A 144,179-nucleotide genomic window follows, 5' to 3' on the forward strand; every position below is an offset into this window, starting at 1 on the left:
GTCCTGGAGGCCCTTTTAGCCAGTCTGCCTCCACTGTCTTTTTCCTTTTTTCCTCCTCCTCTTTCTCTTCCTCCTCCTCTTCTTCTTCTTGAGATATAACAGCAACAGTTTGTATGTATTTGAATTTTCAGAATAACCTTACAGATACTTTCACAATTCTGAAAGGGAAGAAGAGTAATAGTATTGATTATGGTTTTAAAATTAAGGTATAAAACTAGTTTACTATGATTATATGTGGATGGCTAATCATGTTACAAGCAGTGTTGACTGGTGAATAGAGCTTAGTCTTATGTTGAACACTCATGTGAAAACCAGACAAAAGCCTTACCTATATTTTTGCATATTTATTGTTCAGGGAAGATTCCTTTTTTTTTTTTCTATCTTTACACTGACATAGCCCTTGATGTAAATACAAACATACACACTGAATTTTAGAAATAATCAACTTGAATTTGATTGAATGGTGAGGAACAAGTTGCTGAATACTGTGACATTCACATCTCTAAAATTTAGAATTTAAAATTCTAAAATAACAAAAAAAATGAATTAGTTTTCTTCTGATTTGTGTATTGACCTTAACTACCTCTCTTTTTTCCTTAGGGCCAAGTAATTCAAAGAAAAAAAAATGACTCTTCCTGAGAGGAAAATTATCCAAATAAAGTTATTCAAAAGGTTTAATCAAGCCAGGCATAGTGGTACATGCTTTTAATCCCAGTACTTGGAGGTAAAGGCAGGCAGTTTTCTGAGTTCAAGACTATCCTGATCTACACAGTGAGTTCCAGAACAGTCAGAACTACATAGTGAAACCCTGTCTGAATGAGAAAAAGAAAGTTTAGTCAACCATAAATCAGCATTTTAGGGTGTTCATTTACTAAAGCAATACAAAACTCAAAAATGTATACAAAATTAAATTTAGATGCCAACATACAAAAACTCTTATATTTTGTGTAAAATGAGTGACATTGTGGCTTCTGGTATTCCTGAAGTTTGAAAGCATCACACTAGTAATTAAGAGAAACTCTCAGGCAAGCATATTGGATGTAGCAAGAAGCCAAACATGTCATCACTACTGTGAAGCAGAGAAGAGATTGAGGCACACTTTAAGATTAAAAGCCTAAAAAGAATGGCAATAATAACATTACTTATATTAAAACATTTAATAGTATAACTAAAGACTCTGCTCCAAATAATGGTAAATAAATTTAATCTTATGTATAAATAAAAGAGGGATCAGCTTCAAGAAGAGTGAGTGCCTCAAAACCAAAAGAGAAGTTAAGTTCACTGCAAGTGAGCCTCAGGGAATGCTAAGAAACTCCTACTCCTCTTCAGTGGCATATGTGTGTAGCTGGCTTATTTTTTAATTATATTATTATTATTGAAGACTGTTGTCATTTATTTTATTTTATCACAAGCACTATATAGGACTAATATTTTTTGTTTATTAGTATTTAATCATACAGTTTTGTGAAATTTTCATATATGTACATCTATAACATACTTTGATTATATGTATCTTGCCCAGCACTAACCCTTCTTGCCCACCGCCTTTGTCACTTTACTCTTCCTAAATATAGCATTTTGTTTCTTTTGAATTTGATTTAGTTTGCATTTGTTTGGATATAGTTTTTGTTTATTTGGATATAGTTTTTGTTGTTTGAGACAAGCCCTGACTGTAGCTCAGGCAGTCCTGTAGCTAGCTGTGTGGCCTAGGCTAGATCATCCCTGCAGTGATCGACTTGCTTCTGCCTCTAGAGTGCTGAGATAATAGAAATGAGTTACTGTACCTAGAGCAAGTTAATACTGTGAACCCTGCATACAGAGGTGTTCTATTGTTTGTTTGTGCTTCAAGACTCTGTGTGGTGTTTTCATACTGTTGTTAATGCCTTTTGAATGCCTAGCTTACTGTTTCAGTCACTTATCAGCAGCTCACATTCATACATCAAACTCAAACCAGTTCCAAGTTTACAAATTATGATACATGGATTTTGCTTCTGAGTAAAAGGTAGGAAATCACAAGGGTTGGTCATGCCCCTCACACTCAAGTAATAACTGAAAAAGACACATATTTTTTCAAGTTTGAAGAGTTATACAAGCAAGAATTGGCCAAACAAAAATTGCAGGAAGAGCGAATTCCCCAGGTGAGCTAGTACCTGCTGTGTAAGTGATTTCCTTGAGGCATTTTCTGATTCCCATTCCTGGATCTGGGCGAGATGCCAGTCGGAAGTTCTCCCGAGGAACAAAGGGAAACAGATAGAGATTTCCACTATAGTCAGGGTAGTAACATGTGATCTTTTGCTACATGTTGCAGCAAACAGAACAAGGGAGAGGTAAGAAAGCTCTAACACAATCAAATTCACTGCTCTCTGAGAGCTCAGTAGAATAATACCCCCTGAGGAGAAAGGGCTTACCAGAAAGCTATTGGTTGTTTTCCCTTGCAGCCATCAATGATTGTTTGTGGCTCAGTGGGAAATATACAAGAGCAGAGACAGAACAGAATCTGGTGCAGGTTGAGAGCTGAAGGGGCAAAGACCCTGAAGGCTTCATCTAAAAGCAAGGCCCCAAGAACAGAATGGTTCAGAGAAAGAGTGAATCTGATTGTGGATCATTCTAGTCCGCACAGTCTGGAGGCAGCCACTGCCTTCAGATCTTCATGCTTCCTGCCTGACCTTGAAAAGGACGAATACTAGACTCTCATTTGATGTCTCCAAGGGGCTTTTAAGTACAATATTTGAGTCAATTCTGTATGTGTGTCTATCTATCTATCATCTATCTATCTATCTATCTATCTATCTATCTATCTATCTATCATCTATCTATCTATCTATCTATCATCTATCTATCTATCTCTCGATACGGTTTACTCTATGAAGCATGATGTTTGCAATCAGCTAAGAATTGAACTAATAATAAAACCCCAGACAATAGAAAGTTCTATAAAAAACTGAGATATTGGAATTAGCAGGAAAGAACTTTATCATTACTGTGATAAGAAAAACGAAGGGACAATAGATTATTTGTAGAGGTAGCATTAAACCATGAGTAAGAATATTATAAGCAAATAATATAGGCTTTCTAGAAATAAGACAACAGAATTAAGGACTCATTGGAAGGATGAACTGGATCTATTAGTACACTAGACATAGCAGAAGCCGGGAGTAGCAGCCTCAGAAAGTTGAAAGAAAGTATCTAAACAGAAGCATGGAGAGAAGAAAGGTAGAATGAAAAAAAAAAAAAGAGAGAGAGAAGATTGAGGTTGAGTCATTTAAAGTACATATGCAGCTGAGTGTGGGGGCGCCCACCTTCAGTTCCAGCACTCGGGATTCAGAGGAGGTAGATCGCTGTGAGTTCGAGGACAGCTGGCCTACTGATGGTTTTCTACTCTAGCCAGAACTACGTAGTGAGAACCTGTCTCAAAACTGTTAAAGTACATTTGCAGAAAGAGAAAAACCAATGGGTTGGGGAGTGTTTAAAGAGATAATTCCATGAATTTCTAGAAATATTGGAAGTATCAGACATACACTTCATAGAAAGCCCAAAGAACACTATCTAAAAAACTCATAACAAAAACTATATGAGCATAGAAAATGGCTAGACATAGAATGATCAGCTCAAAACCGGTAAGACAGGATAACAAAACAAATCCACAAAACTGTCAGAAAAAAAATGATAACATTATTTCAAAGAATCACCAGTAAGGCAGAAGCTTATTACTAATAGAAACTATGAAAAACAAGAGAAAATGTGAAAACACCTTTCAACAGTTGAAAAATAAAATGCCCACTTGGACCTATACAAAACCTATCTGTGTAAACAAAGATAAAATATAGATGTTTTCAGACAGTTGTTAAGGTCAAGGTTTCTGAACTATAGACAGGTTTCCTGTAAAAAACAAAGGCCAACTGAAAATGACCCCAAGCAGAATCCAAGGCGGAGAGAATAAAGGAGCACATGGGAGAATATCACCACGTACAGAAATATAAGAATAACTACAGTAACACACGTGACTTCTATCCGAATGAAGGCATCCACTGTGTGAATAAACTGTGTTAACTTACTCGTATTGCTCAAGATGTAACAAAGGTTTTTAAGAGCGAAGGAATACGTGAAAGTTTTAATACTGCTGCTTCCAAACCAGAGACAATTAAACTGAATGGGGCTCAAACAGGTGGCAGCCCGTGAGTTCTGAATACAGCTTTTTTTTTTTTTTTTTTTTTTTTTTTTTTTTACTAGAAAAACCGTAAAACAAGCACACACACAAAAATTAGTGAAGGTATAAAAAAGTTTGAACAGCACACTTCAGTTTTAAACAAATCACACAGAAAACATTCTCTTTCAGCAATTTTAAAGTATTACTCCTTCAATAGCTCAAGTAGCGTTTGCAAGAAGGACCTATGCCAAGCACAAAGCAAGTCTCAAGCAACTGAAACTGACAGTTCATCGAAGATGATGATTAAGAAAATAACTATAAACAAATTAAACACCTTTACCGTGAACCATCGGGTAATTGCAAAACAAATCGCAGTGAGATGCTGATGGAGGAATTACTTTCAATTAATAAAGAAAACTGCTTGGCCCTGATAGGACAGAAAATTAGATAGGCGGAGTAAACAGAACAGAATGCTGGGAGAAAGAAGCCGAGTAAGGAGTCGCCATGATTCGCCCACCAGACACAGACGCAGGTTAAGATCTTTCCTGGTAAGCCAGCTCATGGTACTACACAGAATATTAGAAATGGGTTAGATCAATATGTAAGAGCTAGTCAATAAGAGGCTGGAACTAATGGGCCAGGCAGTGATTAAAAGAATACAGTTTCCGTGTAATTATTTCGGGGCATAAGCTAGCCATGCAGGCGGCTGGGTACCAGGAACGCAGCCCCGCCGCTCTTATTACTACAAGATGCTAATATACATCCATGAGAGAGCCTGAGTCAGACACTAGCAATGAGCAGTGTGGGCAAAAATGAACGGGAATTAGAAGCATTGGGTTTTTATTTTGTTCTGGTTTATTTTGCTGTGTTTGTTTTGTTCATATATGTGCGTGTGCACGTGTGTGTGTGTGTGTGTGTGTGTGTGTGTGTGGTGTGCATGAATCTATGTATGAATACTCACATGTGTGCAAGTGCATGAGCCCTTGTGTATGCATGTGAAGAGGACAAAGTTTAACTACGAGTGTCTTCCCAATCCTTCTCCATTTTGCTTTTTGAGGTAACGTTCCTTGCTGAAACCAGTTTGTCATTTTGGCTACTTTAAAGTCTGTTTATTTTCTGCTAATGTGATGAACAACATGGCCAAAAACACCTAGAGAAAGATGAGTTTATTTGGCTTACATCATCTAGGGAAGCCCAGGAAAGGAACCTAGAGGCAGGAACTGAAGCAGAAACCATAGAAGAGTTGCTTGTTGGCTTGCTCCCTATGGCTCTCATTCAGCTAACTTTCTCAGGCCCCCTGCCCAGGAGGGCTTAGTCTCATATTGGGCTAAACTTTGCACATGGTTCATTAATCAAGAAAATGTTCTACAGACTTGCCTACCAGTAATCTGAAGAATGTATTCTCTCATTTGAGATTCCTCATTCCAGACAACTGTAGCTTATATCAAGATGACAAAGCACTAACTAGGACATCTACCTAAACAACTCTATCAAAAATTCTTGTCTGTACCTCTTGCTCACAAATGGGATTAGGTTTAAGCTTTTCCCCACTGATCCAACTTGCAAAACTGCAACTGGAACTCTTGTTAGTTGTGATATAAAATCACACATCACTTCAAAAAACAATTAAGTAGGCTTATCATAAATCCAATACATATCCATGATCTACAAATTTCCATTCCAAATTATCTAAGCAAAGTTTAATTCATGTTCACAGAGAAAATTAGGTGTAAATGCTTAAGTTGGTATATTCATAATTATCAAACTTTACAAATAACACAGTACCGCCATAGGATAGGATATAGGCTTCCTATAAGTTGGTGAACCTTAGATTCATTTTGAAGTTGTATGATCCATTGGTATGACCATGGGTGGCACCATTCTCTAGGCAGGGAATATTGAGCTATATAAGAGGGAGAAAGCAAGCTGAGCACTAGAATACATGGATTCATTCATTGCTCTTCTTTGATAGCACACATCATGTGACCCACGACTACAAATGCTTGCACTTTATTGCCGTGATTGACTGCACCTTGAACCCTGTGCCGGAACAAGCATTTTCTTTCATAACTTTTTATAGCTTTTATCAGAGTATTTTATCACAGCAGCAGAAGAGAAATTAAGACAGCATATTAAATTGTAACCCATGAATTTGCCAGCTCCCAAATCTAATACAACCCTTCCTAGTACAGAGCAAAGCTAGGCTCTATCCTGTTCTTGACCTTGTCAAGCCCTTCCCCATTCCTCTCTTGCTCTTTATAAGTGATGGAGGAAGGTCATTGGTTAAAAAATAAAGAAACTGCTTGGCCCTCATAGGTTAGAACATAGGTGGGTGGAGTAAACAGAACAGAATGCTGGGAGGAAGAGGAAGTGAGCTCAGATGCAGGGCAGCTCCTCTCAGAGGCAGACGCAATGAAGCAAGCCACCAGGTCAGACATGCCGAATCTTTCCCGGTAAGACTGATGCTACACAGATTATTAGAGATGGGTTGATCGGGATATGAGAATTAGCCAGTAAGGGCTAGAGCTAATGGGCCAAGCAGTGTTTAAAAGAATACAGTTTGTGTGTTGTTATTTTGGGGCATGAGCTAGCCAGGCAGCCATGAGCCGGGCGCTGGGAAGAGGCCCACAGCTCCCACAACATATAAGGCTGATGGCCGATGATAACTACAAGAATATTTAATGGCTTTGTCTTGATCAGTTTGTTGCTTTGGATCGTAAGTGTCAATATATCTTTTTTTCTCTACACTTTGAAGGAAAAGTTCTAAGATACTGCTCACTTCACTCGTTTGAAAGCTTTACTTTCCTGCCAAATGTGCACTCTATTTTTAGTATTAGACTATACTTTCATCTCTGCTATAGTCTGACAATACCAACTAGTTAAGGGTGGTACTTTATGAGGTGAAAATCTTAGGTTGTGGTGCCTGTGAGAAGTTCTCAAATTGTTGAGGGTTTGCTTCCAATTTAGACTGTGAGACCTCAATTCTTTCTTTTTTCTCTTTCTTCTTCTTGGTCTTGAGGTAAAGCAGTTTACTATGCATCCCACAAAATCATCTGACATCATTATTTGAAGCCCAAAGATGGGTTAAGCAAATCTTAGAATTTCCAATCCAAAAGCATGAGCCAAAACAAACCTTTCATCCTCATAAATTAACTGCTTTACATTTGGTTGTTGTTATAGTAACAGAAAGATGACTGGCAAATGCCCTTCATGTTCTGAGAGACAGGATTAATTTTTTTAACTTAATATTTTTTCAGGGTGGTGTTTTTATTGTTATTGGTGCATTTGCATTTAAGTGTAAATGTGCATAGTTAATTAGTCATTTAGTTGAATAAGAATTTACAAATTAAAAGTTGCTGAGTATTTTGAACAATAAAATTTGGGTTTTTTATTTTGTTTTTTGTGTTTCTTTTTTTACTTTTTAATCAATGTATTTTTAGTAAAAATAATTTAATCATCTTTTTGTACACCATTTTACTTCAATAATTATATAGAACACACGTGTATATCTACAATGGGTGACTTCCATGCCCTATGAACATCTTAAGATAAGTAATGTAAACTAAACACCAAAAAAGAAATTTCACAATTAAACTACATCACAGATTAAATGAACTGAAACTGATACCTACAAAATATTATATCTAACAAATACAGATTATACATTCTTCTCAGAAGCATCGTAATTCTCCTCCAAAACAGATACCATGATAGGTTACAAAAAGTCTTATAAGTTTCATATATATATAAGAATTTAATTGGAGTTACCCTACATAAGGGACAATGTTTCTTTCATAAGCCACAGATTGCCAAACAAACTGCCAAATTCCAGATGTGCGGTACTCCCTTGAGTTGTTTATCATAGATGTCCCAGAGACCATAAAATAAGACATATTCTTGCCATTGTTCTTGATTACCCGCCAAAACTTAATGGTAAAACTCTGTTACTGAAAACACGTGGCTACAGGACATGGATAAATCAAATTGGTACTGAGCAGGAGGCTTCATCCCTGCTGGATAGTTCTGGATAGGAAGGTGCTCTACATGCTGCTGGGGTGAAGGATGGAGAGGGGGTTATCAATGGTCTTACCCACCTGTGAACACTCTGAATTGCAATAATGTTTACCATGGTAAGTGCGGCCCACGACTATTGGCAGAGTGAATGCCATGGGGTAAGACCCATCCCACAGGAGAAAACAAAATCTCTGGTACTGTTCTGGCCAAGAACCCAAGAACTCATAGGCACCAAGGGTGAACTTATTATTATTATTATGTTGCCAAATAAAAACAGTACCAAACTGCCCTCTAATATCTCTCCACCCTTAATTTTAGTACAATTTTCAGACCACATCGGAAAAGTTTTTTTGGCAGATACTCATAACTAGTCGAAGTAAAGAGATTAAGTGTCTATGGAGAGCTAAGTCAAAAATAGGACATGAGTAACACATTACCCCAAAAGCTCAGGAACTGTTTTGAGAAAAGGGATGGAAAGATTGCATGAGCCAAAACTTGCAGAGAACAGCATTAGGTTTTCTCATGAATTAAGGAAGATGGAGGAAGAGGACTATAAGATGTAAGGAAGAGGTTTAAAAAGGAAGGGGAAAATGTGTGAGAGTAATGGAATAAATATCTCTAGAATGCAGAACTGAGGACCGTTTGGAGCAGACAAGGCCACAATCCAAAAGGGATGAGGGAAAAGGGGAGGCTATTGGAAGGTCAAATTAGACCAATAAACCCCATTTCTTTGTTTGATACACAAATGAAAGGGTTAAAATAGAGATTTTTTTTTTAAAAAAAAAAGAGAATTCTTACCTATCAATTGTGGAACCATTTAATTAGCAAACTCCCCAGTTGTTTCAAGAAGACTCCTCTATATCTTGAAATGTAAGCACGTGTATGATATCATGCATCAGTTTCTGCTCAATGGAAGCATTTCACGTTGAGGAAAGATCCTGAGGCTGAGGAAGTAAATGACAATTACAAACCCCAGGGTGTAAATAAGTCAAACCTCAGGTAGTTCTTGAGACAGGACTCCCAAGGCTTCTTTCCTAAGGTTGTGTCAACAGTAGGACCATTAGGAAGAGATAAATTTCTCCAGTTGGTCATGTTGCCTGCAAGAAGTACAGCAAGCTCCACAGCTGCGTCTTTCATGAATCCTCACCAAAGCTGAGACTGGGTGAGGTAGGTGCCTCTGAACGACCTGTGATCCTAATAGTAACCACAGTAAACTAACTGGTTCTCAAAGCTAGCCTAGCTTGCAATTGGTTCTTTGGTCTCAGTCAGTGCCCTATCAGGTGAACAGAAAATTCATATCTCCCCAGGAACGACATATAGATATAGCCTGAGCAAATCAAATTGGTTCCATACTTTAGCCCTTAAGAGTACTTTTATTATTTTAAAATGCTTGTAAGTTTCAGTTATGTTAATATCTTCAGTAGCTTTCTTTGTCTATCTCTGGTTTTCTGTGTCTTATTTTGAAAAATTGTGTGTAGCAGCTGAGTGTGGTAGCATACAACCTTAATCCCCGCAGTCAGGAGATAGAGGCAGACAAATCTTAGTTAAAGACTAGACTGGTCTACATAGCAAGTCCAGGCCAGCCAAAACTACATAGTGAGACCTGTCTTAACAAAATTTGTGTTTAATAATGTATTTTTGAGTTACTAGTGACATATTGCCTATGTTTAAATACATATAACATAAAAAATATTTGCAGAAATAGTGGAGTAATGCAAACATTACAAATTTCATTTTCATTTTGAACATAAACTTAAGAGAAATGCTCCACATGACACAGCAGAAACTAATACATTTTAAAAGAATCAGCTGGTTCTGAATTTCTAATTTGCTGTACTGTTACAAAATACTTTATCTCTCATTGCTCAACAAAAATATTTCATATTTCAATTTCAAATCAGAAAAATATTCTTAACATAGAGATTTTTCTCTAGGTTACAGCATTGTTTATTAGTTTTATTATTTTAATGAATAGCAAAATTGCATTATTCAATTAATTGAATATTAATATTTACCACCAGAACTCCAGTTCTCTATAGCTTTGAACAAATGAGGTCATGTTAGTCCGTACTCACACAATAACTACAGGGCCAAGCATTGTGCTTCTCTCACATGAAACAACTACATAAATATTTGTATTGAGTATCAAAAATAGCTGCTACGAAATGGATCCAGGAACACAAAATACATGAGTGCTACTTTGACGATCTTCATGAAGGTGCTTTAGAACATAATATAAAACACTTCCCACTGTAGTTATGAGTTGATTTGGACATATAGAAAATCCAGGTTTCTCCATTTTTAAAAGTTTTTTTTAATGCTTCCTCTTGGCTTTGAAATTCTATTATAGTTCATTTGGTCTTATTTTAAAACCTCATTAAGTCAACTATCTAGTTTTAATAAAAATATTTAGCTTGAAGTGCTACACAATATTATTTGTTTATATATTGGAGGAAGCTGACACTAGAAAAGAAATAGCGATGATGACATTCAGGTTATATTTGTTTACAGGTGAATACAGCTCAGACTCTAACATTTGTTACTGCATCGCCCCTCATTAAAAGAAAGCCTAGGAATGAACTCCTTTAAAAGTTCTTTTTTCATCTTTTCGTAGGAAATATAGCAATATGCATAGAGCGATTCCTGGGTGGAGCTTCTGAGGAGACCTGCTTTGTAATTAGGTACCTGAAGCTCTCCTAATCCTGTGAACAGCGAAGACCCTGAATAAGAAAGATTCAGACAAGGATGCTGAAGCACAAAGGTGGAGGGGTCCCAGACACCAGCTGATCCTGAGAAACAGCTCTCTCAAACCTGGACTCTTAACTCAAGACTTCATCAATTTTCTTAGGGTCACTCGTCCTTCCAGATTCCAAATATGCAGCCAAAATAAATTCCTAAAGCATTTAAGGCATAGTCTTCAACCTTGGCACATCTACTGTGATTATACTTTAGCTGTAAAATACTTTGGTTTTTCCTTGGTAAGCATTAGTCTTGAGACTGACTGGTCACACAGCATTTGCTTGGGGCATCACTGCTTACACATTTTCCTTCATTCTACAGAGTTTCTGAGCAGCCAGGCATGAGGCCCTCAGAGGTGATCAGTGTTTATTCTGGGCTAATCTGTTGACTATATTTTGTTTAATCTTGCCAAACAAATCAAAAGTAATTTAAAAATAAAGTCGACAATTTCTGGATTCTTATATTAAATTTAGTTACAGAGTGAATTAAGTACAAATTAAGTACTTAATCACTAGGATCTATATAAAAGCCTAGAATTTACCTCCATCAAAATGTATAATTCAGTTTTATTAGCATTATCTGTCTGTAGTCATGTAAGTATATGTTGTGCAATGTTTTTAGTTTGAAGAAAGTTGCAAGACTAATTCAGAAGACATATTCTCTCAGTTTTTATTAAATACTGGTTAAAAGATACAAGACCCGGGGGCTGGAGAGATGGCTCAGCAGTTAAGAGCATTTGTTGCTCTTCAGAAGACCCTGGTTAGATTACTGTGACCCACATAGAAGATTATATGTAATTATAGTTTCAGGGGAATTTTGTAATTCTATTTCCAGGGGTTCTAATGTTCTCTTCTAAGCTCTAAGGGTACCAGGTATGCATGTTGCACATACAGCATATGAACAAAGCTCTCATTCATATAAAAATTAAAAGAGAAATCAAAACAAGGTTCAAAACCTGATAATCAGAATCTGTAAAAGGAGAAAGTAGGGAATACACTTTAACTTTTAGACACGGGAAAGAACTTTCTCTGAGCGAATCTCCAGTAGCTTTAAAACCAATGAGTAGGACCTCATGTAATTAATAAGCTTCTGTGCCGCAGAGGGCCACTGTTACTTTAGTGAATACGCAGCCTACAGAGCGGGGAAAATATACATCTGCCATAGAACTGATGTCTACAATATAAGAAGAATTCAAAGCACTAAGCATCAAGAAAGCAAGCTAATTAAGTTCAAAATAAGACATAGAACTTAACAGAGTTCTCAAAAAATGAAATACAAATAGCCCAAATAATTTCAAAAACAACTGTTTAATATCCTTAACTAGTAGGAAAATAAAATTAAAATTACTTGGAAATTTCATCTTACGCTGCTGCAGATGTAAGAAAGAGAAAACATTCATTCAGTGTTGTTTAGAGTGCAAACTGACTCAGCCAGTATGGAATTCAGGGTGAAGTTTCCTCAGAAGGCTAGAATTAATTCCATGATCCATCTAAACCACTTCTGAGCATATTACCAAAGGACTCAATAGTCTACTACAGAAATACTTGTTCATGTATGCTCTTTACTGCTCTAGTCACAGCAGTCAAAAATGGAAATAATGACATGTGGTGCATATAACCAATGGGAATTTCACATGTAGATGGATGGAGCTGGAAATGATTATTCTGAGTGGAGATACTGAGATCCAGAAAGACAAATACTGAAGGTTCCTCCTCATATGTGGATGCTACCTTTGAATCTTTAGATATGTGTATTTGAATTCAAGTAACTGGAGAAGGCAGAAAACTAATAAGGGGCCATGGATGGCAGATTTGAAAGAAAAGGAGATAGAACACAAGTGGTAAGAAGGGGAAATAGGCATAAAGGAGCAATAAAGGAGCAGGGAGGGATAATTGGGCTTTGGGATAGGCAGTTAGCGTGGAGGAGAGAGTATGGGAAGCATAACCGACACTAAAATTCATTGAAAGTGATGTATGAAAACTGATTACTACAGAAGTTTCCTAAAATGCATAAATACATACACATAAATGGAACTACCCTATAACAGGAATAATTACTCATCTACAATTTGCTACCAAAACAAAAAGTTCAAAGATAAGTCTGGGTTACTTCTTTTGAAGTTGTTGGACAGTAGATTTCCACAGACTATGACAAGCTTTGGTTATCCTCTGTGGTGGTTTGAATGAGAATGCCCCATATAGGCTCATATGTTTGAATGCTTGGTACCCAGTTAATAGAACTGTTAGGAAATGATTAGGAGGTGTGACCTTATTGCAGGAGGTATTGTCTTGCTGCATGAGGTAAGGTTTCAAAAGCCAGTTCCAGTCTCTCTCTCTCTCTCTCTCTCTCTCTCTCTCTCTCTCTCTCTCTCTCATTCTCCTGCCTATGAATCAGAAGATAGAGCTCTCAGCAACTTCTCCAGTGCCATATCTGCCTGCCTGCCACCACAATTCCTGCCTTGATGATAATGGACTAACCGAATGAAACTATAAATAGGTCCCCAATTACATGCTTTTAGAGCTTGCCTTGGTCATGGTGTCTCTTCACAGGAAAAGAACAGAAACTTAGACACCCTCTATAACACTGGGTACGATATTCTTGCTAAAGATATTACACAGCTGTGTAACTAGACATGAAGAAATCAAGCTAGCAGTGGCCTGGAACCTTCCTCTCTAGTAGCTAGTTATCATAGTCCTAGAGGTTTATATGTATGTTACCAGGGAGAGAAATTTCATCGTCAGTCTTACCTAGCTGTGAATCCTTGGAACTACAATAATGACTGGCCTGTCAAGGGGAGACTACTGCTGCATTAGTGGCATGATTGTTGTAGGGATAACCAAACACTTTCTTGTTGGATTTGGTGTCAGCACCAAAAGATGGGTCCCATGTCTGGTCCATTATCTGAGCCTCAATTCATGACTGACCTGGTCATAAGCTCTAGGAAGAACCAAGTACTACTATCCTGTTGAAAGGAATATAGTAATAAACTGCCCCTAAGTTCTTATCTTTACACTCATAAATTAGTGTATCTCTGAACCCTCATTTGAGAAACTTCATTTTTTTTTACTAGAAATTAATTTATACAAAGACCCAAAACTGATCAATGTACAAAGAATAAGAGACTGGAGCAGAGAAAAATGTAGAGCTCAATAAAATTCAATAAAAAAAAAGAGAGACTGTGGAGTGAGCAGGTGAACAACTCTAAATTGGACATCTATATCACAGTCCTTTCCCTAAAGCTCAAGGCCCATTGTGAATGAGAAAGAAGAAAAATGGTAAGAGCCATAGGGAGCAGATGTCTTTGGTCAACAGTATTTTACAGACATGATAGCACAGTTACACACATGAACTCATAATAGCTGTTATGAGAGGATGGGTGTGGACTTGTACCCACAACATTAAATATGGTCAATATAGTCACTTAACTAGTCAATAAGACATGTAGGTACTTAGTCATTTAAAGCTTCTTGGTACAGTAGTAGCATGATGATAGCCTAGTCAGGGTAACTCCAACAGAAAATGAGAAGAAATGATATGAGCAGGTTCAAACATACTTCACTTTGAAGAAGCTTGTTGCAACAACTAATAAAGAAATAACAGTTAGAGGGAAAGAAGCCAGTTGGAGTCCCTGGTGTGTGTAAAACACTTTAATTATATTTTAGTTTAGCTTTCTAAAATAATTTTTCCTTATGAGGCATTCATTACTTCTACCAAAAAAATATGAAAAACTGTAACCTGAACTGAAATCTTAGAAATCTGTAGAGAAGCCACAGCAATAGCATTATTTATCAGCTGGAACTACGTTGTCAAGAGTTCTCTCCACTGGGATTTTCCTCTTGTGGCTGAATAAGCAATGTGAGCTTCCTCATGCTTCACACCTTATTCTTCCTTGAATTCAAAGCCTTTCCTGGAATTTAATCCATTAAAAGTGGAATAAATATTCTTTGTAACACAAAAGTAAGAATTACTTTCAGGTATTATGAGAAATAAGTAGCAAAATTTTGACATAAAACGAAAAAAGAACACTTCTTTCTGGTACATCAAAAGATGAAAACCAATGTGTTTAATGTGCTCTTTGTCTTTGTTTTAAAATAGAGCTTAAAAATAATAAGTGCAGAAATGTTTTAAACTTTTCTTTTATAAAATTTTCAAGATTTTCATTAATAACTCAAGTTGTTAATATAATTGGTTTTGAAAGTTATCAGTTGGCTGTTCCTATAAAACAAGTCTTTGTCTAGGTGTTGCTCCTGTACTTCCAATGGAACTTAATAGCAATGTCAGTAAGTTTTATACTCTCCTGAGACTGTGGCCCCCCTCAAAGCTGCTTACATACTTTGTTATTGGGAAATATATGGTGTTCTGAGCCTTTGTTGTTGTTTTTGTAGAGGTTTTGGCTTTTAGACAATGTCTTTCTATGTACTTTAGCACCTTCAACTTGTTATGTAGTTCAAACTAGTCTCACACTTGCAATTTTCATCAGTCTCCTGCATACTGGGATTGCAAACCATCTCTACTTAAAGAATCAGCAATATTATTTTTAGTTTCAGTGCTTGAAGTATATCTGTGGAGTAATTATCCTAAGCACTTGCTCTGTCACTGAGTAGCCTCTTCAGTCATGGAGTGTAGTGGGAGGCTTCTTGTTCATCCTGGCTACTTAGCCAGCCCTGAAATAATCACATAGAAACTGTCTTAATTAAATCACTGCTTGGCCAATTAGCTCTAGTTTCTTACTGGCTAACTCTTACATATTAATTTAACCCATTTCTAGTAATCTGTGTATTACCATGTAGCCGTGGCTTACCAGATAAAGTTCCCAGTGTCTGTCTCTGGTGGCTCTTTAGCTTCTCCCTTCCTCTGCTTCCTTCTCCCAACATTTAGTCCAATTTTCCCCCACCTAACCTAAGTTCTGCCTTATCAACAGGCCAAGGCAATTTCTTTATTTATTAACCGATAAAAGCAACACATAGACAGAAGGACATCACACACCAATGGAGTATGTGAGACCAACTTCTGAAAATTACTTTCTCCTTTCTCTTTATTCCAATACCCATTTTACTCCATAGAGTGAACTGTAAGCCAATCTGATCATCAAATATGTGTTTAGATGGTATGCTTTACATTATATCAACAATACAACTCACAAAATCAATTTGACCACTCATTAATCAATAATTCCATCAACTCTTTCACCTTTATAAAATTCTTTTATATGATAGATTATTTTCAGCTATAGGTTTTGGGCTTCACATTAAAAATAAAAAGATGGGTCAGATAGAGTACTGTTTTTCAAAATTTTTCTAGATACTGGGTAAAGTAGCCAGATACAATATAACAGGATGAGTATTTGAAAACATGCATGCAGTGTCACAGAGGCCAGAAAAGGAAATCATATCTCCTAAAACCGGAGTTACAGACTTGAAAACTGAAACGTGGGTTCTGAGAATTGAACTGAGATCCCCTGTAAGAGTAGCAAGAGCTTCTCATCATTGAACTCCATCCCATATAATGCGTGTTTCTCACAAAATATTTTCTCTTTGTGTCTGATCATCACTTTCTTATAAAGTAATTGGTCTCTGGATATATGTCTATCCTAATGCAGTATGGCTTCATATTTTGTAACTTCAAAGACACCCTTACATGAAGTAACATTCTGAGGTTCCACACAGACGTGATTTCAGGGAGAGACATTTAACCCACCAGTCTCAGCAACAATGCCTATCCACAGAGAATATGCAGCAATTCTGATTAAATATTTATCTAATAAACTAATGGGTCACTGGAAGAAGAAAATGAATAAAAGTTGTAAGAGATCAGGCATGACAAATACTACTCCACTCCAAATCCCTTCCACAAAGGCTTTCAGGAGATTTAACTTTCAAATTAATATCTTGAGGTCTAGAGATAATTTAAAATGAATGGAAGCACAGAGATCTTTTGAAAAGAGGAAAGTCATCAGGCTTTTTGGACAGCATGTACAATGACCCTACTGTAAAGAAATTGTAGTCATTCACTCAACTGCTGTGAGAATAGCCTTCCTAAAGCATGATATGACTAATTGGAAATGCGTTGACATGGAGACATATAAACTACTCTGTTGAAATGAAACAAACTCAGTCTGAATTCCATGGTATTCTCTTACTTTCTTTTTGGCTACCTGTTTTCAAACTTTACGTCAATAATTGAACAACACTCAAGACAAGTCAACAAGCAAGCATAATATCTAACTTCTTTTTTCATTTTGTTTTGAAGTGTTTGGAGAACCAAATCCTGACCCACCTACATGCCAAGAAAAATGCCTTTTCATTGATCTGCCACCCCAGACTGATTTCAAATTATTATAAATTGTAAACCTCATTATAGTAACCCTAAGGTGAACTTGCATCGTCCAGTTAGGGAAGTGACCAACTTTCAGTTGCTAGCAACAGTTAGCAACTATGGAGAGTTGAAAATACACTTAATGCAATAGGTGAACATGTTCCTAAATTATTCTAAAGATTATACTTTAAAATGTAGCTCCAAAGTGAAGATTTTATTTGCTTATGAAGTTGTGGTGGTTTGAAAAGATATGACCCTCATAGACTCATGTGTTTGTGGCATTATTAGGAGGTATTGCCTTGTTGAAGTAGGTGTGGCTTTGTGGGAGGAACTATGTCAATGTGTAGACAGGCTTTGAGGTCTCATATTAGTTCAAGCCTTGCCCAGTAGGATATCTCACATCCTGTTGCCTGCAGATCAAGATGTGGAACTCTCAGCTCCTTCTCCAGCACCATTTCTCCCTACATGTTGACATTCTTCTGCCATGATGATAATGGACTAAACTTCTATAACTGTTAGTCAGCTCCAATTAAATGTTTTCCTTTATAAAAGTTATCAGAATAACGATGTCTCTTTACAACAGTAGAAATCCTAAAACAGAAGTATAGAGCCATAAGAATTTCAAGCTGAAAATTTAATTCTGTTGTTTTGTTTCCCTTATTGTACAGAAATTATAGTGCCCTTCCTGAACAATAGAAGAGTTATTTACTATTTGAACACCTCAAAACCCTAAGGAATGTGATGTGAAAGAATATTACGTTTGAGAAACATGTGAATTTATTAAAAATTGTGATAGTGTACATTTTCTTATCATTATTAAATGAAGACCATGAACTGACAAGTAATCAAAGAAAAATATGGAGGACAGGAAATGTAGTTTAGTGCCAGAAGACTTGATAACATCCAGTAGCGTCAAATTGAATAGTTATTCAGGTTACAAGATATCAGCATAAAAGCTAAGGAAATCAGTTTACTATAATCAAAATTTGTTTGATGTAAAACTCACAGTCCTCACAAAGAAAAAATTTATAATAAACAATTTAAAAGTAATAATCAGGGAATAAGAGCATACTGTTAGAGTTACTTATAAAACTGCCAAGGAAAATTATAAGAGATGGAAAGAAGGAAGGAAGAAAAGAAAGAAAGAAAGAAAGAAAGAAAGAAAGAAAGAAAGAAAGAAAGAAAGAAAGAAGGGAGGGAGGGAGGGAGGGAGGGAGGGAGGGAGGAAAAAGAAAGGGGGGAGAGAGAGGGAGGAAGGAAGATAAAACAAAAAAAATAGAAAGCAAGTTGAATAATGGCTGTTATGAGATGTGATGGCTATCCTTGTTTGTTGATTTGACTACATCTGGAATTAACTAAAACTCAAAAATGGAGTGTACACCTGTGAGGAAACTCTTCTTTGTCTAAAGTGGAGAGGTCTACTTCTAATACCTAATATGGATCTTTGACAAAGGAAGACACACCTTTAATGCATATCTTTATTCCAGAAATAATCTGGGCCCCACCACCTTTTGCTGGATGCCTATTTAAGGACACGAGTGAAGAAACTTTTGCTTTTTTCTTACTTACTCTCTCTTTGCCTACTTGCTCGAGTTCTGACTAGCAAGTCAGTTCCATCACTGCATTAGAGCCTACATTTTCAGGATTCCATTGTGTACTACAGACCAGGGGAGACATCTGATCTCATGAATTGAGCAGCTACTGGATTTTTGGATATTCTGTTCAAAGGCAACCATGGATAAATTAGCTGAACCACAGTCTGAAAATAATTATAATAAATCCCATAGATAAATAAATCAGATAGATAAATAGATAGAGATAGATAGACAGAGTTTATTTAATAATTTTTGATACTCTAGAGAACTCTGACTAATACATAGGACTTTATATGACAATAATTGCTTTTAATGTAAATGGTTGAGTACTCTAATTAAAAGGCTTTAAATGAATGTTATAAGAAATTTAAATTGTCTCTGTTTTTTTGTACTTTGTTTTACTGAACACCAACAATTTAAAGTATAAATTGTATTTTAGTAGATTCAAGCTTTTGCTCTTCAATCCTTGGCTCCTTTGATTTTGGGTTCATAGTAAGGTAGAATATGACTATGATGGTGGTAGACAGGAAATATAGGGAGAAGAAAGGTTAATACATCCCTCAAGGACATGTCTTCAGTTACCTTCTTCTATCAAAGTCTGTCCTTCAGAATTCTTAGAACCTTTCAAATCAGTATCACTAGCTGAAGATGAAGTCTTCATTACATGAGCAATTTCTTTTGGATTCGGAGTGAGATCTCATATCTGAATCATAATTACTCTAACGACACACAGAGATTGAAAGTAAACTACGGATAAGCTGCTCTAGGCAAATGAAATCAAACACTAATAGCCATATGAATAACAGATAAAACTGGAAATAAATTAAATAAAAACCGAGAATAGATAATGTGACAATAAAGAAGAAAACCCACAGAAAAGTAATAAATTAAAACTTATTCATCCAATATCAGAGTACATAGACATACACTGTATAGTAGACTTAATAGAAAAACAGTAAAAACTGGGAACATTCATTAACAACTGATGTTCAGTAATGATTTGGTAGAAAAATCAATGAATAAATATCAGTTAAATTGTACTCTAGATCAAATGAACCTAACAGTTACAAAATATTGCCTCCAACAGCATCTAAATACACTCTTTCCTCCTGAAAGGCACAGAGAATATTCTCTCAGACACCATAATATATAAAAGAAGATTCAACAGATATTTTTAAAACTTGAAATCATACTAGATATCTTTTCTAACAATGCTACAAGATATTTAGATAACAGTCACATATAAAACTGTAGAAACTACAAAGACATGGAAATCAAGTGATGGATTAAAAAACCACAAAAAGAAACATTTCAAATGTCTGGAAAAATAAAAATGGACCATCAATGCATTGAAACCTCTTGGTGTACAGAGAAAGTAATATTGTGTAATTGTTGTAATCAATTTCTAATAAGTAGAAAATAGTAAATGAACAGAGTTTTACTACATCACATGGAACCAGAGGGGAAAAAATTAATTAGTCAACATTTCTATGAAGAAAGAACAAAAAAGTACAAAAGATAAATGCAAAAAATGTTTCAGACACATAAACAAAACAGATGAACTAAGGCCCACATTAAAAAAGGAATTGAGAAGGCTCAAATTAATAATATCAGAGACAAAAAGGTCATAGTGCAAGTAACATTACAGAGACATAAGGGACCATAAGAGATTGTCAAAAGCAATCATGTGACAATTAACTTTAAGACACAAGAATTATTCCAATTATGAGGTTGCAGCAGGTGTGACTATTTGTCCAAGATCAGTGCAGGTTTATGCACTTCCACATTCTACTATGGCTGGAAGATGGAGAAACTGAGGCCCCACCTTTCTCTGTGGAACTTTGATGTTTCAGTTACCAAAAGAGGGCCTGTTATTTTCTTCAGTGGTTTGGCCATTGTTAAGCTAGAGGTGTTCAGCAAACAACCCCTACTTTTGCTCACATGCATAGCCCTTATTAAACTCAGTGAGAAACAGGTACACACAAAGACATTAATGAAGGAGGGGACATGAGATCAACATGAATAGCAGGGTGATGAGGGTTTCATCATCAAAGTACATCACATTTATATATCTAAATACATAAAAATAAACCTAGGACAAACATAGACACATACACATTACCAAGATTAAATCATGAAAAGGAAACCTAAAATGAACAACAGCAAGAAATGAAGCCTCCAATCAAAGAAAAACCCAAGACTAAACTCAGCAAAATTCTCGGTCGAACCCTAACAAATATTTAGGAAAACTGATACAAATTCTCTTTACATTATTTTAAGAAAGTGAAAGAAATTAACTCAAGCAGATTTTACAAGACAATAATCGCCTTTATGCAAAAACCAGACAGAGATACAACAAAAATAAAAGACATAAAAAATGGAAGAAAGAGGAAGCCAACATACTTTATGCAAATAGACATAAAAAGTAAAACACTAGTCAGCCAAATTTGAATGCTAGCATATTAGAATGATCTTCTGGGTTCATACCAAGGACACATGATGGTCCAATATATGCACATCAATGAACACAATAAGAATGTCAACACAATGGACAATAACTATATGGTCATCTCCACTGATGCAAAAATGTGCTCAAAATAAAAATTAAATAAGCAAAGCACAGATGAACATATCTCAGGATAACTTATTATAAGCTAATAGCAGCATTGTTTTTACTTAAAAAACGTTAAAACTTTATCTCTTAATAAGAAGATAAAAAGAAAGCTTATTTCCACAACTTTTATGCATCATAGTTTTGGGAGTTCTTGTTAGATAACCATGGCTTATTCTTTTTTTTTTTTTTTTTTTGTTTTTTTTTTGTTTTGTTTTTTGTTTTTGTTTTTGTTTTTCGAGACAGGGTTTCTCTGTGGTTTTGGAGCCTGTCCTGGAACTAGCTCTTGTAGACCAGGCTGGTCTCGAACTCACAGAGATCTGCCTGCCTCTGCCTCCCGAGTGCTGGGATTAAAGGCGTGCGCCACCACCGCCCGGCCATGGCTTATTCTTTAGGTAAGAGAAATATACAAATGCATCTAAAACAAAAGAGAGGTCAAACTGTCACTTTGTGAAAAATTATGATTTTATATGCAGGAAACTCACAAAACTTTACCATGAAAACATTTATAATTAACATATTTTTTAATTAAATAAATAAACTCATCATTTCAAGATGCAAAATCAGCATACAAAATAAGGAATATTGCTTTGTGCCAATAAAATATTCTACTGTCTTCTTTTTTTTTTTTTTTTTTTTTTTTTTTTTTTTTTTTTTTTTTTTTTTTGGTTTTTCGAGACAGGGTTTCTCTGTGGTTTTGGAGCCTGTCCTGGAACTAGCTCTTGTAGACCAGGCTGGTCTCGAACTCACAGAGATCCGCCTGCCTCTGCCTCCCAAGTGCTGGAATTAAAGGCGTGCGCCACCACCACCCGGCTAATAAAATATTCTAAAAGTAGAAAACAAGAAATAAATTCCATTTTATAGCTATCATTTTAGCTTTCTATTTATAGATAAAAGAAAACAGGTAGAGGTAGCAATACCTCCAAAATATCTGATATTTAAATTTCAATAAACTGACTGAAGAGTTGAAATATGGTAAAATATTGAAAAATGAAACTGAAAGGTAAACAAAATCTGGTACCACATTTTATGTTTGTCAATTGGGAGAATCACCCACACTACTCAAGTCGGTTGAGATATGTACTTCAATTATTTTATAAATAAATAACCATGACATTCGTGACAAAATTAGGAAAAGATATCTAAAGTACATATGGGATGAAACCAATATAAAACTGATTCTCAAAAATATTTTGATTAAAAAGATCAGTGTAGGAAACATTTCCAACCTCCCTTCAAAATATACTACAAACCGGTCATAATCAAAGCAGCAAGGCATGGCATAAAAGAAGACATCTGCACCAGTGTAACAAAACACACAGCCTGGAAGTAAATGTACACATCTGTAGACAACTAATTTTTGATAGCGATGTTACTAACATGTGCTGGAAGGAAAACAATTATTTCAATGAAGGGTATTGAGAAATTTGTATAGCCACGTTCAGTGAATTAAATTAGGCCCCTCTCTCTCACCAATTACAAAGATCAACTCAAAATAGATTAATTACTTAAATTTTAGCCTTAAATATGAAGTTATAGATGAAAATTGAGGGGGAAATTTTCAAATATTGGAGCAGAGAAGAACTTTTCCAACAACATCACACAACATGAGAAACAAATGCAAACATAAACAAATGACAAATGGACTAGTATCAAACTGAAAATCATTCATACAGAATAGGATATACCAGGCAGAGTGTAAAATCAACATACAGAATGGGAGAAAAGATTTGAAAAGCGTTTGTCTAGCAAGAGATTGATATTTAGAGCACATAAGTTAATCAGGAACTTATTAAGCAAAAAGCAAACGACCCAACTAAATTATGAGCATCAGACTTAAACAAGCATTACCCAAAAGAAGATAGATACAGGTAGCGATATCCCCAAAATATCTGGCATTACTAATCATCAAAGAAACTGGAAATCAATACCACTGTGTTTTACCACATCACTCCAAAAACCAATGGCTAATAGCAAAAAATTAGTAAAGATATCAAGTCAGTGAGAATGTGCAGAAAGGAGACTGTTTCTACACCCTACTTATATTTAATTAGAATACAAGTTAGTAAAACCACAGTGGAAAGTAATATGGACAGCCTAAAAATGTTTAAGCTACAACAGTTCATTTGCCTGAGTAATTCCAGTAGTGCCTATATTGTCCCTCCAAAAATAAACCAATGTGTCAAAGACATTTGCGCTTCTGTGTTTGCTACAGCACTGCTCACAAAAGTCAAACAACAGAAACATTTCCAGTATCCATCCGGCAGAGGCTGAGTAGTACACAGTGGAATCCAGCTCAATCATAACTCACTTATAACAGTGTTGGTGGACCTAGAAATCAATGTAGCAAGTTCATAGAAATCAGGTAGAGCAAAGAAGTTGTAAATGATCTCATTCAAATGTGGAATCTGAACTTTAATGTTATAGAAGTTGAGAATATAATGTTTACTAGAAGCCAGAGACCAAGTAGGGGCAGTGTTGGGGCTCAAATGTAAACAGTTTAATATGAGCTCATGCTCGAGCAGTTGGATCCTAGTTGGGGATGCTATTTTGAAAGGTGGTAGGACCTTTCGGGGTGGCATCTAACTAGGAGGTGACCCTTGAGATTTTCATCGCACCTTTACATCTGTCTATCCTCTGCTTAACCCTATATCACCCATGCTACTATTGCATCCATGGGCAAATGCTGCTGTTCTGATTATTATTGCAACTCAAGAAGCTCACTGCTGGGTAAGACTACTGATGACCCTCCACCCTCAAGCAACTTGCATAGGTCTTTCCAGTATTATGAAAGATAGCCAATGCAGAGGAAGCTTCCAAATTAGTACCAACTTGATTTCTCCATGTCCTAAGAACAATGTATATGGTGTCTTCAGTAACAGAGTCTAATCATCAAGTTTTATTTGACAACCAAAAGCAATGGCTATAATCTGTATTGCTTGGGGGAAGCCATCCAGTGTGTCTCCATTGTGAGCAGAGACCAAGTATAAAACATCTAAAATTGAAAAATATAATGTCCCCTTTCCTAATTGTTTAAGGTCAATTGATTACATTCAATTCTCTATTAATATGCCACAAACTACCCAAAATGTTAAGAATGTCTTTAAAATTGTTTTAATAGCAGAGCAGAACATTTATAATGCTTTTTAAAAAATTGGCTCACAGTTTTCAGCAGGGTTATTTAAATATTTGTGCACTTGTGTCGTAAATGTAAACACATCATTTCCATTTGACTATTAAACTTCAATATTTTAGAAAGCTGGAGATGTAAATATTTCAGTTGTATGTAAAAATATCTTATTATTGTGCAATAATGTGCTTTAAATCATTTATTATAATTGTTATTTTAGAAATTTATTACAGTTGTATAACAATGTGTTATAATATCTTAAAAGTTATGTGAGTATAATATAAAATTTGTATCTTTACTGTGCTACTAAATAAATATTTTCATGAAATATTTTCATTAAAATTTTTATCTTTACTGTGCCACTAAATAAATATTTTCATTAATAATTTTCAAACTTCATAAACCCTTCATAATGGTCTGAGAGGGCAGCCATCATTTCTTTCTTCAGTATAACCAGGTGAAAACAACTTTGTTTATAAGATTGGCTCTAAACCTTTCTTTATCTTGCAGAATTGCTTAGTGTTTCTGGCCCCTTTCCCTTTCAAGAATGCAGTGTAAAGTTAATAAGTAAACATCATTTTAGACCATTGCTGAGCACATCAAACAAGGTAAAAATGAGGTCAGTAGCACCTAACACAGTGATTTAGTGTTTGTAACCCATTCTGTCCTGTTCCTTTGGCACTGTATGCAACAAGTTCTGTGACTGGTGTCTTGGCATTCTTTCGAGTATTCTTCCCGTCCTTTACACTCCACTAGTTTGGTGAACATAAAATGAGCTTTGATCTTTCAGTATTTTCTCCTTCTTAACAATAAAATATTGGTTTCCATGAAGACTCCATTACGTGTGCCATGTTCTAATAAGATGCGAAGTCAACGTTTTCTTCCGTCCTTACAGGAGTTGTGATTCATGCCAGTCCATTTGTTTCTGTTACCCGCACAGATACTTCCTCCATCTTCCTTTGCAGAGAGTCACTGAGAACTGATGGTGTCCCTGGGTGGAGGGCTGTTCTAGGAGTCTCTGGTTGTGCCGATTTCTCAGGCAACTGTCTTTTAACCAGAAAAAAAATAAAATACCATCCTTATCCACATTTTATGGAGGTGGAGGTGAGTTTCTTGTTTCTTTTTATTTTGTTTTTGTTCTTAAATTTTTCATGTGCCTTTCCCCCCCCTACATCTTAAATACGAAAATATATGTCTTCCAGGTTCCATGCTTAAGTATGAAATTGCGTGCGAAACTGGACTTGTTTGTTTCTCACTTGCTATTCTGTAGTGGGGATTTGGATCCCAGGATATCAGCAATCTTCTTTCCATTTATTCTTCATCCACTATTGTTGGTTTTCACCTGTACCCTTAAGAAGGCACACACTGGGGCTGGGGAGATGACTCAATGCACCAAGTGTTTGCTAAGAAGATGGGAGTTTCCATACCAGGAACCATGTAAAGCTGGGCACAGTAGTGCACATCTGTATTCCAGTGTTCCTAAAGCGATACAGGAGATGGGACTAGCAAATCCCCTCAAGCACATGAGCCAGATAGTCTGGATAATGGAGGCTGAGAGCAAAAGAAAAAGAAAGAAGGAAAGAAAGGACAGAAAGGTGGAAAGAAAGACAGAGGGGAGGATGTTTGGGAAGGAGCCAAAGAGATCTTACCTCACACAAGATAAGGACCAACATCTGAGATTGTCCTCTGACTACAAATGTTCACTGTATCATTTGTATGCCCCCTGACACACACACACATATACCCACATCAGATATCACATACACACACACGTTTATATCACTGGACACTTAAGAAAAAAATAATCTTAAATCATTTTTTTCTTAAGTGTCCAGTGATCCAGAACCTGTGACTGTATGTATGGCAGTGCTACCCTAGAAACAAATACCACTGTGAGATTCTGGGGTGTAGAAATAATGACCAAGTCATTCAGTCCCTCTATCCTAGTCAACTTATGAATAATCAGTAAATATATCTTGTAGAACAATAATAAAAACCTAGAGACAATATTGGGATTCAAACTGAAGATCAGAAAAGCAAAGCAGCCAATCACTAGAGAAACCTTTTAACTCTAACAAATCTTCAGACCAAAACAGGGAGATCCTGTCTCCACAAATCTTCAAACTCCACACTCCACTGAGTTCCTGTCTCTTCCCTTTTATATTCTCCTCTCTGCCCAGCCATATCGCTCCTGTCTCCACCTCCCTAGTGCTGAGATTAAAGAAATGTGATCTCAAGTGTGGGGATTGTGTGAGCTGTTTCTCTTTTAGACAAATTCAATCTTAAGTAGCCAGTGTGGTCTTGAACTCATAGAGATTCACCCACCTCTGTCTCCCAAGTCCAGTGATTAAAGCGTATGCTACCACTCCCTGACCTGTATGGCCTACTTGTATGGCTGCTTTGTCCTCTGATCTTCAGGCAAGCTTTATTTATTAAAACACAAAATATCAATATAATCTTTTTTCCATAAAGCTTTATGTTAAACTATTTATGTGTCTAAACTAGGATATCTCAGTATAGTTCTTTCTAGGCAAAGATGAAGCCCTGAGTTTGGATTTCTAGGCAGCAGGCTAGGCAGAGGAGTATGAGTCAGTGAAGTCTATATCTGCAATCCTATCACCTGGGAAGCATAGTCAAGTTCATGCTTGGGGCTCTCACTGGCTAGCCAGTTGAATTAGAGAGCCCCACATTCAGTGAAGTTTCTGAATCAAAAATAAAGAAGGATCCAAAAGAGCATTAAATTATTGACCTGTGGACTTCACACATATACGTGCATGCACACTTGCACACAAACGCAAATGCTTTCATATATAAATAGAACATACATACATACATACATACATACATACTTTCTGTTGTTAAGTATTTAAGATATTAGAGGCAGATCTTTCAGTGTTTGACATCAGACCAACCAAATAGTAAGTTGTATTTTAGGTCTGTTCTTTTCTTATGTTTAGTCAGTCTTCAGACAGCCACTCAATATCTGTCTTTCTGATGGTGTTCCAGCTAAATTTCAAACAATGTCTTTACTTTCCTATCTCCACATCAGCCTTTGTTATGCTATTAAAACACTTATACTTCCTGTTGCCTTATTGTATCTGTTTTCTCATCTGCATGTGAAACAGCCTTCATCTAACAAGGTTATAGCACTTGCCCCTGCAAGTCTGATTTCTTCCCTAATCTTATTATTGTTTTCATCTCGGCAAAGCAGATAAACAATAAGTTAAATAAATAAGTTTTATGGTCTCCCTGTTCTAAATGAGCTTGGGAAATAGTGAAATTGTGGGTTTGTTCCCTAAATAAACCAAGCTTTTGCAACATTTGCATTCATCTTGCAGAACAGACTCCTATGCTGCATTTGGGTACACTGTCAAACGCCCAGATCCAACCAAGTGTAGCTATTGTTCTAGTTGATTAATAAAATCTTAACGAAATCAGGGACTTTTAGCAAGTCCCTAAATATAAAATCTATTAGTTAGAAAAGAATGAGCTATTCGTTTTTGTTTTTCTCCTAGCATAAAGATGGATGAGCCAGAACCGAATGAATACCCTCCTCCCACATGCGGGATCAAAGCTGCAGTCCCATTCCAGCAGAATCCTGCACCTCAGGGGATGCACCTGAGCCATTTCTAATCTCTTTGATGAATCCTGCTACAGTTCAAGTTTCAGAATCAATTGGGGAAAAATTTGAAGTGGGGCTTCTCGTGAAGAAGCGCCAGGCCTGTTCTAGACAGGCATGCAGTAAATCAGAGTTTTCACATTTCATTGCCTGGAACTGACTCAAACTGTCAGAATGTGGCCAGGTTTAAATCACGCAGTTAAGGAGGAGGGTGGACAGCTCAAGCCTCAGTATCTGATATGGGAAAGTTACACAAAGATTAGTCTCTTTGGGAAATAATCAACCTAGAAAAGTCAGTAATAAGAAGCTTCTGATGCTGAGTAAACAGTTTATAATATTGAAATTGAGTCAAATAAGCATTAACTTATAGTTAATATAGAATAATATAGTTATTATAGAATAGTAAGAATAACATCAATTTCATTTGAGTTATAATTTGGTTAAAAAATAGATGCTTGATATATAGTTACCAAGTATTAAATTTAGATTAAACAATAGTAGATAGCCTTTATAAATAAAAAATCACTTGAATGGCTATTGTTCCTGATTTTTGTTTGATAAATAGTAAAATTACTTTGTCTTCCAATCAATACCTAGTGTGCAATCTACAAGAGGATAAACATTTATGCTTTTTCTCAGGAGAGGGTTTATGAATTCACCCAGGGTCAAAAACACATACATTTCTACTTCACGTACTTAGTGCTGAGGTTTTGCAATAAAAGTGACACATTTAGAGCTGTGATGGGTCTCACTACTCATCTACTTCATGCTCTTTACTTCCAGGATGATGGAGTTGAGGCTAAATTATGTTCAACGGCCTGCTGGGTAGGCAGCAAGTTAGCTTCTAAGCAACTCGTGAATTAAATCCATAGAGGTGTGAGGAACCTATTCAGCTTTGTTAATTTCTCAGTATCTCAGTTTCTTCCTCTATATGTATAAAGATAAGAATTTGAATGTGATTATATATTTTTTTGTCCTGCTATGAGAGCTTATGTCTTTATTATTACCCCAAGATAGTTTAATCAAAATTAAGCTTTGAAATCTCTGCTTTCTCCAGACTTGAATCTATGTATCAGGTTTGAACACAGGATCAAAGTAATATAACCCGGCATTTTTACTCCAGGTCTAAATGTCAAACTATAATGATGAGAAAGCGGCTGCAGCTGATACTGCTTCTGCCCTTAACTTCCTCTTCAGATGAAGGGCATTTTAGCTGAAGAGTAAAAGACCTGGAAAGCTGGTGATATGACTGGGAAGTTTCTCTAGACTTCTGCCCTAGACCGTCTTCGGAGAGAGTAGTAATGGAAACAAAGAGATGTTTAGATGTGTTTAAACAGTCAGATATTTCTGAACTCTCTGAAGTAACAAATGAAGTTGCTCTTGTCCCTCAGGTAACTTCATTCTCTTCTACATCTGGGAGTTTACATTTGCGTTTCTAAACTAGAAATTCTACCCCAGTGTGGGCAACTACTTAATAGGCTGAGAGATACTGTTCCCAAACACCCTTTGAATGAATGACTTGGTAACTTCAAAAAATTGTGCCTTCTATTCTTATGTAAAAAGTTTTGGGTTTTTAATTTCCCATAGCAGCTAAGTTTTAATGTTAATTGATATTTTAACATACATTTTGTTGTGCTCCCAAATTTTATTCTTCTAAATTGTCTCTACTTACCTAGAAATTTAAGTCTGGTGCCTTACTAGACTTTATCCAGATACCATCCCACAAAAACACAGTATTCATGGTATTTGAAATGTTTATTGTGGATAAGTAGTTTCTCTAGCAAAATATTTTCTGTTCTTTGGTTGGTAAGGGAAGGCCCAACCCATTGTGGTCAGGTACGCAATGGGCCTGGTCATTCTGAGTTTTATAAGAAAGCAGTCAGAGAAGCCATAAGGAACAAACCACCAAGCAATACTTCTTCACAGTCTCAGCATCAGCTTCTGCCTCCAAGTTTCTGCCATGCTTGAGTTCCTGTCCTGACTTTCTCCAATGATGAACAAAGAAGGGGAAGTACAATCCTTTCCTCCCCCAAGTCGCTGTTGGTCATTGTGTCTCACCAGAACAATGGCAATCCTAACAAGACAGTTAATAATTAGCTATAATAATGGCAAAAGTATCTTTATGTACAATGTGAAACTTCAACAAGACAGTTGTTAAAAATTTAACTTGGTTGGATTCATATTGAGGTCTTTAATCCATTTGGACTTGAGTTTTGTGCATGGGGATAGATATGAATCTAATTTCATTCTTCTACATGTTGACATCCAGTTATGCCAGCACCATTTGTTGAAGATGCTTTCTTTTTTCTTCTGTCATTTTAGCTTCTTTCAAAAATCAGGTGTTCATAGGTGTGTGGATTAATATCCAGGTCTTCAATTTGATTCCGTTGCCCAACCTCTCTGTCTTTATGCCAATACCAAGCTGTTTTCATTACTCTAGCTCTATAATAGAGCTTGATGTCAGAGATGGTGAGGCTTTCAGAAGTTCCTTTAATATGCAGGATTGTTTTGGTTGTCCTGTTTTTTTTGTTTTTCCATATAATGTTAATTATTGTTCTTTCACGGTCTGTACTATGATGGGTACAGCCACTGAAACAGTTTATTGGAGCTAACGGGAGCTCACCAACTCCAACTGGACAGGGAAGGAAACAGCATAGATTCAAACTAGTCCCTCTGAATGTGGGTGACAGTTGTATGGCTGGGGAAGACTGTGGGGCCACTGGCAGTCTCTACTGCTTGTACTGGCCTTTTTGGAACCTATCCTTTTGGATGGATACCTTGCTCAGTCTAGATATACTATGGGGGGGCCTTGGAACTTCCCCAAAGCAATGTGCCTTACCCTCTCTGAGGAGTGGAAGGGGGTCTGGGTTGGGGAGTAGGTGAAGGGACTGGGAAGAGGGGAGGGAATGGGAACTGGGATTAGTGTGTAAAATAAAAAAAAGTTTTTTTAAAAAAATAATAAAAAATAAAAAATAACGGTTTAGGTCGTATAAGAAAGAGAACAAATCAGAATTAATCCCTAGTGATTAGAAAAGAATGTTTATTAACCTCATTAATACTTTTAAAATTTAAACATGATTTAATAAATATTTTACTTTATTGACCACTGACTTTTAAACTTAGAAATAGGGAAAAGGATCATACACAGTTATGTTTGTCACTACAGAATATACATGAAGACAAAGCTTATATGACAAATTCATGTATGTTATTTCTTAGTTCATTGGCACAGAGTAGATAAAGTGCTAATTAGTAATACTGTACTCTCCTGAGAGGCAATATGTTGAGGTCAATGATTAATTACATTTGGGAACAAATTGCATAACACTTCATTGCTTTCATTTTTATCAACTAATGGATATTGAAAAGACTGTATATCAATGCCCATTTAAAACTACTAAATATACAAAAAATAAATCTATATGAAAAATATTAGTATAAACTATTGATTCATTTCAAAACTATAATGAACTGAGCTAAAATAGAACAAGAAGACAATAGAATATATATATATAATATTATTTGAAAGAACAAAATGGTTAATGAGTGCTGAAGTTCATGTTCAAAGAAAGAGCTTTCAGAGTTCATTGTATTAACCAGAATTTTTTTTTTTTTTGGTTTTCCTTCTTTTTTTATTTATTGATTTCTTTTATTTATTTATTAAAGATTTCTGCCTTCTCCCCGTCACCACCTCCCATTTCCCTCCCCCTCCCCCATCAAGTCCCCCTCCCTCATCATCCCTAAGAGTAATCCGGGTTCCCTGCCCTGTGGGAAGTCCAAGGACCACCCACCTCCTTCCAGGTCTAATAAGGTGAGCATCCAAACTGCCTAGGCTCCCACAAAGCCAGTACATGCAGTAGGATCAAAAACCCATTGCCATTTTTCTTGAGTTCTCAGTAGTCCTCATTGTCTATTATGTTCAGCAAGTCCGGTTTTATCCCATGCTTTTTCAGACCCAGGCCAGCTGGCCTTGGTGAGTTCCTGATAGAACTCCCCATTGTCTCAGTGTGTGGGTGCACCCCTCGTGGTCCCGAGTTCCTTGCTCATGCTCTGTCTCCTGCTCTTGATTTGGACCTTGAGATTTCAGTCCGGTGCTCCAATGTGGGTCTTTGTCTCTGTCTCCTTTCATTGCCTAATTGTTTTTCTTTGGGTTCACCTTCTTAATTAGCTTCTCTAGGATCACGCATAATAGGCTCAATGTCCCCTATTCATGGCTAGAAACCAAATATGAGTGACTACATCCCATGTTCCTCTTTTTGGGTCTGGCTCACCTCACTCAGGATAGTGTTTTCTATTTCTGTCCATTTGCCTGCAAAATTCAGGAAGTCATTGTTTTTCACTGCTGAGTAATACTCTAATATGTATATATTCCATACTTTCTTCATCCATTCTTCCATTGAAGGGCATCTAGGTTGTTTTCAGGTTTTTACATTTTTAATTGGTTTTTATTGAGCTCTACATTTTTCTCTGCTCCCCTCCCTGCCTCTCCCCTCCCCTCTTCAACCCTCCCCCCGAGGTCCCCATGCTCACAATTTGCTCAGGAGATCTTGACCATACTTGGCAACAAAGCAAACTTCAATAAATACAAAAAAATCTGGAATAACCCCTTGTATCTTATCAGATCTCCATGGTTTAAAGTTAGAATTCAACAATAACACAAATTGGAGAAAGTCCACAAACTCATGGAAATTGAACAATGCTCAGCTGAATCATGCCTGGGTCAAAGAAGAAAATTAAAGAAATTAAAGGCTTCAAAAAATTAAATGAAGATGAATGCACAACATACCCATACTTATGGGACACTTTGAAAGCAGTGCTAAGAAGAAAGTTTACAGCACTGAGTGTCTACAAAAAGAACCTGGAGAACTCTCACACAAATGACTTAATGGGACACCTGAAAGCTCTAGAAAAAAAGAAGCAAAACATAACCAGGAAGAGTAGTGACAGGAAATAATAAAATTATGGGCTGAAATCAATAAAATAGAATCAAAGAAAATCATACAAAGAATGACAGAGTTGTTCTTTGAGAAAATCAATAAGATAAACCAAGCTTTATTCAAACTAACCAAAAGGCAAAGAGAAAATAGCCAAATTAACAAAATCAAAAATAAAAAGGGGAACTTAATAACAGACACTTCAGAAATCCAGAGAATGATCAGGTCAGACTTCTAAAAAAACGTACTTCTCAAAATTGAAATATTTAAAGGAAATGAAAATTTCTCTGGAAAGGTACCACATACCAAAATTAAGTCAAGACCAAATGAACAACTTAAATAGACTTATACCCTCTAAGGAAATAGAAGCAGTCATCAAAAGTCTCCCCCCCCCCAAAAAAAAGGCCTGGAGCCAATTTGAAAGAAGAACCAACACCAACACTCCTCAAATTGTTCCACACAACAGAAACAGAGGGAACATTATTGCCAAACACTTTCTCTAATGCTGAAAGACCCCCGGTAGGGACCTTCCCTCAGGTGGAGACCCCGGACCCACAGACCAGGCCGAGACCACGAGTCGGATGCAAACTGCAAGAGGTTTATTAGGTAGACACAGGTACCTGCGGGCGGCAAAGTCTTTCGGAGGACTTGCGCGCCTGTAGACTGGGAGGAGGACTTTTTATAGGAAAGAGGGCAGCAAAAAGCAATTTACAGAAGCAGAAGCGTGGTTATCAGAATGAGGCGGGGGGGGGGGTGGCATGAATGGTTTTCCTCTCCCAGCATGGATGTCTGGCAGCAGACATCCTGCTCTTATCTTATAGGTATCCTACTTTGAAGTCATCCTGCTTTGTAGATGTCCTATCTTATAGATATCCTGTTTTCCTCTCACGAGAGCAGGCTAGCTGCTGATCCTGAGAATCTTTCAAGCAAACAGGACGTTCTCCCGGGGAGCCTGCTAGCTGCGGGTTCTGAGGAGGGGGTCTGTAGGGTCTTTCAATGCTACAGTTACCCTGATACACAAACCACACAAAGACACAGCTAGGAAAGAGAACTACACACCAATCTTCCTCATGAACATTGACGTTCAAAAAAATCCTGGAAAACCAAATCCAAGAACACATCAGAAAAATCACCCAACATGACTAAGTCGGCTTTATCCCAGAGATGCAGAGATGGTTCAACATATGAAAATCTGTCAATAATGCAACCCACCATATGAACAAACTGAATGAAAAAAATTCACATGATCATCTCATTAGCTGCTGAAAAACTCTTTGACCAAAGAGTTGCATCTGTAACGTGTGCCGCTTCCAACACGTGTGCTGGCTCTGGCACTTGTATCGTTCCTGGCATGCGTGTCATTCCTGTCACACGTGTCGTCTCTGCCACATGTGACGTTTCTGCCACACGTGTCGTTTCTGTCATGCGTGTCATTTCCATCGTGCGTGTCATTTCCATCATGCGTGTTAGGCTGCTTCGAGCTGGCTCTAACTGGTTTCAGCTGGTTCAAACCTGTTCAGACTGGTGCAAACCAGTTCAAGCTGGTTCAAGCCTGTACAGACCAGTTCAAACCAGTTCAGGCCTGCTCAAACTGGTTCAGACCAGTTCAGACCAATTCTAACTAGTTCAAGCTGGTTCAGACAGATTCAAACCTGGCTGCCAGCCAGGTACAAGGACTCCATGACCATCTTCCCAAGCATCCAGTTGTGCAATCAAGGATTGGTTTCATAGAAGCTGAAAAATTTTCCCGAGGTCATGTCACCTCGAGTATTCAGTAGGATTGATGTTTTAGCCTCTTCTCACTTTCCTTCCCTAGGCTCTTGCTGACACCTGGCTGGGACCCTTTCAAATTCTTCTAAGGTCCTTTGGGTGCACAAGCGACCAACACTGAAGCCTCATCCACCCTGGATTCTCCTCACGTGCGGTGATGAATCTTTGAGTTGTGGTTTTAATTTGGATCCCAAGCATCCTGATAAATACAAGATCGCAATCACTTACGGAACTGATGTGAGCCATGAGAGGTCATCAATGATGCAGACACAAAGCCAGGAAGCAACAGAAACACCATGTGATTTCCACACTCATCTGATTGTCACTCCATGGCCACTTCTCATGTCCCAGCTCAGAAGCTATGATTCATTCCTCCCATCCCAGGCTCAACCTCTCATGCTAAGGATCTGATCCCAACAGTAAAACAAAGTTTACTTCCTCTTGGGCCACCAATGGGCTCGTCAAGCTCACTTACAAAGCACAGGTGGACAAGGGTTTGCAAGTGGGAACGTTGCTGACCCCAAAGAAGCTACACTAGAAGGTTGGCACCCAGCATGGGGCAGGCTTCCCTTAACTACATAGATGGAGCCTCTTTCCTATAGTCTTCCAATACGACCATATACACCGCCCCTTCCTGAGACCCACACAGCTAGGGCAGAATTCATACAACAGGCTGGGATACTCAGGGAAGGATCCAGTGACCCCCCCGCCCCTCCTTGTAGGAGGGATGCCAACAGTCAACAGCCCTATGTGATGCTCTCTGGCAAGCAGTCCCAGTTGCTCTTGTGATGACCATGGATGTTGTGCTCGGAGGATAGTGCTAAACCTCCCCATCCCATGTCCCCGGGACCTATGATTCTCCAGAGCAAGCGATGTGAAGGATGGTGCCAACTAGAAGAGAAGTTCTCCAGGTGGACAAGCTGGTTTCTGACTTCCAGGGATTCCTCACATCCCATAGTCAGCATGGTCACTGGTGTCATACCAGGAAAACAGAAAGCTTACCTGCCAATCACTTTGTCGCTTACAGCCTCCCTTTCACTGTGCTGAAGTCAGGCATAGCCCTGAGCAAAGTAGGCAGCAGGCCCTCAGAAAACGGCCACTGCAGTTACCCAACCCAGTATTTAGTTCCAACTGAACCTTTTTCTGTCCTCCATCTGACTGCCTCCCCTTCCAGCTAGCCTCTGTGCCTGGCACACGGTGCATGCTTGAGGGTGAGCTGGTTGGAGAAACACTCTCCCTGCTGTGCTCAGGCTGTCCTGTCTCAAACACCACCGTACTCTACAGCCAACCCCTCCCCTGCCCAGAGTGCAGAAGTCACATTCTGATGTCTGAGTCTCAGTCTGACTCCTCTGCATCCTGCAGAGGGCCCTGCTGTGCTGCTGACTGCCACCTAGCCTTCTACCCATGACTTAGCCCCCTCTCGGCTGACTCCCCTGATCTGACAGCCGTATCTATTCATCTGGATATGCCAGGCTAACTGGGCATGGGGCTCCACCCAACACACATCTGGACTTTACTGGGGGGGGGGGGGGCTCTAACTGCAGTTGGGCCTCTCATCTGCCTCCACTTTACTTCTATGCCCCAGGTCCTTTCCTCCCAAGAGAAGGCAAAGGAGGAAGAGAGACAGGCTCAGAGGTCTCCAGCTCTTAAGCCTCCGACTCCCTAGGTTTTCTGGTCTTCTTCCACAGTACTAACACTTGTAGCACGTTTGTCCTGTCTCTTGAGAAGGCTACTCTTGTGCCTGGATCTTTCTTTGGCAGATTTCTAAAATTCCTGTCATTGCCAATATCCTGGACTGCCCATGATGAATAAATTCTGTCCTGAAGTTTGTTCAAAGACTCTGGGTAGAGGTTCTCACTCTGCCATACACTGTCTGGCCTCAGATGCTTTTTTACACACACTTGGTCTAAGTCTCCATTGCCGTATAATTACGACATTCTGCACGACCTTAAAAACAGCACCATGTAGATGATTCTGTGTCCCCTCAATCTGAGGGTGAGAGGGTGGTAGAAAGGAGGAGATAGGAGTGAGAACATGGACAAATGGGGTAGTTAAGGGAGGAGAGGGATGAAGTGGGAAAGCATTGAAAGAGAGATCTTGATAGAGCCACTACGGGGTTGGAAAGAAACCTGGTGCTAGGGAAATTCCCAAAACTTCACAACAATGACCCCAAATAAGAGTCCTATCTATAGTGGGGTGGGTGCCTGAACTGAACTTACCCTCTAATCAGATTGGTGAATACTACAACTAACATCATAGAGCCTTCATCCAGCAACTAACAGAACAAGATGCAGAGATCCACAACCAACTACCATGCCAAGCTCCAGAAATCCAATTGAAGAGAGGGAGGAGGTAATACATGAGCAAGGGAGGTAAAGATCATGAGGGAGTATTGGGAGCTGTGAACCCCCAGATCCTGAAACAACTTGTTTTCCTTGTACTGAGTGCCTACAGCTGCTCTGAGCAGGAGACCTCAGGAGTTCCTGATGGCAAGAGAGTGGTTTCCGTTGGGTTTGGCTGGGGCATGGCTATTCCTATATAAGCTGCCCCTCAACACGATAAAGGGGGCATTCTTGGGGCATTCTGGTATCAAGGATGACCTGTCTCTCTCTGTCTGTGTGTCTTTGTGTGTTTCAATCTCCAGCCCCTTGCGCAGTTCACGAACTGTACGGTGGTGCATAGAGTACAGACAGGTGCGGTATGCCGCAAGGGAGAAATCTACAGAGACAGCTGAACCAAGCTCACAGGAGCTCACGAACCCTAGACTGACAGCTGTGCAGACTGCATGGGATCGGACCTGGTCCTCAATACGTGGGAGACAGCGGTGAAACTTGCACTATCTGTGAGACCCCTGGCAGGAGGACCAGGATCTATCCCTGGTGCATGAGCCAGCTTATTGGAGCCCATTCCCTATGGTGGCAGGCCATGCTCAGCCTTAATGTGGGGGGTGGGGGTTGGTTCTGCCACAACTTAACATGTCAGACTTTGTTGAGTTCACATGGGAGCCCTTACCAATTGAGAAAAGTGTATGGGGGTGGGCTAGAGGGGAGGCAGAAGTGGGCAGGAGGAGGAGGGGAGAACTGTGGATGAAAAGTAAAATAAAATTAAAAAATAAATTAAAATAAAAAGATAAAGTGGTGCCTGTGACAGATTGGCCTATGCCCATCCTGGTGCAAGCATTTCCCGTGGTCAACTTAGTCTCATGTACCTGCTCATGGGAGTGCTTCCAGGTCACTCTGCATGCCTGACTGATTTTGCTCAGCATGCTCCCCAGTCAGGTTCTGCTCTACCTTCACACTGGCTCTAACTAATCAGATTTGTTAGGTGTAGTTACTATCAGCTCTGCTAGGTCTCATAGTCATTTAGGTCCTGCACCTGACATCAAGCTCTATTACAGAGCTACAATAATGAAAACAGCTTGGTATTGGCATAAAAACAGAAATATTGACCAATGGAATTGAATTAAAGACCCAGATATTAATCCACACACTTATGAACACATGATTTTTGACACAGCAGCAAAAAAGAAACAATGGAAAAAATAAAGCATCTTCAACAAAAGGTTCTGGCATAACTGGATGTCATCCTGTAAGAGAATGAAAATAGATCCGTGCACAAAACTCAAGTCCAAATGTATTAAAGATCTCAATACAAATCTGACCACACTGAACCTGATAGAGGAGAAAGTGGGAAGTAGTCTTCAATGAATATGTCCAGGAGACCACTTCCTAAATATAATCCCAGTAGTACAGACAATAAGAGCAACAATAAATAAATGGGACCTCCTGAAACTGACAAGCTTCTGTAAAGCAAAGGATACAGTCAATAAGACAAAAAGGTAGCCTACTGAATGGGAAAAAGTCTTCACCAACCCCAAATCAGACAAAGGACTGATCTCCAAAATATATAAAGAACTCAAGAAATTAAACATTAAAATTCTAAATAACTCAACTAAAAAGTGGTGTACTGAGCTAAATAGAGAATTCTCAACAGAAGAAGTTCAAATGGCCAAAAGACACTTAAGGAAATGCTCAACTTCCTTAGCTATTTGGGAAATGCAAGTCAAAACAACTCTGAGATACCATCTTATTCCTGTCAGAATGACTAAGATCAAAAACACTAATGATAGCTTATATTGGAGAGGATGTGGAGCAAGGGGAACACTCATCCATTGCTGGTGGGAATGCAAACTTGTATAATCACTTTGGAAATTAGTGTGGCAGTTTTTCAGAAAACTGGGAATCAACCTACCTCAGGATCCAGCAATACTCTTGGGAATATACCCAAAATATGCTCAATCATACTACAAAAGCATTTGTTCAACTATGTTCATAGCAGCATTATTTGTAATAGCTAGAATCTGGAAACAACCTAGATGCCCCTTAACTGAAGAATGGATAAAAAAAAGTGTGGTACAACTAGACATTAGAGTACTACTCAGTAGTAAAAAAATAATGACATCTTGAATCTTGCATGCAAATGGATGGAATTAGAAAACACTATCTTGAGTGAGGTAATCCAGACCCCCCCCAAAACGAATATCATATGTACTCACTCATTAGTAGATTCTAGGCATAAACAAAGGGCATTGAGCCTATACTTTATGATCCTAGAGAAATTGGAATCAGACAAAAAATTGAGATCGGGGTGAAGGAGAGGGTAGAAAGAAGTGGAGAAGGAAGGGTTGAGGAGAACTTGAAGGAATGGGATAGTTGAGATGGAGGAAAGACAGATATGACAGCAAGAAAAGAGATATCTTGATTGAGGAAGCCATTATGGAGTTAGCAAGAATCCCAGCTTTAGAAAAATGCCCAAGAACCCACAGGGATGACCCCAGCTGTAGTGGGGAGCTGCTGGCTGTGTTCATGCCGCCCCAGCTCCCGAGCCGCCTGGCTAGCTTATGCCCCAAAATAACAACACACAAACTGTATTCTTTTAAACACTGCTTGGCCCATTAGCTCTAGCCCTTACTAGCTAATTCTCATATCCCGATCAACCCATCTCTAATAATCTGTTAGCATCAGTCTTACCAGGAAAGATTCAGCATGTCTGACCTGGTGGCTGGCTGCATCGCGTCTGCCTCTGAGAGGAGCTGCCCTGCATCTGCCCGGGAGAGGGGAGCGTGGCGTCTGCTCCAGAGAGCAGAGCTGTCGAGTCTGAGCTCACTTCCTCTTCCTCCCAGCATTCTATTCTGTTTACTCCACCTATCTAAATTCTGCCCTATCAGATGGGCCAAGGCAGTTTCTTTATTAGCCAATAACCTTCCTCCATCACCCAGCTAAGACCCTAAGCAATAGATGAGAGGGTGTCTGAACCCTCCTTACTCTGTAGTCAGACTGATGATTGTCTTAAATATTATCATAGAATCTTCATCCAACAACATAAGGGAACAGAGGCAATGACCCATATCATAGCACTGGGCTGAGCTTCCAAGATCCAGTTGAACAGTGGAAGGAGTGAGAGTATGAGCAAGGAATTCACGACCATGAGGGGTTCATCCACTGAGACAGTTTGCTTGAGCTAATGGTAGCTCACCAACTCCAACTGGAATGGAAGTGAACGAGCATGGGAACAACTAAGCCCCTTTGAAGAGGGTTGACAGTTGGAGCAGACTGTGGGGCCACTGCTAGTGACACTGGGATTTATCTCTACTGCATGTACTGGCTTTTTAGGATTCTATTTGTAGTATGATAGGGCATCTCTTGGGTATATTCCCAAGAGTGGTATCGCTGGATCCTGGGGTAGGTAGATACGAATTTCCTGAGAAACTGCCACACTGATTTCCAAAGTGGTTGCACAAGTTTGCATTCCCACCAGCAATGGATGAGTGTTTCCCTTACTCCACATCCTCTCCAATATAAGATATCATTAGTGTTTTTTATCTTAGCCATTCTGACAGGTATAAGATGGCATCTCAAAGTTGCTTTGATTTGCATTTCCCTGATTGCTAAGGAGGTTGAGAATGACCTTAAGTGTCTTTTGGCCATTTGAACTTCTTCTGTTGAGAATTCTCTGTTCAGTTCAGTGCCCCATTTTTAATTGGGTTAATTAGCATTTTAAAGTCTAGTTTCTTGAGTTCTTTATATATTTTGGACATCAGACCTTTGTCTGATGTGGGGTTGGTGAAGATCTTCTCCCAATCAGTAGGTTGCCTTTTTGTCTTATTGACAGTGTCCTTTGCTTTACAGAAGCTTCTCAGTTTTAGGAGGTCCCATTTATTCAATGTTGCCCTTATTGTCTGTGCTATTGGGGTTATATGTAGGAAGTGGTTAAGGAGTGTATTCAAATACTTCTTATTCTGTTCTCATAAGCTAAAACTAATGAAATGTGTATTTTGCTTACAGTTGACTTTGCAACTCATGAAGATCACCTGAAACAGCCTAAAACTCCTCCCATTAATGCACTCAATAAAGAATTTGGTTTGTGTTACTCCTTAACTAGTATTGATCTATGAAAACAGCCTCAATTTGGGGTCACAGTGAAGGTTTCTCTGAACCTATGGCTATAATGTATGTGCCTATCTCTGAAGCACATGCTCTGGGCATGGAAGATAGGAAAGAAAGTAACTTTATTGATGTCCTTTGGAGCCAGCCCATTTATTCTCATACACTCCCAAGCTCTCTTGTCATTTTCTATAATATGATAAATTTACATATGTGTAAGGAATGAATTAATAAAACTACTAAAAGAATAAAATGCAAAGTATACTGTAAAATGCAGTTCCTTTATTATACATGTGCAAATCCTAGTGGGATAAAGAATTTTAGAGTAACCTGAAAGTTTAATATGATAAGGTCTGATAAAGTGCCTTTAAAAGGTAAGAAACTGAAGACAAGGTCACCACTGTGAAGGCAGTAGCACAATTCCCTATTCCAATGTCCTTGATAATGCTCTTAACATTTCTAACTCCATTAATCTACAATTTATATTTATAACCTTTCATTACTATCATGGATTAGACACAAAGCAAATTTAGAAATGATAATGTAAGAAATAAGGAGGCAATGAAAAGGAAAGCAATAATAAGCGGAACACTCTGAAAATGTGGAGGGCATTGGTGAGCAAAGGAACTGATGACTGCAGACAGATGACTGGAGCATTGTCTTCCCCACACCTTTTTCACAAATTCATTTTTAACTTATCTATAATGACAAAATATGCAACATGCAATGCTTGATATATGTGAATATCGTACAATTATATATTAAGCAAATTTATGTCCCTCAAACTTTTATTATTCCTGTGCAGTCAAAGCCTTTCAAATCCTTCCTTGTAGCATCTTGAAAAGTACAGTGCATTGCCATTGTATGTAGTCACTCTATTGTGGAATAACAGTCTGAAATTGTTTGCTCTTTTCTATCTGTAATTTAGTTCTTATTGAACAACTTTCCCAGACTGCTACATTCACTTGCCCTGGCCTCTGATAACCACTTTTTCTGGGAATCAGCTTTATTTTTTGGACTTTGACTTTGTATTTATGCATCTATAATTGAAAAAGATAATGTGGCACAGCACTTGTACTTCTTTGAATAGCTTATTTTGCTTGGCATTATGAACTCCAACTAAATGGCTGAATAGTATGTAGTATGTGTTCCACAATTTCTTGTTCATGCCCTCTGGTCAATAGACAGTGATGTCTGCATTTCTTGACTATTGAGAATAAATACTACAGTTACAATGAGTGTGTCGATGTCGCTTCAATATGCTTATATAATTTTCTTTGGGTGTATACTGAATAGTCGGTTTGTGAGTCTTCTGGGATTATTGTATTATGTAGTTTTCAGAGAGCATCCATGCTGTACTCTCTATCCATATTAATTTACACACTCAAAATCTGAGTATGTGAACTTTACATCCTTACCAGCATTTGTTATTTTGAATCATGATAGTAACAGGCATTATTTCTGAGGAAAGATAGCATCCCATTTGGATTTCCTAGTCATTTTCTACAACTTCTTTTGGGAAATGTCTTCTTATGTTTATTGTTCATTTTTCAATTGAATTAGTTTATGATTGAGTTAGTGTATTTTTTATATGTTCTGGGCATCAATCCCCTTTTTAGATGTATAATGTATAAACATTTTTACAATAAAATTTGTCTTAATTCTATTTGATCTCAGTTGATTATTTCCTCAGATGTGTAGAAACTTTTAGCATGATTTTAATTCCATTTTTCTGATTGCTTTGGTGGTCTTTGCAAATAAAAGTCATTGTCATTCTGTAATGAAGTCCGGAATCAAAGGACACCTATCTTGAGGTCCTGTACATTCTAAAGGTAAAGAAGAATTTGGATGCCAAATCATCAAAGAATCAGCAAAGAGAACCAAAGGTAAGCAACCAAAGGTAAGCATTTGCAAAGTAGCCAGAAATCACCCTCGGAGAGAGGGTGGGGTCACCAGAATTCATAGACCACCAAGAACTCTCTATGCTGGGTTTTTATAGGACTATTGAACTCTCCCCGTCTTCTCTTATGTTAACTACTTGATCTCCTTATCTGGATGGTCGTTAACCCAAGGAGAAAAATGAGTGAGATCACACTGAAGCTGTTAGAGGAGGTATTATCCCTCTTTACAGTCCAGCTGCTATGTGGGAATGGAATCTCTTTCCCCTGACCTCTTCCCTGACCGTGTGTTCTCTATTATCTCCTCAGAATATCCTGAAGTTGTTCCCCTGTTTTCTTCTAGTGGTTTTGAAGAATTAGTCTTACATTTAAGTCATTTCTTGTTGTTTGAGTTATGGTGTCAGTCTGTAGCCATGGCTAGCCTGGAAATCACCAAGTTCTGGATTATAGGTATAAGCCACCACAATCAAGTTTAAAGCTTTCACCAAGTTTGGGATAATTTTTGTATGTGGTGAGAACTGAAGATTAGGCCCTTCCTTATGCATGAGCCTATTAAGTTTTCTTAGAAACTTTTATTGAACAGACTGGGTTTTCACAAATGCATGTTTTCAACACTTGTGTATATAGGCTTGTTTATGGATTATCACTTTTATTCTATTGGCCCTGTGTCTTTAGTTATGACAGATACCAGGATGTTTTGATGATTGAAATTTCATAGTGTATTTAAATAAGGTAAGACAAATATTCCTGCTTTGTTCATTTTTTGTAAGAATTTTTTGGTAATCAGGAGTTTTAATATTTCCTTGTAGATTTTAAACTTGTTTTTCCAAGTATGTGAATAACACAATATGTCATTGCATAGTAATTGCATTGAATACATAAATTGTTTTAGGTAGTGCACATATTTTAACAGTACTGATTCTTCTAAGTTATAAACATAGGGTGTTCTGGCTTTTTGCATCCAGTATAATTTCTTTTATTATCGTTTTATTGTGAATGATATCTTTACCTCTCTGGTTAAAGTAATTCTTGGATATTTTAATAGTTTTAGCTACTATAAGGAAGATTGATTCTGTATCTCTATTTAAGATAATTATATACTGGAATGTGGCAATGTCACCGTTTTGCATGCTGATTTTATATCTTTCACTCTTGCTACATTCATCTTCACTTTAATACCTTTTGCTGAAATTTTTAGGAATTATATATATTTCTATCATGTGCAAATAGCGACAATTTGAATTATTCATTCCTAATTTGGTTGCTCATTATTTTATTCTCTTGTTAATTGCTTCATGTAGGAGTTCCTGAAACTCTGTTGACTAAAAATGATCATAATTGGTATCCTAATTTTATGCCATACCTGAGAGAGAAAATTTCTCATTTTCCAAGTTTATAAAATGTATCTATTTGCTTATTATACAATTCCTTCATTATACTGATATTTGTACATTCTATATCTAAATATTTAGTGGTTTTTATCATGGGGTACTTTGGATTTTTATCAAATGACTTTCCTCATCTTGAAATGTTCTACCAGTATTTTATGTTGTTGTCTATCATGTTAACTGGCTTGAGTATGTTGAATTCTTAGGATCTGAACCCCACTGATCAGAGAAAGCAAGTTTTTTTTTTTTTTTTTTTTTTTTTTTTTGTGTGTGTGTGTGTGTCCTTTGGAACTAGTTGTTAGAATTTCTTTTTATGTTTTTTTTCTTTTTTATTGATTTTTATTGAGTTCTACATTCTTCTCTGCTTCTCTCCCTGCCTCTCCCCTCCCCTTCAACCCTTTCCCAAGGTCCCCATGCTCCCAATTTACTCGGGAGATCTTGCTAGAGATTCTTTGCATCTGTGTTCATTGAAAATGCTGACTTAGAGGAAAGATTGTAGAAGCCAGAGGGGTTGAGGATATCACAAAAGCAAGGCCTGCACAATCAACTAAGAAGGGCTCATAGAGGCTCACAAAGACTAAAGCAACAATCACAAAGCCCGTTCGGGTCTGACCTTGATCCTCGGCATAGATGTTATGGTTGTGTATCTTGATGTTCCGAGGAGACTCCTTGATCCTCGGCATATATGTTATGGTTGTGTATCTTGATGTTCTGAGGAGACTCCTAACAGTGGGAGTGAGGGTTGTCTGACTCTTTGGCTGCTCTCGGGACCTTTTTCCTTTTAGTGGGTTGCTTGTCCAGTCTTGATATGAGTGTATGTGCTTGGTCTTATTATAACTTGATATGCCATGTTTATTTGATATCCCTGGGATACCTGATCTTTTCTGAAGGGATATGGAAAAGAAGTGAATTTTGGGAAGAGAGGAAATGGGGGGCATCTTGGAGGAGTTAAGGAAGGGAAAACTGGTCAGGATCTAATATATGAAAGAATCATAAACATATATAATTCTGGCTTGTAGCTTCCTTTCTTGTTTTCCTGTCTATGTCATTGGCATGGTCAGGCTCATCTTGGAAAGTGCTTGAATTAGTTATCCTTTCAAAGTTTCTTAGAATTACCAACAAATTCTGATGAATCTGATATTGGGCCTAAATTTGACGGAGTATTTTTATACTAACTTATTATTGTCACTTATTTCTCTCTTCGGGTTTTCTATTTCTTCAGTCTTGGTAAGTTATATGTGATCAGAAATTTCATTGACAAAAGTTTTAATAATACACTCTAATTTCTGTTTGTGGTTATGTGGCCAATACACATTCTTTAGATGCCAGTGCGCAATGCTTCAGTTTAACTAAGATGTGTTCAGTGGTTTACAAAACTTTATTGAGGAAGACCTTAATGCAGATGACTGTCTTCAGTCTATACTCAGAAAGATAAAGCTAAAGATTGGAAGACTGAGGGCATCCTGGGCCTTGTAGGGAATTCTAATCCAGTCTAGACCGCAGAGCAAAATTGGAAAACAAAAATATAAGTAAACAAGGAAAAATATAAAAGTGAAAACCTCAAAAAATTAAGGTGATTTTTCAGAGATTTTTTTGAACACATCCCACCAAAGGTAATCTTTTTCCAGAGTGCACATCATCCTTAGGCACAGTCATAGGACATTCACTGACAAGGTCCTGGACAAATGGCTTCATATACAAATGCTGAGATGCTGGACAATGGGAGAAAATGGACCTAAAAAAAATCCTCACAAATTATCTTTATGACAAGAGTTGATAAAACAAATTGATATATTAATTTCAATATTCATCATATATTAAAATATATAGCACCACAAATTCAAATATCCAAAGCTGGTGTGATGGTACTTCAAACATATCAATAATTCAAAGGGTCTGTTGCTGCCTAAGACCTCATTTAGCAAACAGTTGACTTCTCATTAAAATTTATATATATATATATATATATATGTATGTATATGTGTGTGTGTATGTCTTTCTATGTCCATTCTATGTCCATCTTATGTGTATATGTGTATTTGTGGGTATGCTTGCCTGTGTGTCCATGTGTAGAAAACAGAGATCAGTTTTGGATATCTTTCTTAATAATTCTCCTACATTTTTTTTGACACAAGGTTTCTCAGTGAACTTGGAGCTCAGTATTTTAGTAGAAGGGATGTCCTGAAAGAATTTCTGAGACCCAGCTGTCCCTGCACTCCCAGCAATGTGCTTCAGTACAGATACTCACTGCTATGTCTGCCTTTTCATCACTGCTAATGATCCAAACTCAGGTCTCTATGCCTCCACAGCAAGCACTCCCCCCACTGAGTTATTTTTCCAGTCCCAATACTAGAGTTTTGCTTTTTTTTTTTTTTTTTTTTTTTGCAATACCTAAAATAGCAAGTAACAAGTAACTCGACATAGCATTGAGTACAATAAGCTTAAGCTTCCCAATGGAAGGATTATGTGATGTTATGGTTGCCACCCAGTGCCACTTTTATCAAAGTGAAGTGTACAACTAAGTGTCTCATATGTTGACCCATTGTGCTTTTCCTCAGATCACCTCCTCAAATATCCCATTAGAGTTTCACAAGGTCAGGCACATGCTCTCAATTCTCACAATATTGCAACTGCAGATCAATTAAGCGTGTGTTAATAACATCACACTTGTCATTTTCCTTCTCCTTTTTGCTGCCCATAATCAGCTTACTCAGCTCACATGTAATGTATTAAACATGACATAGCAAATGTTACCAGAAACGTTATTGATGATTGAAAATTATGAAATATGGAATACAGAAAGATGCCTACAATGATGCCTGTAATTATAGGAGTTTGGGTGAGTGTTTACTTACAAACATATGGGTGACTCAGGAAGGTACATCACCAAAAATCTCCGCACCAGAGTAAGTGATGTAGATATAAAAATGGTGACAAAAATGTTTACAAATCAAATTCAACAAAATATAAAAATGATCATTCACTGTGATCAAAGGTATAAGAATTTTCCAATATGCTGATCAGGACATATGGCATACCACATTAAGAGAATATTGTCCTATTAACTGATGCAGAAAAGCATTTGTTAACTATTACTTCATTATGAAAATGCCAGATGAATTAGGCACAAAAGGGCACATCTCAATGCAATCCTGACAATACATGTTAAGCACATAGCTAACATTATACTGATGGAGAATAAACAAGAAACTGTGCTTTCAAGATGTGAAACTAAACTAGGATAGTAGTTTTTACTTTGTTATAGAACTGGAAATCATAGATAAAATAATTTGGCAAGAAAAAGAAATGACGCATATCCAAAGAAAAAGAATGCTGTCTTGTAAACCACATGTTCTTATGTATAGAAAATTCCAAATTTTATAAGAGACAAGCAAATAATAAAAATAAAACATGTCAAAATAATGTATGGAGGCTCTTGATTCTCTCCATAGTCATGAAAGCATAAAGAGTCAAAACTTTAAAAGCCTGTTAGAAATAATAAATAATGACACTTAAGATATAAAGTCCACAAAAATCATTAATGTTTTTATATGTCAATAGTGAACTATCTAGAAGAAAACAAGAATCCCATCACATTATAATAGACATCTTCAAAGCCTATGAATAAATGTGATGAAGGAGGTTAAACACTTCTGCAATGAAAACTGCAAACCACTGATGAAAAAAATCTTAATGGGAAAATAACTCGTATTCATTGCATTTATACAAAGGAAAAAATAAGGTTAAAATATCCATAATATTCAGTGCAAACTACAAATACAATACAATTTCTGTCAGCGATTTCTATGAACTGAAATATTTTTTACCAGAGGAAAGAGTAGTACTCCTAACACTTTGAAAGCTAAAGAAACTTAGCAGGCCCACAAAACTCATGAAACTTAAGAGGCTCTAGGAACTGATACAAGATTCATAAAACCCCAGCACTCGGGAGGCAGAGGAAGGCGGATCGGATCTCTGTGACTTCGAGGCCAGCCTGGTCTGCAAGAATAGTTCCAGGACAGGTTTCAAAGTTACAAAGAAACCCTGTCTTGAGCTCCCCCTCCCAATAAAAGATTCACAAAGCTCTTACTTAATTTTCTAAAAACAGTAACAATTGCAGGAGAGAGATGGTTTCTCCAGTGGAACTGCTTATAAGTTGTACAGGGAGGTCCAAGGATACAGCTTTCATAAGTCATCATCATGCTGGGGGTAGGCTTTTTGGTGATAGATGTCTTTAGCTATTCATGTTCCTGGTTTCTCCAAACTAGACTTGAATAGTATCATTTCTTTGTTCTGTCAATGAATCCCCATCTAGAGTAAACGTAAGTTTTCTCATATCATCCCCTGCCCTGTTACCTGAGGAAAGTAACAAAACTAACAACAGCTATGAAAACACCACTGAGATTCTTCCAAAAATAAAACAAAAGATCCTGGAAGTTAGATAAAATCATAACAAACCAACTAGACAAGACAATGTTCACCAAAAAGGATAAAAGGCAAGAAATGTCACACTACAGGACCTAAAAATAAATAGAAATCTACAGTAATCAAAGCAACTTCATATTAGTGTAAAACAGATGTATGAACCAGTGGAATGAAATAGAATCCAAGAGCTAGATACACAGATAACAACTGATTTTTGACAGTCAAGAGTATACAAGAAAAAGATAATTCAGTGTTCTAGGAGAAACTAGATGCTGAAATGAAGAAAAATGAAATTAAAAACAAACAAAATGTGTTGGTGGAGGCTCTTAGTTCGTTTCCCAACCACTGTGACTAGAAATAATCACAGAGAAACTGTATTAATTAAATCATTGCTTGGTCTATGAACTTATGAATATTTCTAGCTATCTCTTACATTTTAAATTAACCCATTTCTATTATTTTGTATTTTACCACAAGGTTTGTGGCCTACTGGCAAGGTTCCTGCTGGCGGCTAATGTCTTTCTCCTCTGCCAGCTACATAACATCTCATTAACCCCACCTACTCTCTTTTCCAGCTTGGATATATTCTGTTAAGTCATTGGCCTAAAGCACCTTCTTTATTAACCAATGGCAATAAAAATATTCAAAGCATACAAAGGGGAATCCCACATCAAAGACCACGTTTATGAAACTTCTGGAAGAAATCACAGGAGAATAGCTTTGTGACATTGATCTGGGTAAGATTTACTTACTTTATTTATTTTTTATTTTGGATAAGATATCAAAGTATATTAAATTAAACTAAAAAGTCCTGTTCAGCTAAGGAAGCAATCAAATACAAAGCACTTATAAAATATGAAAAAGTATTTGCATATTGTACATTGGTTAAGGGATTATTATTCAGAATATATAAGGGACTCCATAGCCAAAACGTACCCCAATTAAAAAAATTGACAATATCCCTAAGCATATATTTCTCAAAAGAAGACCTACAACTTGTCAGCTGGCATATTATATATGTGTGGTGCTGTGTGTACAGTGTGAGAGGGTACACACTCCTTTGGGTGTGTATGTGAAGATCAGAGTGGTTTAGTGTCAGATACCTTTCTCTATTGTATGCCACCTTGAGACATATTTTAGTCTCTCAGTGAACGTTGACCTTTCTGGTTAGCTAAAACAGCTAAGCATCACTAGCCTCTGTGATCATGCTGACTTCATCTCCTAGCACTGGGATTACAAACATATATCACCCCTTTTTATGGGCTCTAGAATTTCAAATTTGATTTCTCATGCTTATTCATTAAGTACTTTACCCACTGGGGCATCTCCTTAGCTCCAAAAGGTTTATTCTTAAAATGTTGATGATTACTAAGAACCAAAGAAATGCACAATAAGATATCACCTCACCACACTAAAATGACTGTTAAGAAAAAGACAAAACATAAAAGAAGTGCTGATGAAGGAGAGAGTAGGGAACTTGCACAGTGATGCCGGGAATGGGAATTAATACAGCCATTACAGATCATAGTTGGAAGGTCTTCAAAAATAATGAAAATGCCATATGATGCCACAATTCAGCAGCTAGGCATGTGTCCAAAGGAAGGAATTCTTGTATATCATAGCTTTGTATTTGTTATCCTTGTTATGACAGCAACATTCACACTAGCCAACATGTGGAAACAACCTGTGTCTGTTGTCTAAAGAGTAGAACAGCAGATAACAGAAACTCACTATGTGAATATCTATTCACACATCAAACTAATGCAATGCACATATTGCAATAGTATTCAACCTTAAAAAGATAAACAAATCCTGTAGCAATGTCATTGAACCCAGAAGGCACTGTTATGTCAAGTGAAACATGGCAGACGCAGACAGTTTCACAAGGTTGTAGCACAAATTCTAATTGTTCTTAATAAAAACCTGGAGTCAGATATTAGTGGGTGAAAGCTGAGGATCAGAGAAGCAGAGTGACCAGCCACAAGAGAGACCTTTTCCTCTAATGATGGATGCTCAGACTTACTCTGTTTTTGTTTGAGACTGTATTAATCTAACGTAGCCCAAGGTAGTCTTGAACTCACAGAGATCTGTTTGCCTCTGTCTCCTGAGTCATGGGATTAAAGGTATATGCCACCACTGCCTAACCTCTCGTGGCTTAGCTCTGTTCTCTGATCTTCAGGCAAGCTTTATTTGTTAAAACACAAACAAAATATAGTTTCATGGATGTGTATTTTAAAAAATAATTTGAAAAAAGTAGGAAGAACAATAATTGATAGCAAAGCCTGGGAAAGTAATGAATATGGGAATAGGGGAAAAGAGACTAGTCAACGAATACAAAGGTGTTTAGATTTGAGGAACAAGTTCTAGAGTTCCTTTGTACATCAGGATGACTATAATTAACAATGTGCTTCAATTTTAAAATAGCTACAAGAGAGGACTTGAATGTTCTCACCACAAGACATGTTAAATATTTGAAGTGATAGATATGATAACTACCTCTGAGACAATCAAGAAGATTTTAAATAACCAGCTAGATGAACATAATGGGGGAAAGCTAATAGAAGCCTTAGCTGCAAATAGGAATGAATGAAATGATTCCTGCCTGTGGTGGAGTCTTTCAGATGCAACAAATAAACTTGAGAGTCTGTGTCTACAGTGGGAGACAGTGAAGGCTGCCTCTTTTGTTTACCTGTCACAATTTTGTCTTGGTTGACTCGGGAAATGTTGCTTTCCCTAGTGTGCCAAATGTCTTCTGCACTAGACATCAGTCAGTGGTGTCTTGCAAGATGTAAAGTAGCAGCATTTGTTGTTTTGTGACCAGTCTTCAAGTTTTCTCCACTCTGTTAATGAGAGTATTCATCTTCTTTTGTCTGTGCTTTTCGAAATATAAGCACAGAATCATTTTCAGTGAACATCGCTTCGTGCTTTTTTTTTTTTTTTTTTTTTTTTTTTTTTTGTGAGATGACAATGTGACAGCCTGTTCTATTTTACCAGGAATCTTAAAAAAGGATTTGAAACTGACATCACACAATAAAGAGGAATGGTAGGACTTCTACGATCTTTTGCAGACTACTCGACAGGAGACACAAAATCTAAAATAGTTACAAAGCTTATTTAAGATGTTTAAAAAGAAAACCGTCATTCAGTTGCAAGCAGTGGGTAATAGAATTCCAGTATCTGCTCCCTTAGCCATAAAATCAGCTCATCTATCAAAGAGTATCCTTAAACCTTAAACACATACACAATAGAATATAAAAATCTTCCTAAAATAAATGAAAATTGTTTATTTTTTTATTCTTCTTTCATATAGCACACTCTAACAACAGTTTCTTCCTCTGACTCCTCCCTCCTCTTCCCTCTTTTCCAGATCCATTTCTTCTTTATTTTCCTTCAGAAACCAGCAGGCCTCTCGGGGATGTGAACCTCTCATGGCATATCAAGATACAATAAGACTAGGCACAACTACTCTGAACAGTGGGAACAGGGGCTATCTCTGAATCTTTTATAGGCTTTTAGAACCCTACTCATACTGGGTCGCCTTGCTTACTGAAACTTGATATGCCATGTTTTGTTGATACGGGGGGGGTCTGTTCTTTCCTAGAGAAAGAGTAGATTGGGGGGTTGGAAACAGAGGGGCGATGGGGGTATTGGCTAGAAGGAGAAGAGGGAGGGGAAACTACAGAAGGGAGAGGAAAAATGGTGCCTGGATGTAAAATAAGACCCAGCTATACCACTCTTGGACGTATAACCAAAGGATGCTCAACCAAAGACACTTGTTCAATTATGTTCAAAGCAGCTTTGTTTGCAATAGCCAGAACCTAGAAACAATCTAGATCTTCCTCAAGTGAGGGATGGATGAGGAAAATGTGGTACATTACACAATTTACTCAACTGTAAAAAAAAAAGACACCAGGAAATTTGAAGGAAAATGAATGGAACTAGAAAAAAATCATCCTGAGAGAGGTAACCCAGACCAAGAAAAACAAATGATGTGAGATTCCCCTCTGTATGCAGTAAATATGTTTTATTGCCATTGGTTAATTAAGAAGCTGCTTTCAGCCAATGACTTAACAGAATATAGCCAGACTAGAAAAGATATATAAAGAGAGTCAGTGAAGTCAAGGAGAAGCTATGTAGCCATCCACAGGAGACAGACACTGGATGCTAGATGAAACCTTACTGGTAGGCCACAACCATGTGGCGATACACAGATTAATAGAAAAGGGTTAATTTAAGACATAAGAGCTATCTAGAAATATGCATAAGCTAATAGGCCAAGCAGTGTTGCAATTAATATAGTTTCAGTGTGATTACTTCAGGTCTGGACAGTCAGAAAATGAACAAGCAGCCTCTGCCTACAGACAAACACGGTATGTACTCATTCATAAGTAAATATTAGCTAGAAAATGAAAGAAAACCATGCTACAATCCACAAACTCAGAGAGACGAGGTAACAAGGAGAGCTCATGGGAGGAGGAAGACTCTCAAATCTCCCTGGGAAGGGGAAATAGAAGAGATTTTATGAGTGCACTGAGGGTGGGTGGAGATGGGAACATGAAAGATGAAGTTGTGTGATCACAGAGGGGATAGTGCTGATGGGGGTGTGTTTCAGGTCAGTGAAAGAGCGGTGCAAGGGAATCTCCCAGGGGTCTACCCAGAGCACCCCAGCTTAGACTCCCTAGCAATAGCAAATAAGTAGCCTGAACTGGCCATTTCCAGTGACCACACTGGTGCCTGGCCAAGTTGTCCTCAGAGAGGCTCCATGCAGCAACTGATGGAGGCAGATGCAGAGACCCATAAGCAAACATCGGACAGAATTCCGGAATTCTGCAGAGGAGGAGAAAGGAGTGTAGTTGTCAGAGGAATCAAGGACCCCTTGGGAAGGCTCACACAACCAACTAACTTGGGCTCATAGTGGCTCACAGAGACTGAATGGACAAAAAGGGAGCATGAATGGGACTGACCTTGGCACTCTGCATATACGCCATAGTTTTGCAGCCTGGTCCTCTTGTGGGACTCCTAACAGTGGGAATGGGTGCTGCCTCCAACTCTTTTTACTGGTTTTTGGAACCTTTTTCCTCATACTTGGTCAACTTGCCCAGCTCATACAAGGAGAGGTGCTTAGTCTTAATAGTGTCATATTTCACTGATAATGATGGAAAATTTGCCCTTTCCTGGATGTAGTTAGAAGAGGAGGGGATTAGGGGGTAAGAGTAAGGGGAGAGAGGGACTGGGTGGGGAGGATGAGGTGAGGAGGCTGTGGCCAGGATATAAAATAAATAGGTGAATCAAAGTTTTTTTAAAAATTAAAGAAAAAAGTTCCTTTAAAATATATGTATATCAAAGTCTCAGAATTTCTGATAGAACAAGGAATGACTTAGGGAGGATATAATTATTCATTAATAATTAATTAAATAAGAAGCCTTAAAAAAACCTGGCAGTGCTAAAGAAATAATGAGAGGTCTAAATTTCTTGATATTTTCCCTTTTGCTACATCTTAAAAAAAATAGAAAAAGTGGGAGCAAATTCATGTCAAATTTGATAGAAACATGCTGACTAAAATTTTAAAATGGAATCCAATTTGTTTTATTTTTAAATAAAAATATAAAAAACCAAGGTTATTATGAAATGATATTGCAAAATATATTTCTATTGATTTAAGAGTTCAAACATTTATATGAATTGCTTGTAAAAACATTTAAATAAGGCAGAAGCCCTATTCCCTCATAGTAAGGTCACCAATTTATACTTACCGGACACTATTGAGATCAACATGAGAATCAACTGAGAGAAAGTACAGTCTGCGAAAATCAAAACTCTGAGAAGCTACGTGAAGATGAAATTCCAACAAGTGTGAGGGGGTGTACCATAGAGCCTGAACGTGAAGGGAGATTGATGGAAGGAAAGCAGTCAATGAAGGCCTCAGAGGGAGTTGATGGGAGTGCACATCCTTGACAGTCCCACCTCTAAAATAAAGAGCTCTGTTGAACAGCTGCAGATGTCAGTCAGAAAAGGAACGCTTTGTAGCAAGTTTCAGTAATTACTCAACAAGGCAAGATACCACACCATACCTAACCACTTTTTTTTTCGAGAAAAAATTTGGGAAAGAAGTGATAATCCCTTTCCACTAAACTTGCCAGTGGTTCTAGATAAGAGGGAAAGGGCATTTGGAGGGCAGAGACTTTGTCATAATAAGGCAGCACTTGTTGATTCTAATACACGTTAAGGTTGACACTTCAGAAAGCTAATAGTCATAAGAGTTTGATTAAGAATTGTTATTTGGTATTTTGGTGTATGAAATAGGGTTTCACAGGGTGACTGCCAACACAGTCTGTCTTTGAGCTCCTGACCCTCCAGCCCCCATCTTCCACTTGCAGGGATTATAGAGTCATGACACAGTTGCCTTCATGCAGATTGAGTTAAGACTTCAACATACATTCAAAAAATGCTAAAGGCTTCTATGATCAGCCATAGCTGGATAATTGATTTTCATTTCTCTTTTGTAACATTCTGCAAATCCTATAATGAAATTCATATACTGTGTATTGAAAATGCAATCTGGAAAAAAATACTATTTTTCTTTTAAAAAAGGAATCACATGAAGCAGGAAAGATCACCATGCTGTTGAAGACCATCTTATAAAACAAAAGCAAAATAAAGGAAATCCTGGCCATAATCAAGCAGAAATTTTGATTGAACTCATAGAGGAATATCTTTCCACAAATCAGAACAAACTTAACTCTTTTAATGCCAAAAGAGTATCGAAAATAATAAAGTGTCATGAAAATATTATACAATTTCATTCCTCTGTTTTTAAATGTTTTTCCTTATAGGTAGCAAATATATCATTGAATGTATCTTGGTAATTAAAACTCAAACTGTTTATGCGCAAACACAACCAAGGAATTTATTAAACACCCTAGGACAGGGTTAAGGTACTGGTAGCCCCTAGTTGGTGGAAACACCAAGCTTTTGTAGCCTGCATCCCCGAAACATTATCTCCAGCAGGAAAAACCAGGATAAGTCACCAAATCTTACTCGTGTGCCTAAATATACTACAGTTCCCTGTTCAGAAACAAGAGCACGTTCTCAGCCAAAGTAAAGAAATTCGGAGTACTGTTGAGGATGGAAGATGTTGATATTCAGAAATTCTTTCTTTGTATGAACTCAAATGTGTGCTAGTACCTGTTGGGAAAGTAACTGCACAAGCTGTTTCGATCTGGAGAAGTTGACAGGTCTAGTCAGGAAGAGGAGATTGCAGCCCCTGGTAATCAGTCTCCTTTTCATGTTGTATTTTATTTATAGCCTGAGTTTTTGAGATCCGAGAGGGGTGGGGGAGGAGACTTTCAATTTTGTATTTTGATCATTGTTTGAAGTTTTTAAAAATGGAAATCTTCCAGTTTTTAACACTCCTTGAAGGAAGCAGAGATGGAAATCAGAGAAGCATCACCCTTCACGATAGCCACAAATAGCATAAAATATCTTGGGGTAACTCTAACCAAGGAAGTAAAGGACCTATTTGACAAGAACTTTAAGTCAATGAAGAAAGAAATTGAGGAGGATACCAGAAAATGGAAGGATCTCCCTTGCTCTTGGATTGGGAGGATCAACATAGTAAAAATGGCAATTCTACCAAGGGCAATTTATAGATTCAATGCAATCCCCATTAAAATCCCATCAAAATTCTTCACAGATCTTGAGAGGACAATAATCAACTTTATATGGAGAAACAAAAAACCCAGGATAGCCAAAACAATCTTATATAATAAAGGATCGTCTGGAGGCATTACCATCCCTGACCTCAAACTCTATTACAGAGCCTCAGTATTGAAAACAGCTTGGTATTGGCATAAAAACAGAGAAGTCGATCAATGGAACCGAGTAGAAGACCCTGATTTTAACCCACACACTTATGAACACCTAATTTTTGATAAAGGAGCTAAAAGTATTCAATGGAAAAAAGAGAGCATCTTCAACAAATGGTGCTGGCAGAACTGGTTGTCAACATGTAGAAGAATGAAAATAGATCCATATCTATCACCATGCACAAAACTCAAGTCCAAATGGATTAAAGACCTCAGTATTAGTCTGAACACACTGAACCTGATAGAAGAAAAAGTGGGAAGTACTCTACAACATATGGGTACAGGAGATCACTTCCTACGTTTATCCCAGCAGCACAGACATTAAGGACAACATTGAATAAATGGGACCTCCTGAAACTGAGTAGCTTCTGTAAAGCAAAGGACACTGTCACTAAGACAAAAAGGCAACCCACTGACTGGGAGAAGATCTTCACCAACCCTGCAACAGACAAAGGTCTGATCTCCAAAATATATAAAGAACTCAAGAAACTAGACTTTAAAATGCTAATGAACCCAATAAAAAAATGGGGCACTGATCTGAACAGAGAATTCTCAACAGAAGAAATTCAAATGGCCAAAAGACACTTAAGGTCATGCTCAACCTCCTTAGCGATAAGGGAATTTTGAAATTTAAGTGAAAAGCACTGAAAATAGGAATGTCCTATATCTAGAAGACAGTCATAGCTACTTAATTGGGATTTCTCTTCTGCTTTTCTGAGCTTAACTGTGACACTTAAAAAAAAAACTGAGCACAATGCTATGAGCTCTCTTCTATTTTCTCTAAACTAACTTCATCTGTTATAGTTCAAGATGTGCAATCAATTACACAGCTATTATGGGGTGTGTTATATTTCAGGAAATCAAGAAAAGTGCATTCCTTTCAGAATATATTATTTTGATTTTTTTGATTGTTTAAAAGCAATACCCTTCAGCTTTAAAAATGTCAAATTGAATTTTGAAAATCAATGTAAATCAATAATTTTAATTTATGAAAGTATATTATATACAAAATGCTACTATTAAATTACAAAATATTAAATTCATTAAAAATTTACATTTAGTTCTCTTTATTTATAAATGAGAGCTCTAAGAATCTACCACTATTTCCTAGTGTAAATGAAGAATTTGGAAAAACTTCCAAAAATTCATTCAGGAAAATTACTTTTTGTCTTTTTAATTAATTTATTTTACAGCCCAACCACAGTTTTCCCTCCCTCCTCTCCTCCCAGTCCCTCTCCTGCACCTCCCTTCTGAACCTCTCCCATCTATTCCTCCTCCGTTTCTATCCATAAAAGGGCAGGCCTCCCATGGATATCAATAAAACATGGTTTATCAAGTTTTAATATGACTGGGAACCTCACCTTGTATTAAGACTGGGCAAGGGAACCCAATATGATGAATAGAGTCTTCAAAGCTACCAAAAGAGTCAAAGACAGCCCCTACTCCCACTGTTAGGAGACCAAGAAGACCAAGCTACACAACTGTCTATACAGAGGGCCTAAGTCAATCCCATGTAGGCTCCCTGGTTGTTGGTTCAGGCTCTGTGAGCTCCTGTAAGCCCAGATTTTTTGGTTCTGTGGGTGTTCTTGCAGTGTCCTTGACCCATCTGGCTCCTACAATTCTTCATTTCTCTCTTCAGCATGATCCCCCGAGCTCATTCTAATGTTTTAATGTGAATATCTTCATGAAGCCTGGATGAAGCCTCTCTGATGACAGTTGGGACAGGAACCAGTTTATGAGTATAGCAGAATATCATTAGGCATCATTACATTGACATATTTTTTCTCCAGTTATGCTTGGTTTTATCTTAGGTCTCTGGGGCATCCAGCCTCTGGCTGTGGCACTCAAGGTAGTTCCAAAGGTTGGCTCACTCTCATGGCATGGGTCTCAGGCTAGAGCAAGCACTGGTTGACGACTCCAACAATCTCTGTGCAACCTTACCCTAGACTATAGGCCATAGATTATGTGGCTGGTTCAGTGTCCCAATATCTCTATTGGACATCTTGCCTTGTCATGGGAGATGATCAGTTCAGGTTATGTACTACACTTTTACTTGGAGTCTTATTTGGATCCTTCTGCTAACAGTCTTGCTTATTTTGTTCACTTCTAGGTTTGTGTTTTTTCTTGCTATTATTTAATCTATTAAAACGTGTCTTGAAGCTGGATGTAGCTGGATGTTAGAACATAAGTTTAGCACCAAACTTCAGTGCAAAAAATATGAAAATAGTTTCTTTTCCTAGAGTCTAACCAAATAAGTTTGTATATAAGAATACTTAATAGTATTACATATTCTCAGTCAATACCAAACACAAAACAAAAAGCATGTTTGTCAAATAGCCAATCCTATCTTTATTCTAACATACAAATATTTCAGACTGATTTTATGGGGTTCTCAAGTTACAACTATCTCATAAGGCATAGTCTACAAGTAAGAAACTCTCATTTAAAAAAAATTGTATCACTGATACAACTAGTAGTCAAAATGAAAAGCATTTGTAATGGTCAAATATTCTAACATTTTATCATCATTTCTCCATGAGTACATTTTGCTCAATCTAGACTAGACATGCAAAACTTCTAGTATTATTTTTGTTCTTCAATTTTCAATAGAAGTCAGGAGTGGTCAGCTAATCAGTTGAGAAGGTGGCCTGACTGGAGTCTGTGTCCCAGCACAAAGAAGATGTTCTCTGAGAATGATAGCAGCATGATACAAAAACATTCTCAGAAGAGTCATGTGGAAATGGCTCACTACTCTTTTGGTATTGATGGGATCATGGGATTTCTTATTTTATCAATGTGTTCATCTTTTGCTGGAGTCATCATTTGATGCTATCTATCTGTCATCTATCTATCTATCTATCTATCTATCTATCTATCTATCTATTTATCATCTACCTACCTACCTATCTAATTCAGATGTGCAATGGTTGGTGGTAGCACAACCCAGGAGGGAGAGACTGCCCGTATTCAGCGTTTTCATCCAATCAGCTAGTCAGCCTCACCAAATGAGTCCCAGGTGAGTTAGAGGCACTGTCTAAGGAAGTCAGTTGATAAAGGAATAAATGAAGATAGCCTAAGTCGAACTATCTACATACACACAACCCAGACCACATACACAAACATATGGGCACATACATAGAATATGAAAGGAAAATAATTGTTGTTATGTGTGGTATGTGTGTACATGTGTGTCTACTGAGAGTCCAAATTCAAGTTCATATGTTTACATAGCAAACATTTTCCCCACTAATCATCCCCACTGTCACTTTTAATTTTCTTCACAATATGCTGTCTTCACATCTATTATTCTCTTCCCCTTCTATAATGTGGTTCTCATAAAAGTCTTCAATCAATCTGGTATTCTCTGTTTTTCATACTATCTTCTACTCAATCACTTCTGTACAATGAAAGGGCTCATTTAAAGAAATGTCGTCATGCCCATTGCTGTAGCCTCCAGCATCCTATGCACATCTCTCATTTAGTCAACTCTTTCTACCTCTTTTCTCTCCTAGACTTGGAGGTAATCAACTCTGGAGTCTTACATGCCTCAGATCAGTTAGTGTGATCCTGCTACTGGAACCACCCTTACCCAGGAGAAACCCAGAAACATTATGGTGGAAAGATTCTAGCCAAGAGCTGGTCTGCAAAAATGCTGTGGAGAACAAGTTACTGATGAGAGTGGAAATAGCAGAAAAGGCAGGAATAGAGAATTTTGTCCCTGAGACACAGACAACAGCTTCTTAGAGCAGAATGATTGATCCAGTGATTCTGATTTTAATGAACAGGAACAAATCTTTTATGTAAGAATTAGACTCCCTGGAACACCAGCCTGAGCGCTAGACTCTGGCCAACATCCAGAGTAACTCAATTAAAGGCTGTGCCCAGGGGTTTTAATAGACTCATGTGGGCTCTGATTGCTTAGGAATATGCAAACAGCGTTAAGATTAACTATCAATAAGCAGAGTGCCTGCCATACCCAAGCAAATTTTAGATCAGGGCCTCTATTTTATTTACCCCCACCTACCCCACACAGCATCAAAAGCAGGAAAAAGGAAAGCAAGAAAGGTTAGATCCCCCTCACAGGTTTCCATTCTCATTCCCAGATATTAGCTCTAAACAGCGATGGGACCCCTCCTATTCCTATAATTCCCTTCTCCAAAAACTTCTAGACTCCAGAACTTTCTACAGTATGAATTTTATCAACAGAGAACTCGTTTAAATTTAGTTCAATCAGTTACTTTTGAGTTTTCAGCTTACTTTACTGGTGTGTGGCATACAAAATGGATAATGTGCAAGATTATATTTCAGTAGCAATTCTCCTTAGCAAAAATGAGAATAGAAATGTAGTTATGTTCAAAATTAAATAAAAAGTTATAAAATTGCCCTAAAAAATACCACAAATATTTGAGTTTTATCTTTAAAATAATGAAGAATTAACCTCAGAACACCTTGATCTTTAATTTAAATAGTCAATAATTTAATTGAAATAGCCAACAATGTAAATAATTAAATTATTGAATTTAATTAAATTTAAATAATTAAAATAAATGTAATTGAATATAAATAGAAATTAAATAAAAACATAAATTAAGTATAAATAATTTAATTTAATTTAAATAGCTAGTATTTGGTTATCAGTTAAATGCAGAAGTTAATGTGGGAAACTATTTGCCTTGTTTAAGAAAAACACAGTGATTTTCTTAGGATTGTTTATGGATTACTTTTGCCCGGTAATCTTGTTTGCTTCCAATTTCCAGGAGGATCTATATATGTTTCTCTTTGGGTTCACCTTGTTATTTGGCTTCTCTTGGCCTGTGAACTATAGGTTTAATATCCTCGGTTTGTGGCTAGAGTCCACAAATGAGTGAGTACATATCATAAGTACAAATAACTTATAGAGATGAAAACAGTTTGAAGAGTTTCGTATCTTTAGCTTTCTGACTTGTTCTATATACTACTGAATACTGCCCTTATAATTATCTACTGGCTAGTCATTACTCCTGGTTAAACGACAGATCTTTATGATAAACCCTGTTGCGGAAGACAGCATACTTGAACCACAGTGCCAGTATCAAGCTGCTACTGACAGGAAGCTTCCTCTATACTGGCTCCATTTCATTTTACCAGAGAGTGTTACCCAGAATTCTAGGGTAGAAATACACGTATGCAGCCATGAACTGTGGAAGCTGCAATATCGACTGACCTGGCAAGATGTGTCCTTTGGAGCCCGGCGGTGGTGGTGCACGCCTTTAATCCCAGCACTTGGGAGGCAGAGGCAGGTGGATCTCTGTGAGTTCGAGACCAGCCTGGTCTACAAGAGCTAGTTCCAGGACAGGCTCCCAAACCACAGAGAAACCCTGTCTCGAAAAACCAAAAAAAAAAAAAAATAAAAAAAATAAAAAAAAAAAAAAAAAAAAAAAAAAAGATGTGTCCTTTGGTGAAACAATAGCATGGATATTCGGGGGATAGCCAACCACTCTCTGCTTAGATTTAAAACCTGCTTCTTAAAATGACACTCATGCTCACTACTATAAAACTGACCAAGAATCCGTGGGATGGTGATAAGTCCTAGGTGATAACGTACAAGTATCATGATTCTCAATAGATAAGAGTAGCACACTGCATTATAAGTATTTATCTTTACACTCATACATTAGTGCACCTGCCACACCTCATCAGAAAAGCTTTTTTTTTTGTAGTAGATGAATTGTGGTTACTACCAACGCTCTCAGCAGATCCTGGTGCTGAAAGCAAGTGGTACAAACTGCTTAGGCCTAAATGTGGCACCTGTATCCCGTAGCCTCCCCACAAAGCTCACAGGCAACAATTGCACAATAAGAAGTAGAAAGTTTACAGGATCCAGTGGTTAAAGAGGATTCCAGTGAAATAGTGTCTTTTGGACATACTTGGGCTGCTGCATTCATAAATTCATAGTACCTGTGACTGTCTACCCAAGACCTGACTGCACAAATAAACTAGAATTTTAGTATGGCTATGGAGGGGACACAAGTGTTCATACCTAGCAGAGAAGGTATTGGCAGTTTGTAGCTACAGGGAGAGTCACATTTCTTCAGGGGCATGGCTCCTAATTGATCAATCACGTTCCACGGATGGCCTTCTACTCATGAACATGTAAGATATACTAATTAAGCATTTTGTTTAAAGGATATGAAGGTGGTACAGTGATACCGAGTGTGGAAAGAGTTGAAAGGCTTTGAGTGGAGAGGAGGGAGTAAATAAGGACAAAATCTATTGTTTACATATTTGAAATTATCAAAGAATATATAAAATATATTTCAAAAGCAATTTTTTACCAGCTGATCATAGACACACACACACAGAGAAAAAGATACATACATATGTATTTATAATGCACACACATATGGTGTGTATGTGTTTATAAACATAATTGTCTTCCCATGAATTGTGATAAATAACCATATCTTTCCTAAAAATTTTTATTGACAGATCCTTGCTATTTTTACTCTTCAAAAAGAATTCTCACTATACCTCTTAAGTTAGTACCTAAATTTTCTGTTCATGTATATTTTTCTTTAATTCCTTGTTAATTAATTCCTCAAAAAAGGTGCCTAGTTTTTCTCAAATGTAAGTTTCCAAAACTTGGAACTTCTCACTGAGAAGAAAACATAAAAAGAAATATAAGTGTCCTTCATATTAAGTCTGAAAATCTAGCAGTAACCAAATGGTTGACATTTGTTTCCTAGAACAAAAGACCCTGAGATCAGTGAAACTGTTGTAATATTAATGGGTCAATTTAATGCATGTTATGTAAAGTTCCTAAATTGCAATTTGCAATCAAAACAGTTGGTGGCAGCTTCGAAGCAATTTTTTGTTTATGACAGTGTCTAAACTGCCTGCAAGTCATTGGACATTACACCAACTGCATTAATGGTTTGAATTTACACTGCTTTTTGTAGAACTCTGGATGTTCAGGTAACTGATCTTCTTTTAACATAACTATCATTTGTTTATTATACCTTTAAAAAGGAAAAAGAATGAGTAATTATGTTGCAAGTAATAGTTCATATCCCCCAAATATTTTTATAAGCCTTGCCCTAGCAAAAGTCAACTCTCTTAGTAAAGAAAACAGCAATTCCTACGAAACACAGGATCAGGCTGAGAAGACACAACATGACAGTGTGGGGAGGACACACATGTTACTAACTGCTACTTAAATTTCCCAAGTCTGTTACTTGGCCAAAGGTTCTTACAAGAGGAAATTTTTCTTATTTGGGTAAAAAAATAAATGCAAACTCGGTTACCATCATTGAGATTCTTTTACTATTAGCACAAATCAGAAAGGGACTTAAGCTGAGTTAGAATACAACTGGTGAGTGTGGAAAGGGAATTTAATGGATGATTTTATAACTCGTCTTGGGGCTTTTACACAATTCCTCCATGAATATGAAACCAAATGAGCAGTCTATGCAAGTATCATATGTGGAGTAGAGGTTTGATAAATATTGATTTAAATGACTCAGTGGTGAAAGCACTTGCCATGTAAGCCCAAAAGCCTAAATTTGATTCTCAAATCCCACAGTGCTTTACTGTCCTCTTACCTGAACCATATATTTCACACACACACACACACACACACACACACACACACAGAGAGAGAGAGAGAGAGAGAGAGAGAGAGAGAGAGAGAGTCTAACTATTTAGTACTAGGATAATATGGGTTTAAAAAGTTAGTAAAATTATGTCACCTTTGTGATACAGAAATGATGAAATAAAAGGATAGATTATTGAATCTAATTTAATCAAAAAAAGTTATTAATCACAAAATATCTTACATTGGTATGGATTATAGTTTATTCACACAAATTTAAAGTTAATTTTTTATACTGTATGTTTGTATCTGCTCTTATTTGGGACATTGTGCTTATTCATCTTATTTTAAAAATATAACATATAATTAAGAAATACAGGTTAGTAAGGTAGTGTGGCACACTCATCAATCCCAGTACTTGAGAGGCAGAGGCAGTCAGATCTCTGTGAGTCTGAGGCCAGCCTGGTCAACAAGAGCTAGTTCCGGGACAGGCTCCAAAGCTACAGAGAAACCCTATCACACAAAAAATAATAAATAAATAAATAAATAAATAAATAAATAAAACAAGAAATATTAATAGTTATCTATAGTAATCAAACTTGAGTCATATTAGGTATGCTTTCAAGGTTAAACATATTTAGATAGCTAGATGGTCTTTAAGCACTTCAAAGACCTATATAGTATGATATTTAAGGTGTTAAATAACCTAAGGCTTTTTATGGCAGTGAGACATGTCTGCTTCTAACAACACCAAACTACTTAAAAGGAAGTTGATAGCTATTGAAGAAATATCATATGGAATTTTATTTCTTTCTGACAAAAGCTAGCCATCTGGGCAAAGAAATGTTCTTGTCCCAATTGCTGACAATGTACTCTCCATACTGGACCAGAAGGACAGATAAGAAAGATGATTACTAAACTTTGCCAAGACAAGGTAGGAAAATCCTTCAAAATTCCCTGTATCTCAAAAGTGTCTATCAGATATATAAGGTTTGTAGACCAAAGTTGACCCCTGAATATTACAAAAAAAACTTTGGTTGACTGTCCAGGTAGCCATAAGTCCATGTCTTTAAGTAGCATTATAACTTTGGGGGGGTCTTTGATGGAGTTAAAAACTAAATAATTAGACATAAAATTTTCCTTAGTTACAATAAAATATAAATTACATATAAATTTTTTATTCAAAAAGATAAGACTAATAATAAAATACATTCTCTACATTTGCCAAAATCAACTGGATATTGTAACTGTAATTCTTACTTAATAACTGGTTTTGTTATATATAATTTATTATGTTAAAGTTAAAACCTTTTTTAATTAGATAAAAAAGGGAAATGCTGTGTTTTAGCCTTTGAATACTGTAAATATGTATTACTTTCATTGTTTAATAAAGAGATGACTAGCCTATAAATGAGCAGGAAGAGTTTGGTCAGTCGAGCCAGACTAGGAGGACACTGGGAAGAAGAAGAGCTGAGCCTGAGGGGCTATGAGGAGACGCCATGAGACATAGACTGAGCAGAATGAGAAGTACATGAGAAATATATAAAGAATTGACTATAAAAACATGCCAACTATAGAGAAAGAAATGAGATATGTGGAAGGAAGAAGGGAAAATAGATGTGCAGTAGGGAAACCCAGGGACAGCTAGTGAGGAATATATTATCTTTGTATCTTAATTCAGGAAACAGTATTCATAATCTTTGAAACGCAGAGATGGAAATAAGAAACAAGATAAGGAAAGAGCACAAATAAATCATGACATATTGGATAGTGAAACACCTCTTTGTGTTATAAAAGACCATGGTGTTTGGGGATGGGATCTTTTTCTTTATGAGAGCCCTCCCTTGGAAGGTTGCTGGGAGAAGAACATTGCGTAGGTCCTTTGCATGCTTTGAAATTTGGTGTCTATGTCAAGGGAAAGGTAAAAATAACAATTGATAAGATCTTACTTAGAGAAAAACGAACTAGAAGGGCAACAAGACAGAGAACGGATTTTTAAAGTTAAAGAAAAAGTGGGAAAAAAAGAGAAATGAGATCTCTTAGTACTCCTGTTGTAAGAAGCACAAATAGTTAAGAGATTCTGAATATGAGAAAAGAGAAAGCTCGTGGAACAAAAGTAAATGTCATTGAAGCTAGTGAATTTTGGGTTGTATCTGTCAATAGAGAAATACATATTCACGAGCAATTGTACAGTAACATTTAAATATAGAGACTCAACTTACAGAAGAAGATGCATGGCTGATAATGTTTATTTGTTTTATGTCTGAATATTACAACTTGTTGAGTTTTTCAGTTTAGAAATTTGATTGCCATTTTGAAGTCTAGAAAGTAATGGCTAAAAAATTGTATCAAATACAAGACCAGCATGCAGTTTTATAGTGAATAATGAATATAAAATAATGAAATCAGTGCTAAAGTTTGCTCAGCACATAGTCCATATTACAGAAAACTCAAAATGTAAATAGGAACAATATTTATTATAAACAGACTTCAGGCTTTACTGAGTTGGAGGCAATGAGGTGAGCCTGGAAGGCTGCATATAATTTAAATAATGAGAGGAAGGGGAAAAGAAATCAGCTAAAGGTGTAGTTGAATACTGTGTCTTTCCTGAACAAAGCAAAGACTAGTTTTGTTTGCTGATATGAAGTTATGTATTGAGAGGCAGTGGAGTGTTTAACTGATTAAGTGAGTTAAGGGCTGTAATAGTTGGTTTTGGTTTGTTAACTTGACTGGATTAACATATGCATAAGACTGGCCATATCTCTAATGGTTTGTGTGGTTTTTCCAGAGAGAATTGATATGTGCAAAAGTCAATGAAAAATAAATCCCTGCTATAAATATGGGTGACCCTACCATTCGGTCTGATGGTGTCTTTAACTGACTGAATGTCAGGCTTTGACTGTGCTGTACATCTCTAATAAATATTATTAAATGATAGCTATTTGTGTGCTTTGTCTCATTCTGTCTGCAGGATCCAGATGTATAACAAAGTGAAAGTCTGACACACAAGCAGTTAGGAACACAGACAAGAGAGACAGGCTGCAGGTCAGATAGGCCTCAGGTCAGGAGAAAAAGAGGAGGTCACTTGCAACTGAGTCAGAGATGCCAAGAATAGGACAAGAGATAGACATGGTTACCTGGGAAGAACAAATTTACCTTGGAGGATACTGAATATAATGTGATAGCAATGCAATAAATACACTGGGGAAAAATTAAAAAACAAAATTTAAATAAATATTTACCAGAATAAATACAATGAATATATTTTCCTATAAATGACACATTATGCTAATAGATTATAATTTATATCACAATTAGACTTTATTGAGACTTCTAAATTATAGAATTAAAAAATTTTAATGTCTTTTGATACTTAAAAATTTTTAATCAACAGAATAATTGTCCACAGTATATGAAGAACAATCCTGAATCAGCAATCTGTAACAAAACACAAGAAACATTTTAATACTCAGAGGATTTACTATGTAGATTCTGTAATAAACCCAAAACCACAGAAATTAGGAAACTTCTTTGTTCCCATGATTTGAAAGTAATTTTTTCAGGTGGCTGACTCTTCATTGTAAGCAAGGAGAACTTGAAATCTAAGAGAGTGGTTGCTGTTGACCCATGTATAAGGACTCTGCCATTAAAGGTTGGTGTCCAAACTCACATTGCCTTCCACTTACAATCAGCACAATACAGCACTGGATTCCATGAAGTCTTCTAAATAAGCCTGTCGTCATGCTGAGGCTACCTGCTGTAGCATGCATTGTGATATCCTTTGTGATCAGCTGTAGTTGGAAGTCGCTCATTTGTTCCCAACTGCCCAGACCACAAAATAATCACTCATAAACTATATTAATCACAACACTGCTTGGCCTATTCACTTATGCATATTTCTAGCTCACTCTTATATCTTAAATTAACACATTTCTACTATTTTATATTTTACCACTAGGTAGCAAGATTCTAGTTGGCAGCTCGTGTCTCTTTGACTCTGCCTATTCTCTGTATGTATCTTTTCCAACCTGGCTAAATTATGTTAAGCCATTGGCCGAAAGCAGCTTCTTTATTTATTAACCAATAAAAGCAAAACATACACAGAAAGGTCTTCCCACACAATCAGCTAAGAGAGATTGTGTATGAGAAATGCCTTACATGTCACTGAATGCAATAATGGAAAACCCCATACCTTCCTACCATGACAAAGGGCAGTGTATGTGTGTCACTTAGATGTCACTGATACTATATTCATGATCTGCTGCTGCTAGATCTGTTTAGGGTGCCTGCACACAGAACATTTTGCTGTTACTACATATTTTTCAGGTAGAATTAGATTAATCTTTAAGGTAGCCAGCAATCTATTTATAGGGTTTTGAGAAAATGAGATTATTTAAATGGAGAGGCAAATGTAGTGTGCACTATAGCAAAATAATGACATGCCTTCTGGATTCACACTGCTGCCATCCAGGGCCCTGGATTGCCACTCTTAGGAGGAAACACAATATCATAGCTCTACGTGTACATTGAAATAATTGTCTCTTTAAACTCTTTCTGCTTCTTATGTCACAAGTTAACAGTAAAGGATGCCAAATATTCCTCACAATTGGTATATAGAAACAGAAAAACAAGTCTGCTATTAAGCATGCTAACATTTGCTTGAATATTTTTCTGAAAAGCTGCCTAACTATAGGCATCAGCTTCCAGCTAATTAATTTAAGGGGACAATCTGCAGTTAGTCACAATTTGTAGCAGTATAGGGATGTAGGCACATTTGCCAAGTGCCACACTGAGAATGTCTCATACTGTTTACAATCCAAACCATGAGCCACATAAAATATACTTTTTAAATTATCAAGAAATGTCTATGGCTTAAAACAAAACAGTATGAATACATAACCAGAAATAACTGATTTCCAACTTTTATAACTGTGTATAATGAAACAAAGCTATTTTCCTCAATCATTTGTTAATGGCATTTCAATCATTGTTATGAAATTCAATATTAAGAAGTCAATATTTATAGTATTTTCAAAAATCAACAACTAGTAATTATACATCAGTAGGTACCAGGTTTCAGGTTAGATGGATGTTACAAAAATGTTTAGTCTTTTAAATCCAGTCAAAAATGACAAAATACTTGAAATTTCAGTCCAATTCGCAGTGATTGGGGATAGCTTATAGTACACTGGATTTTAAAGTAATTCCATGGTTGGTACTTCACCCAGTGCTATGATTGACTGGTGATGACTGTTGTGGGGGTCGGGGAAGCAACAAGGGCTCTCCTGCCATGAGTTTGTCACCTCCACGTGAGGTACTGGCTGACAAGCTAGCAGTTAGAGGAGTACCATGGTAACAACAAGGAGCAGTGATTGCCAATGAAGTCCTGTCCTCCACAAGTTTGTCATGTGCTATGAAATTCCCTCCGCACTTGACATGAGATTAGTGTCATGTGACGCACACCAGCAGTAACTGAATATCATAGCAAGACAAAGAAAGAGAGTTGGAGAGTGTATTTCTTTGTTTCTGCTAGTCAGATTTCCATTAAGCAAATGCCAGAGATAACTTTCTGCGTGAAAAAGCTATCTTGGTTCACGTTTTTTCATGTTTCAATCCGAGATCAAGTTTTAAGGCTACAGTAGCCCTATGGTAGCGATAAAGAGTACGTGGAATAACAAACTGATTATCTCACAGCCAGGAGGCAAATGAAAAAGGGAAGTTAGCAGAGTTCCCAAGCACCATCAGGAGCATCTCTCAAAGACTAAGGGACTTGCTGTAAAGCCCACCACCTAACCATCTTTCTGCCTTGTATGTAGTACCAGATTTGGCATGGAATGTTCAAACCAGTGCATGTTTCCTGATTCCCCTTTATGCTCATGTAGCTCCCAATACGAAAAGCATCCTGGCCACTCCCCAAGGTCTTAAATTATCTGAAACTATTTACGAAAATCCAAGTTTAAGTATCTTCCAATAGTCAAGTTAGTCTCACCTGTTAGCACCTACAAAACTAAAATGAATGTGTTTAAAAGAACATACTACCAGGATACAGATGGTGAACAGTCATAAGTTAAATTTTTTGCCAAGACAGGCAGAATAATGTATTCATGAGACTAAAACAAAGACAATCATGACTCCTGGCCAATTTGAGCTGCATACCAAAACCAAATCAACGGCATCATCTTGCTACACATGGAATTCAGAGAAATGTTGACAACACACATAAGACATGCAGAGGTTCAGACCAGACAAAATCCCTGGAAGGGAAAGTGGAAACAAAGTCTGCCTCCCTCCGCCAATCAAAAAGCTATCTATAATTGATACTGGAGCAGAGAAATATATATCCTAATTAAGGGAGCCATCTTAGGGTTGGCAAGAGCCTTGACTCTAGAGGGGCTCGCAGGTGTCCAGGGAGATGTCCCCAGCTAGTACCTTGGGCAACTGAGGAGAGGGAACCTGAAATGACCCTATCCTATACTGATGAATATCTTGCATATCACCTTAGAACCTTCATCTGGCCATGGATCGAGATAGAGACAGAGACCCAATTTGGAGCAACGGACTGAGCTCTTAAGGTCCAAATGAGGAGCAGAAGGAGGGAAAACATGAGCAAGGAAGTCAGGACCACCACGAGGGGTGCACCCACCCACTGTGACAGTGGAACTGATCTATTGGGAGCCCACCAAGGCCAGCTGGACTGGGACTGAATAAGCATGGGATGAAACCGGACTCTCTGAACATGGCGGACAATGAAGGCTGATGGGAAGCCAAGGACAATGGCACTAGGTTTCTATCCTAATACGTGAACTGGCATTGTGGGAGCCTAGCCTGTTTGGATGCTCACCTTCCTGGACCTAGATAGAAGTGGGAGGACCTTGGACTTCCTGCAGGGCAGGGAATTTGGACTGCTCTTCAGGAGAGAGAGAGAGAGAGAGAGAGAGAGAGAGAGAGAGAGAGAGAGAGAGAGAGAGAGAGAGATGGAGTGGGGGGACGGGGAGAGGAGTGGAGAGAGGGGGAGGGGAGTTGGGGGAGGGGGCAATGTGTGGGAGGAGGGGAAGGGAAATGGGAAATGGGGAGGAAGCGGAAATTTTAATTAAAAAAGAATAAAATAAAAATAATTGATACCAGCTGGGAAGGGAAAATGAGTTTTCTTCAAAGGATGTCACTAGGTGTTTTAACCTGTGACCCATAATAGTTTACCAGCACAAAATAGACTTCATTTGTGTGCATGCGTGTTTTTGTTCTGTTTTTACATTTTTTATATTGATTTTTTTTTAGTTTTTTTTTCTTGTGGTTGTTATCCATTTTTCTCTTATTGTTTCTTTTTTGAGAGAGAAACAATGTGAAATTGGGATGAGTAGTGGAGATGGGGGATTGTCTGGGGAAAGCAAAAGAATATGATTAAAATACAGTGTATGAAAAATACAAAAGAGAATAATTGAAACAAAGCAAATATGTATCCCAAAAGTAGAGTAAACCAAAAATATTAAAATATTGACTAAAAGGGCTGCCAAAAGCCAAGAAAACACAGATCAAATCCTAAAGTTCTAAGTTCAGCATCATGGTACAACAGGAGAAGATGAACTCCCAGCTACCTGAGAAGCTCTGCCCGTGTGGTACTGCATGATGCACCTGAGTTAGCATTGAACACTGCCTATAGCTCTGCTTGATGACTTTTGTTACTCTTGTACTTCTGCATATAAAAGAATACTATAGCATCCTTTGCATTTCTGTTCCCACAAATTTGCTCCCTAAAGACATCCATCCTGAAACACAACATTTGTCCTTCTAGGCCTTTCTCAGAAATCTCAGTGGAAGTCCCAGTCAACCACAGTGACTTCCTTCTTCATGGTGGCCAAAGCAGTTTCACATGGAGGAGGCCAAAGACAGTTCCATGAGCTCACTAGACCCACAGCAAATTCAGAACACTGTGTTTGTTGATATTCCTTCGTGCATCAGACAGGGCATCCTGGGGCACTTTTCTGAAAGAAATTTTCTATAAAAAGTCTTTAATTTGTATTTCTGCTTCCTTAAGCCCGTGCTGTAAGAGGCCTTATTTGTTTCTTAAGATCATCTTAAGGTTAGCATCTAATTCCCTTGCATTTGTCTTCCTCCTGTCAAGCCTGATCTCTTTAGGGAAGAATGGTCTTACCCTTGCCTCACAAACAGATGTGAGTTCTCCTTCCTTGACCAGCTTGTACATTTTCAAATTTTTGCACTCTGTTTCCTTGTCCTTCAGAATTTCACTGTAAATTTGATTAAAGACATCTAATAATACCCACGGCCCATGCTAAGTGATTTGCTGTTTTGACATTTCATCTGCCAGATAAATTTGCTCATGAGTGATTCTTTTATTCTTTGTTTTTGTTGCTAGAGACAAGATCCCATTGCCCAGGCTGTCCTCCAGTTCATCAACTTTAGGAAACAGCATCATTAGTGCTGGAATGGCATACCTCTATTGCCCTGTTTGACTCTTTATAATTCCTCGGTTCGATTTTCCTTGAGTCCCAAGGAATGTATACAATGCCTGCAGATTCTCTGACATAGCATAACAAACATTATCTTTAGTATGATGGCTAACAGAATCATAATTTACATCAGAAACTTCTTCACAAACATAGTAAGTACTATAACTGTTTATAAATTTTTAATGATTGTTTTTACTTTTAGTGGTCAAATAAGTCGACTCTTCCAGAGTTATATTTTTTATATCTTCATTGTTAATAAGAGAAATTCTGAATTTTACTTAAGCTTTCTGCATCAAGGGGTAGTAAAAAAGTTTAGAAAGTAATTAAGCCAAAACTTAAAACTTATGATGGAAGCCAGGTGGTGGTGGTGCACACCTTTAATCCCAGCACTCGGAAGGCAGAGGCAAGTGGATCTCTGTGAGTTTGAGGCCAGCTTGGTCTACAAGAGCTAGTTCCAGGACAGGCTCCAAATAAACCCTGTCTTGAAAAACCAAAATTTAAAAAAAAAAACATGATGGAATATATGTTCATAAAATTATTTATATAAATCATAGATAACATATCATGTGTTTTTAAAGAAGTTGTTTGTGGAAATCCAAAAATGTGAGCCTGTTCCACCTTGTCTGAAGGTTGGAGTGAGTTTGTTTTTCTCTCTTAAAATAGTTGAAAACAAGTGTAGCTACACATCCTGACCTAGGGTGTGGTTACTTGTTTTGTACATTAAGATGACCCATAGAGATAGATCTATTCTACCCTGACCAAACGTCAAAGAATTCAAACACACTTCTGCTCCATCTTTTGATATAGGAGGTTTTTGATTTAGGGAGTGGCTGCCTACAGGATACTTGGTCTATGGTGTTTTCACTGCCCCAAGCATCATGTTTTCTCAGGAAATATTGGTTTGATGTTTTTTGCCTTTCTCTCCCCCTTTTTGCACAGGGGTATAAAAGTGTATGAAAAATAAATGAAAAAAAAAAAAACTCAGAACTTAGAACTCAAAACTCAGAACACAAAGAATTCAGCATTTGGTATTTGCTGAGTTGCCCTCCTGTTAGTATCCTGTGTTTCTACATTTCTTTCTTATCTCTGTTACTCCTATTTAATGTTTTTAATCCTCACATTCTGACCCTGGAACATACAAACTTATGGTGGCTAGGATCATGGTAGAAGTCACCCTAAAAAAGTGGTTCTTGACAGCTGATAACATGATACCATAATTAACATTTCAATTGAGTTTTTAGAAACCCTATAGAAGTGTGATAAGCAATACAAAACTAAAAGAAATGTTGTCTTGATTCATTTTCAGAGAATGTAAACATTATGAGACTAAAACTATGAGGCATTTGAGTATTGCTATGAGACAGTGATCTTGTATCCTGTAAAGACTTGTCAGCTACATTGCTTTAATAAAACAATGATTGGCCAGTAGCAAGGCAGGAACTACAGTCAGGGCAACAAGAAGAGGAGAATTCTGGGAAGAAGAAAGACTAAGTCTGCCCATGTAACCCGGACACAGAGGAAGCAAGATGAGAGTGCCTTACTGATAAAAAGAACCAAGTCATGTGGTTAACATAGATAAGAACTATGAATTAATGTAAGTTATAAAATTTAGGGTTTATTTTTAGTTGCTCTTTTATTTGTTTGTTTTGCTTTTTTTGTTTGTTTGTTTGTTTTTTGTTTTTTTTGTTTGTTTGTTTTCAAGACAGGGTTTCTCTGTGTAGCTTTAGTGCATGTCCTGGAACTAGCTCTTGTAAACCAGGTTGGCCTCAAACTCACAGAGATCTGCCTGTCAGTGCCTCTCAAGTGCTAGGATTAAAGGCATGTGCCAGCAAAGAAAACCAGCCTACAAATCACAATCTCAGAGAACCTAGACAACAATGAGGACTCTAAGAGAGACATACATGGATCTAATCTAAATGGAAAGTAGAAAAAGACACAATCTCCTGAGTAAATTGGGAGAATGGGGAACTTGAGATAAGTTTTAAGAGGAGGGAAGAGGCAGGGAGGGAAGAAGAGAAAAATGTAGAGCTAAATAAAAATCAATAAAAAAAAGATTTAAGGATTAGTTGTGGTTGTTGACCAACCAGTTTATAATTAATGTAGACCTCTTCATGTTTCTTTGGGAATGACCAGCTTTGTAATGGGCAGGACAGAAACCTCTGTCAACAGATGGCACCATCGTGGACAACTAAATCCACTTAAAACCTGAGAGAGTTTGGGAAGTAATTATAGACACAAAAGAACAGAGTTAATCATGGCTTCTTGGTAGCAGCACAGCTAACACAGACTACATTATGGGTTAATGTAGGATGTAACAGTTAATAAGAAACCTGAGCTAATAGGACAATCAGTTTATAATTAGTGTAGACCTCTGGGTGTTTCTTTAGGGTTGAATGGCAGCTGGATTGGGCAGGACAGAAACAGAATTTATTTATTTATTTTTACTACAAAATTGCAACTCCCAGAAAAGATAAATTACGAAACCTACAATAGTTGAGCACTGTGGCACACACCTTTAATCCCTGTATTGGGGAGGTAGAAGTAGATGGGGTCCTCTGTTATTTAGAGACCAGTCTAGTATACATAGTGAATTCCAGAACAGCCAGGGCTACAGAAAGGAACTATATAAGAAGAGAGAGAGAGAGGGAGAGAGAGAGAGAGAGAGAGAGAGAGAGAGAGAGAGAGAGAGAGAACGAGGAAGAAAGGAGAGGAGAGGAAAGAAGGGAATGAGGGAAAAAAGAATCAACACTCAAGAATTAATAGGGGAATACTTGTGGTTACAGGTAGTTTGAGTCAAATCAACAGACAAACTACTACCTTCTCTTTCCCATATTAGTTGGGAATTATTATATGTGTACAATAAAATATGAGACTATTCCTGAGGAGACATAAACAAATGACTTCACTCCAGATAAAGTACTGAAGACAGACCCAAGATATACTACAGTCTGGTCTAAGCTTGATGAAGCAGTGAGTTAATTCGGGTTATGTACAAGAGTATATGTGAAAGAATACTTAGAAGATCTAGGTGACTTAAAGACAAACCTATAGCATAGATCAGTTATGAAAGCTGAATCTCGGAAGATACATTCACAACAAGGAGGAAGTGCCACCAGGGACCCAATTCTTTATTGTTTATGGGACCTAAGAGAGGGCACTGTGGATCTTGTAATTTTCCAAGCTTCCTAAATCTTTTGGTTTCACTTTCTGAGTCTAATAACCCTCACTCTTTTCTCCAGGAGGAATTGTTTCAATTCAGAGAAGATGTCTACAAAACATGGTGAAAATGAGAACTTGTTACTAGGTAAAATACTTTTCACATTGAGTCAAGTATGGGACAATGGTGATGAATCATACAATCATTTTACATCTTTAAAAATATCTATTCTGTTTTAGGAGTATGAGGATGTCAATAGATGTCTGCAGAGGGCATCAGATCCTCCTGGAACATGATTACAGCAGTTGTGAGACACTATGAGGCTACAGGGATCCTAAACCAGGGTCTCTACAAAAGCAACAAGTGTTCTTTACTCAGACATCTCTCCAGTCATAAGACATGCAATTTTAAGAGCCATGTTCTTGATAAAAATATTTTATTAGTAAACCTTTTAAGATCATTTACTTAGGTCTTGTTTACATAGCCTAGTTTGTTTTTCAGACCTTAAATTTTTCTAAATTACCAAATTTAGTACATTAATAACAGTGCTGATGTAAATATACAGATTATGTTTGAATATATTTTTTCCAATGAAGTATGCTTTAGGTGTTTTAAGATTTTAGATTTTCTTTTCCTACCTCTCTGATCCCACTATCAGAAGTTAATTCTAAAGCTCCAGCACTCTAGGGAACTAATCTTCCAGTATGCTATATCACCTTCACCCCTAAGCCCCATTTGTTTTCTGATTACGTTGGGGTAGTGTCTTATGCAGCCTGACCTTGAATTTGTTCTATAAGTCACAGGCTGTGAACTCAATAAATTCTTCTTCCGCATCCCCTGAAATGGCTACAAATACAGTCCTGTGGTACTGGGGATAGCATGTCATGTTATTTCTATCACATTGAATCCGTTTCACTGTACTGTATATCAACAATGCTCAGAGAATATTCATAAACATACTAGAACTTAACATTTCATCCAACAAAATTTGAAAATATTCAACCATGAAAGAAAATTTAAGTGGAAAGGAGATTTTAAGAAAAAAAAATAAAGTAGTTGACATGCAACTCAGATATGTAAACAATGGATATGATAGAAGTATATTATGGAATAAATATGTCACCTAGCATTGAAACTATTTCACTATCAATTTTATCAATCAAATCTGATATGATTCACAGTGACTAGATAATGAAGTTCCTCTATTTATAGCTCAGATGCTTTACTAGTAGCCCAATTTCCATATAACAATAAAAATTGTCTAGCATCTTTAATAGATTGTCAGCACTTTTGACTACAATAATTCTCCTCACTCTTATGCTAAGTTCTTTGAAACATAATCTTTGAGCCTTCTTAGTCCTTTAATTGAGAGTCAGAATCTAGCTAAAGCCATGACTAGAATCTTCACAGTCTCTTATTTTAATCAACAGACTGATGGATTTATTTGAGGATTAGAAAAGTGTAGGCCTCAGGAGGGATTGCTGGCTTTGTTCCCTGTCTTTGATGCAGCAGTTATGATATGAAGCATCCAGACCATCAATTAGAGACAACAGTGTGGGCATACTGTCAACCAATGCCAACTGGCAATCATGTGACAACATCTTCGCATGATCGAGTCTATCAGGTGGGTGGATAACCATCTGTGCAACTCCAGCTAATGCTAAATGGATAATGGAAGGGAGTGTAGCCAAAGAAATGCAGGCAAATATTTGCTATTTTAAGTCACTCAAAGTAGAGTGATTTCCTATTTAAAAAGATAAAATTAGTAAAATTTGGTACCAAGACTGTTCTGCCACCATAGATAAAGCATCTGGCTTTATCTTAAGAACCATTTAAGAGCTCGTGGAGGTAGAGACAAGTGGCCAAAAGCAGGTTACAGACAGAATGATGCATTCTGTGCTACAAACTTGAGGCAAGACCGTCACTTAGAGAAATTGAGACAGTACTACTTGTGACCAGGGAGAATAAACATAGCAAGACTTCCCAGTTAACCAAAGCTTCTATGCAATCTCAATCGAAATCTGTATAATTCCTTTCAGAAAACTGGAAAGCAAACTTTGAAAATTTCAAGGAGACGTGAGAGAAACAGAAGAACCAAATCATTATTTTTAAAAAGAACAATGATGTTCTACAATTTCAACATATAATATGCAGCAATATTATTCAAGAGAGCTACTGAAATTGTGAGAGGAATTCACAGCATTGGAACAGAGCAAAGAGTTGGAAGCAGAGTCATACATATAACTCCCTTGGATTTAGATAGAAATAATTAGGTAATTCTGTGGAAAATTGCACCCATTTCAGAATCGCATGCTGGAAAAGCTGCAGATTTTTTCATAAATAAAATATTATAGCCATGAAAAATTGATCCTTAACTATCAATTTCTCCTATGCACAAAATTTAAATCAAATGAATCCCGAACTTAACAGAAAAAGTTCAAATGATAAAAAGGCTTATAAGTTTGCAAAGAAATTGTTTTAACTATGTGTTAGGAAAGGTTTCTTCAGTGAACATTAAACAATTACCAAAAATACAGAAAGATAAGGTGAACATTGCCCAAACTAAAGACATTTACTTTTGTGATTCTGGGGAAATGAAACCAGTGACTTCCATATGCTCTACCACTGCATTATCTCCCCAACTCAGGGGTTTATTCAGTTATAGATACAATTAACAACAGAGAAACACAAAGTCGGCTGTGAGGAGAAAACAGTTATAAAATATTTATCTAAAAAAGCTCTTAAGCAGAACATATAAAAAGTCTTTATAATAAAATATTACAAAAAATACTCCAAGATAGTTTTGTGTAATTTCTTGATTTTGTTTTTCGTTATTAGTTAGGAAGAGATATACAGATTGCCAAGGGCTGAGTAGTAGTCACATGGCTAAAAACTCTTATATATTTCTAGTGTGCTTTAAAAAAGTGGATAGGGACCCTTGTAAAAAAAAATCGTTGGCATGTTCTACAAAGATAAATACCAAATTTGTGTATACACTTGCCATTGACCCAGCACTCCCAGTCTTAGAAACACACAGAAATATTCACACATACTTAGATGCCAAAGTTTATGTGGAATTTATTGATAGTAGCAAAATGGAAATAGTCAATTATATACCAGCTAACCAATGTATAAACAAATATGGCATATCCATATTTGGAATGATAACAAAGGAAAGATACAAAATATAGATGCATGCAACAATAAATATGAACATTAAAAACACTATTATTCATATAAAAAGTTGAAACAAAAGACTACAATGTATGATAGAATTTATACTAAATCCAGAAAAAAACAAAGCTGTAATAATATGAAAGGCTCAGTACTTACTGAAGTCCTGGAGTAAGAGAGGGAGTTACCTACAAGAGCTGATGAAAGAAACTATTGCCCTCATATGAATGCCCATTTCTTATTGAGATCAGAATTACCTAACTGTTTACAATGACAATATCTCACCAAACTGCACCATTAAAGTGACTAAGCATTATTATACATAAACCATACCTTGAAAAACTGAATAAAAACAAGAAAGGACGAGAGATTAGGAGGAAAGAAAAAAAAGATGTAGGAAGCAAGTAGGAGTGAGATGACTCAGGATGCCTAAGGAGGCTCCAAGTTCTCTGGCTTGTTTATGTTTTATACGTGGTTTTACTTCTTGTGTATATACCTTCACCTCTAGGTCTCCATCTGGGACCTTTGCCTAAAGTCCAGTTTTCTTTATATGGCTCTGAAGAGGCCTGTTTACTTGGAGAAAATGGAAACATTGAAGACACTTTTCTTTAGATCAATTTAGCACTGGGAACTTCTCTAATCCTATGCCTCCCCTTCCCCTGGCCTCTGATTCCATAAAACTTCAGGATCTTTGGGGGTTCTTGTGATGTGACACGACCTCCACATTTGTGCTGATTTCCCTGACACTCAGCTACTGTATCGGGAATGGAACACGGGGAATTGGAACTTGCTCCAATTTAGAGTCCCACTTCATTCAGTGTTGTTTTTACTTTCAACTCCAGCAGTCAACAGACTGAGCCATAGGACTCGGAAGAAAGTAAAGTTCTAAAGTGAAAATGAATTTGCAGCCTTCTTCAAGGAAGCAAAGCTCTGAAGCCAGAACTCAAAGACTTGCAGATACCGCTAGCCTTTGCCTTCTAAAATCTTTGACACCTGATAAGTGTCCACTCTAACTCTAAGTAACGAAACTGCCTGAGCTCCTCTTTGGAGCAGGAAGTAGCAGGGGGAAAACAGTCATATCCAAAGAGAAGAAACCAGATCTCTTGTTTACAACAGTCGGTGTGAGAATATCCTAGTGAATGTGGATTTAGATGATGCTGGATAAGAACTGCTCAGAGCCCAGACTTATAAGATGCAAGGTGCTATTAACCACTATTTATGGCAAAGAAACCCAGAGAAAATGAATAGAAGGATGCAGATGACTGGTTAAGGGCCCAAAACAGGAACCTATGTAATAATCAAACTCAGGCTTAATTTCTGGAGCTGGTCTGGCCCAGTGATCATGGCAAGTGTTTCACTGGGTTTCACAGCCAGCAAGCTAAAGCTAATGGCCTGAGATGTCACAACACAGTACAACCGGGGCAGCACTGTTCTCCCAGAAATAGAAAAAAAATTATTTTCCTATGAGACTCGTTGCACTGATAGTATTTAAGAATGACTTTGTCTGTTATCTAAACTCCTTAAAGCTTAAGTCCCAGTCATAATCTCAGAGATAGCAAATCAAGTGTGGCAGTTTCCCCAGGAGACTACCCAGAAACCAGTCTATAAATCATGCACAAGCAATGGAGAACCAAGACAGTAGTAAGTGTGAAAATTTAATACCCTGGCTAATAAGTGCATCAACTTAACAACCACATTATCATAATCCCTGATAAAATATTCTTAAATCTAAATGGCATGTAACCTAAAATTATTTAGTGTTTATTTTATGAAGGGATGTTATTATTCTGCTTATATTGTTTTAATCCCAGATTAAATATAAATTCTAAAACTTTTGAGATAAAAGGGTAAAATAAAGTCATAATAATGTTAGAGAAATGAACTAGTTTTCCTGTGTTCTTTGAAATTATTGGTAATTGTGTTTCTTACAGAGTATTAGAGAAGATAAGTAAGTACTAGTAGATGATAGGTAGATTAGATGGCAGGTGAATATATATTCACTGCACCTTGTTTGATTCATAAACATTCTTGATAGATGTGAAGAAAATGGGCGATAATGGTAGCTAAGAAGGGCTTGCCTTTTTCTTAGGATCCTTGGTGCCTCTATAGGACCAAGATCTAGAAATTAGTAGCTGTGACAAGAAAAAGCAGTTATCTGTCATTTTTATTTCTACAAGTATCAGTCATCTTCAGGCTGCCCAGCATGTGTCTTCCCAAACTTTTAGTGACTATCCAAAGGAGCATGATTCTGAGAAGAAAGGCAAAGCACTGTAATTATATCAACCTGCTTCTCATGTTGATTGCAAGGAGGGAATCAGGGGAAAACGTGAAGACATATACCTACAATTGTGATTTATAATACATCAAGGATGAAGTTGCTCTAACCCAAGAGAACTAATACAATGAGGAATGAGAAAGAACATCTGCCTTCACACAGGGAAGGGGTAAAAGGCATGATATCTGCCTCTTCCTCAAGGAAAACAAACCCAACTGCTCTATATTCTAGGGGGCAGCAGCAAAATTACAAATAGTACACATTGTCTTTGATTTTAGTACCTAAAATATATTTAATAGCAGAGCATAGTTTTTTTTTTTACATTATCAGATTTAACTATGGGGGATCAGAGGACAACTTGCAGTACTCAGTTCTCCCCTTTCACCATCCAGGCCCAAGAGGTGTAACTCAGGTCTGAGGATTTTGAAGTAATCACGTTTACCTCCTAAGACATCTTGCCAGCCAAGAAATGTAGATTTTTGTCTTTTAGTAACTACAAATACATCTATCAGGAAATGCACTATATTAAAACTTTCAGAAGAAAAACTTCTTGCAATAACAAGATACACATGGCTTAAAATTAACTTCTCTAGTCATGCTTACCTGAACCAATATTGCTACCAAGACACTTTCTGATTAATCCTTAGTGATGATCAACAAAAATTTCGCAGTCTAAAGAGTTTCTGTATCTGTGTGTCCATGTGTCTACGTGTGTAGTGTGATGTCTGTCCTGTTTCTTTCTGCTTGTTTGTTTTTTGATTGCTTGTTTTTAAGTAGAGAAAAGGAGACTTAGAGTTGGTGATAGGGAGAATCTTGGGGGAGAAAAGCATTATCAGAATATATTGTATGAAAAAAATCTTTTATTAAAAACAAACAAGAATTTGATGCCTTGAAATTTTATTCTATTTCATCTTAATGACCTTTTTGAGAATATGAACACAATTTAGTTATCCTTGTATTCTGAATGTCCTGCAATGTATGACTGAGTTAAAGTGTTATAACATTTCAATTAAGATATATGTTAATTCTGTTTTCCCAGAAAGTATTGGACATGATTATAGAAATTTTTAAACATGACATATATATATATATATATATATATATATATATATATATATATATATATATATTTGCTAAGTGGGTCTTAACTACTAAAGAAGTGAAAAAGTAAAACATGCCCGTGCTAATGCTGAAACAAGCATGGGCAGCTTATTTATATTGGGTTCCATTGTCTGAGGAGAAGAGGATGACCAACCAGGTCTCTTCCCCAAGAAACAGATTCCATGGTGCTTTTTATTTTAGCCATTCTGACAGGTGTAAGGTTGTGGAGAAAAGGGTACACTCATCCATTGCTGGTGGGAATGCAAACTTGTGCAACCACTTTGGACAGCAGTGTGGCAGTTCCTCAGAAAATTCGGGATCAATCTACCTCTGGACCCAGCAATACCACTCTTGGGAATATACCCAAGAGATGCCTTATCATACAACAAACGTATATGCTCAACTATGTTCATAGCAGCATTGTTTGTAATAGCCAGGACCTGGAAACAACCTAGATGCCCTTCAATGGAAGAATGGATGAAGAAAGTATGGAATATATACATATTAGAGTACTATTCAGCAGTAAAAAACAATGACTTCTTGAATTTTGCATGCAAATGGACGGAAATAGAAAACACTATCCTGAGTGAGGTAAGCCAGACCCAAAAAGAGGAACATGGGATGTACTCACTCATATTTGGTTTCTAGCCATAAATAAAGGACATTGAGCCTATAATTCGTGATTCTAGAGAAGCTAAATAAGAAGGTGAACCCAAAGAAAAACATATAGGCATCCTCCTGAACAGTAACCTTCATCAGGCGATGAAAGGAGACAGATACAAAGACCAACATTGGAGCACCGGACTGAAATCTCAAGGTCCAAATCAGGAACAGAAGGAGAGAGAGCATGAGCAAGGAACTCAGGACCGCGAGGGGGGCACCCACACACTGAGACAATGGGGATGTTCTATCAGGAACTCACCAAGGCCAGCTGGCCTGGGTCTGAAAAAGCATGGGATAAAACCGGACTCTCTGAACATGGTGGACAATGAGGACTGCTGAGAACTCAAGAACAATGGCAATGGGTTTTTGATCCTACTGCATGTACTGGCTTTGTGGGAGCCTAGGCAGTTTGGATGCTCACCTTATTAGACCTGGAAGGAGGTGGGTGGTCCTTGGACTTCCCACAGGGCAGGGAACCCTGATTGCTCTTAGGGCAGACGAGGGAGGGGGACTTGATTGGGGGAGGGGGAGGGAAATGGGAGGTGGTTGTGGGGAGGAGGCAGAAATCTTAAATAAATAAATAAATAAAAAGAAAAAAAAAAGAAACAGATTCCAATCAGATTCAAACTTGGATCGCTGGATTTAGAGTCCAGAGCATTAACCTCACACCACAGGAGTAGTACACACTACTAAGGAACAAGACATTATTTTCTTTATTTGGTATATGGTAGTTTCTAAAATATGTAAGGAATTAATAAATCAATCATTGTTCCAGATAGAATTAAGACATGGTGTGGCTATCTCCTCCACTGTGGTCACGTTTTTTGTGATACTAACAGCGTTGTTCAGGGCATTTAAATATATTGGCAAAGAAAAGTGTGAGTGTTTTCTACCTCACTCTGTCAGAGTTCTATTTTGCTTGTATTTGCTGTGCTGATACTGACACTGTGCATGGATTATCTAGAACTAAAGATTTGAGTAGAATTGACATTCAGCGTAATCCAGACTCAGGTACACTTTGACCATAAAAGAAATCAGGCACCTTGTGTTTATTCCAAGGAAATGATGTTGTGATGCATCCAACCTTGAAAGTCAAAGGAACTAAGTAGAACTGAATAAATTGAATAAAATGAAATAATAAAATAAGGATAAATCTGGCTTTGCCACACTTTCTTACCTTTAATTTTCTGAGGCTTACTGTTTGGAAGTATACCATGTGCCAGATAAGATGTGTTACTCAGTTGCGAAGCTCTGAGACAAGAGAGCTGAAGTGAACCTGATGAAAATGGGTTTGCTGAGCTCTTAACCAGAGACTAAATTAGTATCCTTATGTTGCTTTGTTATCTGTTGGTGTTCATGTCTGGAAAAAAAAAAAAAAAAAAAGGTTTTCACCAAACATTAGTGAGAAGCAGAAGAATTCAAAGTTACGGTTCTGGGCACAAAGCAATAAACAGTCACAGACATCAGTTCTAGAAATGGGTCATTCTCATTGTTTCCAGGCAATGTCACATACCTGGATAGAGGTGACACTCCTATGATCCATACAGAATTGTTCACACCTGAGATCTATACAGTTCTGCTAACTGCAGTTCAAATGCTTTTAAATTCCAGGAGAATGAATCTATTGGTAGCCAATAGACAGGTCAGGTCAAAGTCAATTATTTTTCTCAATACATTACTGTGGGTACCTTCTAATTGGTGGAAACATGGGGACTTTGGGAAGCCAGGAAGCAGGAAGCAGAAAGTTTTGTTTTTTGTTTTTGTTTTTGTTTTTTTTTTCGGTTTTTCAAGATAGGGTTTCTCTGTGGCTTTGGAGCCTGTCCTGGAACTAGCTCTTGTAGACCAGGCTGGTCTCAAACTCACAGAGATTCACCTGCCTCCGCCTCCCAAGTGCTGGGATTAAAGGAGTGCGCCACCACCGCCCGGTCTTCTTGTCTAAAGGGCTTGCTTCTGAAGAGAATAAGAAAAGATGGGCATGTTCATGTGTACTTGGTTGGCACTTTTTCTGACAGGTTAGACTAAATAATGAAATTGGGGTGAGCAACAGTAAAACCAATACATGTTTATTTTCAGGGTTCCAAGTGTTATTATGTGCAGCCAGTTTGTAATCCTGTAATTGTTTTCTTTTGTCTCCTACATTGTTGCATTTCCACTGTGTGTATTACAACTACTTTTTGTTCTGTATCTTTATCAAAATGTGGATTTGCCCTTCGTTTTTAAATAATAAATTTTGTTTATACAATAAATGCATAGGCTTAAAATTTAGTTTCTTTAGGGGAGATTTTTTCTTTCTTTTTTTTTTTTTTACTTATTTATTTATTTTTATTCTTTTTTAATTAAAATTTCCACCTGCTCCCCATTTCCCATTTCCCTCCCCTCCTCCCAAATATTGCCCTCCCCCCACTTCCCTCCCCCTATCCCCACTCCTCTTCTCCTCCCCCCACTCCATTTCCCCTCCCTCTCGTTACTGAAGAGCAGTCCAAATTCCCTGCCCTGCGGGAAGACCAAGGTCCTTCTATCTACGTCCAGAAAGGTGAGCGTCCAAACAGGCTAAGCTCCCACAAAGCCAGTTCATGTATTAGGATCGAAACCTAGTGCCATTGGCCTTGGCTTCTCATCAGTCTTCATTGACCGCCATGCTCAGAGAGTCCGGAATCAACCCATGCTTATTCAGTCCCAGACCAGCTGGCCTTGGTGGGCTCCCAATAAATCAGTTCCACTGTCACAGTGGGTGGGTGCATCCCTCGTGGTCCTGATTTTTTGCTCATGTTCTCCCTCCTTCTGCTCCTCATTTGGACCTTAAGAGCTCAGACCGTTGCTCCAAATTGAGACTCTGTCTCTACCTCGATCCATCGCCAGATGAAGGTTCTAAGGTGATATGCAAGATATTCATCAGTATAGGATAGGGTCATTTCAGGTTCCCTCTCCTTAGTTGCCCAAGGTACCAGCTGGGGACATATTCCTGGACACCTGCGAACCCCTCAAGGTGTCCAGAGATTTTTTCTTTTTAAAGTAAATAATGACCAAGAGAAGCAGAACCACTATTGTTCATTTTGTAGAGACCTCGCTCTACCTCAACTTTAATCCTTCAACCTACTTTGCATATTTTTACTATTTTAACAGTTTCTGCTTTCAATATCTAAGCTATTGCTTCTCACAACCACTGTCAAAGGTTTTGGTGATGCTTGCCAGTGGAACAATGCTCAGCAGTGATGATGGTTAGGCTTCTCTTTGAACATGGCTAGTAAATCAGGCATACAGGTTGCTATGGATAACCAAGATTGGCTTTAGAGACTATTTACAAAGACTTCGCTAATTTTGCCACCTAGGGTGGAAGTAAGGGTCAACGTTGTCAGGATTTGCACTCTGCAGTCTGACTACCTTGGGAGGTAAATGAGAGCACATGAAAAGAAGCCATCCAGTTGTCCAAGTTATTCAACTGTGGGAATCATTGATGTTTTGGATCAGGACATGGAGCCATCAAGCCTCCATAACATGCAATTGCATTCTTAAGTCTGAGAATCTGACCTGTTGATCATGCTGGAAGACACGTGTGTCCCACGTGAGAAAAATAAAAGGCAGAGCCAGAAGGAGAAGCTAGATTCCAAGCTGTGTCCATATCACTGGAAGAAAGGCGTCTATCTCCATCAGAGTACTAAAGCCCCACTGTCCAGGCCACTGTAAGATCCAACATCTCTCTATGCTTTCCCTGCATGCAATGGATGAGAAATACACTTCCCATAACACACACTCTCTATAGCTATTGCCCATGGAAGTTAATCCAAAAACATCATGGCTTGGGGGACCTGGCATAGGGGTATATGATAACTCATTCTAATTTTTCACTATATCTTAGAGCAATATTTGCTAGTGCTCTAAATGCCTCACAAGCATTTACTCTCATTCACCCTTCCTACACTGTATCTTTCTCCTTAAATTCCAAGATTTAGGAATAAGGACAATCTGACTGAATGACATTTTGATTTATATAAATAATTCATTTTTTTCTTAACTTGAGTTTGGGATGAACCCCATTGTCTTTGCTGTGCATGCTAATTGTCAATAGCATTCATGATTGTAATGAGGATGGACTTATTGCCTCTTTTGCTTTAATAACAGTCAAGAGATGGATGAGTTTTCCATTACTGTATCACAAGTCTGCAGGACATAAACATTAAAACATCTGCTTTCACACTTTCTGGTAGTATCCAGTAAGGGAAAATGGTTTATAGCTTCCTTATCTTCCAAACTGTTAGCAAAGGCAACAATGAAATGAAGCACTAATTAATTTGAAGATTTTGACTGTCAACAGCTGTACAGATTTCATAAGTCAATAAAAGACAAATGTATTTCTAAATACATTAAAAAATATTCAAGGGAAGAATCCACAAACAAGACACATGGGTATAAGAGCATAAACATGGAGGAGTGTGAGATGTGGATTCAAATCATCAGTCTAGCACAGCAGGGTTAAGCCGCACTACAAACCCACTAGGGAAGATAATGAGAAGTGAATGGTATAAGGTATCGACAAAAAATTTGCAATTAATAAAAGAAACTAGTATTTTGATATTGTCATCTAATGTGATATTAAAATTATATAAATACTGAGGTTTTGTGTGATGTACTTCATTCAGATTAGAGGACATTAAGTCTTTTATCATTCTAAGTCATAGGCACCATGATAATTGTTGTACTCCGGACATATCCTACTGCCCTAACTTTCACTTTCTTCATGAACAAAACTAGTATATCCTCATATGTTAATCACAATCAGAATTGGTTGCTTTAAATAAGTCCTCAAACTTTGCAATTTCTACTTTCTGTAAAGTCAATTGACCTTCTGTTTCCTAAACTCCACACTTCCTACCATCCCATTTGTTCCTTTTTTTTCCCTCTAACCTTCTCAATGAAAAAGATGCCATTAGGAAGGCCCTCTCCATTTTCTCTAGAAAATCTATAACCCTGCCTAAATATACATGCCTGTTATGGGAGTTTTCTTCACTTGTATCTGTCTTACCATTCCCACTGCCTTTGCAGAAACGGTGCACTATCAGTTATCTATTAAACCTCTTTCTCTCAACTAAGCATTTGTCAGAAACATATAAGCATGATCAAATATCTCCTATTTAAAAAGAACATTTCTTAGACTCTAAATATGCTTCCAACCATTATACTTTTTCACCTCCCTCACATAACCAACCGTCTTGGAAAGTTGTGTGTACTTATACCATGTTCTGGTCATGGAGCCCATTTTAAAGTCCATCTAATAGTGGTATTGCTGGGTCGAGAGGTAGGTTGAACCCGACTCTACCTCTCGACCCAGCAATACCACTATTGGGAATATACCCAAGAGATGCCCAAACATACAACAAAAGTATATGCTCAACTATGTTCATAGCAGCATTGTTTGTAATAGCCAGAACCTGGAAACAACCTAGATGTCCTTCAATGGAAGAATGGATGAAGAAAGTATGGAATATATACATATTAGAGTACTACTCAGCAGTAAAAAACAATGACTTCTTGAATTTTGCATACAAATGGATGGAAATTGAAAACACTATCCTGAGTGAGGTAAGCCAGACCCAAAAAGAGGAACATGGGATGTACTCACTCATATTTGGTTTCTAGCCATAAATAAAGGACATTGAGCCTATAATTCGTGATTCTAGAGAAGCTAAATAAGAAGGTGAACCCAAAGAAAAACATATAAGCATCCCCCTGAATATTAACCTTCATCAGGCGATGAAAGAAGACAGAGACAGAGACCAACATTGGAGCACTGGACTGAAGTCTCACGATCCAAAGGAGGAGCAGAAGGAGAGTGAGTACGAGCAAGGAACTCAGGACTGCGAGGGGTGCACCCACACACTGAGGCAATGGGGATGTTCCATCGGGAACTCACCAAGGCCAGCTGGCTGGGGACTGAAAAAGCATGGGACAAAACCAGTCTCGCTGAACATAATGGACAATGAGGACTACTGAGAATTGAAGAACAATGGCAATGGGTTCTTGATCCTATTGCACGTAATGGCTTTGTGGGAGCCCAGGTAGTTTGGATGCTCACCTTAATAGACCTGGATGGAGGTGGGTGGTCCTTGGACCTCCCACAGGGCAGAGAAACCTGCTTGCTCTTTGGGCTGAGGAGGAAGGAAGACTTGATTGGGGGAGGGGGAGGGAATGGGAGGTGGTGGCGGGGAAGAGGCAGAAATCTTTAATAATTAAATAAATTAATTAATAAAAAAACAGGAAAAAAAATAAAGTCCATCTACACCCAAACATTTATATTTACTATATGTAATTTTAGATAACTTTAAAATAATGATTACTTACATCACTTTCAAAGATAGTGTTTTGTTTATTGTTGTTGTTGCTAATTTTTAGTCTCTCCTCCCTCCTTATTTTCTTGTGAATGGTTTCTGTCCATATTTGTACATCCTGTGCCCTGTGCAGATCCAGGTATGTTGTCTTGTGAAAGTGAAGGGAAGAATGATGGTTGAAATTTTATGAGAGGCCATAGACTGTATTGTGAGGCAGTACCATATCAAAACTGTAAACAACGTAAATCCTGTCACTTGTAGCCCATTATACAAATATCTGATGAAGTGTTGCAGTGTGTGTGTTAACAGTCATTTAGCCCCTAAGGGAGAAATCAGAGAACCATGTGTCTATCAGCCCTGTTACTCTGATTGTGAATGTATCATTGAAAATGTACAGAATTTAAAGCCTGGAATAAGTCAATAGTTTTCCATGGATTTAAAGCATAAGAGATTTTATTGAAAAAAAATGTGATGCTAAAAGCAAATTTGATTTAATAAAATGAGATAAGATACTTTTGTTGTAGAAATGCCTATGTATAACTGTGTGACCAGAGGCACTCTAGAAAAGATTAGAGGACCGTGGGGAAAGCGTAGGAAGCTGAACTCACATCCAGTTGGCTATTGAGATCTCACAGTGGCAAACGCTGGATCAGATTATATTCTATGATTTCTCAAGTATAGCGAACTATTTATTTCTAAACTCTCAGCACTATATGTAAATTCTAAGAGTTCATCCAATTTCTAAACCAAACAGTGCTGATGTCCTGTTACAGCACACACTTCAGCATTATGTCTAGTGAATAAAATATCGAGTAATAATTTATATTTGAGTCAAGGAATAAACATGGAATAAGGGATAAACATTTTTTTCAAGTCACTTTTTGCTGAGAAAGTAAAAGTCAAGCTGAAAGTATTCAGAATATAAGGCTATTTATTCTATGGTCAAGCGTAACAAAATGCTTTCCTACTTTTCATTATGAGTATTATATGGTAGAAACAGCAGCACGCCTTTACCTTTCAGTATGCATTAGATAGTAAAATATTAGCCTGAGAAATAGAAAAAGTATATAAATATATTACTATATATGACCTGCTCAGTTTATATAAGGTTCTTTGTGTGCATATTTTCAGGGCTGACAGTTTGGCACTAGAAAACCAGTTGGTGTGCGCTTCCCTGGAGAAGACCACTTCTTTTGCTCTCAGCCTTCCTTGGTTGCCTATAGTTCTCCACAAGGCATTTTCCCACCCTCTTTGACAAACCTATCAGTGTTGTCCATTTTCTGCTCACATGCTGGCAGTCATGTTGGTGAGACTTTATGGATGTAGCATCTGAAATCACTAGGAGATACTGCCTCTCAAAGAACTCCCCGAATCTCTGGCTGTTACAATCTTTTAGCCCACTGTTCTGAGTGCTTTGCCTCCATAACTCTGCATATTGATTGGCTGTGGTTTTCTATATTGGACTCTGTCTGTTACAAAGAGAAGTTTTCTTGAGGTGTGAAGACTTTGTTTATCGATTGGCTTAAGGACAAATTTTTATCAATTGCTGTTAGGTATTCTGCTTGTTTAGTAAATTAGTGGTTGCCATCTCTAACATTGACTTCTCTGAATAGCCTGGATTAATCTTTGCAACAAGTTGTGAGATTTAATTTTTTTCCCATAGGAGCTTACCATTTTTGTAAATTTTTATTTTGTAACCTTTTAATATGACAGTAAATATATTTGTTTGATGCATAATTTCAGGTATAATATTAAGGCATTTTTCTATAGGTATTTAATTGTCATGCAGGTGTAGGAAGTTTACAACCACAATTATCGTTCTCTTTATTTATTTAATGCTCATCTCCTCTTTAGACTACAGGTCATATTTCAGAAGGACTTTATGTATCTTTTCTTCCAGAGTATTCTTATAACTTAGAAAATACCTGCTACACAATAAAAATTCAAAAACGTGAGTGGGTAGACAATAAAGATCCTAGGACCTTGTAAATTCCTCACATTCGTCCCATGTTTCAATGCAAAGTTAGTATGCTTTCAGAATCAGGAATATACTTTAATACACTAATCCCTTGAAAAGCAATGATGGCTTATTATATTCATAAAAAGATTGCTGACAAGGCAAAATTTTATAATTATCAAAAATCAGACCTACTTTTGTCTACTTCTGTCTTTAGAATTTATTCACCTCAAGATGGGAAAGATCTCGCACCAATTAATTAAAAAGTCTATCACTAAGAACTCATTTTTTTAAAAGTTATTCCTAGTTTATACAAAGACCTCTAGTATTTTGAGTAACAAAATGTACTTCTCTCCAATATCAAAAGCTTAAATTTTAATTATGTTAATCAATATTTTACTCCCTATTTCCTTAGAATGAGTCATCTGCAGGTGTTTCTTATACTCCAGATAACTAAATAAATTATGCCTCCCTATCTTTTTCTTGCGTTTTCTTTTTTCAATCTACATTATAGTCTTGGGTCCAAGCTAAGGCGGAAACAGTGGAAGAAGGAGTACTAATGGTGTGATTTACAGGCAATATAGAAAAATAACCATGTGACCTGTCATACGTTTGCAAGCTTACTTGTTGTCGCTCTTGAGTATTAAGGATTCTGCATAATTTCCTCCTAAAAATGTTCATCTGTGTGCCCGTGACAAATTAACCATAGTAAGAGACTGCTAATACATCTGATAGTCCCTCCCAGTTTTAGCTCCAATTTAGGGAACATGAGCCAGAGTCTCTGAGTGGAGGTCCAGGTAATAAACATCGGAAAGTATAGAAAATATCGCCAAGATGCCAACTTCTCTCTATGCGAAAAGCCAGAATCCTTAATCTTCACCACCAATAAAACTGTGTCTGTCACCCAAATGCACATGTCTTTGCTCCTTGAAACGAGAGACACAAGATTTTCTTACAAATTTGCAAATGGAACTCAGACTTTAGTCTACTGTGTCTGCAAAACTGAAGAGATCTCTGTAAAAGTTTATTAATGGTCTCCATTAAGTCCTGTGGGCCTGAATTGGGAGGGAAGGTAAGATAGTCTCACTTCTGCTTTTAGCAGTGTGTGTCAAAGCATATAGCATAGCTTTCTTCCAGGGAAACCTCTCTACAAAACCCCTTTCTACTCACAAAAGTATCCCTTATCTACCAGTTATGATTATTCTAATAGTATTACATATTGAACCATCCCAAAGCTGTTTAAGAAGTAAACAGCAATTATAACAATTAGGAAGTAAAAAGTAATTCAGTTTCTGTTTTTATTCACTCTTTTATCCGCTGGTCAGTCTAGAGTACCTTCTACTGTGAGAGCAGATCATCTCATTACTCCTATTCATGACTAGGGGTAATGAACGGCCAGTTAATTCATACTCTCATGGCAAAGGAAAAAAGCTCTTTCTCACATTATGCATCAATTTCTCAACATTTATTGACAAATAAATAAATAACCTTGTCAAGCCCAGAATAAGATTAGGAAATTATTTCAAGAACATGGAAGCAAAAAGGAGGAATCCTTGGTCAATTAATGAAAACACTCTCCACAGCACATGTGGCAAATCCAATTATTGACCGTGATGGTGTGTTGAAAAGCACACCCAAGAACATAGTTTCTAATATATTTAGGACTCAATTGCAAATGAGCTGAAAAAGTCTCATTTTTAAATTACTAACAAAAATACATGTGAAATTTTACTTTTAAAATTTTAATCAGTTCTTAAAAATATAATTGTGAGCCATTGTTATTTTAAGGACTTGCAAATGAAGAATACAAATCAGCAGGGAATCAAATGGTTAACTCCTATCGAAAACAAAAACTCAAAACAGCCCCCCCCAAAATACAACAGCAAAAATCCCTCCATAGTGCATGTAATTCAGTGTATAAATGCACACATTTAGTTTTAATAAACTTTCCTCATCTGGGAAGACAGTATTCCATCCAAAAACCAAACTAATAAAAAAAAAAACCTTATACCATATTGAGAAGCCCTTCTTTGAATTGTTGGCCAGGAATGACTAAAAGACTTCTAAAATATACCACCTATTGCTATTGCCTTGGTTACCAACCACTCAACCCAGAGGTAGAAGGTAAGTCCCTTTTGCTGGAGACACCACATATTTCAGAAACCAGGCCCAGATGCCCCTGAGCTGGAACTGGTTAGAATGACCCCTCATTGAGAACTAGCTTTCATGTACCCAAAGGCCCTATGCCAGCTTTCAAAGGAGGGAGGTAACCAAGAGCCCCACCCTGCTATGATGCCAATGAACCACATTAACAACCAGCATAGCACTAAAACCCTACTGGTGCAGTAGTGGCACACAGATTTTTGTCGGCAACCACTGACTCTCTACTTGAACCTAAGACTCACTTAACAAGTGGGATGCTGTGCCTAATTGGAAGCCTAGCTAACTACTAGATGTTAGTAAAGTCATGGTTAGTGAAGGAGAATCTACCTCCACTAATTTACAAAACCAATGTAATCTCTAGCAATGATTGTCCTTATACCCAGATAAGTGCAGTCTCCACCATTCATCAAGGAAACTTCTCTTTACAACGGACAGAGATCACAACTACAGAAAAGCCCTGTCTCAGTGGATGTATCTACAAAAGATTCCCACATCTAAGGTTCAGGAAACATGTGGAAGAGGGTGTGGAAATATTATAAGAACCAGAGGATCAGGAAGTTTGCTATAAGGTTGTTTTTTCTAGTAATATCAGAAGCTTTACGTGTAAATTCTCACCAATATGACCACTCAAATATGAGCTGAACAAGAACATCAATAAATATGAAAAACTATACAAGAAAAAGTCCTGGATCCATTAACTGTAAATAAAGAACCATAAGCAACTGAGGAAGGCTGAAAGTGGGAAACGTGGCCCTCTCCAGGGAAGAGCACACCAATCCAGTATTAAACCATCAACCATGAAAACATATATACAAATAGCATTATATGGACTCAATAGGTTTTATTTGGTATATGCGTGCATTTTAAATATGTATACATGCAATAACAATTGATGTAAAAAAAGCAGGACATGAATTTGCAGGAGAATGGGGGAAAAGTATATGGGAGAGTTTGAAAGGAGGATAGGCAAGGGAGAAGTGTTGTAATTAAAACAAACCTCAGAAAATAAATAGTGTACAAAACCCAAGTCACTGTACCAGTATGTGAATAGATGATGAGTTATTGTAATGTTAGTGAATGAAGTTAAATTTTAATTTATTCGCCCGGCAGTGGTGGCGCACGCCTTTAATCCCAGCACTTGGGAGGCAGAGGCAGGCGAATCTCTGTGAGTTCAAGACCAGCCTGGTCTACAAGAGCTAGTTCCAGGATAGGCTCCAAAACCACAGAGAAACCCTGTCTCAAAAAAACCAAAAAAAAAAAAAATTAATTTATTCTTATAGTAAATACATAGTTGGAATTCTGTCAATCAAAGAAAGAGAAATTACCTCTGGCTAGTATGAGCAAAAATAAAAAATCTTGTGTTGACGTCAGAAAACTTACTGATTTGTGGAAGGAGTAGGCTTCTAAGGTCAGAAATTAAGACAAAATAAGAGATAAGAAGATCTCTGTGAGTTCAAGGTCAGTCAGTGTAGTCTGTATAGTGAGTTATAGGAGAGACAGTGCTACACAGAGACATCCTGTCTCAAAAACAAAAAAGACAGGAAGGCAGAAAGAAAGAAAGAAAGAAAGAAAGAAAGAAAGAAAGAAAGAAAGAAAGAAAGAAAGAAAGAAAGAAAGAAAGAAAGAAGGAAAGAAGGAAGGAAGGAAGGAAGGAAGGAAGGAAGGAAGGAAGGAAGGAAGGAAGGAAGGAAGGAAGGAAACAAAGAAACAAGGAAACAAGGAAAGAAGGAAAAGGAAGATTAAAAACATATCCATTTAATGTCTCAAGAACATTCTGACCAGAATTCCATCATTAGAACCATGTTCACTGGACCTAAAACAGTGTTTAATTTCAGCATTTCCTGGAAAATTTTCAGCAACCATCAAGCTTAGAAGCCCCAGCTGAAACACTTTGTACTTATACCCCTATACACTGGTTGTTAGAACTGACAAGAGAATAGATCAGCCTTTGGGCTCCTGTGCTGGGGTGGCTGACAAAAGTGATGTTAAAATGATAAAGCATTGTCAAAGAATGTGCATTCACTATTAAATGATGCAGAAGAAAAGAAATCTCTACTTCAGACTGAAAAGGTAAAAGGAACTATAAACGTTGCAGATGGATGAAAATAAACACAGGCAAGTATTTAAGATATAGAAACTCCCAAGAACAAATAAAAGAGTTTTCTATTTCAAGGGGAATATTATCAGGTAATAAAGACACACTAAAATTCTGACTCAATTTATACAAAATCTTAGACTCGAGGACCTGATATAAACCTATTCTCCACCTTTTTGGACAACTACACTGCATTAGTTGTTGAGTTTTGATAAATGTTGCTTCCAACAAATTCAAAGCAAAGTTAAGCAAAAGAAAAGTAATGTGAGCAATAATCAAATCCCTTAAATGGATATGATAAAACCAAACTATGATAAGGTCAATTTGTCCTTATGAATCTGTTACTGATCAGGTCCCAAGAAATGAAGTATTCAACATTTGGCAAGTTTTATTTCTTGTTGTTTGTTTGCTTTGATTTCTGTTTTGTTTTGATGAGTTACATCTTTCTACTGGTGAACTATAGGAAACTACGGGAAAAGAATAAACAAAAGGATAGCTATTGGTCTACTCACATTTCTTTTTCATTTGTCTCCTCTAAGGTCTGAAAAATTATAGATGCAGCAGAGAAAGCATTTGATTACATTATTTTGAGGATTGTTCTAAGACATTTTTGCTATAAGTAAACTTCTTTATTTTGTATCCACACAGGTACAGGTTGGACCAGGTCCCATCAATGAAACCATGGAGATGGGCTCGTTCATTCATATCCACTGCGTCCTTACAGATCCCTCATGCTCCTGCTCTTGGGGTGGGGGAAAAACTCACTGGATGTATCAAAAGCCATAAAATGTACTTTTCAGCAGTGGTCAGTGAAAATGTCCACTTTTGAGTGATATATACGTAGGGCAATTGAATTTGGTTGGATAGGGAGAAGGGGGGGACCTGGGAGGAGTTGGGAAAAATAAGTAAAATAGCAAAATATAATGCATGAAATAAAACTAAAAGAAAAAATATAGGGTCATTGAAATTTGCTCTAACCTCAAAATTTAAAAACTGGGAAAGGATAGGCAGTAAATGGTGAGGAGGAAAAGGAAAATTACCTAAAGGACGCACAAAAGGAATAGCAACAATCAGAAGACTACAGAAAGAAAAAGATGGCCTGCCCCTTGAGTCTGAAAACTTCTATTCAGTTTGAAAGGATGGAAAATGTAAATGTTCCTTTAAAACAAACAACAGCAGCAACAACAGAATTTGAACCAGCTGTGGCTGATGTGAGCATATATCAGTACCAACAGCAATTGTGTGCTTATCTTCAAGTCTCCCAAAGATGCTTGGGGCAATAGGAGCAAAGTGTCTGCTGAGCAGAAAAGCAACTGGAGCCAGGTAGCAAACAGCACTGGGAAGGTGTGAGGTTTCTGACACTGCCTGGGGTGCTCAAGTTTGTTTTTAAAGCAAAGCAATATGGCAACTACTCATCCATTTGAATTTCAACAGAATGTTAACCAACAACCTAAACTGATACAAAATCTGGGTGTGCTGGTTGAGTGTTGACGGAGAGAGCCAGATGGGCATGTGTTAGCTACTGTTAGTGATGTGCCTGATTTCACCACATTTGAGAAGTCACAATGAAGAGCACTGTCATACTGCATGGAGGTCTAAAATGTGCGTGGGAGACAAAGAAAAGAACGATCCTTTGTGAAGACAAATTCAAAATCTAGATAGTCCTTCCTGCAGAATGAGAAGTAAACATAAACCATCAGTCTCAGTTTCTGCTTGAGATCATTTATAAAAGCTATGCATATTAAAATCTTGCATTAAAAATCACAGTTCTTATTCTGCCTTCTAGAATCATTTCTATTCATTTTGCTTCCTTTTAAGAATCCTTCTCATAAAATAAGTTTGTGACTTACTTCCTAGCACGCATCATTTTATTAGCTTCATGTTTTATTATTAACTACATGGCCAATTTATTAAATACTATATAGGAAAGACATACAGAGAATTGAATTTGCCTTAAGCAACAATAATGTGATTATATAATTCAAACAATATTTGAGTTTTCACTCCAGTAGAGGTTAGCACTCTCTACGTGCTATGACTGTTTGATTTCCTGTGTCTCTTTTCTTTCTCTGGGTCACAGTTAAGCAGCAGGCTTTAGATATGTTCTGGTGAAACAGCTTTAAGGACCGTGTAGCACTGACAAATTTTATGCTTTTTAATATTTATCTATTACTCTTGGGGACTTCTTCCTTCTCATATGTAGTACACATATTTATGAGAATCTTTACTATATATTAAGACGAGTAAGTTAATAAACTTTTCAGTAAAACATGAAAGTTGTATAGTGGAATGAAATGCACATGCAAACATAATGCATGATTTCGGTGTAGCTAGGTCTAGCATTTCTACCACGGAGTTTATAGTTTTCATCACAGTTCAGTGAATCTAGAAGTTTTGATACACAACTCCTAATCCTTTATTGTAAAGGAACTGAATGATGGAGGACCATAGAAACACAGCGGAAGAAAAATGCCATGAGTTCCTGTTCCACAGAAAACACAAACCTAGAGAAACTGATACAGTATTCTCTGCATATAATTGCTAATAAAGACAACACTGGCACAAACCAATGCCATGTTACTGCTGAATTTTTTTTTAAGTCTTTCTTACATTTAGGGCATGTCTGTGTGTGCATGTGCACATATTCACTTGTCATGCCACATGTGTGGAGGCCAAAGAACAACTTGAGAGTGGGTTTATTCTACCATGTAGTAGGTTAAAGGGACTTAACTCAGATCACTGCTCTTTGGAACAGGAACATTTACCTGTGGATCCATCTTGACACCTCAAGAATAAATGGCACTATATGAACACTAAATAATTAAGGTATTGATAAGAAATTGTAGGAAAAAAATGTAGGGAATATAAAGGTTCTTCCTATATAGCCATTTTTCCAGACATGGTTTGAGACACTTGAATATCAGTATGGCTGCTTCTTCTGAGGCAAATGGAATTGGTGGATAAAAATACCTGACAGATAGGATTTTACTTTAAAAAAAAAAAATCAAGGGTCAGATTTTAGACAACTGTAATGGAAATTCTCCCCAACTGCTTACAAGTTGTTTTCATGTACTTGCTTGTTGTTAATTTTAAAATGATCTAGCACTGACCTCTCAGTAAGTGACAAAGACCTACAGGCTCCTTGAAGCCAAAGGCAAGATCAAAGATTGCCAGTGACCTTAAGCTGTCCCAGAGTTAATTACAGTAAATACAGTTAGTTCTTCCTTTCTGAACCAGAACTGGCAAAACCAAAAGGGAAACTATCAGAAACACATGTTTTTCTGTCGTTCTTTCTAATATTAACCACATCATGAGTTCTAGGACACAGAGAGCTGACTGCAAGGTTAAACCCAAATGATACTAAGGTATTTGTACTTAGCCGGGTGGTGATGGGACATGTCTTTAATCCCAGCACCAGGGAGGTGGAGGTAAGCTGATCTCTGTGAGTTAGATGCCAGTCTGGTCTACAAGAGCTAGTTCCAGGGCAGGCACCAAAGCAATACAGAAAAACCCTGTCTAGAAAAAAACAACAAAAAAAAACAAACAAACAAACAAACAAAAAAAGGTATTTGTACTTAACCTAAAATGGTGAAGTAATGCTTTTGTATACAGGACGTACATCATAACCCGGGTACAAGACTCTTTCCCATTTCCCTACACTCACTTCATGCACATAGCTATTTCCCATTCCCCATTCATCCACCTTGTCCGGCAAGATGCATGTGTTCATAAGTATCTCTCACTGATGCTGTGACTGTCTCCTTTGTCCCCCCCTGCAAGTAGTGAGATTTCCAGCTTGCTGCCCTTTGGATCCTTCTGACCACTAATAAATTGTCTTCAAGCTTCCCTCTGAGTTTGTTTATTTAATTTTTTTCTCAACAGTACCAAAAACTGTCAAGGAGGTGCTACATCCTCATAACAGTAAGCTTAGTATTTAAAAGGAATATTTAAAGAAGGAGAAAACACTTTTTTCTTTAAAGTCAATTTGAAATAACTTCATGGAAACCATAAATATACATCTTTTAAAAATAACTGCTAAAAGTGTTTTCATTATTTTTCGACATTAGGAACGGTATCCAAAGAACGTAAGTTATAAATAAGGTTTATCTTATGAGCAAGAGATAAAAAATGCAGTCAGTAGGCAAAGAAGCAAGGGAAACATTTTAAAATAATGCTTAATGGACTGAAAGAAACTCATGAAAGGAAAGAGAAGATTAAGTGCATTCATGTGCACACATGGGTGGGGGTAGGATTAAACAGAACAGGCCTTAAAAATCTTGTAAATTTTTATTCGTATCTTTCACTTTATGTATTTTTCTCTAATATTCTCTAGTATTTAATCTCTATGTGTGGTCACTTATTTTGAACTCATTTTATAGTTATTTTAGGAGTTGAAGACTTCACTATGTTTCACAGCCTGGTTTTAAATAAGACACAAGGAATCCTCCTGCTTCAGACTCCAGAGGAGCTACTACCACTGCTTTATGACAACACTAACCTTAAATTTCTTTGTTATATCATATGAAGAGCATTAGCTTAATAGTTCACAAGTCAATGAGCTGCAGCAATGTATGTTAAACACATAATATAAATATTTGAAAACATCAATGAAAACTTCTTTGTGTGCTTTCTCCTTTCAAGAAAGTATTTGATTACTGCTACTATTTTAAATAGAGTATATATTTTAATGGAGACAAATTCAAATTTGTATTTACTGCTTCTATTTTATAAAGAAAGCCATGTTATTCACAAGAATATTATTGTATAAATGAACTCAGCAATGTGACAGTTCCAAGAAAATACAAATGGGGATTTGACTTTGTCGTGGGTCACAAAGGTGAAAAAGGTAGGTCAGGTAGATACAACTATCCTTTGGACTTTGGCACAGGGACTGGACACTGTAGCATTGTTACAAGCTATTAAGCACTGTGAAACTTGGTTGGGGATGCTTGCTTTGTGTGGAGCTTTCTTAAGCCTTTATTGGAAGTCATTTATGCTATAATGATTGCTCTCATGTAAAAGAACAAAATCCAAACAAAAGGTAATTCAGATCTCTGTGTGACAGTACATAGTTGCCTTCCCCTGCGCTTAACTGCTTGGTACATAGGACTGTCCTACAAGCACCCATTTTTCTATCTGCTGTAGACATGTTCTAATCACTCCGAGGAAACTCTCGCTTCGAATACCATTGAGAGAAAAGCCACAATTGCTGTTCCATGAGCTCTTGCCCTCCTTCCAGCTACTTCAGAAATTCTGTACTTTCTTGGTGTACCCCAGGCATAGGCAAACAGATTCCACAGTTACTCTCAGTCAAAAGAGGGTGGAGGAAAGCCTCCTGAGTAACCCAGCCATTAACAGGGAAGTTGGAAGCAGTGCTGTAAGTGGTAAATACAACCCTTCTTTTCCATAAAAACACAGGCATGCCACACACCACTCCTATTTATATATACATACATTCTCAGGCTGACAAGTCATCTGGTAGATGTGCTGCCCTCTAGATGGACTTTTCATGTTTGGTTGTGAAATAAACACTTTTATTTATCCTTTTAAATTTTTCTTTTAACATTTAGTTTATAATATAATTATGTAATTTCCTGCCCTTCCCTTTTCTCCTTCTCAACCCTCTGATATAACCTTTTTTACTTCTTTCAAACTCATGATGTCTTTGATCATTACTTATTCTTACATACATATATATATATATATATATATATATATATATATATATATATATATATATACATACACAACCTGCTCAGCAGTATATGTTATGTGTATGTGTGTTTTCAGGGCTGACCATTTGGTATTGGGTAAGCAATTGGCATGCTCTTCCATGGATAAGACTATTTCTCCTTCTCTCAGCATTCTTTAGCTGTCTCTAGTTCTTTGTGCAGAGTTGATGCCTGTGGTCTTTCCCCATTTACTTTAGAATATCTTGTCCGTATATGACATATAGCTGTATGCTTCAGTTCAGTGTATGAAAGGGCAATGAAGCCTTACATGTAGTCTGTAAGCAGCCAGGGGATGGACTAGGACGTGAGAACAAGACAGACCCAGTGAAGACTGACTTTACTATCTTTCCCAGAGCCCTGTCCTTGTTTAGTCAGTTTGGCTGTCTCGTACCCACCTACATGCCGTCTTATTTACTTCTCTCTAGGTTCCCAACCTTTACATTTTAGCTGCAACATTCCTTTTAACACTAACATATATGTTGACCAATCTCTGTTTTAGGAGCCTCCTAAAATCCATTCTTTTCAAAAATGGTTTTAGGATTATTTTAGCCCTCAGATGTCATCTTGTATTTGTAATTGTATCCGATAACCCAACCCCCCCACCCCACACAACTTAAAGCATTTATTTGTGAGATTCCTCTTGATTATTCTAGAAGCACTTTATTATATCAATGGTCCATTTATAATAAAATTCATTTTATTATATGTCAATTAGGAAAATCCTTGGACTTGCTCTTCTAGCTTATAAAATCTCTGTTCATCTAAGCCCTTCTCTTGTATCAGTCATGCCTTTAATTTTTATAAGTTGGAGATCAGATTTGCCACCTGTTTTCTTCTCTGCTGTGAGCAGGATATAATCTTTGTAAGTATAACAATCTTAATTATCTTAGAGCTTTCTCTTGTTGTGTCTCACTCTAACTTCCAAGTTACAGTTCTATTGTTAAATTTGATTCCTTCCTATTCTATCTTGCTTTTTCTCAATTCTTAGTAACCATTGGTTTTCATTTTTTCTTTGTATTTCTTTTTTTTTATTTATTTTTTATTCTTTTTTAATTAAAATTTCCACCTGCTCCCCGTTTCCCATTTCCCTCCCCTCCTCCCAAATACCGCCCCCTCCCCCCACTCCCCTCCCCCTATCCCCACTCCTCTTCTCCTCCCCCCACACCATTCCCCCTCCCTCTCGATACTGAAGAGCAGTCCAAATTCTCTGCCCTGCGGGAAGACGAAGGTCTTCTATCTATTAACTATTTGCTGTTTGTTATCACAAACTTAGAACACCAGAATCTTTTGGGAGTGGAGGAAACTTTGAATAAATGTTCACTGTTGACATGAACACAGGCATGTCAAAACCTCTAGGGGCTCAGAGTCATGGAAATGGATAACTTTTCTCTTGGTTCCTGCACAGATATTGACAACATGCACAGAAATTATCAAATACATCTTCCTTTTTTTGGATACTTACAGCCTTAGACTACTTACATCCTATAGAGATCAACATTAACTAAATACGCATCTTTTTTTCAGTTGTATACAATAAGTCCGCTTATTTTATTCAGCGTATGTAATAAATTGACTAAGTTTCGGGCTCCTGCTTCAGAGTGTATGGCCCACATGATCCCAACTTTTCTGTACATGTGTTTGTGTGTGTGCTCTTTCTTCATTGTCCCAGTTAGGTTAATCTCTAAGCAAAGGGAGTGAGTGATGGCAATATTCTTTTTCTTTGACAGCAGATATAACAGTATATGGGCAAGAAAAGTGGTATAATCACCTTACTTTTTTCTGTTGTGGTTGTAGTTGCCAGCTGGAGGTTGAAAACTGATTTAACTACTGCTAGCAATTTCAGTTCTACCTTCTAGCTTCGCATGCTCAGTGTAGATGACATTTCTTCTGCCTGCTATTTGGCGAGAAAAAGAGAGAGAAATGATAGATGATAGATAGATGATAGATAGATAGATAGATAGATAGATAGATAGATAGATAGATAGACAGAGATGAGGATACAACATGAAATAATTGAAGTCTAATAATTTTAGTTTCTCAGTATTTGTTCTTGACTTCCATCTACTGCTCAATTTTATTATCTGAGTTGGAGTAAACTCAAAGGTACACAAATGTCAGTATCATCATTCCTTTGAGGATTTTCATTTTCAATTTCCCCAGATAACCAGGGTTTTTTTTCTGTTGTTGTTGTTGTTAAAAATGTCTGCTTACATTTTGACTTCCATTGCACTTATCAGTGCTTATAGTATCTTTCTTATAAGTTAAGGTATTGAATGAGTAAATGTGAAATATATGTATGTGTTTATATGCATATATACTTATATGTTTATAACTATATTTAAGTATATATGTAATATATAAGTATATATGTGATGTATATAAATATATATCCAGCCATTGTGATCCATTACAAGCTAAAAAGAGATAAATCAAAGACGAATCCAATTCTCAGTCACAAACACTATCTATCTTGTCTATAGCAGCACTTAAAAGATTTGAAAAATGTGTAAAATTGGTGGATCAGACAATGGTTTAGACCTCCTGTTCTCTATTTACTGGCTTTTACAGCAATGTGATTAGGTATGTAATAAGAGCATTTTCAATACCAAGGGCAAGAGCTTCTGTGGAATCAGATCTATTATCAGCTCCCTCAATGCCTGAAAAATTTTCTGGGGCCAAGAAAGTTTATTGCTAGCTTTGCTTTTAATGTAAATAATGTAACAAATCAGCAATATTCCTGTAAAACATGGTAAGCATAATTTATATCCCCTTTATTTGCTAAATATAAAGATTGCTGAATATGAAACGGCCTGCCTTCTGTTTACTTGATGATCGAGCTATTACCTCCATTAGCAGAGCCCCTTTGCCATCCAAGCTTGTCTTTCTTCCTCCCCACATATTATACTTGATTCCAATCTGACATAATTTATACTGGTATCTCTTATTAGAATTATTGTATAGCTCAAAATTAAGGACACCTTAAATGCAAAGCTCATTTTTCTCATTTTGCTCCTTGTCCTGACTATTCTTTTTCCACCTATAAAGTTTACCAAGAACCAAATAAAAAACATTGGATTCAAAGTGTTTAGCTGGCAGAATTTGTGACATTTGCTTATTTGAGCTAATACAACAAAGGCATATGCCAATTTCTCTTTGATTGAATTTGATCCTACAATCAACACCAAACAAAACTCATTCAGAGAACAATCTGAGCCCTTAGTATTAATATGTACTTGGCTATCATGTTACCTTTAGAAACCATTTCTTCCTACTTGAAATGTGAATATGAGAATATTACACCTCAAATTAATTGTAAGACACCCCCAAAGATGTCATCAGAATCACAGTAATTGTTTATGGAATTTCTTCATTCCTCTATGATTTTGTGCTTTTTTTTTTGAAGTTAATAAAGTAACCCAACAGTAAATTTTCCTAGGGAACCACTGAAGTCAAATTTCCCTTATAACACATACAGCTAACAAAATAAAGTATCAAAAGTAGATTCTTTGTCACCATTGTTATGTCTCTAACCAAGTACTGGACTCATTAAATGTATCTGAACAAATGTTCATTTCAATAGAACTAAGATTGAAGAACAATATTCAGCTATCCAGAGGAAGAGTTTGCCCATTGAAATCTTTGTCAGATTTAACTTCAAAAATATATTCTCTTGAGCTGAAGAAATAGCTCATTGGCTAAAGACTGAGGCTCACAACCAAAGCTTTAAGAAAATCCATCATAGAAATCTATATTTGCCATGCATGCCATTTCTGACAAATTTGTGCTATAGTTTATACTTAATGGTCTTTAACCTTGGGAATGTCCAAGATAGCATGATAGCCTGAAGAATTGGAGTCATGACATTCTCATTCTATCTTATACCACAAAAATTAGGCCTGAGACAAAACAGATCATCATGATAGGCATAAGAAAGTTGAGGGTCTTGTGATAGCACATAAATGGGAGAGAGAGGATAAAGGAAAAGAATGATGATGATGAAGAGGAAGGGACAGTTGGAAGGAAGTAAGGAAAAAAGGAAGGAAGGAAGGAAGGATAGAAAGAAGGAGGGCAGGAAGGAAGGGCAGGAAGGAATGCTCCCTTTCTTTAAAGAATTTCCAATTCCCAATTCTAGAAATCAATCTACCTCAAGACACAGCTATACCACTCTTAGGCATATACCGGAAAGATGCTCTGTCATACCACAAGAACACTTGCTCAACTATTTACACGGTGGCTTTATTCCTCATAATATCCAGAAACTAGAAATAACCCAGATTGTCCCTCATCTGAAGAATGGATAAATAAATTGTGGTGCATTTACACAATGGAGTGTTAGTCAGCTGTTAAAAACAATGACATCATGAAGTTTGCAGGCAAGTGGATAAAATTAAAAAGAAAATCCTAAGTGAAGCAACCCAGACCCAGAAAGACAAACATAGTATGTACTCTCAAAAGTGGGTGTTAGCTTTAAGGTGAAGGATAATCACACTATAATCCACAGATGCAGAAAAGTCGGCTAAAGAGGAGAGATCTGGAGGGAGGCATTGTTCTCCCTGGGAAAGGAAAATAGAATAGATTTTTGTGGATGGACCAGAGTTGGGTAGAGATGTGAATAGGAAAGATCAAGTGGGGAAGGACAGGACAGAGAGAGGGAAACAAAAGGATGAGGACTGAAACAGGTGAGCATTTAGGAATCATATGGAAACCTAGTGCAGTAGAAACTTCTTGAAACTATAAGGGTAACCCCAGTGAAGACTCCTGGTAAAAAAGGAGCCTGAAGCAGCCATCTTCTGTATCCAGGCTAGGCTCCCAATGGTGGGATGGGGACCAAGCAAGCCACAAAATGTTACAACCCACAACCTGCACTTCCTGTAAGATGTGCTGGGGCAATGGTGGCTTAGAACTTGTGGGAGTAGCCAGCCAATGAGCAGTCTAACCTGAGGCCCACTCTATGAGAAGGATCCCATGCCAAACCCTGCCTAGATGACCAGGATCTGGAAGTTGGATTGCTTAGAGACCTAAGGTGGAACCAAAAGCAACTGATGAAACAAACAAACAAATAAAAGTCAGTGAGATGATTAATAATGATATTGTGCTCTTTTCAAGGGATTAGGGCCTATTCCAGTCATCCTCAGAGAGGTTTCTCCCAGCAGTTGATGGGAGCAGATACAGGCAAAAATTAGACAGCACTCTGCAGAAGATGGGGAGAAAGGATTGTAAGAGCCAAAGGATGAAAGATACCAGGAGAATTCAGTCCACAGAATCAACCAAACATGTAGTAGGGGGCTGCTTGTTGGTTCCTGGCTGCTTAGACCCAAAATAATCACACAGACACTATATTATTTAAATCATTGCTTGGCCCATTAGTTCTAGCTTCTTATTGGCTAACTCTTACATCTTAATCTAACCCAACTTTATTAATCTGTGCATCACCACAAGGTCATGGCCTACCAGTCAAGTTTTAGCGCATCTGTCTCCAGAGGCAGCTCCATGGCTTCTCACTGACTCTATACCCTTCTTTTCCCCAGTTTCCAGTTTGTATGACCTGTGTGTGTGTGTTTCTCATGTTTTTTCTTTTTGCGTTTTTCTTTTTACTTTCTGTTCATTTGTCTGTTTTTTTTATTGGCCTGTTTTCTTTTAAGGGAGAGAAAGAAGTCCCTGGAGTTGAATGACGGGAGGTGGGGAGGATCTGAGAGGAGATGAGGGAGGGGAAAATACAATCAAATATACAGTATGAAAAATAAATTATAATAAAATATTAAAAAAATTTAATTTAAAAAGTTGTAAAGCACTCATTGTAGGAAACAACTCTGCCAAAGACCATAGAACATGAAGTACATTAATATTTCTCTACTTTAAGGCTTAGTATGCCATGTTAGGTTTGAAAGAGATTTTTATGTCTTCAAATTCTCTCTGTCCATGTAAATAATAATCTAAAAGGAGGAAGGATAAGATGCTATACTAACCATGAGCAGACCATTAGAGTTGTTTGTATGTCTATCAACGATGATACACTATCAACATTCTGCCTTGTCTTCAGAGTGTATCTCATACAATAAAAGCTGGGAAAGTGAAAATCATGACCACTAGTTCTTCCATAACAAACCACAAAAAAAAAAAGTCTTGGGAAAGCCTTTTGACAACTGAACAAAAGTAATTGCTGGTGTCAGGTTGTGATTTCAGAGTGAGTGCAAAAGTGTTGAGAAAGAGAAAGGTGGGGAGAGAGAGTGTGGGCACTTGTAATCTCAAGTATGAAAGGAAAACAAGGCTGAGCTGGAGATACCTGTTTTAGGGTAATGTAAAGACCAGTTAGGTGAAAAGACAAAAAAATCATGAGCTCTACGTTCTCAGAAGCAGAAGAATTTGCACTAAGACCAGGTAGGAGTACAAGGTACCCCAAAATAGAAAGAAACTTTCCAAGGTGTTTTTCAAATAGAGGTTGTCCCCATGCTTACAGTCATAGACCACTTCCTGCCTGCTGAAGGGAGATTTGGGAGACCATTCTCCCTTGTATGTACTCATCCTAAACCTTGCTCTCAGCTCTCTTTGCTTTTTCTTCAAAATCTTAGGAAAGTGATTTCAAAGAATATTAGCAAACATGTGATAATAACTTCTAAGTAAATTGGCAGAAACAGAAGTAGAAGAAAGGAGAATGTACTGGCAAGGTTTGTGGACCACACCATTGTCTCAGAGTCGAGAATATTGCTGGGTCACTGAGGAACATCAGCATACATGTAAGAACGTGAAAGAAGGCAATCTTACTTTCCCGTTTGTTTTTCTCTTTTTCAGTAGACAAGTCCAAGCATGTTGTCCTAGTTTGCTTCTCTACTGTTGTGATAAAATGGTGCCCAAAACCAATTGGGGTAGAAAAGAGTTTCCTTCATCACTGGGGGAAGTCAGGACAAGAAATCAAGGCAGGAACATAGAGGAAGACACCAAAGCAGACAACATTAAGGAATGCTACTTATTGGTTTGCTTCCTCTGACATACTCAGCTGTTTTTCTATACAGTTCAGGCTCACCTGCTTAGGGATGGCACAGCCCACAGTAGGTTAGGTCCTTCTATACTAATAAAAAAATTTTAAATGCCCTGCAGACATGCCCACAGGCCAGTCCGACAGAACAATATCTTAATTGTGAAATCCTCTTTGCAGGTGACTCTAAATTGTGTCAAGTTGACAAAAACTGACCAGGACAGATATCTCACTCCTTCTCTCTTCTAGTCTATTTTCAACCTCTCTTTGTGTCTTCTGCAGACCCTCATTTCTTTTTTACATTGAGAAATGCTTTCTCCTTTACAAAGAAGTGTCATGCAATAGACTTTTTAACTAGCATGGGTCATAGAAATTAATTAAAAGTTTTGCAAGAAGTCCTAAGCTTTCTTACCACTCTCAGAAAGTTATCACAATATTGAACATTTCAAAGATTAAGCAAAGACTTTAACACACCAAAACTTCACATTTAAACTTTAATGATTTTTAAATAACCACAAGTCTCATCACTCAAAGCAGGGAGTGCACTAGATGGTTTTTTGCCGGCACAAATTGTTCTCTGTGTTTATAACGGGTTTCTGTAAGTGTCTTTGATTGACAGCACCCAGTTTTGTTACAAAACAGTGTGACATCAGGTCAATCATGATGGAACTTGATAATGCCACATCAATAATGAGACATTTTATACTGCAGTTTGGAGCAAATTGCTGAAAGGAGGGAAAGTGATACTTACTAGGGGATGAATATTCTAAACAAATATTAGCTCATCTCGTGGTGGCATTTGGTGGAGATGTTCAGGGCCAATAGAATGAAAAACATGGCCTTCAGAACATGTAATCATTCCTGAGTTGAAAAAGAAATACTTCCCCTGACATAGGATATGGCCAACTGTTTTGATAAAGGCCATATACTATATAATTTATCTACATTCACAGAGAGTAGTTAGCCACATTGGAACACACATTTCAGGAGGATAAATAAGATCAAATGTACAACATGGCCTAAAGCCACAATTATAGTAGTAACACAGTAGGAAACAATGGTCTGCTTTCATCAAATAAACAAATCACCATGCCATATAAAGATAACTGGCTCATCCTGGCTCCAATAAAAAGCCAATGACTCCCTCTATTCTCTTTGTCCATGATGCCCACGCCAGCCTGAACATGTAAGGACTGAAAAGTTCAAACAGACGAACGGTTACAAACAGCCTAGCATGAAGTAGGTACAATTTGGCTTACTAAACATTTGATCAAAAGGGATGGGGTAATGCAGAGAATATGCTGTAGCAGGAGACCCAGAATTATTATTGAATAAGTTGGTTAACTATCTGTTTTGTGACAGGAAGCACATCTAAGACTCCCAAGTAAAATCCTTACTTTATTTCATTTTCCTAATTGATGTGTTAAAGATGTGCCTTTGTCTCCAGCATGGGGCAATGTGATCACAGCTAAATGCCAACAGTTTGAGGGGGAGTGACAGCAAGAACTGCAGCCTCCGTGGGAGATTCGTGAATGCCAATGTGTTTCTCTGCAAGACCAGTTGACTTGTTGTTTTCTGGAGACCTTGATGTTTGACTAAAGCTTCATCAAATTGCTTGTGAGCCTTGTAGGCTTATTTGTGTACTTCTTTGTCAAATGAAATTTTATTAAACAGTCTACTGAGTCCACAGACATTTCTGTCTTCTCTATGGGTCCATTTTCAGTATCTAATTGGATTTCTCATACTCCAGTTCTCTCCAGACAATGTCTAATCAATGTAGCTCCTCTTCTACCGAATTTTGGTAGGTTCACTTTAGTGAGAATACCCATTATGACTAATATTTTCCCCTCACAATTTCACATTCATTGACATCTTATGACATGCCCATGTGATGTTACCTCATGCCAAAGAGGTTTCTTCATCTTCCATGACTGTTCTGCCTACGAGCCATCAAAAATGGTAAACAGCATCTGTCAGTCTCTTGCTTTTGTGCTTTAAATGTTTATTTTCTCTTCCTCTGAAACAAATCTCTTATCTTCCAAAGATAAATGTCTTTGATGCATTTGCTCCAATTTCCTAACAGGATCTGTATTCCTCCCCAAAATATGAGTAGTATTCAGCAAGCACAATTCTTAATTGCATTTAAAAATAATCGGTTATATACTGGCTGTTGTTGCATTTATGAAGTTTGAGGAAAGTTTGCTTTATTTATATCTACAGAGATGGCTATACCAGTACTTCATAAATGCATAAAGTACATAAAACTGGTGCTGATAAGAAACTAAAATTGATTATCTGGCCTTGGCTTTGTCCTAAATTTAAATGTTTAAATCAACAAATATCTTAACATATTTAATTTAATATTTAATTCAACTGGGTTCTGATACCTCCTAAGATATGTTTAGTTGAAAAACTTTACAACTTTAGCAAGGCAGCAGTATTTCTTCAGGAGTGTTGTTAAAGTTTCTTCTCTAGGAAGGGCAAAGTATTTTCTATACCTCTTCCTAAGGGTCTAATGATAAAGTGGAGGTACAGTTCTAACAGTGTTCACTCTGGGGAGCCAATGGTTTTTTGAGACTTACAAGGCAATGGGTGAGGAGTTACAAAAAGGAGCATTAAAGCAGCCACACATGAAGTTCTGTATCCGATATGAATGATGATTTTCCCAAACCACATAGATGATAGCCCCTCCCTACTCTTTCTATGACTGTTTACTTTTAGCCCCCTTCATAAGACCACATGCAAAAGTCAGAATTACATACAGGTGTTTGGGAGGATAGCTACAGACTTGGGTGAGGGCATCATAGTCTTCTTCACCATTGTTCAACAAGAGAATGCCAATACTCAAAAAGTCTAGCCATGATTACCTTTTGCATGTGGACACAAAGGAATTCATGGTGGCTCAGAGGATTGTCAGGAACAAGGAGAGTAAATTGAGCTCTAAATGTTATCTATCAGAGAGGACAGCTAGTGATGTCCTCTGAATATGGCATCTTAAGGTACAGTTTATATAACAGACAACATGCAGAACTGATTAAAGCAAGGGTAAACAACTTATCGTGTCAGGCTGCATGTAGCCAGGGTTAGCTATGAATGCTATACAATACAAAAAACCCATAAACTTCCTTAAAGCATTATGAGTATTTAAATGCTTTAACTCAATCATGAGATTCTTGTATGTGATCTTTGTAGATGGCAATATCATATTGCAGTGTCCTAATTAACTGTGGGGAGGAAGAAAAATAAAGAAAAAGTACATATGTTCATATGACCTGTATGCTATAAGTTGGAATCAGGTTGTTTAATGAAAAAAAAAAAAACCCAAAACAAGAGAATTTCTTAACTAATGTGACACAGAGAAACCAAAGACTGGACACCTTAAATTAGAGAAAAGCAGTCAGAGAGAATGTTTTCTGCTGCTGCTTCTTTTTGGTTTTTCCCTCCTTTCATTCATTTATTCTTTTTAAAAATTTTATTGAGTTATACATTTTTCTCTTTTCTCTTCCCTTCCTTGTCCCCCTTCAATCCTCTCTCATGGTCACCATGCTTCCAATTTACTCAGGAGATCTTGTACTTTTCTACTTCCCATGTAGATTATTAGATCCATGTATGCCTCTCTTACTGTCCTCATTATTATCTAGGTTCTTTGGGATTGTGAATTGTAGGCTGGTTTTCTTTATGTCTAAAAGCCATTTATAAGTACATATAATGTTTGTCTTTCTGGCTCTGAGTTACCTCACTCAGTATGATGCTTTCTAGATCCATCCATTTGCCTGAAAATCTCAAGATGTCATTTTTTTTTTCTGGTGTGTAGTAAGTAGTCCATTGTGTAAATGTGCCACATTTTCCTTATCCATTCTTTGGTCAAGGGGCATTTTTCAGGTTCTGGTTATGAAAAACAATATTTTCTAAGAAACCACCATACTGATATCCAAAGGGACTGTACCAGTTTGCACTCCCACCAGCAATGAAGAAGTGTTCCCTTTACCTCTCCAGCATAAGTTTTCATCAGTGTTTTTGATCTTGGCCATTCTTACTGATGTAAGATGAAATCTCAGAGTTGTTTTAATTTGCATTTCTCTGATGGCTAAAGATGTTGAACATTTCCTTAAGTGCCTTTCAGCCATTTTAGATTCCTCTGTTGAGAGTTTTATGTTTACGTCTGTATGCCATTTTCATTGGATTATTTGTTCTTTTGATGAACAATTTCCTGAGTTCTTTGTATATTTTGGAGATCAGACCTCTGTCTGATATGGAGTTAGTGATGATATTTTCCCATTCTGTAGGCTGTCATTTTGTCTTGTTGACTGTGTCCTTTGCTTTACAGATTTTCAGTTTCAGGAGGTCTCATTTGTTAATTGTTTCTCTCAGCATCTGTGCTGCTGGGGTTGTATTTAGGAAGTGGTCTTCTTTGCCAGTGAGTTCAAGTATACTTCCCACTTTCTCTTCTATAAGGTTCAGTGTGGCTGGCTTTCTCTTGAGGTCTTTGATCCATTTTGACTTGAGTTTTGTGCATGGTGATAGATATGGATCTATTTTTCATTCTTTTATATGTTGATAACCAGTTATGCCAGCACCAGTTGTTGAATATTCCTATTTTTCATTATATACTTTTTGTCAAAAATCAGTGTTTGTAGGTATGTGAATTAATATCTGGATCTTTGATTTGGTTTCATTTGGATGCATACTCACATGTACACAACACACACACACACACGCACACACACACTGGAATGAAAGAACCTTCTTCAGGCTAAAAGAAAGTTTTAATGGACACTTGAGCATACACAAATGAAATAAAAGCCCTGGAAATTTTGTGAACATAAGATACTTTTCTTATTATTTATCTCTTTTGAAAGAAAATGTAAGAGCATAGCACTGTGATGTATAGAGTACATGCAAAAGTAAATCATGCATTACATGTAAAACAAATACTATAAGAGAAAAAAAAAACAAGTACATGCTCCTGAGTAGCTGAAGTAAAATGACACAATAAAGATTAAAGGTAAAGTTTAATAAATTAAAGAGACATACTTTGTCTATTTCATATTAAAATAACAATAAGGAACTACTACACAACTCTCTAGAACACTGATAACAAATGCCTGCATAGGTGTGAAAAACAAGAACTCTCACTCACTGCTGGCAAGAATGCAAGATGGATATGGCCTCTCTGAATAGAATATGACATTTCTTACTGGCTGAACAAGATCACAAAGTGGAATTCTTCAGTCACTATCCTTAGCATTTACCTAAAGGAGTTGGAAAGCTTTCTTCCCACAAAAAGCTTTATATATAGTCATGGCAGCATTATTCATTTCTGCCACATCTTGAGGATGGCAAAGCAGCATGATATAGAATATTTATTCAGCAACAGAGGAGCCTAAATGAGCAACACTAAGCAAAAACAACCAATCTAGAAATGGTAAAAGATTCAAGCTACACGTTGATCTGGAAAAGATGCAAGTGTTATCTCTGTCCGTGGCTCAGGTGCTTGGTGAGATTCATTATTGATGAAAAGATTCATAGAAAAAGTAAATGAGTCCTATTGCCAAGCACTAGGGTTGGGAGGGGTTAATAAGTGGAACAGAAATGTCTGGAAGAGTAAAGCTTTTTGTACAATACTCTGATGGTAGATGAATATCATTATATAACTCATCAAGACTTCCATACTATAGGACACAAAATAAATGGCAATGTAAGTGATGGACTTTCAGTGATGCTAATGGGTTTGTGTAGCATAAAGTTTAGTTTTGTTTTATGTAAGATTGATGCAAAATAGAGTCACTCAGGAAGAGACTTTCTCAACTTGAGAACTGTTTCTACCACATTGCTCTGTGGGCAAGTCTATGAAGGCATTTTCTTGATTTATGACTGCTATGGGAGGGCCCAATCCAATACGGGAAGTGTCACCCCTAGGAAGTTGGCCTAGGTTTGAAAGAAAGCTAAGCAAGCCATGATGAACAAGTCAATAATAAGTTTTTCTTCAGGTTCCTGGTGCAGTTTCCTGCTTGAGTCCTGTCCTGACTTCCCTCAGCGATGGGTTGTGACAGTACTGTAAGCTGAAAGAAAGGCTTTCTTTCCTCCAAGTTGCTTCCTGTCCTGGTGAAAAGCAAACTAAGAAATGTAGCTTCATTGGCTCCAACAAATATTTTTTGATATAAATAATCATCATGGGTATGGAAGGTTTTACACATGCTGGAGCTGAAAATAAAGCGGGCATAGATTTTCTTAAACACTCTAAAGCAAACATAACATTAAAGTGGGTAAGAATTAAAAGCAAATGTTTATTTTAACTTTGTTGGAAGAATCAAAATTGCAAATAACCAAAATGTGTATCAAAAGTCCAATGGATCAACAAGCATAAAATAAACACAATGGAATACTTCTCAGCAAAACAGAAAATAATGATTTTATCAATGACATAGAAAACATTCCCAGATTTGTCATCTTGAATGAATAAAGTTGAATGCTCTCTTGTGAAGAAAAGCAATCTTATCAGTCAAAAGAAGATGTGGTGTCTCAAACCACTAGGCTGAGCAGACAAGAGAGACCAGATTTCACATTTACTTCCAAATATACTTTGGACAATGCATCTTACTGGATGTGAAATATAGTCTCCATTGGTGCTAAATTTTGCAATCTGTTAGTGTGCCATCAGGGTCATCATGCCTTTATTTCCTTTCCTTTCCCAGTAACTTGCTTCTCCATCATGCTGGGGTTGAACAAAAGGCCCCACCTTGCTACATAAAATTGTAGCATTGATTTGCACCAGCAGTCTTTTTCTAAAGAGTGTTTATTTTCCTTCCCTCAGCCCCTTTCTAAAAATTGTCTTATATTCTTCAAATAACCCAGTTCTTTTCTTACAAGACAGCTTGCTACCCCTTTCTGAACCTGTCCAAATTCTTGGCAGATAACTGGTGTACTCCTTGTCATTCATGGTTTTTGCCTTGAGATCTGGTTGGAAATCTGTTAAAATCTGGAGCACTCATCCTGCCTAAAATCTGTTTTTTCAGTATTGCAACTTTGATCAGATCAAATAATTTGTTACCTAATTTTCTAAATAATTCACATAATGTAATTGTATTTATATAAACTTCAGAAAGCAAAAGAGAATTCAGGTAGAGAAAGCAAATCACTAGTTGAAGAGGGTTTAAGAGGGGAAATTGATGGACAAGGTGAGCTGAAAAATGACACAAAATGGTGTAGGAGGCCCTTCTGTATTTGTGTCATTGGTTATTGAAGAAACTGCCTTGGCCTAGTTGATAGGGCAGAACTTAGGTTGAGAGACAGAACTGAATTCTGGGAAGAAGGGCAGTGTGGCAAAAGCCATGATTCTCCTGCCTGAGATTGACACTGGTTAGAATCTTTCCCGGTAAGCCACAACCTCGTGATGACATACAGATTATTAGAAATGGGTTGAATCAAGATGTGTGAGTTAGCCAATAAGAGGCTAGAACTAATGGGCCAGGCAATATTTAAATGAATACAGTTTCTGTGTGATTATTTTGGGTATAAGCTAGCCGGAGTGGTGGGACACAGCCTGTCATTCCTCCTACTACAATAAAACATGGAGACAACAGATATGCTCATTATTTTAATTGTAGTGCGTTTCTCAGATATAATATATAATACATATACTTCTCTGACATAGTTGTGTGTGAGAATTTCTCACATTTCCCAATTTAAAATTTGGAATTTTTGTAAAATTCTTGATTTTATTATTTTTTTTTCCAGCTTTGAAAATAGACTCTCTTCTCATACAATATATTCTGATTACAGTTTCCCCTCCCTCTCATCCTCTCAGTTTCTCCACACATTCTCTCACATCTGGATCCACTCCTTTTCTGTCTATTAGAAATGAACAGGCTTCTAAGAGATAACAACCAAACTAAACAGGATAAAATACAAGATAAAACAAAACCCATAATATCAAAGATGGACAAGGCAAGCCAACCAAAGAAAAATAACCCAAGAAAAGGCACAAGAATCAGAGACCCACTCTTTTACACACAAAAACATCCCATAAAAACACTAACACTCATGGTGTTCTAAGCTACCATTGCCTTAGCATATCCTAGAAGCAGGACGGCTTAGGTTAAAGATTTTGTGGCTTGGCTATTGTTCATGGTTCTCTTTCAGTAGCCTGCAGAGTACCTTTCCATATCAAATACATGAGAAGGCAGGGGTGAAGGGTCCATGTAGGCACTAGTTTGACTTCTCCATGTTCAATGAGTTGTTTGGTGTTTGTGTGGGTGTTGTCTTCAGCAATGGGGTTTTGCTGTCAGTTTGCAGAGAGCAACTCATTGCTTTAGAAATATCTGGGTTCTTTGGTGAGTTTCATAGTATCTCTTTGACAAACAACTCAACTGGATGTAACCCAATATTAATACTGTAACTTTCATTTGGTGACAAGAGATGGCAATTGGGACTCTGTGTCCCTCATTATTTGGAGATTTCATTAGGATAACCTTCAGTACTTTAGGAAGTTTCCACGGCACTAGCTTTCTATACCACCTCTCAAATGGTCTGCAATTCTTGCTATTTCTCCCTGCATTCCTCCTTCAATCCTGACTCCCCTCTTTCTCACCCAATCATCCTGTTTCTCCACCTTATTCTACCTATAAAATCTATTCTATTTCCCCTCTAAGGGAGATCCATGCATCCTCCTAGTTCCTTCCTCTATATCCAAACCCTCTGGGTCTACAGACTGTATCATTCACTGGATGGCTCATATTCACATATGAGAAAATACATGCCACACTTATCTTTCTGGGTCTTGGTTACCTCACTCAGGATATTTTAGGTAATTACAACCATTTGCCTAAAAATTTTATGATGTCATTTTTAACAGTTGGGTAATACACCATTGTAAAAATATACCACATTTTCTTTATTCATTCTTCTGTTGAAAGATATCTAGATTGTTTTCAAAATCTGACTATTGTGAATAGAGCAGCAATGAATATGGTTGAACAAGTGTCTTTATGGTAGGATGAAGTATCCTTTGGGTATATGTCCAAGAGTGGCACAGCTGGATCTTGGCATAGATTAATTTATCATATTTCTGAGGATCTACCACACTATTTCCACAGTGAATGACAAATCTTTAGTTTCAACAGCATTGAAGGAGTGTTCTCATCCATTTCCTCGCCAACATGAGCTGTCATTTGTGTTGTTGATCTTAGTGATTCTGACAGGTGTAGGAAGAAATCTTAAAGTAGGTTTGATTTGCATTTTGCTGGTGAGTAAGAATGTTGAACATTTGTTTAAGAGTTTTTCAGCCTTTTGAGTTTTCTCTTTTGAGAATTCTGTTTAGACCCGTACCCCATTTTCAAGTGGATCATTTTTTTGGTGATATCTGGGTTTATGAGTTCTTCATATAGTTTGAACATTAGTCTACTACTAAAGTTGAAATATTCTCCCATTTTGTAGACTGATGGTTTGTCTGGCCAATGATGACTTTTCCCATACAAAAGACTTTCAGTTTCAAGATGTCCCAGTTACTAATTGTTGGTCTTATAGCCTGGGGTACTGTGTTCTGTTTAGGAAGTTGTGTTCTGTGCGAAAGAGTTCAAGGCTACTCCCCGCTTTTTAAGTATGCATGAAAACAACAATTTCCACAATTGAAGAAGAGCTGGCTGAGGTAAAAAGTTGAAAGATTTTGGTGCTTTTAATACATCTGCTCTGTGACTCAAAAACTTTCCTAGTTGGAGGGTTTCAACCATAAATATGGATCAACACACGTTTCACACAAGAATAAACCTCTGTGCTATGAAAAACTTGGAAAGTAACTTCCATGTGCACAAATAAATTGTGATATTTGTGTTTGATGTGAAATTTCAATGTAATAAAAGCAAATGAATTCAGCAAGAAATAATTTTTTAATATTTTGTTGATCAAAGAAGCCAGGAAAGAAGGAATATTAATTTTGTGACACCATTTATATAAAGCTTTATAAAATCAAACACCAGAGTGACAGAAATCAGAAAGGATTTCTTTTCTATAATACAGTTATATGGGGAAAGGTCTACCAATGGAAAAGACAGAAAGGAGCTTTAGAGAATATACATAATCCAAGTGGGGTAAAGTAGTAGCTGATTAAGCAGTTCTGTATTTTTGACACCAAGAGTCACTACACTCTGCATGTAAGATGAATGGATCTGGGAGTTGCAGAGATGCTTTACTAGGTAAAATGATTGCTGTACAAGCTTGAGGATTTAAGTTTGGATCTCCAGCATCCATTTAAAAGCTAAACTGAATACCAGGCATCTGCAATCACATCACTGGAAAGACAAAGTATGTGGATTCTGGTTCAGTGAGAGATCCTGTATCAAAAACTTGGGTGTTCAGGAGGTATACTGTGTATATCTTAGATCTCAATAATAAATAGGTTAGATGATGCCAGCGTGGGATATTATGCGTGGGAATATAAAGAAGGTGCATCATTTTATCCCTAAGAGAACCAATGTGTTTCATAGAAGAAGATACACTTGAGATATGGAACTGAATAGGAGTTTATGAAAATACAATCTGAGGAAGAAAATTTCCATAGAAAACACCTTGCACTATAGGAAATAATGTTCTGTTTGGGACGGAGACCTTGGCTTAAAAGAAAATTGAATACACAGAGGTAGATGTGTCCCTATCATAGGCACATTGAAGCCATCATAGATCAGATGACCCATTTTTCACTTTTACAGTATTTTGCAAGGTGACATTAGAATTGATTGAATGATAAAAACTACCTGAGAACTGGAGAGATTTTAGCCTAAAACGACCCTTTTATAGTTTCTGACTTTAACTTGTTCATAGAAATCATGACCTAATCTAGCAAGAGAGCTCATTTTCCAATTTTATGACTTTTGCAAATTGAGTCATTGGTAACCATGAGTAGAAATAGGATTAAAATGTTACGGACTTGGAACCAGCTTAAAAATTTAAAGAAAATTCCAGTTTTGAGTCCATGACAGAACCAGATTTCACCAGTCTGCATTTTGGACAGTGATTTAATGAGTGTAATTATTGTTTTAATTATTTACTTTTCTGCTATGAAGTTAGTGTTTTAATCACATCTAGATAAGTAAGATGAACTTAAGAATTATATTCTGGAGAAGAGAGTGATTTGATGGAGGAAGAACTAAGAGCCACAGGAACAATTGAGAGGCAACTGACAGATGCTGAGAAGTAGCCAGGGATACCTGGACCATACTTGAGCTCCAGAAGCCTTGGAGTAAGAAACACTCTCACTCAGAGTGAGACAGTTAAAGATGATGTGATAGTGTTGAAATCTGACAGAAAAGAGCTGTGTTCTCTTCATATCTGGGGATTAGTCATCATGCTTCACTTTTTAAATTTTGTTTTTTATGACTAATACCAATATTCTTCCCTTCATTTTGCGAATCATTTGAGAAGTTCTATTATCATTTATAAGGGGCTGCTGCACCAAATCTTTTTATCCAGGCTACACTTGGAAGCAAGGCAGGCCACTGACATTCTACTTTATGATGAAGAAATATATTTAGAGCCTCTCCTTTTAGTCCAAACCTGATACTTCAGCCTTCAAAATGGTGCTCTCAGAAGAGCTATGGAAAGTGGAGCGAGAGGCTCCTCTAGCAGCCTTCTGTGATTTTCAGACTCCAGTGCACTTAAAACCAATGCTCTACTGTAAACCCCGCACTCTGAAACACGCTACCATTGCTTCTGATGTTGACTTTTTACTCTTAACACCTCTCTATGTCAGATGTGAGAGAAAATTGAGACATGAAAAATGGCAATATGTTTCTTCTTTCATTCCCAGGCCATTTGGCAAGCTGATTCCCATGAGCCACCATTCCAGAGTATGAATGTCTCATGTTCCGACCCAGCTGTCACCCACTGTATACATTGCGCAGGTACAAGAACAGCACTGCTTGAGATGACAAGAAACTGAAACTGATAAACAAACAAACAAAAACAAAATAAAACAAAAAACTCATTTAAGCCTAAGATGTCTTTAGAACAGGACAGAAAGCAACATTATTTTTTTTTTTACTTCCTTATCATGTCTTATAAGGTGACTCAGCAGTGAAATAAAAACCAATGGGATCCTACAACAGGCATCTCACAGATAGAAAAAGTTAAATGTTGTAGGAGAGCGGCGGGGCTGCGATCCCACCTGGCTCCCGCATGGCTAGCTTAGCCCAGGAAATAATTACACGGAAACTGTATTCTTTTAAACATTGCTTGGCCCATTAGTTCTAGCCTCTTATTGGCTAATTCTTACATCTTGATTAACCCATTTCTTATAATCTGTGTAGCACCACAAGCTGGTGGCTTACCAGGGAGATTCTTAACCTGCGTCTGCCTCGGAGAGGAGAATCATGGCGACTACCTGACTCAGCTTCTTTCTCCCAGCATTCTGTTCTGTTTACTCCGCCTATCTAATTTTCTGTCCTATTAAAGGCCAAGCAGTTTCTTTATTAATTAACCAATGAAAGCAACAAATAGATAAATGACCCTCCTCCATCAGTTAAACCTGATGGTTTTAAATTACCATCTAAAGGTAACACTCTGGACGCAGAAGGGCCAAGTCACTGCATCTGATTCATGTGCTCTCACGCTGAAGCAGGAGTGAGAAATGAGATAAGGGAAGAAATGAAAGCAGTTAAATTTCCCACAGTGAAAAGCTTCTGATGAAAAGTCAACGTGGTAACTTGAATATATGACTAAAGCAACATGTCAACTATTTCTGCTATTTAAAGAAAAAAATTACCTTGGCAAGCAGAAGAGCCTTCTTTATAAAATTCTCAGAATCCTCACTTTGTAATTTTATTTCAGTTTCTCTTTCTTCTTTTCCTCCCTTTCTCTTTTTAGCTCCCCTATAAACATCTTTCCACTCCTCCTCCCCACTCCATCTGAGCAAGATTTTTTAATTTAACGGTGACTTTTAAAGCTGTCTGATCAGATGAAATATCTGGCATCATGTTTTTATCAATCATCAAAAATTCAAGTAGGTTTGAGATTCAAGTTTCCTGTTTTCTTGTCTGGTCCATGATGAGAATATACATGTAGCTAAATACATTTATTTGATTAAATTGATATATTTAGATATATACATATTCATGCATACTTGGTTCTTTAGATACAGGTTCACAAGGCTTATTGTTGAATTTATTGTCTTCTAAGGAACCCAGGAAATGTGCTTTCTGGGCACCTTTCTGAAATCATTGGTATAACAGATCAAAACTACTTTACATGTATATGTGCCATTTGCCATAGCCATCCTAAGTACTCCACAGCTTGTTCAGAGTTAGGAAGGTACCAGTCTTAAGGGGAGCCCACCACTCTGCTTTGCAAAGCTCAAGGGTCCTGCCTAGCTGCTGATCTTTTAATATAATAACAATCTCTACAAAGGTTTACAGACAAGTTTTCCACAGACAAAGACCTCTCTAGGTTAAGAGCATCTACACTATTATTGCTATTATTATTTGTTCATAATTTTCCAGCTCCTTGGGGCATCCCTTTTCAAAAGTAAAGGGTCATAAATAAATTCTTTCTTTAGCAGAAAGCACTATGTCCTATTGTTTTTTCAATAAATTAACTTTCAAAGAGATGTAAACAAAACATTTGGTGTTATATATTTATTCACATACTTTCCATCTTCAGAGCTCTTCTTTCCTTTCTAATGAGCCGTGTATTTCCACGCCTTATGATTTTCCTTTTGCCTGAGTCCTGAACTTAACACTATTTGTGTAAAGCAATGTTGTCTGTCATAATGTCAGGTGGTTCCTTTCTAGCCTTAGACTCCTTTATCATAACCCGAGTGACTAATTTCTGATAAACACTTACGGGGAGTATCTGTGGATTTCATTCATGACTGCTCTCTGGTATTCAGAGAACTCCAGCTCCTTTTGTCTTCCCAAGTTCTCCCTCCATCCAATGCTCCACAGGTCCCACAGACACATCTTAGCAGGATTCTTCTTGTATATCTATCTGCAAGCATTGCCTTCAAAGACCCAGCAACAAATGCAAAAGCTAAGCCATGGGGTTGATATTTGAAAACAACAGGTCTCCCATCTTTGCTTTTGTCTCAGACTTCCCAACAAAACTTGCCCTTTCCTTTTTGGCTGTACCAGATAGAATTATACAGCTCCAAACACATATGTTAAAATATTAATCCCTAGCATCTCAGAAGAAACAGGACTACTGGAGAGATAACAGTTCAGATGAATTCTTCTGCAGCAGCATGAAATTTTAGTTCAGTATAATTCATGGGACCATCATATTGCTAGGTTACAGCAAAATGGAGAAAACTCTCTGTAAGCTTCAAACGTTGTCTGATGACAGTTTTAATTTTGGAACTGGTGAATACCAATGGTCTGTTGAATTCCTCCACTTCAGGACACAAGGAAAAGTATTAGATCTAGAGACAGAGACATGTAAATAGAGTCATGTGACAGAGACAGAAGTGATGGCACTACAAGATAGGAATCACAAGGCTTGCTGGCTAGTACCAGAGGCCAGGCAAGAGATATAAGCACAGCAGGTCAACAGATACATGGCTCTATTGACACTTAGACTTTGAACATATAAATTTCAGGGACAATATGTTTTTTGTTGCTCTAAGAATCCCAGGTTGCAGTGTGATGTTAAGGTAGACTTAAGAAACACTGTCTGAAAATTTAAATGTGTCTGATTTTCCAGTCATTTTCTTAGATCTAATAAAATGTTATCAGTTATATCAGATAAATAGTCTGCATTTTGCCCAAGTCTGAATTCCTGCAAAAGCAAAAACAGAAAGTGCCTAACTTTGCCCAGGAGATGTCAGGGAAATTCATAGAGGAGTTTATTTTTAATCTACAGATTACATTTGGGTCAGATTTTGCCATCAAGGAGTACAGAGAAAGGAGCCAATGCAGAGGAAAAAACATGTATGTCTTTTCCAATATTTATTCCTAATAGTAATTCAGTTTAAGGGACCAAATCCATCTGCTCCCTATTATTACATTTTCCCTTTTTGCTTTCATAGAACATATTTAACTTCTCTGTCTTTCATTTGGGAGTGCATTCTTTATTTCATATAAGAGATATTGATCAGGTTAGACACTCACATTTTAGAAAATGAAGCAGTAGAAACCATAACACTCCACATAAACACACACACAGATCATGTATCTGGCAAGCAGGAGACTTCAATAAAACCAAGTGCATAAAATTCTATACATTTGAATTACATACAGTAAGTCTAAGACTAAATACAGTCTTAGAATTGCATCTTTGGAAATAGTAAAAGTTATTTGTGTTACATTTTCTTAATTTGGAGGCCACTGAAATCACTAGTATGCATGTAGACAGGTTGACCTGAGCACACTTCTAAATGAAAGAAGGTAAGAGATTACAAATTCTGAGCCTAATATGAGTGACAATAACATAGAGACATGGATACAGGTTTCTCCATATAATATGAGCTAATGTAAAAATAGTTTCATGAATTAAAGAAGACACCAAAAAAGGAAATATCTCCCATGCTCTTGGGTAGGTAGAATTAACATAGTAAAAATGGCAATCTTACCAAAAGCAATCTACAGATTCAATGCAGTGCCCTGCAAAATTCTTCACAGACCTTGAAAGAACAGTACTCAATTTCATATAGAAAAGCAAAAAATCTCGGATAGCCAAAACAATCCTGTACAATAAAGGAACTTCTGGGGGAATCACAATCCCTGACTTCAAACTCTACTACAGAGCTACAGTACTGAGAACAGTCTGGTATTGACATAAAAATAGACAGAAGAACCAATGGAACCAAATGAAAACCCAGATATTAATCCATACACCCACAAACATCTAATTTTTGACAAAGAAGCAAAAAATATAAAATTGAAAAAAAAGAGAGCATATTAAACAATTGGTGCTTGCATAACTGGATATCAACTTCGAGAAGAATGATAATAGATCCACATCTATCACCATGCATAAAACTCAAGTCCAAATTGATCAAAGGCCTCAACATAAAGCCAGCCACACTGAACCTCATAGAAGAGAAAATGGGAAGTATGTAGTAGGGAGCTGCGGGCTGGCGTTCCTGCCACCCAGCTCCCGGCCGCCTAGCTAGCTTATGCTCCGAAATAACAACACACAAACTGTATTCTTTTAAACACTGCTTGGCCCATTAGCTCTAGCCCTTACTGGCTAATTCTCATATCCCAATCAACCCATCTCTAATAATATGTATAGCACCAGTCTTACCGGGAAAGATTCAGCATGTCTGACCTGGCGGCTTGCTTCATCGTGTCTGGCTCTGAGAGGAGCTGCCCTGCATCTGAGCTCACTTCCTCTTCCTCCCAGCATTCTGTTCTGTTTACTCCGCCTACCTAAATTTTGCCCTATCAGATGGGCCAAGGCAGTTTCTTTATTGACCAATGAAATCCCACATCAGAAGTACACTTTTGGGTTCATATCACAAGGACATGTACTCAACTCTGTTCATAGCAGCATTGTTTGACTTAGCCAGAACGTGGAAACAACTTAAATGCCCCTTGATGGAAGAATAGATAAGGAAAATGTGGTATATTTACACAATGGAGTACTACACAGCATAAAAAAATGACATCTTGAAATTTGCAGACAAATAGATAAAGCTAGAAAAACATCATATTGAGTGACATAACCCAGGAAGATAATTATCATATGTACTTACTCATAAGTGGCTTTTAGACATAAAGCAAAGAAAGCCAGCCTACACATCACATTCCCAGAGAACCTAGACAACAATGAGGACCCTAAGAGAGATATAAATGGATCTAATTTACATGGGAAGTAGGAAAAGACAAGATCTTTTGAGCAAGTTGGGAGTATGGGGACCATGAGAGAAGGTTAAAGGGGAGGGGAGAGGAAGGGAAGAGAACAGAGAAAAATGTATAGCTCAATAAAATCAATTAAAAAAAAGAAATAATTTCATGGGGATTCCTAGTGCAAGAACACAAAGCAATTCACACATCAAGTCATATTGAAATATATTGGAGGGGATATCAGGTAGGTTTTAGTAAAATAGAGAAAATTCTGATGTAAGTTTCAGATGTTGACTTTCAACAGTCTTAGTCTTGGAGTTGGTGAAAACCAATGATTTATTATGTTTAAGCATTTCAAAGATTCTTTCTGACAGTTTAAAAAGATTAGCTCACCAGGCGGCGGAGGCACTGGCTTGGAGGCACTGGCGCGCAGGCAGGCCCAGGCAACAGAGGCAGCAGTGCGCAGGCAGGCCCAGGCGGCAGAGGCACCAGGCGTGCAAACCAAGCGGCAGAGACACTGGCGAGCAGACTCGGCGGATGTGGGATAGTACAAGCATGAAATAGTGAAGCCCACACTGAGAGCAGATCGCCCTACTACAATTAAATCAAGTAGGTTTTGGGGGGCCTGCCCTGCAGAGGGGTAGGCCTTTTATTGGCGATGTCCACAGGCGAATGGGGAGCCTGGTCCTGTCCCTGAAGACCCTCCAGAGTGGGGAGAGTATGCTTGGCCCTCGGCGGGACACAGGAAATGGAGCAGGGGCATTCCACGACCCCCTTGACACCCCACTCCCCGGTTAGTCCGGAAAGACTGGTACCCTCTGCTGGGGCGGCTCCTCCTCTACTGCGACCTCTCTCTCCCTGACCCATCCCAGCTTGCACCCAGGGGCCTCCTTCACTCCCTCTACCTTCCGCAGGGCCGCTGGATCACCCAGGTTTGCCTGTTTGGGCGCTGGGTTGGGAGCTCGGGGCAGAGGGCAGCAGGAGTTTCTCTGTTTTGGTGACTGACCTGCAGAGGGGTAGGCCTTTTGTTGGCGAGGTCCCTGGCGAACAGGGAGCCTGGTCCTCGTCCTGACGACTCTTTTGAGTGGTGAGAGGGATCTTGGCCCACGGCGGGAGCCAGGAAACAGATCGAGGGCATTTTATAAGTGGGGCCCCTGGCCAGCAGGGAAACCTGATCCTGTCTTAAAAGACCCATTAAATAGCATCGATAGGAGGAGATGGGCAGACACCAAGGCAAGAATTCATCCAACAATCTGAAAAACAACATGAAAACACCAGAACCCAATGATCTTACAACACAAGGACTTGAACACCCTAACACAGAAGAAGAGGAAAAAATTGACTTTATGAAAGCAATAGAGTCCCTTAAACAACATGTAAAAAACGCCCTTATAGAAATGGATGAGAAGTATAACAAAAAGTTTGAAGAAATGAGTAAATACGTAAATGATACCCTGGGAAACCAAGAAAAAACGATCAAACAGATAATGAAAACAGTTCAAGAATTGAAAACTGAAATGGAAGCAAGAAAGAAAACACAAACTGAGGACCAGCTGGATATGAAGAATCTAGGTCAATGAGCAGAGACTACAGAAACAAGCATAATCAATAGAATACAAGAGATAGAAGAAAGAATCTCAGATTCTGAAGACACCATAGAGAAAATAAACGGACTGATCAAAGAAAACAGCAAAACCAACAAATTCTCATGACAAAACATTCAGGAAATATGGGACACAATAAAAAGACCAAACCTAAGAATAATAGGGATAGAAGAAGGAGAAGAGTCACAGCTCAAAGGCCCAGAAAATATTTTTAACAAAATTATGGAAGAAAACTTTCCCAACATAAAGAAAGATGTTCCTTTGAGTATTCAAAAAGCATACAGAACACCAAACAGACTGGATCAAAAAAAAAAAGTCCCCTCACCATATAATAACCAAAACACAAAATATACAGATTAAAGAAAGAATATTAAGAGCTGCAAAGGAAAAAGGCCAAGTAACTTATAAAGGTAAACCGATCAGACTTACACCTGACTTCTCTATGGAAACCATGAAAGCCAGAAGGTCCTGGATAGAGGTACTGCAGAAACTAAGAGACCATGGATGCAAACCAAACTACTATACCCAGCCAAGCTATCGTTCACTATCAATGGAAAAAACAAGACATTCCAGGATAAGAACAAATTTAAACAATATGTAGCCACAAATCCAGCCCTACAGAAAGTAATAGAAGGAAAATCACATCCAAGGAATCCAACATTGTCAACACTGCCTACAATAACTCAGGCATCTAGCGATCCTTCAACAGCACAACTCAAAGAAGGGAGATAGGCAAACTCTTCTACCAAAAGCAATAAGAATAACCGGAGTTAACAACCACTGGTCATTAATATCACTTAATATTAATGGTCTCAATTCACCTATAAAAAGGCACAGGCTAAGAGATTGGATACGAAAATAGGAACCAACATTCTGCTGTTTGCAAGAAACACATCTCAACCACAAAGACAGGCATCTACTCAGAGTAAAGGGTTGGGAAAAGGTTTTTCAAGCAAATGGTCCTAAGAAAAAAGCAGGTGTGGCCATACTAATTTCTAACAAAACTAACTTCAAACTAAAATCAATCAGAAGAGATCGAGATGGACACTTTATACTCATAACAGGAACAATTCAGCAGGATGAAGTCTCAATCCTGAATATCTATGCCCCTAATATAAAAGTACCCACTTATGTAAGAGAAATATTACTAAAACTCAAGGCAAACATCAAACCATACACACTAGTAGTAGGAGACTTCAACACACCTCTTTCACCAATGGACAGGTCAATCAGACAGAAAACTAATAGAGAATTAAGAAAATTGTTGGAGGTAATGAAGCAAATTGAATTAACAGACATCTATAGAACACTCCACCCAAATAGGAAAGAATACACCTTCTTCTCTGCAACTCATGGAAGCTTCTCGAAAATTGACCACATACTCGGAAACAAAGGAAACTCCACAGATACAAAAACATATCCGTGTCCACCTGTGTCTTATCAGATCACCACAGATTAAAGTTAGAAGGCAACAACAGTGCTACTCCCAGAAAGCCGACAAACTCATGGAAACTGAACAGTCAACTACTGAACCACACCTGGGTCAAGGAAGAAATTAAGAAAGAAATTAAAGTTTTCCTTGAATTTAATGAAAATAAAGAGACAACATACTCAAACCTATGGGACACAATGAAAGCAGTACTAAGAGGAAAGTTCATAGCACTAAGTGCCCAATTAAAGAAAACGGAGAAAGCATACATTGGGGACTTAACAGCACACCTGAAAGCTCTAGAAAAAAAAAGAAACAGACGCGCCCAGGAGGAGTAGAAGACTGGAAATAATCAAACTGAGGGCAGAAATCAACAAAATAGAAACACAGAAAACAGTTCAAAAAATCAGTGAAACAAAAAGTTGGTTCTTGGAGAAAATCAACGAGATCGACAAACACCTATCCAAACTAATTAAACGACAGAGAGAGAACATGCAAATAAATAAGATCAGAAATGAAAAGGGGGACATAACCACAGACACAGAGGAAATTCAGAGAATCATTAGATCTTACTACAAAATCCTGTATGCCACAAAACTGGAAAATGCAAAAGAAATGGACACTGTTTTAGATAAGTACCACATACCAAAGCTAAACCAAGACCAGGTGGATGATCTAAATAGACCCATTAGTCGAAAGAATTAGAAACTGTTATCAAAAATCTCCCTTCCAAAAAAAGCCCAGGACCATAGGGTTTCAATGCAGAATTCTACCAGAACTTCCAAGAAGAGCTAATACATTTACTCCTTAATGTATTTCACAATATAGAAACAGAAGAGTCATTGCCAAATTCCTTTTATGAAGCTATAGTTACCCTGATACCAAAACCACACAAAGACCCAACCAAGAAAGAGAATTACAGGCCAATCTCACTCATGAACATCGACGCAAAAATTCTCAATAAAATACTGGCAAACTGAATCCAAGAACACATTAGCAAAATTATCCATTATGATCAAGTAGGCTTCATCCCAGAGAGGCAGGGCTCAATGTAATCCACCATATAAATAAACTGAAAGAAAAAAAACATATGATCGTTTCATTATATGCTGAAAAAGCATTTGACAAAATTCAACACCCCTTTATAATAAAGGTCTTGGAGAGATTAGGGATACAAGGGTCATACCTAAATATAATAAAAGCTATTTACAGCAAGTCGACAGCTAACATTAAATTAAATGGAGAAAAACTCAAAGCCATCCCACTAAAATCAGGAACACGACAAGGATGTCCACTCTCTCCATACCTCTTCAATATAGTGCTTGAAGTTCTAGCAATAGCAATAAGACAACATAAGGGAATCAAGGGGATTCGTATTGGAAAGGAAGAAGTTAAGCTTTCATTATTTGCAGATGATATGATACTATACATAAGTGACCCCAAAAACTCTACCAAAGTACTACTACAGCTGATAAACACCTTTGGTAATATGGCAGGATACAAGATCAACTCCAGAAAATCAGTTGCCTTCCTATACAATAAGGACAAGGAAGCAGAGAGGGAAATCAGAGAAGCATCACCTTTCACGATAGCCACAAATAGCATTAAATATCTTGGGGTAACTCTGACCAAGGAAGTGAAAGATCTATTTGACAAGAACTTTAAGTCTTTGAAGAAAGAAATTGAAGAGGACACCAGAAAATGGAAGGATCTCTCTTGCTCTTTGATTGGGAGAATCAACTTAGTAAAAATGGCAATTCTAACAAAAGCAATCTATAGATTCAATGCAATCCCCATCAAAATCCCATCAAAATTCTTCACATATCTGGAGAAGACAATAATCAACTTTATATGGAAAAACAAAAATCCCAGGATAACCAAAACAATCTTATACAATAAAGGATCTTCTGGAGGCATTACGATCCCTGACTTCAAACTCTATTACAGAGCTACAGTATTGAAAACAGCGTGGTACTGGCATAAAAACAGAGAAGACGACCAATGGAATCGAATAGAAGACCCTGTCTTTAGCCCACAAACCTATGAACACCTGATTTTCAATAAAGGAGCTAAAAGTGTACAATGGAAAAAAGAGAGCATCTTCAACAAATTGTTCTGGCAAAACTGGATGTCAATCTGTAGAAGAATGAAAATAGATCCATATCTATCACCATGCACAAAACTCAAGTCCAAATGGATTAAAGACTCAATATCAGTCTGAACACACTGAACCTGATAGAAGAGAAAGTGGGAAGTACTCTACAACACATGGGCACAGGAGAACACTTCCTACGTATAACCCCAGCAGCACAAACACTAAGGACATCATTGAATAAATGGGACCTCCTGAGACTGAGACGCTTCTGTAAAGCAAAGGACACTGTCACTAAGACAGAAAGGCAACCCACTGACTGGGAGAAGATCTTCACCAACCCCGCAATTGACAAAGGTCTGATCTCCAAAATATATAAAGAACTCAAAAAACTAGACTGTAAAAGGTTAATCAACCCAATTATAAAATGGGGCACTGAGCTGAACAGAGAATTCTCAACAGAAGAAATTCAAATTGCCAAAAGACACTTAAGATCATGCTCAACTTCCTTAGCGATCAGGTAAATGCAAATCAAGACAACATTAAGATACCATCTTACACCTGTCAGAATGGCTAAAATAAAAAACTACAATGATAGCCTCTGCTGGAGAAGTTGTGGAGAAAGGGGTACACTCATCCATTGCTGGTGGGACTGCAAACTTGTGCAACCACTTTGGAAAGCAGTATGGCGGTTTCTCAGGAAACTCGGGATCAACCTACCCCTGGACCCAGCAATACCACTCTTGGGAATATACCCAAGAGATGCCCTATCATACAACAAAAGTATATGCTCAACTATGTTCATAGCAACATTGTTTGTAATAGCCAGAACCTGGAAACAACCTAGATGCCCTTCAATGGAAGAATGGATGAAGAAAGTATGGAATATATACATATTAGAGTACTACTCAGCAGTAAAAACAATGACTTTGCATACAAATGGACGGAAATAGAAAACACTATCGTGAGTGAGGTAAACCAGACCCAAAAAGAAGAACATGGGATGTACTCGCTCCTATTTGGTTTCTAGCCATAAATAAAGGACATTGAGACTATAATTCGTGATCCTAGAGAAGCTAAATAAGAAGGTGAACCCAAAGAAAAACATATAAGCATCCTCCTGAATATTAACCTTCATCAGGCGATGAAAGGAGACAGAGACAGAGACCCACATTGGAGCATTGGACTGAAATCTCAAGGTCCAAATGAGGAGCAGAAGGAGAGAGAGCACGAGCAAGGAACTCAGGACCGCGAGGGGTGCACCCACACACTGAGACAATGGGGATGATCTATCGGGAACTCACCAAGGCCAGCTGGCCCGGGTCTGAAAAAGCATGGGATAAAACCGGATTCGCTGAATATAATGGACAATGAGGACTACTGAGAACTCAAGAACAATGTTAATGGGTTTTTGATCCTACTGCACGTACTGGCTTTGTGGGAGTCTAGGCAGTTTGGATGCTCACCTTACTAGACCTGGATGGAGGTGGGTGGTCCTTGGACTTCCTACAGGGCAGGGAATCCTGATTGCTCTTTGAGCTGATGAGGGAGGAGGACTTGATCGGGGGAGGGGGAGGGATATGGGAGGCGGTGGCGGGGAAGAGGCAGAACTCAAAGAAAGAAAGAAAGAAAGAAAGAAAGAAAGAAAGAAAGAAAGAAAGAAAGAAAGAAAGAAAGAAAGAAAGAAAGAAAGAAAGAAAGAAAGGAAAAAAGAAAGAAAGGAAAAAAGAAAGAAAGGAAAAAAGAAAGAAAGGAAAAAAGAAAGAAAGAAAGAAAGAAAGAAAGAAAGAAAGAAAGAAAGAAAGAAAGAAAGAAAGAAAGAGATTAGCTCAGACACAGATGTCAGCAGCGAGTGGATATTAAAGGGATAATAGAACAAGATGAATTGTTGCTGGATCTTTATCATTCCTTCTCTCTACAATTTCAAAGTTCTAATCATTCAACTTTGCAGGAATTTTAATATACATGTGTTGTGTGATGCTTGACTCTATTGGTTTTGATGCGCCCACCACCCAGCCTGCAGATAAATCATACACAGGGGCTTTTTCTTAGTTCTGATTGCCTGGCCTTAGTTTGGCTTTTTTCTTGCCAGCTTTTCTTAAATTATCCCTACTACCTTTTACCTCTGGGCTTTTATCTTTCTCTCTTTCTGTATACCTTTCTTTACTTCTTTCTCCATGGCTTGCTATGAAGTTGTGTGGCTGTCTCCTGATGTCGTCCTCTCCTTGTTCTCTGTTCTTCTCTCTCATCATACCTCCTATTTATACTCTCTGCCTGCCAGCCCTGGCTCTCCTTGCTACTGCCTTGCTATTGGCCATTCAGCTGTTTCTTAGGCCACTAGGTGTTTTAGATAGGCAAAGAGTCACAGCTCCACATAGTTAAACAAATGCAGCATAAACAAAGCAACACACCTTAAAATAATTTTACCCAGCATACATTTGACTATGTTTAGGGTAATATTCTCTCTCTCTCTCTGTTTCTGTTTTTTCTCTCTCTCTAATTCCAATTCGTCCTGTCCATTTACTCATAATTATAGGACCATCCGTGCCCTGGAAGAAAACTGACTCTACCTCCCCACCCAAACCCATCAACTAGATGCTCAGTTAGAGGTGAGTGCTCACGGGACCCTTCTCTCTCCGTGCTGCAATGTTGGCTGGCTTGATCTTATGCAGGTGTTCTGCAGACAATCACAATAAAATGCTTATTTATTTTTATTTTTTTCAGGAAAATGGGATCTGGTTCTTTCCCATCCGTTTCTTACAATCTTTCTACTGTCTCTTCTCTAAGGGTCCCTAAACTTCAGTGGGAAGGATGTGATATAAAAGTCCCAATTGTGGATAGCACTCCACACACACTTTAGTCTGACCTGTTATGAGTTGTTACATTCACTGAACCTTTCAAAGAAACCTCTCTGATGTGATATGAGTGTTGCGCATATATTTGTGTGTACATGTATATGTGTGAGTGTGTATATGTGTGTGGGGGTAGGTGAGTGATATGCAAATTTAAGAAAAATCAATGTAAGTTTAGCTCTGGGGATTATGAACTTCCTAACTATGGACTTTCACCAACTTTACAGCACAATGCATGCTTTTCCTTCTGGGAAGTGCATCTTAATTCCAATCAGAAAGTGGTTGGTCACCCCAACAGCACTTGTTCCACTGTTGCACCAGTGGGTATATTGCATCATACTTGTCGGTTGTAATTATGGATTTTTGTGGTTTGAAAGAAAATAACCCTCAAAGGAAGTGTCACTATTAAGAGGTGTAACTTTGTTGGACGGGGTATGGCCTTGTTGGAGGAAGTGTGTCATTGTAGAAGCAGGCTTTGAGGTCTCATATATGCTCAAGCCACACCCAGTGTCTCAGTTCACTTCTTGTTGCCTGAAACATGTAGAATTGTCAGCTCCTTCTCCAGCACCTTATCTGCCTGTACACAATGATGATGATAATGGGATAAATCTCTCAAACTGGAAGCAATCCAATTAAATGTTTTCTTTCTAAGAGTTGATGTATTCGTGGCATTTCATTGGAGCAATAGAAACCCATATTAAGACATAGTTCAAAGGGATTGCAGATAGGTATGACTGTTAGTGACTGCTCCCCAGAAGACTTCATAGCACCATCTAGTGATTTTTCCATATCCTGTGTCCATCTTACCATCAATTTCTGGTGGGCAACCAAGAACAATTACAATATCTGTTATTTTGGGGTAGAATCTCCATGCCACTTCTATTAAAAATTTCAAGGGGGAGATAACATACACTTTGTAGTAGACTTCTTTTATTTGGCAACATATGGCTTCTAGCTTCTGGGATGAACATTATCCCATGTGTAGGGTAACATCAACTAATCTATTTTCTATGAACACATATATGTATACACACACACAATATACCTTATCACATGGGCCCTAATGATTTAAATGTAAAAGTTATTAATGTTTGTTTATTTCTATATTTGTATCAAGAATAAAAATCAGGATATGTAAATAGTATTTTTCCTAATTTAATTTTTTAATAAAATTCTATTTATGATTACTAAAACCAAAACTATTGCATTAAATAAGTCCTGAGTCATCTAGTAAGATAGCTACAAAAGTTAACAGCAAACGAATCTCCAATTTTGCAAATGAAGAAGCTTGGAAAATAGCAGGAAGGAAAGGAATGTATTAAAATTATTGCTTAAAACTAGAACATAACATAGCAACTAACTAACTAAAATTTGTTTCTCTAATGCTCTCAGTGTCCTATGTCAAACTTGACAGTGATAAAACTCATATTCCAGCAAGTGTAGAGTTCTGTGGCTTGACAGAAACTAATAGAGTTTTTTGACACCAATGATGGTTAATGTGGTCATTAAAAAGCCTCATTTCCTCTGCCTGGCTCTGGTGATAGTCTTCTTAAGATGTCAAATTGATTGAGTTTTGCCTATCAATTCCCATATTTAACTTTTAATTCTGTTGCTGATTGTTTTCTGCAGTTGTAGGTACAAAAACATGTAGAACTCTGTCTTCTAAAATACAGTTTAATTGTATTAAAACAAAAACAAAACAAAAGCCACAACAACCATTGTTCAAGTATGCATAATGGTTATAGTTTATCAGAGAAGAAAAGGATTTCTATTTTGTTTCAAATTAATAAGCAATATCTTGCTTCATTATAGTCAATGAATGTTGGCATTTAGCTTCAAATTCTAAAACATAGTTCATTTTTATAAAGAACAGAAAATGTCACAATACAATTGTCACAGTGAGTACTGTTAACTAAAATTGTCACTTTGTAAATCATTATCAAATGTTCATTTGAAGATGCTAGTGTTTTATCCCAGTCTGTACGACACTCAGTAACTTCATACATTTTTATCGATAACTTTTATATGAGTCCCATTATTTAGTTCTTGTTTTAATTGCTCATTTTATGAAAGTTTGGGGGTATATTTTACATATATGTCTTTTAAAAAATGATAACTATATTATATATGAATAGGTGAAACTGTTGCAGTTTTCCATTTAAGCATATCATAGAAAAATTGAAATTGAGATATACTTATTACTTAGAAACATAAGATTTATACATGAATCTGCTTTTAAAAAATTAGATGCATATTTCTTTGCGAACTGATTGCCAACTGTATTTCTGAACAATTTCCCCTAGGCAGCTGTAGCATCAGAAGTACACATCAAACTGTCCACAAAGAACACTAATTACTTCATCTCACCTATGTCTATGAATTTGATGCAATACTCACACTTGTACTTTTAAAATTTAAATATGTTTAAGAGATTATTTCAGAACTGTATAGAATCCTGGAGCTGTATGAAATGTGGTTTTAAATTGGTTGAGATAGATAGATAGATAGATAGATAGATAGATAGATAGATAGATAGATAGATGTTACAGCTCTGAAGGGAAAGCTATGCTGGCAGTCAGGAGCCAAGGAATACCACAAAGTCTCACCCAAGAGATTTATTGGGAAAGACACAGGAGGGAGGGTCACTGCTTCTGCTCAGGAGAGAAGCAGCAAAGAACAGGGCAAGAGGCAGTCTTTATACAGGGTTTCTTGGGGTCAGAGTTTTTCAGAGTCGCCTGAGATTGGAAGGATTTTGTGGCCTGATCCTGGGCTTGTTTTTTGTTTGTTTGTTTGTTTGTTTTGTTTTTCTCTGGTGCAGTGCCTGGACACTCTCAATCCTTGAGATACTGGGAATGGCCATTAGAGGAGTGGGTGGGTGCAGGATCTGGCCACTTGTGCTCCTGGGAGAGGCTGAGTCACTCTTGCTTGGAGGGGCATAGATAGATGGATAGATAGATAGATAGATAGATAGATAGATAGATAGATAGATAGATAGATAGATAGATAGATAGATAGATGAGAGGAGTCTAGATATACGTAGTTTGGTAATAACGATAGATACATAGATGATAGATACGTACATAGATAATCCCATATTCAGCTTGTTAAAATTAGTACTGCTCTCTAACTCTTGTTTCCACTGATCTAGTAAAGACAGCTCTTCAGTCTTCCCAGGAAAATGGCACTTGGCTACCCTTTACTTCAATGTCTTTAGCAGGACAATTGATGGTTGCATTTTCTTGTGAAATTAAAATCTCAAGCTGTGTAATGTCTGCCATATTCTTACTTTCCTGGTTCTATAGTGTTATAGCTTCCTCCATGACCCTTAAAAGAAATAAAAAATGATTGCCATTGAATAGACAGGAATTAAATTACACTATTTCTCCAAGTTCTGTCTTTTTAACACCAGGAAATGTAAATCTCTTTAAATTTCAGCTAATGGAATTATTCCACAGTTAACAGTTCTGAATCAAGGGAAATCCTACCTTTAAGGAAAGAGCTAACCTGGAGTGGGAAATTAGACAAAGTCAAGCACCCAGTCCTGACCAGGTCTGAAAACTCAGCACAAAGACCTCATGACACAGCGACAGCATGAGGAGGGTGGGTTGTTCCTCTACTGTTCACTGTAGGAAGGAGCAGGAAGTAAGAATGACTGTTGTGTTGAACTTCATGTTGCTCACCCATTAATCTCAAACCTGGATTTAAGAGACACGTTCTTCCATTGCATCGAAGGACAAAGAACTTTATGCAATAGTATTTTTGAAATCCTCTTCTGAGTTTCTTCAATGTATTTTCTGTTAAGAATTTTTCCTAAACTCAACAGCTTTATATCTCTAAGCAAATACAGCATCATGAAGAGTTCTATTCTCTATGTATGCAAAATCACAGAAAAATATCATTTCGAAACCTTTTCATCAATCTGATTTCTCTCATGTAAATCAGATGCAGCAATTTTGTCTCTTCTGTTCCCACTGCTTTCACTTTTGGTCAGCTGTTAACTCTCATCTAATTACTGGAGTTTCAAGGGGCCTACTTCTCAGAAATGTTTTCTTTGTAATTATCTGAAGTTGTGAATGTTTCTCTGCTTATTTTTTTTATTCTCACTCTCCTCCTATATTTTAGTCATTTTCAAATGTCTTTGATTATTTGGATTAAAAGCCATAACTTGTAGTTGCTAATGAATTTTCTAATTTATAGTTTGCAAATTTGTAAGTTCATACTTGATATCATGTTAGTGCAGATGACATAAGTTGAAGGAAGTCACTCTAATAATTTTATATTTCTTATTTGAAAATGCTCATGTAACCATTTCAGTTCATTTACTAGAAAAAAGAAGAGTTTTCCCTTCATTAAGTTCTCATTTTAATTTTAATTACACAGCACATTATCTCAATGCACAGCAAACAAATAATTTATATTGTTATATGTATGTAATTCACACATGCATGAAGTAGGTTATTGGGAAGGTAATCACACCTAATGCAGTCCAGAAAGAAATAATCAATAGGAATATAAACTTTAGCCTTAACAGAGAACATATTTGACTCTGGAACACTTTATATGTGCAACCGCCCTACTTATTGTATTGACAATGGAAATAAACATTGTGATTTATTCTATTACTTGATTTATTGGAACTATATATGATTATATTTTCCAAACCTGATTTTTGTTGTAAATGAGATGTGATGAGCTGGTGAACTAAGAATCAGAAATAACCCAGAAGTATCCTGGGGAGAACTTTATACAAAGACTTCGATAACATGTAAAAATTTAATCTTTGTCAATTAATTCTATAAGCTTGTATTTTACTAGTCAAATGTATACGTTTAGTGAACTGATTTATTTTTGAGACATACAAAAAAGTTCTAGTATTATCTATGCAGGGTGAATTTTGTATTAGCCCCAGAGAAAAGCCATGTTTGATGTTATATCTTTTATGCACTCTCATGGTGATTGTTATTTGTTTGAAACACCCTAATTCAGGTATGGAGAGTTCAATGCTGAAAGTACTAAGGTTCCAACATTTCAGAGTATCCACTTGTAAGAGCTCTGCGGCTATTATTTCTAACTGATAGTGTGGATTGGCCTTTCTACCCTGTTGTAGAATGGGCAAGGGTATCTAGTGCCCAGTTTTTTAAACTATGATTATAATCCCACATGGAATTGCACCACTGGATGTGGAGTTGTGAAAAATGTAACAACAGTATTATGCTTCTGAAAGCATAGTGAATGACCTAAATTTTATCTGAAATCAAATGCAAACACTTCTGGAAGCCAGAAATGTTGTGTTTCCTTGCATAACTTCACTGAATATTTGGTTTAGAACATAGGAAAGGAGCATTTTGCATTGCACTTGCTATTACTATGCATAGAACAAACCAGCACTGCCCAAAACACTTTAGCTGAGATTTGAGATTGTAGTAGGTTATGAATTATATGTACAAAGTTGCCCACACTTAGAAAAATAATAATTTAACTACATAATACTATTATGCTAGATTATTTGTTTTTAACTTTTGAGTTTTTAAGTTGTTTCATTTATATAAAATAATCATTAAATGAATTTTGATTATAGGGTAGAATGGCATAGCCAACAATTTGTGCAATGGCCTTAAACATGCTCCTTCCATTTTGTACTAATATGTATATTAGTGTATATATATATATATATATAACAGTAGTATCAGAAATGATTATTACAAAATCAAGCTATTGTTCATTTGTGAAAACTGCTGAAGAAGCTTTGCATCCTATGGTCATGCGGGCGCTAGGTCAGGAATGAGCACATTTGTGTCATTCCTCAATGTCACAATTTATTAAATGGCAATAAATTCACAAGTTTCTATGATTTCACTGGCAGTAATTTGCCAGATTTTCCTTGAGAGGTCTGGCTGATAGTTTTTCTATTCTAATTTTTTATTACTGATTAATTCAAATTATACAACACAGTAAATATGCCTATATTTTACAGAATAGTATAAAGGATTAAGAAGCTGAAGAGAGCTCAAGAGATCTCAGAAGTCCCCAATAGGAAGCGAGTTGATAGATGGATATGTAAGCAATTCCCTGTGATAGATGAGATAAAAAAACCTCTGAGAAAATTTCAGGCCACAGTGGATCAGAGCCTCAAGACTGAAGGTGCATGGTTAAGTCCAGCTACAAATGAAAAGGGCAGGGTTGAGTACAGATGAGAAAATGGGTCTGCAAATGGAAGACAGATCCAGATGGACAAGCAATAAAACGTGCAGAGTAGGAAGTATCAGCAGTGGGGAGGGCACCAAAATGAAGCCTCTGGCAGAGTGTGGAGCTATCTGTCTGTTCTTGATGCATATAGTAAGTGGTCAGATGAAAGATTGGTGGCCATCATCACCATCACAGAGTTAGGTGTACACATTTTTATGGAGTCCAGGTTGTTGTAGAGAGACTGCTTGTTTTTTCCCAGCTGCTCAGCCCCCAAATTATCACACAGAAACAATATTATTTGCAACACTCTTTGGCCAATAGCTTAAGCATATTTCCGGATAAGTCATACCTTAACCAATCTCTATTAATCTGTGTATTGACATGAGACTGTGGTTTACCAGGTAAAGTTTTGACCTCTATCTCCTGTGGGGCTACATGGCTTCTCTCTTGACTTCACCTTCTTTCTCCCAGCTTAGTTTTCCATGCCTAGCTCTGCTCTACTCTATCACAGGTCCAAAACAACTTCTTTATTAACTAATGGTATTCACAGCATACAGAAGAGAATCCCACATCACCAGGTAAAGAAGTTGTAGCCTTTTATGGGGAATGGTATGCCCAATTAGTTATGGGGTCTTGTTTTTCTGATATAATTTTAATACACCCATCAGCTCCCACAGTCACAGTATACTCTGATATATTTATAGAGTGACCCCATTTGTAGTCCCAGAAATAAGTAGTTTATATTTTTGTGTCACATTAGTGGTGCCAAACCAATGGAAGTGTTCATATGTTAACTCATCCTCCATGCTCAAAATGAAGGCAAAGCTTCTTGTAAAATGAAGTCTCTTGCTACAAGGCAGTGTGAAAGAACCATTGATTTGCACAGTGTGGAGTAACGTAGGGGAGGCTATAGCCTTATTTGAACAACTGTTATACTGAATATGTATTCAAATTTTAACTCTTTATATTTTATAAAAAGACTTGTGCATCTCATTGGCCTGAAAATTCAATTTCATCATCTTTAGAAAATGGCAAAATTACATTTTTTGTAGCTGGCTTATGTTGAGGTTTTTATATACTTGGACTTTAGTTTTGTGCAGGATGATAGACATGGTTACATTCAGTTAGGCAAGCAACATTTGTTGAAGATGCTTTCTTTTTCCATTGTGTATTTCTAGGTTCTGTATTTTTTAAAAAAATCAGGTGTCTATAGGTGTATGGATTTATGTCTGAGTCTTTGATTCGTTTTCATTGATTGACCTGTGTGTTTTTAAGTCAATATTATGAGGTTTATATTGCTATACCTCTGTCATACAGCTTGAAATCAGGGCTGGTGATACCTCTGGAAGTTCTTTTATTGCACAAGATTGTTTTAACTACCCTGGTTTGCCTGTTTGTTTTTGGATTTTTTGTTTGTTTGTTTTCTATATGAAGTTGAATATTGTTATCTCAAGGTCTAAAAAGAATTGTGTTGGAATTTTTATGGAGATTGAATTGAATCTGTAGATTGCTCTTGGTAGGGTGGCCATTTTTACTATTTTTGCCATTAATCCTGCCAATCCATGAACATTGGAGATCTTTCCATCTTCTGGCATCTTTTTCAATTTCAATTATTTTCTTCAAAGATTTTAAGTTCTTGCCATACAGGTATTTCACTTGCTTGGTTAGAGTTGTTCCTAGGTATTTTGTATTATTTGTAGTTATTGTAAAGGGTGTTGTTTCCATGAATTCTTTCTCAGCCCGTTTATCATTTGTATATAGAAGGGCAACTGATTTGTTTGTATCCAGTTACTTCACTTAAGGTACTTTTCATCTGTAGGAGTTTCCTGGTAGAACTTTTGGTCTCTCTCTCTCTCTCTCTCTCTCTCTCTCTCTCTCTCTCTCACACACACACACACACACACACACATATACATATATACATCATAACATCTGCAAATAATGATACTTTGGTTCTTCCTTTCCCTTTTTGAGGGCGCCCACACCTGATACTGCCTGGATGGCTGGGAGCCAGAGGCATTACAGCTCAGAGACCCAGGATAGAATCAAACACAATTGACAAAAAAAAAAATCCAATGGAACGATTTCTAATGATATTCTGCTATATACACATATGTTGCTATCAAAGGGTGTCATCCAGCAACTTATGAGAGCAGATACAAAGACCCGTAGCTAAATACTAGACAGAACCAGGGGAACCCTGCAGAAGAGTGGTAGAAAGTATTGTAGGAGCCAGAGGGGTCTAGAGTACCAGGAGATCAAGCCCACAGAATCAGCTAAAAATTGTTCATAAAGGTTCATAGAGCCTGAGGAGACAAACACAGCCTGAGGAGACAAACTAGGTCCTCTGCATAAACCTGAAGTTACATAAGAATGTTTGGGAGATGCAGTACGTGAATGCTACAAACTGAATATTGATCCTCTGGGAAAGAACACACTCTTAACTACTGAGGTGTCTCGCCCAGCCCTGAAACAGTCTTTTCGATTTTATGCAACTGTTTCCTGATGAAAGCTGTACTTTCTGGAGAGTAGGTTAAGTATCTGGGAAGATTAATGTGGCATGAAGTCAGAGTCAAATCAATAAAATCTAAACTACCATTGCTATTGTAAGAGAATGACTTTGACACAGGGAATTCATTAACAAGAAACTATTAGATGAGAATAGTAATAGAAGAATAACAGTGTGTGTGCTTGTAACCCTGAAATGTGGGAGGCTGTGACAGGGAGTGTCAAGAGTTTTCAGCGAACTTGGGCTATGCAGCATAATTCTATCTCCAAAAACTGAGGTTTGGAGATTTAACTCAGTGGTAATTTATACAAGGTTTACCTAGGTTCCACTCCAGCACTGAAAGAAAAATGGAAAAAGAAAGACTTGGCTACCCCCTCTAGAATTGGAAGTACTGAAAGGAAGAATCTAGTTAGCAGAACCTATAGGCTGGTGACAGCAGTTGATAGGACTCAGCTCTCAAAGAAGGTGGGGGATTTCCAGTGACACTAACACTAGACTAGTGTAAAAACTTAGGAAACAACCTGAAAATAGAGCCAGTTGTCTGTGGGAGGGATGTTGGCAGGGAATGGTATTTTTTTCTCACATCTCCTGAGTTTCAAAGTTTCAACAACAGTTGTCTCCCAAGTAGAGATGGAACAGGGAAAGGAGAAACATTTACAGAGTCCAGCTTAGTAGTTCTACAAAGTCAACAGAGGAAGTGTGTGATATTAAAAAAATAGCTTAGTGATCCCGCAATGATCCTGTAGTACAGATACATAATACCCTTGGTAAATGATGATAATTAGCTTCTAAGAGCCATAGATTATATAAGAAAAAACCCTAGTTCTAGACATAAGAAACCACATTCCGAGTTGTTGGTCAGGGAAGTCCAAAAGCCTCCCCAAGCAATAGAGGCCATTTCTTTTGGTCTTATTTGCCTTCCTGATATTTAAGGTAAGTTTCCATTTTTGAACAGGCATAACATTTGAGATACAAGACTTATATAATTGAGCTGGATCTGATATAGAAGCCTCTTCCCTGAGAACCAGCTTTTATAATACTGGAAAGCGATAAGTGAGCTGCCAAGGGAGGCAATCAATCAATCAGGCTACCCAACTTTGACACCTATGAACCACAGCAATGACAAGCTCTGGACAATATCCTAAAAGTAGTGACATTTATATATTATAGGTAACCAATAGCTCTTTAATTGTAATTAATGCATGCTGAACAAGAGAGAAATTATGTCTGATACTGGAAACCTAGACAAGTATCTGTGGCAAATGAGGTCATAGATATCAGAGAAGACCCTACTGCCACTGCTTTCTAAACCAATATAATTCCTAACTACAATATAAATATGTGTTTTTATCACACAAATAAGTGTATCTCTCATTATCATCAAAGAAGCTACTTTTAGGTCATTACAGAAAGCCACTACTAGTTAAAATAGAGGGAAAAACAACTGACTATGGGTATCCAGCCTCAATTTATACATTTACAACACAACTTCTACACCTAATGCTCAAGAAACATCTTAGAAGGGGGCATGGACAAATTGTAAGAGCCAGAGGATCGGGAAGCCTTTTGCCTGACTCTGAATTCAAGATACCACAAGGAAAGTATACCCATGAAATCTCAACAGCAGTTTAATAGTAATAGCTGTTTAAACATGGAGTGAACAATGACAATAACAGTTAACATGTTAGAGCAGATAGGGAACACCCATGGGTACCGCTCCATATTAAACTATCAGCAATTAATGGCTGTTGTGAGGGGGAGAATTAGTCTTCCTCAAGTATAAGTCCTGTAATTGGTTATCCAATACTATATATATATATATATATATATGTATGTATATATATATATACATATATATATATGTACAAGAAATACTAAAGGGGTTCAGTAGGTTGCGTTTATATACTTATTTATTTATTTATAAATGTAGCAGTAATTAAAGAAAAGGGGCCATGAATTTGAAAAGGTGTCAAGGGTCATGGGAGAGGTTGGAAAAACAGGAAAGAAGGGGAAGTAATGTAAATACATTAGACATATATGAAATTTAAAAATAGATTTAACTTTTATAATAAATAAATCTTAGAAGATAAAATAACAAAACAAAACAAGACTCAGAAGCAGGTATATGAGTGATAGATTAGATAGATATAGATAGATAGATAGATGATAGATAGATAGATAGATAGATAGATAG

Source organism: Chionomys nivalis, chromosome 4 (assembly GCF_950005125.1).
Source record: "Chionomys nivalis chromosome 4, mChiNiv1.1, whole genome shotgun sequence".
Classification (NCBI taxonomy): domain Eukaryota; kingdom Metazoa; phylum Chordata; class Mammalia; order Rodentia; family Cricetidae; genus Chionomys; species Chionomys nivalis.